Genomic DNA, 131,726 nt, shown 5'->3' with positions numbered 1-131,726 from the left:
CTCAGATGACCTCTCATGGACAGCAAACATAACAGCGATCATAAAGAAAGCTCAGCAGCGTCTGCACTTCCTGCGAGTTCTCAGGAAGAACAAGCTGGACACTCATTTATTGAGAGCCTGCCAACATACTGCATTTCCACCTGGTACAGGAGCTGCACTGCTGCAGACAGGGAGAGGCTTCAGAGGACAGTCAAGACAGCGCAGAGGATCATTGGCTGTCCTCTCCCCTCCCTGATGAACATATACTCCTCTTGATGCCTCAGCAGAGCTCTAAACATCCTCCAGGATAGCTCACATCCTGTTTCCCGGCTGTTTGAACTGCCGTCCTCAGCGAGACGCTATAGGTGTTTAAAGGCAAGAACAAACAGAGGAATGGTTTCTTTGCCAAAGCCATCCCTACCCTGAACAGCCATATGTAACACCACATCACCCATTGTCCAATATTCATTTACATGCAATATACTATGTGCAATACTTACTAAGTGCACTATTCCATGCCTCACTGTCAACGTCTGTTACTTAATTTCTATTCATGCATATTCTATGTGCAATACTTATTTAGGTGCAATATTGATGTGCAATATTCAATGCCTCACTGTCAACTTCTGCTACTTTACTTCTATTCACACATATTCCATGTGCAATACGTATTTATGTGCAATATTAATGTGCAATATTCAATGCCTTCACTTTCAACTGCTGCTACTTAACTTTAATTATTTGCACTGCCTGAGCATTGGGCTACCCCATACATATTTTATATTTATTTAGGTTTTATACTTTTATTCTTGCAAGTCACTTTAAAGATTTTTACTTGTCCTGCATTGTAAAGTGAGATGCTCCACAATTTCATTGTACAACTGTATAATGAAAATAAAGGACTATTCTATTCTATTCTATTCTATTCTATTCTATTCTATTCTATTCTATTCTATTCTATTCTATTCTATTCCAGGATCCCCCTGGTGAAGCTGGATGAATTTGCCAGGAATTGCAAAACCTGGATATGCCTGCTGAGGCTTCTGCCCCCGGAAAAAGCAGAAGAAGATGGATGGATGGATGGATGGATGGAGGGATGGATGGCTGGTGTTATATTCTGCTGCTGGTTAGATCTGTTTGGTTGCAGAGCTGGTTGTGGGGGCGTTCCCAATGTCGCACCTGCATCCAATGCCGGCTCATCAAAACGGCATTTAAACTTGGGGGATCCAAGAGAAGGGTGCCGAGATATTGTCTTGCTGATCGCTATTTGACTCCTTGTACTCTAGTCTCTATTTGTTTCGTCCCAGCCTTGGATTTTTGTTCGTCTGCTGCTCTCATTTTTAATCCTCTACCATGAGCAGGTATTTGAGTGTTTTATTTTGTCTTTTTGTCTCTCTGCCTATCACCTTAGTTTTCGAGTTAGTATTATTGAGCCCAGTTGACCCTTTTGTCACGGACCCATATTTTTATCTCCACTTTTCCGCGATCACGTGTTTTATTTGTGTTTATTTAATAAACCCTTGGACGTATCCCTCGGTTGTTGTCTGCTTCGAGGTCCAACCTTATTTCCGCATTTGCAGACCATAACGGATGGATGGATGGATGGATGGATGGATGGATGGATGGATGGATGGATGGATGGATGGATGGATGGATGGATGGATGGATGGATGGATGGATGGATGGATGGATGGATGGATGGATGGATGGATGGATGGATGGCAGCATTCCGCACTGACATGACCTTGAGCATTGTGTATGAAAGATCAGTTTGCTTTCAGCTTAGATGTTTCTGAAAAGTACACACTAACTGTTAGGGTGTGCGATGAGGAGGGATCCAAATGCAGACACACGGTGGTTGCGGTGAGTAATATTTTATTTGCAAACACCAGAAATAGCGTGGCGGGTGGAGGTTGCTTTGTTTGGGGTAACTGAGCCGGCGTGAGACGTGGAAGCTTGGGAGGAGGCAGACGTGGAAGCTCGGAAGGAGGCAGGCGTAGAATCTGACAAGGAGCGCGCAGAAGACAGGACCTGGGGCGAGAGCAAAGTAGTCGTGAGCCGGGAATCAGTGATATCATATAAAGAAGGCGAGAAGCAACTGACGGCGAAACCAGACGAGTTGATCGTGCGACGAGTGGCGGCATCCACTGGCTTTTAAGGATGGTTGATTGCTATAGCCAGCACCTGTTGCCGCTCCACCCGTCTGTCGTCCAACCTGCAAATCAATAAAAACATGCACACCTGCCGGAGGTGGCCAGGTCTCAGAAGGAAGGGGAAGAGGCTAAGTGAGATAATCAATTAAGACATTTCTATTTTTATTGCTTTTGAAATGCTAGCATACCACAGGAAAGCTCTGTTGTCGGTCTCAGTTGGGGAAGGAGCGAAGAAATTCATGCATTAAAAAAAAATCGTAAATTTTTTTTTTATTATTTTGCATTTTTTATCGAGAGATTAGGACTCTAACGTTTGTAGTAGAATTCCCTCCACCCCCTGTACCACTTTCATGAGGCAATGGTGTCACTATAGAGATAGCAAATTTGTAGTTTGTACCAAACTGAACAGGTTTATTTTATTAATTGTGAAATAAAACAAATATTTGAACATTTTAACTCATTTGCTCCCAGAAACGTATAAGTACGTTCTATTTTTAAATGCTTAATTGTCCCAAAAACATATTTATACGTCCTTTGCGTTTTTTTTTATTTATTTATTTTTTTTTACTAGAAGCATCTATAGCTTGTGATCTATCTGAGAAACAAAAAACAAGGCTCCAAACCCATTTTAAAGCAATAAAACTGGCCACTGGAGGGCAGTAGCGAATTTTATAAGACCCGCAACCCGATTCAACAGCAATGAACGGCCGGGCAGCACAGTCATAGCGCTGGCGGCAGGATGCCAGGCGGCGCTCCGACCGAACAAAACAACCGAGAGGACGCCTGGGAGGCGAGGCGTTGGACGAACGAGCAAAACGAGTGAGACCCCCAGTGCAGCGGCTCGCCGAGCAGACCCCGCAGAAACGCAAAAATAATCCATCTTTGTGAGACAGACAACGATGACGGAAAGGTTTACACGGCTGACGTGTCGAAAGCGGCGTCATCTCGGCGACAAAGCGTCATCTCTCAGTACTCATATGTAAATAAGTTGTTACTTTGCTATCAAAAGCTCTATTTGTCTGGTTGTTCATGGTATTTTTTAAAAAGGAAAACATTATTCAGATGTTTGGGATGTAACTAATGCAAAAAAATAGCTTTGTTAAAATCAAAGATATGTTTGAAATGTATACGTTTACAAAAAGCTAATTTTCTCCGTTTTTTCATCAGAAATTGGAAAATTGCTCAAACTAAGCTATTTTCTAATGCTGATTTCCAAAGAATGGAAAAAGATATTAATTTACTTTTTTTTCTGCTGAAAGAAGAGAGTCTAATCTTTCTTTTGGTGGGTTCCATGTTTATATAGCCATAGAACTGAATTTTCTGTGGGCCTTGCAAAATCAGTCAAAATCCAGAAAAACCGCCGGGAGCGAAGGGCTTTGCTCTGGTGAAAATGGCTGGGAGTGAATGAGTTAAGATGGGTCATCAATATAAATAGTTCTGTTTTGAAGCCAGCCTCTAGTGGCGATTTCTACTACAACAGGGTTTTAAAACAGAAGGATTTATTTTCCCCACACATGAGGTCTTCTGATTGCCTGGCAACCGGTTTAGCTGTGCCTCCATGGTTTAGCTTCATTCCGGAGGAAGAGCCTTTTTTTCTGGGCGATGTTATGCAAAAGAAATACTTTTAAGATGTGTAGATTTTCAGTGTATGATTCGTTCCGAATCTGTGTTAGAATCCAATATCGAAAAACGGGTAACAACTTGTTTTTTCATTTCTCGTCCTCAAATAAAAAATCTGAAAACAAAAAAAAACGGCCTATTCTTTGTCGTTTGGATTTTGTTTTCAAATTTAAAATAGAATATGAGAGAAGGGAATTACCATGGTATTTTTGGATTGCAATTGAACAAAAATACCTGGGCCGCATCTCCTTGCACTGGGTGCTGGGGGGTGCTCCCCGGAACCATACCGCGCACCCCTCCCATTGAATGACTTCAGACCAGTGGCACTGACCTCAAAGGTCATGAAGTAATTTGAAAGGATCGTGAAACAACTTCTACTATGCGGGGTGGGTGGGGCCCTGGACCCCGGGCAATTTGTATACAGGGCTAGAAGGTGGGGTAGAGGTTCCCCAGATTACACTTTTAGATCTCCTTTACAGACATTTAGAGGGTCCAGGTAGGCATGACAGGCTCCTGTTGTTGGATTTCTCCTCAGCTTTTGATACAATCCAGCCTTATGTTTTAGCTGGTAAAAAAACTTGCAGAATTTAATATTGAAAGTAACCTTGTGAGCTGAACAAACAGAACACAGAGAGTTAGAGTAACTGGTTGTCTCTCTGAAAGGCGTGTCTCTTCTACTGGTTCCCCTCAGGGTTGTGTACTCTCACCTTTCCTAGTCATCTTATACATTAATGATTGTAGGAGTCAGTATAGAAATAGACACATCATGAAATATACTGATGACACAGTCATTGTCAGTTTACTACAGAAACATGAATCCCTGCATGGGCCTGTGGTTGACGAGCTTGTTAGTTGATGTGACGGATCTTTTCTCCAACTCAGCGCCTCTAAAACTAAGGATATGTTTATAGATTTTAGGAAGAAAAAACCTGCTCTTTCTCAACCCACTTGTATAAAAGGTACCAGTATAGAGGTGGTAGAGCAGTATAAATACTTGGGTACAGTTATAGACAGTAAACTCTCTCGCTTCTCTCGCCCAATGGCCGGTGGTTAGGGTTAGGGTCGGGCCCCGCCTGCGGGAGCTTGCCTCTTAACCACGCACTCTTCACTTTGCACTCTGAATATCTTTCACCTCTGGCACCTACACACTCATTCGTGTCTACAGGGAGAGTCGGAACGGGACCCCCTTAATTTTAATGCATTGTACACCGAAGATGTGGGGCGGCTGGGACCGGTGTGGGTGTGTGGGGGGTGAGTGATGTGACAGTATGAATGAATGAATGAATATGTAATGAACGAATGATATACTGATAGTAGATTCTTGTTTTTGTGTCTCTTATCTTTTTATATAATGTAGTTCAATAGTCCTGAACATTGTTATTCGCCTCTTTCTGTTTTCAGGCATGATTCCAAGCATTTCCTGTGTTGAACAATAGGATTTCCTGATGGGGGCATTGCCTTTGGAATGTGATTATCAAATATTTGAGGAAACAAATAACTGTTTACTAAAACAGGGCTTAGCTTGACTTGACTTTTGCACATTCCTCTAAATGCTGTGCTTTCCACTACTGCTTGCCTTATTTAGGTTTCAGATAAACTTGAGCCAACTCAATCTGACTTTGGATGGGAGGTCGGTTACAGCAGGGACTGGTTGTCAGTCATTTGCAAAGTACGTAGGCCTATAGAAAAAAATCATTATTATCATCATCATTCACACTCACAATCATAGAGGTCCGGGAGAAGAATATTGCTTAAAATTTTAGATGCATGGGCATTATTACCATAATGGTAATATTAAAACCATAATAAATTAATTACCAAACGGGTGAGTTTACGTAATCCAACAAAATCTATTTTATACTTTGTCGTTCATAATCATGTTTCCTTTTAATACAAATGCCGTTTAACGCACTATAACCAGCTATTGTTGAATCTTTGCTGTCCTCTTGCGGCAAAAATGAGTTATTACATAAAATTTGAATACATTGACACAAATATTTACATTTAAATGCGTATTCGGATTCAGGCCACCGCATATCTACATATAAATAGGGATAAACTTGATGTATTGGATAGGCCCATAAACAGCTATATATGCCAACGTGCACATAGATCAAAGAATCATTGATGATGTTTGTAAAAATGAAAAGGGATAACATGTTTTTATAGAATATACAGATATGTATATATATATATTTAGCAATTTCATTTAGGTCATCAACAGTTTTTATTAATTTTAGTGTCTCAATGAGTCTTTAACGCTTTCAGGAAGAGTGGTTACAGCTATTCAAAAGTTCAAAAGTTGACATTTACAATCTCTAACCTTTTATAAAGCAAGTGACTTTGTTGACAATTAAAACAATTGCTAATTAAAAAAAAACCCTCAATTATCCACAATTATTGTAATACATTTTTAAAAATTAGTAATCATTGTATTTTCTACATTTTCTCCACTGTAAAGTTTTCTCTTTTTTTTTCATAGTGTTTAACTCATTGCAAGCCATTGTGCTAGACGTCCAATTCATTTAAAGGGATCCGCGGATAGAAAGACGTGTAGTTCTTAAAAGATAAACGTTATTATGAGTTAAAATAATTTGATTTTGAAACCGTTCTTGATGTTTTCTTTTTTATACAATTTGTACAATTAGTTTAACTAGTAGGTCGCCATTGCTGTTGACGTCGCAGGGTGGTGACTTCACATGGTTACGCTGCCGGGCTTCCAGAGTATGACTCTAGCGACACAAACATGTCATCTTTTCATCCCTTTCAGTTTGAACCCAAGAGGAATGATAATGAGCTTGACAGCACTGTCGATGTTTCACAAAACGAGCAGCAAAAGCAAAATGACCAGGAAAGACGGGATGAGATGAGGTGCGAGTAGGAAAAAAAAACTGTGTTCTGCCAAAATATGCTACACCGGGGAAACGCTCTATAAGAGACGAATTTGACACCCAAAGTACCACCGTGCACTTTCAGCTTGTTTTGGTTCGATGCATACAGACAGAATATACTAAAGATGGCTTAAGAAAATAATTAAATGTAGTAGTATCAAATAAGGGTGGTTTAAATATGCTACGTGACGAATATGGTCAACAGATCAACAATCTACTTTAAAGCTACCACAAGAAAACACAAAAAGTATGAGAGGGAAACACATGCAAAAAAGTATTTTGAGGCAATGAAAAGGTATTAAAAGACTCAATAAAAACACAAATAGTAAGTACTCGCCACTTTTAACCGATGTGCGCATGTGTTGGACATCTCGCCACGTAGAAGTAATTGGAGTAACCCAGTAGTGTTTTTCTAGTGACAGTGACAGTCTACGTCATCACCCTTAGCCTCCATAAGCGCGCATGAAACATGGCGCCTTCCATAGGTCAAAACATGTACTAAATAATATAGATTTTTAAATCAATGGCACGATTGTATGTGCTTCTAATAACATATTTTAGTAAAATAGAACAATTGTGGCTTATTAGAGCCTATAAGTTTTTAGAATGTGAGGTTCCCTTTAAACTTGGAAGACTGGCTGTTAATGCGCATCTTTCTATGCCACTGATGGCGGTAGACGCCCAATCCATTTTGACCCTGAGGTGCAAATAAACGTTAGTTCATTTGCTCCTCCCAGTCAAATAGGATTGGACATCTTACGCCATCAGAGGCAGCCAAGGAGTTAAATGAGTGCCATCTAAAGGCACTAAAGGCAAAAAAAAAAATAAAATCATTAGTGAGTTATCATTTGTGGCCAATCTTGAAATCTTGCCACACCATTTTTTTTTTTAACTCATTCAGTGCTACTGACGACAGGGCTGTCAACAGACTTGCAGGGGCCTTGGGACAAGAGACCATTATAGCCCCCCCACCCCTGCCACTGGCTTGTCACGACAACTTATGCAGTACTTTTAAGGCTTTGCAAGCAACGGCACTCTAAATTTTCAAATTGATTAATTTGAGATGGACAGTTAAATTTAACAGACCGTAATGTGATGTTGACACAATATAAACAAACAATTTTGATCTATTGTCCCATGTAGGCTACAGTACAATACAACTGAGAGTGCTATGCCTGCCTGCTAAGCAACAAAACAGTATAACCAAAGACCCAATCGCCGGACGCGAGTCTGTTCAGCCTCGCGCACCTGCTCCCCTCAGACTAACATATATCCCTGATCTCCCATCACCATCTCTCTCCTCGGCTCAATACGAGCAGCATGTCTTGTCATGCCGCAGCTCAATAGGCTACAAGCGGCTGGTGACAGACTTGAATCAGGCTTTGGTCACAGTGATCGGGAATGTAAAAGTTCAGTGTTAGCGGCTGTTGTTCACTTACTGACATCACCGTTCACAGCCAACTCTAGCCCTAATTCTCTAGCTTCTTGTCCCCCTTTTAAAAACTTCATCATTTTTTTTCTCGTTCACCTCTATGATCTTCATCTCTTTTTCGTTTTTCTTTTCTTTTCTGTACACCCGATTTATGACGACTCGCCATGTTTAAAGTTTATAACCATGACAGATTTTAATTTCCAGTTTCAGGGCACGTACGTAGTGTAGCCTTGAGTGTGCCAGAGCAGGGTCAAACCATTCTCTGCTAAGACCGAGGGGGGCGGGATGGTCATTGTGCAAATAAAGTAAAACATATATATTTGAAATACTTAATTAACATATTAGGTTTTTAAGTATATCAAGTATAACATAATATTTAACTCATTTGCTCTCAAAAACGTATAAATACGTTCTATCTTTAATTGTTTCAGTGTCCCAAAAACGTATTAATACGTCTTTTACGCCTTTTTTCACAAGATACATCTCAAGGTTCTGATGCAACTTTGCTCCTAAGCACAACGGTCAAAATCCATTTTAAAGCAATAAAACTGGCCAGTGGGGGGCAGTAGCACATTTGGTAAGAACTCATATCGGACCATGAAAGGAAATGAATGAAGAGAAATAGTCAGGAAACAGAAGTTGGAAGAAGTAAGAAGCGTGAGAAAAATGTGTAGAACGATGTAAAACACAAGGCACATGCCCCACACACATAAGAAAGATTCCAAAAAATCTATCTTGATGAGACAGGTGACAATGAGGGAAAATTTGACCCTGTCTGCCGATACAGCCGCGGCCACAACAGCGTCATGTCTCAGTTCAATAGTTTAGTTATGTGTAAATAAATTGTTAGTTTGCTATCAAAAGCTCTATTTGTCTTGTTGTTAATGTTATTTTGTAGAAGGAAAACATTATTCAGATGTTTGGGATGTCACAAAAGCAAAAAATAGCTGTGTTAAAGTCAGAGTTTGAATGTTTGAAATGCATGCTTTTACAAAAAGCTCAATTTCTCTGTTTTTTCATCAGAAATTGGAAAATTGCTCAAACTAAGCTATTTTCTAATGCTGATTTCTAAAGAATGGAAAAAGATATGAACTAACTTTTTTTTTCCTGCTGAAAGAAGAGAGTCTAATCTTTCTTTTGGTGGGTTCCGTGTTTATATAGCAATAGAACAGAATTTTCTGTGGGCCTTGCAAAATCAGTCAAAATCCAATAAAACGGCCGGGAGTGAAGGGGGTTGCTCCGGTGAAAAAGGCTGGGAGTGAATGAGTTTTAATCAGACAATGGTTTGAATAAAAAAGAAATATGTGAATGTAAACTAAGATAAATTAAGGGTCATTCAGCAGCCCCTATGGTCCTGAGGCCCGGGAAAACATACCCGGTTGCCCGCCCACCCCTGTTGACGGGCTTGACTGATGGTGATAGCTGTAAGAACAACAACAACAAACCTGGGTTAACTGGGAAAACTGCTTTCCTGATGAGATACAAAATATTACACATAGCTATGTGAGTCCAAAATAATCCTACATTAAAAGATATAGCGTACCAACATAAAAAAAAGATCTGAAAGAGTCTGAAATGTAAACGCTAATCCCTAACTGAGTTTTCTACCACAGGCTATTTTTGTATGTATGATCTTCATCAAAGCTAATGTTGGATTCACTCTGTTTATACCCTGAAACCTTTCATCAGTCTGTTATCTGCTGGGTTTTTATTTGTCAGTGATGGTGTGACAAAAATCGATAAAGAAAAAACGCAAACAAACAAAAGTATGCTGTAAGACTTGAATGCATGATCATGTCAAACAAAGAATAAGGGCCTACTGCAGTTTGCATCAAGACCACCAGAGGGGAAACTTTCACGACTGTAATAATGAACAGTGTTCCCTAATAAAACCACTCCTCTCAAAACTCTTCAATCCTAACTAAATCCCCGAAGCCCTCCTTCTCCACCGCCTCCACTATTTTCCCTCAGAGAAACTGCTGCTCTATTGGAACATTTAATGTACAGCTGCTCAAATTTCAGCTGCTGGAGCTGACGGGACAGTGTTCCAGTCAGCCGCAGTCTGCACTTCCTCTTGTCTCAGCAAAAAGAAGAAAAAGAGTGAAGCAGAAGGAAAGGGAGTATAGTGAGAAGGGCAGAAAAAACAGCTAGAGGAAAGTATGTGACATAGGTTGACAGAAGTAGGAAGTATGGGAGACAGTCAGAGTAAGTACCATAGAGATTAAGGTCATTTAGTCTCACTTTTTCAGTTGCCTTGACCCCTCTATAGTTCAAGCATTTATTGTATCACTGCACTTTCACCATCTCTTAAAGGCCTTTTCCGCTGCTTGCTGATGTTTATAAGGGTCCCATATCAACTTTTGGCTTCACAAAGCCTCTTGTTTTTTCATCTGGGGGTCATTTCTTCTGATGTGCCGTCTCATACTGTATGAGGGAAGATAAAACAGCTTCCAACCCTCATACCCCTTGATTTATTTGTCATTATTGAAGGTTGGATTTTGCAAGCTATTGGATGCCATTCCATTGAGGGAGGTGCACTTGTAGGTCTCCCATTTAGAATTTGAAGCAAATCAATCACCGAACACGGAATGTACTGTATATTCATTTTATACTCATATTTATTACTGCCAATATTTACTTCTAACATTTGATTACTCTGTACTGGCGAGCAGTCCACCTGAGCTTTAACGTAAATTCAGCTGGGATAGGCCTTAGTGACCTCAATGTGAACATGTGCACTAGTATGTAGATGGACAGAAACCCAATGACATTGAACATTTATTTTACAAGAGTGCTCTAGTCAACTTTACTTTGCCCTATAATGCACTAGCAACTGTATAGCTTGGTGTTGCTCGGGTTTGTGTAACGTGAACGTAATACAACGGAATGGCAGAAAATCTTACCGTATTTTTCAGACTATAAATTGCAATTTTTTTCATAGTTTGGCAGGTCTTATACTCTGGAACGACTTATGTGTGATTATTTACGGTCGGGTCGGGCCAACTACTCTCTCGCTAACTTAAAAAAAAAAAAAAAAATACTGTATATTCATATATTTATACTAAAAACGATATATGGATGTTAAATGTGACTGTTGGATAAAACAGAGAATGCATGCCTGCACACGTGAACGCAGTGGCCCCGCTCTCTTTTCAATCTTCTTATCCGCGAGCATACTGGTATTTTCTTTTCGATATGGAGCAGCTATAGGAGTGAAAAACAAACTAAAGACAGGGGAATTGAAAAGCAAACAACTGCAGTAGGAGGGGGATATGGAAAGGATTCAAATTACACACAATTACAATTCATTGTGTAAATGCATTAATAATGACCATAAAATATGTAGACTATTTAAACATTGAAAATACTTTTTTTTTTCTGCCAACTCGAGGAGATTAAAATAAATGTAAAATTCACTATCCGCCTGTTAGAACAGACATGCAAATATAAAAGATATAAATGTTTATTGAATATCCATCTTACAGTCTTGTTTAACTGGGAGAATTTGCTACAAAAGACAGGCTTTAATTTGTGATCATTATGCATATATGCACCGGCATCGTCACAAACCTGATCACATAAAACACGACCACGCATCGCATTCCCGCATTTCCTCCTTCTCCTGAATCCTCACAAATAAAACATAAAATTTTGTTTTTTTTTCTCGGGCTCGTGCCTACAAATAAAACATAACATTTTGTTTTTTTGGGGGCTCAGGCAAGCAAATCAAGATAATTATCGGGCTCGGACCACGTCGGGCTTTAATACCCGCGTGCCGGTTGGGTCGGGCTGGATTTTTTAGGCCCGATCTAACATCTAGCATCATGTAATGTTAGCATACCTACACCTATTCAGCTTGTTGTTCTCTATTATATTTTAAATTGCCTTTCAAGACGACATGTCTGTTCTTGGTGTTGGATTCTATCAAATAATTTCCCCCCAAAAATGTGACTTGTACTCCAGTGCGGCTTATATGTTTTTTTGTCTTTTCATTGCGCATTTTTTGGCTGGTGTGACTTACACTCAGGTGCGACGTACAGTCTGAAAAATACGGTACTTTTCCTTATAAATGCAGCTGTAATGTAAAAGGACATCATAAATGGGTCAATGCAGAATCACTTTTCCATCATTGTGTACAGTATGAATATCCAGCTGAAATGAATCCCTAATAATATTCTGTAAAATTGTAAACAAAAAAAATTCAGTGTCTTGTTGTGATTACTCAAAGCCGCAACGTATCATCTCAGCATATTTAAATTTGTACATGAAACCGTTAAGTTTCAAAGCCAACTGCGACATTGAAATTGCAATTTTTCCCAAAAGATTTCCCAAAAGTGTTGTCGCCTCCCTAATCAGTGATTTTCCATGCGATTTTTTTTTTTTTGTTTCAAATTAATTTTCTGCACTAAATGGAGGCCTACAGAGATCAAACCCATCCTATAACACTTGCAGACATTTACAGTAGGGTTGTTCCGATCATGTTTTTTTGCTCCCGATCCGATCCCGATCGTTTTAGTTTGAGTATCTGCCGATCCCGATATTTCCCGATCGGATTGCTTTTTTTTTTGCTCTCTATTCAATTCCAATCATTCCTGATAATTTTTCCCGATCATATACACTTTGGCAATGCCTTAAGGAAAAAAATGAATAAAACTCAGATGAATATATACTGTTTATATATATTTGTTTATTATGACAATAAATCCTCAAGATGGCATTTACATTATTAACATTCTTTCTGTGAGAGGGATCCACGGATATAAAGACTTGTAATTCTTAAAGGATAAATGTGACTTTGTATATTGTGACTAAATATTGCCATCTAGTGTATTTGTTGAGCTTTCAGTAAATGATACTGTAGCCATTTAACTGTTCTGCCCAAATGCATGATGGGAAGTGCAACCATGACTGTGCATAGTGGCACCAATTGATATATCTTCTCTGCGTTGGGAAATAACATAGTGTGTTAAGAAAAAGATTAACCACTATCTTTCTTTCCCCACATTGCTTCTCACGATATTTCTAATTGTTGAGAGAGGGATTTTAAGGCTTTGGCCAATTAAAAAAAGGCTCCAAAGACTGCCAAAATTCACACTACTCATTTTACGCTGCCTTTTACCTCTTTATATAGATAAAACGGCGTCATTATAGATTGAAGGCGACAATGCATGAGTGTGTTGTGCAGCGCATGCGGTAATTGCGTTAAATAATTTAACGTGATTAATTTTTAAAAAATTAATTACCGCCGTTAACGCGATAAATTTGATAGCCCTATTTTAAGCCAAAACTAAAGACTCTGGATGAGTGTAAGACATTTTGTCTGTAACGTTAAATACAATTAGAAAACGATTCAATTTATATATATATATACATATATATATATATATATATATATATATATATATATATATATATATATATATATATATATATATATATATATATATATATATTTTTTTTTTTTTTTTTTATATATATATATATATAAGGCATGTCCGATATTTCATGTCCGAAACTTTGAAAATGAAGTGATCGGACCCGATCGATCCGCATCCCGATCGATCGGGACATCTTTAATTTACAGTACAAATGTGTAAATTTTCAAGAGATTCATTTCAGCTGTTTTGGAGTCCAACACACACAAACGCACACAGACAAAGGTCCATTTACATATGCACTGCTGGCCAAAAGTATTGGCACCCATGCAATTCTGTCAGATAAAGCTCAATTTATCCCAGAAAATGATTGCAATTACCAATGCTTTGGTAGTAATATCCTCATTTATTTCGCTTGCGATTAAAAAACACAAAAGAGAATGGGGGAAAAAATGAAATTGTTATCATTTTACACAAATCTCCAAAAATTGATCGGACAAAAATATTGGCACCCTTTGAAAAATCATGTGAGGTTTCTCTAATTTGTGTAATTAACAGCATCTGTCACTTACCTGTGGCACATAAAAGGTGGTGGCAATAACTAAATCACACGTGCAGCCAGTTAAAATGGTTTAAAGTTTACTTAACCTCTGTCCTGTGTCCTTGTGTGTACCACATTGAGAATGGAAAAAAGAAAGAAGACCAAAGAACTTGAGAAACAAAATTGTGAGGAAGCATGGGCAATCTCAAGGCCATCTCCAATGACCTGAATGTTCCTGTAGCTACCGTGCGCAATGTCATCAGTAAGTGTAAAGCCCATGGCACTGTGGCTAACCTCCCTAGATGTGGACGGAAAGGACACATTGACGAGAGATTTCAACGACACATTGTGCGGATGGTGGATAAAAAACCTCGACTAACATCCAAACAAGTTCAAGCTGTCCTGCAGTCCGAGGGTACAACAGTGTCAACTCCTACTATCCGTCGGCGTCTGAATGAAAAGGGACTCTATGGTAGGATACCCAGGAAGACACCACTTTTGATCCAGAGACATACAAAATGCAGGTTGGAGCTTGCCAAAACTTACCAGAGAAAGCCAAAAACCTGGAAGAATGTTCTCTGGTCAGATGAGACAAAAGTAGTGCTTTTTGGGGAAAATGCATCAACATAAAGTTTACAGGAAAAAAAACCCCAAGGCCTTCAAAGAAAAGAACACGGTCCCCACAGTCAAACATGGCAGAGGTTCCCTGATGTTTTGGGGTTGCTTTGCTACCTCTGGCACTGGACTGCTTGACCGTGTGCATGGTATTAGGAAGTCTGAAGACTACCAGCAAATTTTGCAGCATAATGTAGGGTGAGAAAGCTGGGTCTCCCTCAGAGGTCATGGGTCTTTCAGCAGGACAATAACCCAAAACACATTTCAAAAAGCACTAGAAAATGGTTTAGGAGAAAGCACTGGAGACTTCTAAAGTGGCCAGCAATGAGTCCAGACCTGAATCCCATATAACACCACTGGAGAGATCTGATAATGGCAGTTTGGAGAAGGCAGCGTTCAAATCTCAGAGACCTGGAGCAGTTGGCGAAAGAAGAATGGTCTAAAATTCCAGCAGAGCATTCTAAGAAACACACTGATGGATACCTGAAGCGGTTGTTTGCAGTTATTTTGTCTAAAAGTTGTGCTACCATGTATTAGGCTGAGGGTGCCAATACTTTTGTTTGGCCCATTTTTGGAGTTTTGCGTAAAATGATCATGATTTTTTTTTTTTTTTTCCCATTCTCTTTTGTGTTTTTTCATTGCAAGCAAAATAAACGAAGATATTACGACCAAAACACTTGTAATTGCAATCATTTTCTGGGAGAAATTGAGCATTATCTGACAGAATTGCAGGGGTGCCAATACTTTTGACCAGCAGTGTAAGTATAGATGTAGTATAATAAGTACTGCAAATTATAATATATTTACCTGGATATACAGTGACAAGACAAACAGTTTTATAGGTTTGAGCACACCATGGGTGCTTAAACTTGAGCATGGTAATTTATGCTCTCATTGCTCCACCATTCTAGTATACTGTCCCAAGTCGCTGCACTTACTTCATCAGATATCAACTCTTTCTAATTTTGCGAACTATTTCCCCAACTATTACGTTTCTGTGTAAATATGTTTGTTTTTCCATGTACATAATCTAATTCTCCTATCTTTACTGTTTCTTTTATGTATTGTTTGTTAATTTAATAACATAACACAATACAGCTCATTTTTAAAGTTTTTCTGAAAACCACAGGTTGAATAATATGCCGGGTCCTTTGTGTTTGTACAACTCTAAATTTACAACTTTTGAAAGCATTTGTTTGGTGTCTCTAATTTTTCATGTAATCTGAGGAAGTTGTTTGGCCCTCTGTAGCGGTGATCATGTCACAAAAACATCAGTGATGTGTACAGTGGGGCAAATAAGAATTTAGTCAACCACCAATTGTGCAAGTTCTCCTACTTGAAAAGATTAGTGAGGCCTGTAATTGTCAACATGGGTAAACCTCAACCATGAGAGACAGAATGTGGGAAAAAAAACCCAGAAAATCACATTGTTTGATTAAAAAAAAAAAAAAAAAAATCCAAATTAGAGTGTAAAATAAGTATTTGGTCACCTACAAACAAGCAAGATTTCTGGCTGTCAAATAGGTCTAACTTCTTCTAACGAGGTCTAACGATACTCCACTCGTTACCTGTATTAATGACACCTCTTTTAACTTATTATCGGTATAAAAGACACCTGTCCACAACCTAAGTCAGTCACACTCAAAACTCCACTATTGCCAAGACCAAAGAGCTGTCGAGGACACCAGAGACAAAATTGTAGACCTGCACCAGGCTGGGAAGACTGAATCTGCTATAGATAAAATGCTTGGTGTAAAGAAATCAACTGTGGGACCAATTATAAGAAAATGGTAGACATACAAAACCACTGATAATCTCCCTCGATCTGGGGCTCCACGCAGGAGCTCACCCCGGGGCATCAAAATGATATCAAGAACGGTGAGCAAAAATCCCAGAACCATACGGGGGGACCTAGTGAATGACCTACAGAGAGCTGGGACCACTCTAAAAAAGGCTACTATCAGTAACACAATGCGCTGCCGGGGACTCAAATCCTACACTGCCAGACGTGTCCCCCTGCTGAAGCCAGTACACGGCCAGGCCCACCTGCGGTTTGGTAGAGAGCATTTGGATGATCCAGAAGAGGACTGGGAGAATGTGTTATGATCAGATGAATCCAAAATAGAACTTTTTGGTAGAAACACAGGTTGGCGTGTTTGGAGGAGAAATAATACTGAATTGCTTCCGAAGAACACCATACCCACTGTGAAGCATGGGGGTGGAAACATCATGCTTTGGGGCTGTTTTTCTGCAAAGGGACCAGGACGACTGAGCTGTGTAAAGGAAAGAATGAATGGGGCCATGAATGGAGAGATTTCGAGTGAAAATCTCCTTCCATCAGCAAGGGCATTGAAGATGAGACGTGGCTCGGTCTCTCAGCATGACAATGATCCCAAACACACAGCCAGGGCAACAAAGGAGTGGCTTCGTAAGAAGCATTTCAAAGTCCTGGAGTGGCCTAGCCACGCTCCAGATCTCAACCCCATAGAAAATCTGTGGAGGGTGTTGAAAGTCTGTGTTGCCCAACGATAGCTCCAAAACATCACTGCTCTAGAAGAGATATGCATGGAGGAATGGGCCAAAATACCAGCAACAGTGTTTGAAAAGCTTGTGAAGAGTTAGAGAAAATGTTTGGCCTCTGTTATTGCCAACAAAGAGTACATAACAAAGTATTGAGATGAACTTTTGGTATTGACCAAACACTTATTTTCCACCATGAATTGCAAATAAATTCTTTAAAAATCAAACAATGTGATTTTCTGTTTTTTTTCCCCCACATTCTGTCTCTGTTGAGGTTTACCCATTTTGACAATTACAGGCCTATCTAATATTTTCAAGTGGGAGAGCTTGCACAATTAGTGGTTGACTAAATACTTATTTTTCCCACTGTATGTTGTTGTGTGGTCCTTCTATTTCCAGAGAGCTGAGAAAATACAGGCTAGCTTCTGGTTCAGTACTAAATCCAAAACTCTTTCTTCAATTAGTCAAGCTCCTGCCATTGCTTACACAGCTTGCTGGCAAGTCAGACGTCTTCACTCCCTCACTCAACACTAACAGACTTGGGATTATCAAAAAAGCAATGGAATGCTCTTGAACCTTTAGATGCATAATTGTAGATATGTAACAGTGTACACGAAGGGATCCGGCACATTTTATCGTCTTTAAATACATCATGAAATCACAAGATATTGAAGAACCTCAGAAGTTAAAAAGTGAAAATTTATACCGGTATGTAAAATCTGATTGTCTAAATTATCTTTTTGATTTCACTTTGTGCTCTATTAAAATATTTGGAATCGAACAAACAGCCTTAAATGCTCGGATTTGACACAATTGCAATTTCCCATCAAGATTGTGCCTGGTATTAAAAGTGGGAACGCATGATTACTGCCAGCCGCCTGAAACCAGTGGCATAATTCCACCAAATGGAACAAGTGACAGCAGAATGGTTTAAGCAGTTCATAACTTTATTTGGGAACTTTCTATGGTTTCTCTGCACCCAGGACTCTTCCTCCTATTAATAAACAAAACATAAAAATATGTGTTAGGATAGTTGGAGACTAACTAGTCCATGTTGCTACTCTATAACCGGGCTAGGGATGATGATGACTAATCTCCTAAACTGGGCAAGGGATGATGACGAGAAATCTCCTACAGGGGATACTACACATGCGAGCCTCCATAGCACCCCAGGCCTTCCCACCCTTCACCTACTCGGACATGAACTGATAAAATACACTCAAATTACAATATGCGAAATCTCCATGGCAATCAATGACTTTTGAACGAAATGTGGACTGGACTGATACACAACATGCTGCTTGTGCGACCCAGGTGGAAGGGGGACGGGTTTATGATAAGCTTCTGCTTTTCCAGTCTTCCTTGTCTGTCCGTTTTCATCTTTCCTTCGGGTAAACAAATTACACTCTGATAATGTCCACACTCTGAACCAGTTAAAGATTTCTTGATGATTTTATTTTTTTCTTTATTCATTTTTTTTGTTTATGATGATCCTTTCTTGATGATTTCTTTTATGATAATCTGATGATGATGATTATGACAATGACAATAAATTCATTCAAAAAAAAATTCATATATATTGATTAACTTCGGTCTAGTTACATATTTTTCTGTCTCATTTCAAATGAGGATGAGGTAGAGAAAGACCAACCTGATATGGCAACTGATCGTAAATTGTGACATATCTATAAGTGTGGCAAAAGCTGGTAATGGTGAAATGTTTTAGAAAACAAATCAAGTTCAAAGAGCTTCGGGACTTGAAAACAGAAACTAGAAATAGCAAATTTAAAACAAAATTCCTATTTTTTTGTGTGCTTAGTTTGAGAAACATATTTACAAAGTGGAGAAATATCACTGGCAGCCACAGTGATAGGGTGGTAGTTGGGTCCCACACTTTTTCTCTATGGCGTGGCTCCTGGGGGGTGGCCTCCCCTCTGCCTGCGTGGCCGCGGGAGTGTGTGTGTGTGTGTGTGGGGGGGGGGTCCCGCACTGGATCCCGGGGGGGGATGATAGCTCCTTTGCTGGGCTGCGCTGAAACCCCCCCCCCCCCCCCGCCCCCCATGCGCTGGCTGAGTGGGAGCCGTGGCCCTGGGTTGGCGCCCGCGTGGCGTCTCCGCTCGTCTGCGTGGCTGTCGCGCGCCTGGTGGGGCTCGCGTGCGGCTGGATATGATAGGAGGCGCTCGGGTTGGGGGTCCCGGTGCCAGAATTGGCGGTGGGGCGGCGTAGGGTTGGTCGCCAACGGGCTTACACTCACAAGGGATTCACACGATTACTGGGTTCTAGATCACAGAGCTGATTTGTGTACACTCTACCCCTTTCAATCATTTAGCTTATAGACTCCCCCACCCCCGTCCCCCTCTTTCCCTGGTCAACAGGTCCCCCACATGGTCTCAACCGGAAATACATATAGCTGACGATAGCACTAACACATTAGTAGTTAGTCTAGACGTTCAATGTATTTCTTGTTGTAGTTTGTGTTTCCTTTCTTTCTTCTCTTGTGTTTCTTTTCTTTTGTCCCCCATAACCCCTTTCTGTTCGCTGCTTTGTCATAATAAACGAGGTATGTTGAATGATCACAATGGGAGTATGTCAGAGTCTCAATGTGAAACATTAAAACTGTTCAGACCATCCAGGCACTTAAACTTCCATTCTCCGCGTCAAACAGCTGAACAGGACAGGTTTGAAAAAAAAAAAAAAAAAAAAAAAAAAGTGGAGAAACATCTGCAATTCTGCCCTGTTGCGTCAATAGAGCGGAACTTATAATCATCATCATAAGCAATATAGCAAAGTCCTCATTCTATGATTTGGTACCTAATACACTGATTGACAAGATTGTTTTGGCGACATGGTGATGAAATGCTTTGTGTTTGTGAGGTGTGGGAGCTGTAGTTCAACTAGCCGGTCTTAACGTCACAGGTAAATTTACCAAGATGAATTTTCTGTTTTTCGTAGATTTGCTTCAGATAAAAGGCACAACAACAAATTGTTGGCAAGTCAGAGACTTAGGCGGTGTTTTTGTTTTGTGATGTGTCCATGTTCAACAAAAATGCTTTGATTGTCTGGATGCTCCCTTGTGTCCACTCCTCTGCTTGCGCAAGTAAAATTAAGGAGGGAGAGGATACAACCAAACAAGTTTTAGACATAAATATATTTAATGCTAGAGGTCAACCTCAGTGCATAGACTTCATAATATATTGACATGACACTTCCAGCAGGCTCTGCCCCATGCCTTCAAGTAGGGCGTTCTAACGCCAAATTTGGGTTAAAAGTTGAAACCGGACGAAACTTGGGCCTACGAGCAGGCACGAGTGTCTCAAGAGGGATTTGGTTGAGGATTCAAGGTAATTATTATATTTATATACAATATATTATATGAAAGCCCATTGTGTGTGTGTGTGCTTTAGTTTAGTTGTTGCGAAGCTCGCTTGAGTAACTCTGTCCTCCCTTTACAGCAGTGTTGTCCGTTCCCCAAGCTACCGTCATGTTTACTTACCATCCGAAAGTTATGTGTAAATGAGAGAAGGAAGTATAGTGTGCCTCAACAATTTATAAACACGTTTGGTTGACGACAGTTCCTCAGCTAATAATCCATTGTATTTGCTGGACGCCGCGAGCCGCCCTGTGCTAAATGCTAACGCTAAACGTTGGCTGCTTTGACTACATTACTACATTGTTGATGCTACCAGTTTGTTATGTTTCCAATTCACTTGTCAATCTAGGTTGTTATTCTAATTTCCTGCTTAATGTGTTTGCTGATTATTTTCCATGTTGAGCAATTATATGCATTATGTGAGCGGTATATTGTATTTATATTTAATGTTGATCGTGTTAATTTAGGTAGATATGTTTATACAGTATATGCACGTGTGTATTATATAACTGATATATAACTGTTGCATATGCTGTATTGCAGAAAACAACACACACCCATCATCATCATTCTCATAGGTAAACCAAAAATAAATCCTGAACAACCTCTTTGAATCTCTAATGAGAAACACAACATCATAGCATCAACGGCTTTATTCCACGCACCCATAGAGAGATCCCAATCTGCATTAGGTCTCTTTTTCAATCTAGACTGTTTCACATTGATATATATATAAAAAAATCAGGGATTTACACATTTATACACATGATTTTTTTAACTTAAAAAGCTCTTTGTGTTGCTACTTTGAAATATATACGTAAAATGAATGCTAACTGCCCGTTTTTTTGTTTGTTTTTTTTTTGCTTTTAACCACCATGGGGAATGGGCAATGCCCTGCCTGCCTCCTGCAGGGACATCATCCTCCGCAAGATCCCCGGGTACAAGTATGTGTTCATGGGGAAGGCCAACTCTGAGCCGAAGGATCATTCTTTTGGCAAGCGCCGCCACATGTGCGGCACCAATTACTGGACTAGCGTAAAGAACTTCATGGTCAGCAATAGGCCGGCCCAGCGCCTGCACTTGTTAAAGCTCGATGGGTTCTTCCCCGGGACGTGCAGACCGACCTGGACGGCGCCAAGTTAGAGGAGAAAGAGGATGAAGAGGAGATCTTGGCCGAGCTTGCCAGGGAGCTGGCCGACGATCAGCCAGACCCACCAACAAAAAACGGATACCAGGCCAGGAACGTCCAGGCAAAGCAGGAGCTTACCCAGCAGGAGAACATGGAGATCACCATGGAGCTCGAGAGGGGTGCTCCATGATGTTCGATGGCCTGGTTGAGCTGGAGACAGGAGAGCTGGGCTGTCCTCAAGGGGCCATCTCTCCCCATGACCAATAGTGACATCGCAATTCAATAAATAATAAGTTGTGATTGTATGTAGAATTTATAACTCATTTGAATATTATTTATTATTGATTCTGGATGCTTTCCTCAAGTATTACGTTTCTGATGTGAATATTGAGTAATTTATTAGCTCTTGTCAAATTTGCACTAAATAAAGAAAAAAGTTGCTATTTTTAGACAAAAACTTATACTATGATATATATACTATGATATTTAAATATTGCTATTGATTCTGAAAATATGGGTGATTATCTCTGCATTTGGTGATTTTTGTGCATGTAGTGTAAAATCAGAGAATTTTATAGCCATTTAAAGTTTTTTCATACTTATATGAAAAATAATTAGTCAGGATTTTATTAGGGAAAACCTTTAAATTTTTTGATGCCGCTTCTCATGGAGACTCATATATGCCTAAGGTATGCACCTGTTTTGTTTTTAGGTCGGTAGCAGCTTTGGTTTTAAAAATATATAATTTTTTTTTTTTTTTTTAAGATATGCCCCCTACGAATTGACTCCACGCCCCATGTCCCGTCAATATAGTATGAAGTCTATGCTCAGTGATTACATAATTTCTTCTTGAGAAAATAAAAACAAACCGTGGTAGCCTCATCCTGATTTGGCCTGATGAGCTTTAAAAATAAAAATGCTTATCCTTATCGTTGTGGTCAAAAGTTGAATTACAGTTGTGGAGAACATGATGTCATGGCTCTCTTGAGTTTCCAGTTATTTCTACAACTCTGATTTTTCTCCAATAGAATGATTAGAACAGATACTTCTTTGATTAAAAACATAAAAACAAACCAAAGTCAACAACAACAACAAAAACCCACCCAATTTCCTGGGTCTCAGGTGGTGTGCCATAAACTGTTTTCCAATATAAAGTATGTAACTTTGCACTACACGATAGCGTTATTATGTGTGGGTGGAACACAGTAACAAAAATGTCAGAACAATGTGATTTTTTTTTTTTACTGGCACTGTTGAATGTCATATTGAGGGACTATAAAGTGATGTGTATTGATCAATAGAATATAACTGTCATGTGACAGAGTATAAATATAGATAGGTGACAGAATGACACACATTATTTATTACAAATGTTGTATCTTGATTGAGAACAAGAGTAAAAACATTATAACTTTTATTGATAGCATTTAGAGATAGGACCGAATTAACTAATTCCACCAATCAGCAAATGTGATTCAAATGACAGAAAACCAAATGAAAAATCAGACTTGAAGTCACGTCCCTCCGTAGTGATATTGGCCCCAGTAGTGGTAGTAGCTAGAAGTCCATATCCTGCTAAATCATATCAAATTTATTTCTGGGGGTGTTAGAACCTAAGAAATCATCCTTCAGACATACCTTATGCATTAACTACACACCGACGCGTGTTGCTGCCATTGGGGAAGTTACTTTCCACAAATCACAGCCAAGGAAGGCGGATTGAAACAATGAAGAGTTTTATAGATCTATATCAAACAAGGTTTTGGATCGGTTCATACACTTGTGAAGAGACAGCAGGAAAAGATTACTGATCCAACAGGTGGCCCTGAATATTCATCTGGAGAAATGGCTAAAGGTGCATTGGGACATATTCAGGAAGAAGCATTAGTCCACAAGTAGATATTGTATTGTCATTTCTAAGCGTTATTTTAATCAAACATTTGTGGGACTAATTAAGTATGTTTTTCATGGATGTGTATAATGATGTAAAAGATGGTAACAGAATACAAGCTTTTCAGGTGTGTTGTGTAGAGTTGTGCAATGTAACAATATATGAGTATATCATAGACATTGGATAACAAACATTGCAATCCTCTGATTTATGTTGGCTGATGCCTTGTGCTGTCCAACCCAAAGCGGCAACTCTGCCTCTGCTGCTGCTTCCTGGTCTGCACCCCTCAGTGTGTACTCCTCCCCTGCAGCTGTCGCCTTCTCTTGATCAAATAGCACCTACTCCACCTCTGCTGCTTCCTGCCTTGCACCATCCAGCAGCTTCTCCACCACTGTACTCTTGCTACTCAGAGGGCCAATGGCAGCGATGCTACTCAGAGGGCCAATGGCAGCGACAGGTACCTCCCTATGCAATGCAGAACGGAACAATTCTAGGAACTGTCATTCCATCTTTTATATATTATCTTTCATAACTACTGTTACATACCTGTCAACCCGAGGCCATTGGCAATCTTACAAATAGTGACGTATGCTCTTACAAATTGGTGACTAATCTTACAATGTTTTATATAGCGTGCAATAATAAACAAAAATAAAACTCAATTTTTTAAAATAAGATGAATTTATTGGTAATATTGTCACGTATAACCTGGTGCAATCAAAGAACAATCAATATCTTCAGCTTCATCATGATTACTAAAATTTAACAGTGACTTTTGTTATAATTGTATGTAGCACTTTTGGCAATTTGTATCATGTCTTTTGATGGCTGCAATTCAGCTCGCAATTCAGTTTGACTTGAAGGTAGTACGTTAGTGTGTCCAATTATATACTAAAAAGATCAGTTGATAAAATTAACAAACCGATGAAATGTTTGAGTAAGGGAACATTTCTTTTGCTAATTCTGAGAAGTGATCTGCGATAGTTGCAGGCAAATTATGTTCGGCAACAAATTGGCAGAATAAAATCTCCGCTTTTGTGACTTTTCATTCTGCAGACTTCATCTTTATGACCAGTGTTGTTGATCTTACTTTTAAAAAAGTAATTAAATACAGTTACAAATTACTTCTCCCAAAAAGTGATTGAGTTAGTAACTCAGTTCCTGAATGTAAGAGAAATTAGTTACTTGGCAAAGTAACTGGTGTTACCTTTCATGTTTTTTTTTCTTAATTAAAAAAAAAAAAAAACATAGTAATCTTTGCTATGTTTTGAAGTCATTTAATTTTGTGAATCAACTGTTAAAATAGTTAAAATTGCTCCCATTTTTGCATTATTTCCCTTCTGTCTACTTTCGACATGTGAAAGTTTTAAAACTGTTTCATAATTTAAAGATAGATTTGAGTCAAGATTATGCCTATGTAGGAGTATTTTAGATAAAAAGTTACTTAGGTTCGGTAGGAAGGTTAACTACAACAGAGCCAGAAGTTTGCTGCTTTAAAATGGCGCCTGTTTACTGACGCCCCCGAGTGTCATTTTGCATGTAGTTCTATATGCATGTGATATCTAGAATAGCATCAAGTGGGCGTAGATTGTAGGCTGTCGGCTACAGTCAGGAAATAGTGGAGCCACCTAGCCTAGCATCGCGTTTGCAACAGCGTCACAACACTCTTCCCTCTTTCCACCCCCGCTCTTCTCTTCGTGTCTCTGACTTTTCTCGCATCATTCAACCAACTTAGTAACGCATAGTAACGCACATTGTCTCGCTGCCGAAACGGTGAAAAAATCCGAATGGGAAAAAAAAAAAAAAAAACGGAATGCACGAAAAACATACAGATTTTGAACGTATGGCGTACACGTTTAAAAATCAGTGCTCACTTGTACAAATTATGCCGGAACCGTACAACTTGACAGGTATGCTGTTAGCAACTTTTTTTTCTTAACCTGAACTGAATGTATGCTTTTGATTGTATGATGATTGGCCTATTGAATTTCCCCACCAGGGGAATAGTAAAGTATTTTTTTCCCCTTTACCTTAGATTTACCTTGCCGCTACATAGGCAATTTGCCTACTGTGTAGTATTTATTTTAACAATTTGCACTTTTCTGAATTCCTTGAAGGCGACATGGTGGAACAAGTCCACCTTACAGTTTTAGTTCAATGGGTTCAATCTGGGGCTCTGGTCTTCCTGTGTGAAGCTCGCATGTTTTCTTGCGTGGCCTTTCTCCAGGTACTCTGGCTTCCTCTGACATCCCAAAAACTTTGTGTACACTCCGCCCGTCCCAATCACTTATCTTTCAGACCCCCCCCTTTCCTTTGTCATCAGGCCCCCTACTCACAACTTTCACAAAAATCATTTAAAATAAGTAATTTAAAAAATCCATACATTTTAATTAATAAATGAAATGCACTAATATGTATTTAGTTTCAAAAGTATCAAGTCAAAACATGCTATCTAATCTAGTCTTCTTTCCTTCTAACTAAGCCGTTTACAAGAAGAAACGCATCAGCAAGTGTTTTTATTTATTTATTTTTTATGACTGTCAACACTTTCTTGTGAAGCACAGACTGTGTCTTGGGACCTCTCTCTCTAAGCAGCTTCTTGCTCACATTTTTCTGGTTCTATAGTTTCAGAGTTCACTACTTTTCTCACAGTTAAATTAACGTTAACGATACAAAACATATTCAGGAGGACACTTCTCTCTTAGCAGCTTCTTATAGTTTAATGTTATGCTAACTCTGATGCAGGTTGGACCTTCAGTAGCAAAATTAGTGGTGTGTTTCCCACTTCCACAACATTGACCTCTTTTTACATTACTTACAGTGGCTGCAGCTGGCCGAAACAAAACTTCTAATATCCCCCCTTTTTCGAATGTGGCCGGAGGAGGCGGCATGTTGTCGACATGTTGTACTTCTGTGTCGGGGCTGGCTGCGTGTGTGTGTGTGTGTGTGTGGGGGGGGGGGGGTTCAAGTCATGAACCAATAAAACGTGTGTTTGAAGAAAAAAAATGGACTGGCACATTCAGCAAGTGAAAGGGTGTAAATGTAAGTCTGAACATAATGAAAATAATTCACTTAATAATGGTTGGATCAACTCCACTTCTTACAACATATGGGAAGACAATCTAAATGACTTATATAACTGAACTCATTATATAATGCAAATAAAGTTGCATAAAAGTTGGTGGGGACAATTTATGCATCCTGAAAAGTTGGTAGTGTTATGTCACTGCTGTCTTAATACAAACCTACCCCCTTGGATCCATGATATAACTTTACTCTACACTTAAACACACTACTTGGTTCTGGTTAAATCTTAATCCATCCAAATTCTATACTGCTTATTCTCATTATGGTTGAATGTTGGAAGGAGCAGATCCTGGTTGGCTTTATGGAATAAGCAAGATACTGAACATACTGAACTGGTCACTTGCCAGCTGCAGGAAACATCAAAACAGACCGTTTACACCAACGTTGACAACTTTTGAAAATTTCATTGTAACATGTATGTTTGGGGACTTTGGTGGGCTACCAAAGACCACAGAAAAACCATGCAAGCTGTAGTGAACATGAAGAGGAAAAAAACGGGGCCAATTGAAGCTGGCTGGGTGAAACTCCCGCGGAGAAAAGAGATTGCTCTCTGGCCAGTCCAATTTAGGTAGCAGCAGCTTCTGGGATATCCATATATACAGTACATATAAAGAGAAAACATTTGAGAGAAACATACAGTGAATGAGAAAGGTAAATGTTTCTGTCTGCCTTTGAGTGAGTCATTTTAACTTTTCCAGATATCTGGCAAGTTGACTTGAGCCAGTAGAAATAGTGAGGAACGAGATTTATATGGAAATTTAAAGCCACACTACTCTAGATGGATGACTTTGGAATGCATCCGAGCTCACACAATCATGATCAGTTCAACTATTCAAGATTAAATAATTTCAAAAGCATTTTACACATAAATTGGACATCTTAAAAAAGTAAAGAAACATTAATTGTCCGGACCGCTTTTCCTGAAATGCGATCAGTTGATACAGATTATTTTGTAGTATTAGTCCTTTTCATTATATTATGTATTGTCGATGGATGCTGAAACAAGTAAATATCCCCTTTGCTGCTTTTATGGGTTACAGCACCATAATTATTGTTGACATCAAAAATGGCGAGCTACTTTTTGATTGAACATTTTACAAACTTTATTAAAACGAAAACATTAAGAGGGGTTTTAATATAAAATTTCTATAACTTGTACTAACATTTATCTTTTAAGAACTACAAGTCTTTCTATCCATGGATCGCTTAATAGAATGTTAGTAATGTTCATGCCATCTTGTTGATTTGTTGTTATAATAAACAAATACAGTACTTATGTACAGTATGTTGAATGTACTGTATATATCTGTCTTGTGTCTTATCGTTCCATTCCAAAAATAATTTACAGAAAAATATGGCATATTTTATAGATGGTTTGAATTGCTATTAATTACGATTAATTAATTTTTAAGGTGTGATTAACTTGATTAAAAATTTTAATCATTTGACAGCCCTACTAAAAATACAAAGCATATGTCCAAACTGAGCTTATACAAATCCTGTACGTGTCTTATAGCTTTCCAGGGCAAATATGTTGAAAAAACAAGAATGACACCACATTCATTTATCCAATTATACTGCTCATAATAGATGCTTATGTCATGCCGTCATGTGGTCTAACAAACTTTTACTTCAGTTATGCCTTCATCACTGGGAACACACTATCTTCTTTTCCCGCATTTTGATGAGACAGATGGAAAAATTGTAACAGGGCCTTACTTTTTGCCCTTTTGGAGTTCAATGGAAATATAAACATTCTACAATATTATTTCAACATTATGCAGAACTTTCAGATGTTTTAAGTGCAATACTTGGTCAAAACTTCAATCATCCTAAAGGAACGTCCATGCAAGTCATCATGACTGTTGCTTTATACCCTTGCTGCTGGCACTGTCAAAATTTAAGATTGAATCTTTGTTTTTGTGTCGGGCTTGCCTGTTCTCTTAGCATGGAGACGGAAGCTTTGCAAAACTGTGTTGTTCAAATAATTATTTAATCTGGCAAACAATGGAAGTTAGAATCCAGCCAAAGTTCAACCAAGAGAATGTCCTTCGTGGTTTCCCGTGTCGTCACATAAAGTACCATCAGACGGCCCCCCGGCAACCGTGTTGGTGTTCACAATATTGTTTTGGTGCATATTGAGTGTTTAAATAGATGATTTTAAGAGCCAAAGTAACAAAAAGAAAAAGAAAATAATTACCATGTGGTGGTTGGATTCAACAATACATGCTAACCACTATCCAGCTTTGGGACTAATGTTAGGCAAAGTCAATTGCTGTTGTAGCTAAGTAAACCAAGCTGTCAACTCTTCTATGGCATTAAGAGACGTTGGCATTGTGTTGTCGTTTTGCCACTGCATCCATAGCATCTCCTTTTTCAACTAACACATTTTTCAAAGCAAAGCTTTCAATGGCAATAAGGTGAACAACAAAGGAATTACCTGCTAAATGTATTGAGGAAAACCAAGGATAGTTAACTTTGAAAGGGACAACACAAAGAAATCATAGTTTATTGGTTTGGACATGACAAAGAACTGAAACGGAAACTTTTTAAACGTGTAAAAGGAGATGAATATTTGTGGGATTTCTGGGATCGGTATAACGACCCCATCAGAGACCTCTTATTGCCTGTGATCAAGTCCTTTTGCCATCTTAGGCTCCACTGTCAGAGGCCCCTAGACACAGGGGAGATTTAAAAACAAAAATACGAGTGCGTTACAAAAATATGGACCTTCAATATTAAAAGACCAACAGACAGAGCTTGTACCCTAGCTTGTTTTTCCAGAAATAAAGTGTATTTCAAGAAAAAGGATGACTTTCACTGATATATTTTTTTTGCAGTTTTTTAAACCGAGTCATCAAATAATTACTGTGTATCCTGTTTGTTTCCGTGAGACACCTTAATAACGTGAGAGACAGGCCAAACTCATTGTCATTAAATGTGCTACACACAAATCTCATGTGAAGACTAAGTGCAATTTATGACATTGTCACTGTGCTTGGTCAGTGTGGCACCAGACAACGTACGGCAGTGACGTGCGGTGAGGTTCATGGTTGGTGAGGCACTGACTCCTTTAGTGTCAGATTTCCAAATATATAAACCAAAAAGGATAGCTTATTCAATTGGCTACTGGTTATTTCATATCTCATCAGCATTCTTCACAAAACACGCACACACGGTACATATTATCGATACGTAAAAGTAAGAAAATAACATGCATTTGCTCTACACCCTCAGTGTGTTGGCCGTCACAATTCTATAATTCATGCAACAAAAATGAGAGTAAAGAGTGGTGTATAAAACCACAGAATTCAATTCTGACCTTTAGTGAAATATTCAGTTGTTTTTAAAACTTTTAATTCTGATACTTTAACCAATTTATTACAGATTGCGAAACAAAAAGTGAAAATAAAAACAAAGAATATTTAAAATTTAGTTTTTAAATATTCTATTGTATTTTTCTTGGTCTAAGCTCTTTTAAAAAAAATTTTTTTTATAAGATTGAAATGAAAACTGTTTGTGGTCTTGCGCCTGTCCTTCACCACAAAAACCGCCGTTACTTTGGAAGGGCATAGGTTTGGTCTCAACATTCGTAGGGATGATATAAAAGCATAACCTGCATGTAGGTACACTTTTTGCTGGAGACGGGACATTAATTAGACCAAACAGATTGGATGAAGGGAGCAAAGGGCCACATTTCTCATGTATATGAACCTAATTAATTAATAGGCAAAATGATCAATGCAAAATAAATCCTTATCTACTGATAATAACTTTTACGTGCATTGATTCAGATGATACACTGTTCAATTCAAACCTTTGTTTTCAAAAAAAATGCTAAAGAAACATTTTGAAAACTTCCTGAATAAATGTGTGGTTTTTATTAGCAAACATAAACATAATGAAAATAATTCACTTAATAATGGTAGGGTCAATTCTATCCTTACAACATATGGAACAATTGAAAGATCTAAATTCTCTATATAACTGAACATTATATCATGCAAAAAAGGTAAGGTTGCTTAAAAGTTGGTGGGGACAATTTTAGCATCCTGAAAAGTTGGTAGTGTTGTGTCCCTACCGTCCCTATGCAAACCTACACCCTTTTTGTAAAAGTCCTCCTTATTTTCCTTTACTTTAAAAAAATCTCTCCGCCTCAATGGAGAGGATTGCTTCAATTAGATCGTTCCGTGTTGTATTTGACGAGCCAGAAAACACAGCGGATGCGTCCAAATGTCTAGCTAACCTTTCATCTTTCTCAGCAAAACCATGTAATCGTTCTATATATATGCCACGTTTAGAAGAACTTACACGCTCATCGTAACCAAGAAACGTTAACTCCTGTTTAGCTAGGATGCAGGTTGCATTAATGAGGTCTTTCAAACTCTTTCGGTTTTCCTTTACCTTAGATTTGAGGATGCTACCGTTGAGCTTCCGCTGTTCGTCAAAGCCAAATCGATCCTTGAGCTTCCAAAAGTTTTTAAAGCAATCAGGCTTTGAATGTGAGTGGTTGAGCTCTCATGTTTGCTGAGGCTTCGTGGTAGTTTTTTAATGTCACAATATCTCGTGTTAGTCCAGACATTGGCACAAGTTGAAAAGAAAAGGCAGGGAAAGCAGAAAAGGCGTTTTTTCGAAGGACAGCCACATAACCAGTCTTTTCGGGTGTACCAGTCCGTTTGAAAAGCGCGAGTTATCTTCTGTCCCGTAGTTTGAAGCAAACCTTTTAGCTCCGGTGTTGTGTTAACCGCGTCCACTTTTAACTGAAAGTCCAGTTTCACGTACGCCCCCTTGCAGTGCGGCAGAGTATTATCTGCCGCAACCTGTGCCTTGTCACTGCGGTTTTATTTCCCATCAGCAAAACTAAATATGTCGCTAACAAACATTAAACTTTAAGGGTTAAAAACATTAGCCAGACTGTGGAAAATCAGGTCAAATAAACGTATCTGGAAACATTATAATGGCGACATGCTGATGTATGGCAACCAGCACGCTCCAATTCCATGTATCAACCCAGTTGGTTATGGATTGCGCAATCAGAGGTGAGGCGTTACTCGTTGCTACCGCACCTCTCGTTTCATTTTTTTATTTGAACAGGAAATAGGCAAATTCAGCGATGTTGACTATAAAAAATGTTTGAAATGAGTCATACATTAAGAGCAATGGACAAATATTAATATAAATTTGATGCTATAATTAATTTTTTGTCATGATGACAGGTGAGGCTCTGCCTCACCTGCCTCCCCTGACCGTACGTCACTGAGTACGGGTACGTTCATTAAATGAGCTGCTGTTAAGTAAAGGTAACTTTAAAATGTCCACAGAGCTCATGAACTATAGCTATTATTTATTTTTATTTGCCTCAGAAAATAGGCAACTGATCACATTCACATCTACAGGCATTGTTTTGTCTTGAATGAGAAAAACATATACTTGGGTTGACCCCATTTGCATAACCAAAATAAAGGGTCATGGAGAAGCATTGTTTGTTACACTAAATCAGGGGTCATCAACCCTTAATTCACAAAGAGCCGTTTCCCACCTAAAAAAGATAATACTGGACCAGGAGCTACAAAATCTTAAAGATGATCAGTTCTAATTATTATACAGGTAGTCCCCGGGTTACAAACTAGTTCCATTCCTACGCTGGTGACGTAACCCGAATTTTCGCATAAATCGGAATTAACCCTTTATTACCCCTAAATATCTACAAAATCTCAAAATAACTATCCAAATAATCAAATAAACTAAACAATTAGATTGTTTGAGGTACGTTATGTTAAATGCCGTTATATTCAATAACTATTTGGGCTTTACTCACGAGTAAGTCGCCTTGCTGAGAGAAAAGGGCGATGTAGAAAGAGTGGAGAGGGGAAAGAAAGGGTATATCATGGCCGCTCAGGTCGCCAGCATCGGCTCTCTCAACGCGAGCCCGCCTTCTGAATTTAAAAAAAAAAAACGGATCAGGACTCGCAAGAGGAGTTGGCGCTGCGGAAGAAGCAACAGCAGCATGAGAACAAGGAAGCGGCCGATCTACTGTGCCCATTGCAGATTTTTACTTGGACAATGGACAAAAGTTAAATGGTAGGAAAATATGAGCGTGAATCCACCACTATACACACACACATATGTACACCATCATGTACCTTGACCCAATCTGTCGATTTATCATGAGGGTGAGGTGGATACAGCAACATATTGAATGTTTTGTTATACAAGCAACCCTAAAAGTGATGAACTGCAGTGGATTTTTATTATTTTCATCACACGTCCTGGAGCTATCGTGAGAACGGCTGAGCCCCAGCACAGACACATTGGACTTAAAACACACAACCAGCAACAGAACATCAGAAAAAGGTCTATGGAAAAAAGGACACAGAAAGTGTACCTATACCAAAACCACTGAAACAGCTGGCTGGTGCCCCAGTTTCCTCGGCCAAACAGCTGGTGTCCAGGAATGGGATTTTTTTAGCTGGAAATACCAACCCAGACTTTGGCTTTTTCAACACTCCCTACTGCTACTGTGATTTAGTGTTAGTAAGCTGCTAAGAGTGTCTTGGTTTTGCTAGTGGCAGGTAAATATGCCCACATGTGGGTCTTGACAGCTTGAGATCCTGTTCAATAACATTACTTTTAGTGCTCCCTTTTGTTTACCAAATATGTGGGATGGCTTCCTGATATTCTCCATTAACTTTCATGTCATTGGTCACTAAGCATGACTTACAGTTGTAGTCAGAAGTTGAAATACACTTGTAAAGACCATAATGTCATGGCTCACTTGAGTTTCCAGTTATTTTTACCACTCTGATTTTTCTCTGATAGAGTGATAAGAACAGATACTTTTCTTTCGCGCAAAAAACTGTGTAACTTTGGTTCTTTTAGGACCTTAGTATGGATTAACAGAAAAAGTGTCCGTATCAGCCGACTCAAAAGTATACATACAGAAATACTAATATATGGTTACATGTCTCCTGGTCATCTTCACTTCCAATAAGGACTTTTTGTAGCCAACTAAAAGCTTCTGGCAAGCGTCTGGTTGAATCTTGAATCACTCCTTTTAAGAGAATTGGTGCAGTTCAGTTAAATTTCTTGGCTTTCTGACATGGATTTATTTGTTCTGCTGGTAGAGCACAGCTTTCACACCTTCATTGGATGCATGTATTTCATCCATACAGCAAATTCAAATCTGGGTACACTAAAATAGGTGGACTGGTTAACATGTCGACGAAACAAGAGACAACAGCACCGTGTTCCACTGGACCCGACTGCGTTCGAGCAGACTTACTGACTTTTCGTTTGTAGGAGGTGTTACCTGTAGCTGTCATTTGGTTGGCCTGAATGGAACCATCTTAAAGATGGAACAGTGGCCGTGCAATTCTTGAAATGTCTTAAATGAAGGATATATAGTAGCCCAAGAACAGTTTTGTTACTAACACGTTACTAAGTAACACGTTATTATCTGATTACTTTTTTTCAGTAACGAGCAATTCAACGTGTTTATTTTTGCAAACCAGTAATCTGATTAAAGTTAGTTACCTTCGTGTCTGTGCGTTTCTATTTTGTTATTGCCTCATAATGTATGTAGAATAAAGAATATTGCAGTGTTTAACGAACAGTATTTTAAATAGAAAATGTTAGAAAGATTCCCACTATGCGGTTGTTGCCATGGTAACCGCTCATAGTTACTTCCTGTTTTGATCTCGAGTCACACGCGCTAAGTGTTTTGGGACTGAGAAGGGGTGAGGAACGCGGGTGCACATTCGATCTGAGTGCAGCCACCTGTTGAGATGTGTGAGGGAATGTTGATTTGTGTGCGTCCATGACAGTGTTGTTACTAACACATTACTAAGTAACACGTTATTATCTGATTACTTTTTTTCAGTAACGAGCAATTCAACGTGTTTATTTTTCCAAACCAGTAATCTCATTAAAGTTAGTTTCCATAGCGTCTGTGCGTTACTATTTTGTTATTGCCTCACAATGTATGTAGAATAAAGAATATTGCAGTGATGTACGAAGAGCATTTTAAACAGAAAATATTAGAAAGGTTCCCACTACGCGTTTGTTGCCATGGTAACCGATCATAGTTACTTCCTGTTTTGATCTCGAGTCACACGCGCTAAGTGTTTTGGGACTGAGAAAGGCGTGAGGAATGCAGGTGCACATTCGATCCGAGCGCAGCCATCTGTTGAGATGTGCAAGGGAATGTTGATCTGTGTGTGTCCATGAATGAACGTGAGTATTTTTCCTTCATTCTGGAGGGTTCCAGCGATAGGTTGAAGCCACTACATGCGCGGCCGTTTTGTAGCTTTGCTGTTGCAACGGCGTGTAGTCATCGCTCCAAGTCGGTGTGCATTGTTTACATCATATTCGTGTTCCACATTTATCCTGTGAGGTGACGTGTTCGTTTAGCATCTTTGAGATGTGTTGTAAATTCGATTGAGTGTAAAGTGCTTAGTTGCTGCCATGATTTGTGGCCAAATTGACTGTGTGTGTGGGCTCATTCGCGCCTGCTCCCACCTTTGTGTTTATTGCACAATTAATTTGTGTGTTGTTGATGATTGTGCAATCAGTTTGCATTGTTTTACATTTAGACTGATATGCTGTTAACCCTAACCCATAAAACCTTAACCGAAGTTCAGAATTTTTGACATTAGGCTTAATCTTCGAGTTAGCAGGGGTTTAATTAATCGGCACAGTTGATTTAAAAAAATTCCATGCAGTTTGTTGGTTATTTGGTAGTTTCAGGGCTCCGGAGAGGCTAAGCTAGCGTGAGTAAATGGTGGTTGAAATCAACTCCATCGACTCATTAAACCCCCGCTATCTCGAAGATTAAGCCTTATATGGAAAATTCTGATCTTCCCCTTTAAATTCGATTATCGGAAAATCAATTACACACAATGACATTTTGTGTTGTCATTCTTATGTTGGGCCAGCAAGGGAGAAAAAATGAGAAAAAGTAACCGATAACTTACTGTTAAAATAACTTTGATAATAATCAGTAAAGTAACTATATTACTTTTTGAGGAGTAATCAGTAATCAGCAATTAAATTACTTTTTCTGACCACCCACATTTCTTGGTTCTCTCTTTTTTAGCTACAAAACTACTTCTAGATCTTTTCCATCTATCTGGACACCTTTGCTTGTGACTAGGCGCCCTATGTATCTTACTTGTCGTCTGAACAGGCGACATTTCTTTCCACGAAGCTTGATGCCATGCTCTTGCAGACAACATAGCACCCGCCTAAAACCCTCGACGTGGTCATGGAATGATATGGAGAAACAGAGCACTTCATCCAGATTAAGAGAAAATTAGTCCCTGATGCAGTCAAGGACACCTTCCATGCATCGTTGGAAGGCCACTGGTGCATTAGTAAGACTTAAGGGTATCCAAATAATCCCCATGGGGTATTAAAGGTGGTCAAGTGCCTGGAACTCTCATCAACAAAGCCTTGGTCGAGTATTGAGAACCAGTAGTGGCCCCTCCGGGTTGTCCAGCAGGGCCTGAATATGTGGGTGCAGATGACGGTCAGGCGAAACTTCTTATAGGGAACCACAGACAGAATGACTTGTAGTTCTTAAAAGATGTATGTTAGTATTAGTTATAATCAGGGGTGCACATAATTTTTTTGCCCGGGTTCTCAGAGGAGGACCTGGAGATGTGACTTGGTCCTCATTGAGCTTGAGAGCCGACCCGCATGATGCGATAAATTTATGACAAGCTTTACTTAGAGCCAATTAACTTTAATTAATTATATTAACAATTAATGCTTGATTAACATCAACTGGCACAACAAAATTGCCATTACTTTGAAGTAAAATGTAAAGAAATAAAAAGCACCAATTCAAAATAAAGGGCATTATGCGGCTCCCTCATTAACTCCAAGCCTTTTTGAAAGTGGGATGTCCTCCTCATAAGACCTCATTGAACGTGTATGTTTAGCTTTGTAAAATGCGAGCAAAAACACGTTTGTCAGTGCATGTCGCTGTTCATTACCTTTATTCCGCCCTAAAGTATTCTGCCACTTGTCCATAGGGCGAGTGGGGTCCTGTTTGACATCGATAGTTTGCTTAACTGCCACATGCTCTCTTTTTTTTTTTGTGCTTTTCAAAGTTTGGATGGCTGAAATTCTTTGACCCTACATAAAATGTGCTGCTCTTATCAGCGACATTGGGATTCTCACGGCACATTTTGTACCGCATTTCCGTGCGAGCATCATTTGCTTCTATCCATGGTACCTCCTGTAGCCACTTTTCAGCAAAAGTCCTTTTTTCGGTAGCTCCGGTGACGTCTCTGTCGTCTGTCTGTCTTTTGACGGGGGTGGGGGAACACAGAAGTAATTACTCAGTGTGGCCTGCCTCTTTGACATTTTGAGAAGTTATTTTCTCGTGTCCGCCGCAAATACAGTGGTCAGCTATCGGTACACAAAAGCGTATGGAAGCCGTTGAGGGCCAGCGCGTTTGTCTACGTCCAGTACGCATGCGCGCATGTGGACCACTTATGTGCACCCCTGGTTATAATAATTTCATGTTGAAACCCCTCTTCATGTTTTCATTTTTATGAATTTTCAAAAATTAGTTTAACTGGTAGGTCGCCATTTTTGTTGACAACGCAATGCACTTTGGGCGGTGAAGTCACTGGGCAGCTCTGCCGTACTTTCACAGTGTCACTTGTTAGCTACGTAAATATTTCGTCGGTTATGTCCTTCCAATTTGAACCCGAGCGGAAAAGTGATGACCAGGGCAGCACTGTTGATATTTCACAAAACGAGCAGAAAACACTAATAAACGAAAGTCTCCAGTGGGATTCTAACCCGAGTTTCCTGTGCAACAGACAAGTGCGTAGACCATAGGACTATACTTCCGTGTGATGACAGGCTTATGATTTTTCCTTATAAAGCAATCGCAACCCACATGCGTTGTCTGTGCGGTAAAATCTAAAAGGGAAACACAACTGAAAAAAAGTGCAGCTGGGTTGACCACGGAATTAGAAACGCGGCTCACTTCAGACAGCAAGCAGACAACTATAACATAGGGATTGCGTAAAAGGGTTTATTGAACACACAAAAAAAACATGCGATTGCGAAAAGAGGGACACAAAAAGGGTCTATGACAGTAGGTCAGGATCAATTATTTAAAAAAAAAAAAAAAAAAAAAAAAACGAAGGATAACCGCGGTGAGAAGCAGACAAATGAAAAAAAACAAGGTAATGATGCAACTAACAATGAAGGGGTATACAAACTGTCAAATGGCAGCAAGTCAATAACTCGGCAAACCACCTAGGATCGGTTGAAAGACACTAACAAAGCAATGACCAGCAGCAGAATTTGACAAAATCATGCCAGTTGTCACACTAGCTTCGCTGGCTAGCTAGCACAGCTATTCTCCCAGTCCAGGCCAACCGCGTCATCACCCACAGCGTGCATTGCACACGTAAAACATGTTACACGTAACATATTTTAGTAAAAGAGAACAATTGTGGCTTATTACAGCCTACAAGTCTAAGTACAAGGATCCCTTTAAAGTCAACGTAAATCCTTATTTTTTTGGGGGGGGGGACACAGACCATAGGGGATGAGTACTATGAAGTGGACTTTCTTATCCAGCCATTGTCAAACAGTTTCTGTACATAATCCTTTACTTCTTTGTATAGTGGTTAGGAAATGGCATTGCAGCGTATCTGGTGTCATCATTTAGCGGAATTTTGAGGTGCAAGTTTTGTATGCCATATGAAATTTGGATGTGGGATAGAGTATAATCTTTGAACTATTGCTTTTCATCTTCTGGGGTGGACACCAATTGGGTCAATCCTTTGCAGAGAATCCCTTATACTTGTCTCTGAAGCACCATTTTTTAGGAGTGAAGATGTCCCATAAGCATCACTTTTGAAATTGCATTTGCTCCCTCTCTGTTACAGATTAATTTAACTTTTTACAGTTGTAACAAACTAAAGTATATCCTACTTGTCCTGGGTTGTTTGTTCTTTTATTTATTTTTTTTTTTTTTTTCGATAAACAAGTTCCAAAACAGAAACTGGGCTACTAACTAAGCCAAACCAAAACACAAAGCCTTACATTACTATAATTCTAACCATTTTTTTTTTAAATTCTAAAAGAGATGTGTGTAAGTCATTTTCTTACCTAAAAATTAAGAATATAACTTCTTAAGAATTTACAAAACATTCAACTCACAGTAAGGAACATTATTCCACATGTACTGAAAATATTAAAACTACAAACAGAAGTCACGGGGAAATCTAGCTCCACCCCTTAACCTATTCCCAAATGTTAAACTAATGCTTGAGTGATGATATCTTACAAAAAATCGCCAGAAGCATGTGAGTCAAAATTACACGCAACAGACTTGGAGGTCTCAGACTTGATAAGATTTTGATAGGTAATAGTTGCTGAGCCTCAACATGAGGCACGCATCCAGCCTGAACCCTGATGATGGTTAGCACTTGGCTTCTTGCGTTTGATCCCCGAGGACGTGTCTTGTGTCTGGATAAAGCTACTGTTCTCACCCGAGCAGAGAGTCAAATCACTCTCAAACAGATAATCCAGGGTGACTGAGGTAATTGCTTGCAGGTGTGGTTTGATGTTGGACCTGGTCTAAAAAGGTGAGATAAGTATCATAAATATGTCTCCTTTACAGTATTGATTTCTGTTTACCCTATGCATTGGCACTCACACTATAGTGTTGTTGTCAATTCTATATAGAATTTTTTTTTAAATAGTATCCATAAACTGACTTACAGTAATCAAAAAATCTCCATGGTAATTTTGCCTTTGGAGAAAGACAATAGAGAAAATTGCTTACTATTCTCTCTGATCAGTGACAGATCCTTGAAAGGCACTGGCACATGGCCTCCATTCACAGCACTTAGCTGATCAAATTCATCATGTTTTGAAAGCTCTGGGGGACTCTTAAGATAGTTCGTGTACCCACAAAAGATGACAACAATCCTTATTATGAAATATTTTTTTGGTCATGAAGAATGCTTTGATGTTTTAATTATAAACAACCCATACAACTATATGAACTCCCCTCCAATTTCGGAATATTTAGCCTACGAAGTTGAATCAGTCTGGCATTTACAAATTCCAATATGAAGTAATTGTGCCCCATGTGCATTCATGCTATACCTTTATAGTGTGCAATTTTGCTTTCAGGATTTATGAAGGCAAGTATCATTCCAATTTCAAGTTCATTGAAATGGGTTTTTACAAATATGAATTAAAGGTATTTGTAGCATGGTGTTGTCGACATTTAATTAGCACATGATGCACCATTTAGTTTCATTCATTCATCTTCCATTCTGTTTATCCTTGCGAGGGTCGGGGGATAGGGGGTGTCGGGGATCTGGAACCTATTCCAGCTAACCATGGGCAGTTGCTGGTGACACCCGGAATTGCTTGCTAGTATTATTCATTCTGCAAGCAGGAGCTTTCGGCAACTGAAACTCTCGATAGTTTTTTTTTTACTAAGTATTACTTTGCTAATTTTCCATTTTAGCATCTATGGCTATGTTCACCCCTCGGGTGACCACTTCCATAAGGTCAAAATGGAGGACATATTTAAAAAAAACACAAACAAACAAACAAACAAAAAAAACATCAGACTTGCGTTGTATTTTCATCAACAATAATGGTTTGCACGGTTTATAGATCATATTTGTATAACTAAATAGTAAAAAATACTAATTATAGGTTAAACTTTTTATAACAATTTATGTAGTTTACAGTACCGTGTTTCACATTGCAACGTGCCCAAAAACAAATCTTATTTTGAAACGGTGTTCTGCCAAAATATGCTACATGGTGAAACGTCTACCAATGCCAAGTGGTCTTGTGCAGCATGTGCACATTAGTTAAAGGCAGCGAGTAATTATTAATTTAGTTTTTATTGAGTTTTTTTTTTTTTTTTTTTTTTTTTTAACCTTTCCATTGCTTCAAAATACTTCCTTGCGGTATTTTTAAAGTAGTGTGTTTTTCTGTTGACCACATTGGTCACACGGTGTATTTAAACTAACCTTATTTGATATCATTAAGTTGAAGTGTTTTTTAAAGGCATTTTTTTAGTACATTCTTCCTGTATGCATCTACCGGTAATCAAAACAAGCTGAACGCGCACAGTAGTACTTAGGGTGTCAAATCCGCCATTGGTTGGACGTTTCACCGGTGTTGGACATCTTGGCAGAACAACGGTATTAAAAAGGAACATTTTAAACAAACAAACTTTTTAAGAGCAAGAATTTTTTGGGGGGTAAAAACAATGTTAGCATTGAACTGCTAAAAGTGAACCCTTTATAAGAGGAGCAACTTTACGTTGAGCTGCAGTTATTTGTTATCCAGAGGTGATGATGGATCTCGAAAAAATGTTCTGAATTTCGATGCACCTGGTGCTCTCCTCATTCTTTAATGTTTCGTGCTCTCCACGTGACGTTCTACGGCTGCTTTACCTTTGCTGCTCACATCCACGACACACCGACAAAGCGTGCAGAAACCGTGGAACGGGTCTCGACTGCTTTTGGCGAGGAAATCGTGCACTTTCGTCCATTAAATGTTAAAAGAGGTCCGCCATTTTGGCATGTTTGCTTGCAATATTGTAAAATCTCGGGGAGGAATTGATGTTGTCAGATAGCCACAAATGAAGCTTTGTTTACATTGTATTGAAACAATGATGTTGGACGTTTTAACTGAGAATACCGTTGGACAATCACAGACCAGTTGTGACAACCGTGGGACTGAGTTGCATCACATAAACTGAACCGCGGCCCATTTTCTTTAAAAGCCAGACAAATAGCGTCCAGCTGATAAGTTTTGCCGGACACCGGACACATCACAGAAAAGGCAGAGTGTCTGTCTTAAAATCGGACATGTGGTCACCCTATTCACACCACAGGTCAATTCCAATTTCTTTGCCCATATGCAACATGTATGTGATATTTTCATACAGTACTAAAAGTCAATTTTCCGAGCTTTTTAAATCTGAATGGTCCTCTTTCATATGTGGAAATATGAATGCAGTCGGAAGGGTAATCTAAATCAGGGGCCTTTAAACAATTCCACATCAGACCACTGTGGGTGCACGATTTCTTTCAACCAAACAAGACAACACATTTTCACCAATCATCTGTCTTCGAAGCAAGCCTGTCGACAGGGGGTGGTACCGGGTATGTTTTCCCGGGCCTCAGGACCATAGGGGCCCCTGAATGACCCTTAATTTATTTTACTTTACATTCACATATTTATTTTTTATTGAAATCATTGTCTGATTAATTATTATGTTGTACTCGATATTTACTTAAAAACTTTAAGATATTAAATATTCCCCCCCCCCCCGTCTTAGCAGAGAGTGGTTTGACCATTCTCTGGCGCACTCAGTTGCTACGCATTTTCCTGTCTTTGCCAGTATCTATAGCTGGAGGAGAGCGAGCCTTCAGTAAAATGAAAATAATAAAAAAAAATACCTACGCTCCACCATATCCCAGGGCAGCTTTAACAACCTAGCCATTGTTACCAAACTGCACTTTATGGTAAGTTGCGGTGCTCTCAACTCCACACCGTAGTGTGGAGTGGATGGGTGGACGGCTTGTTTGTCGTCAGTTCGTCCGGTTCTTCCTTCAGGAAGCTGGCGATGTGCATAAAAACGCAGAGACACGTCGGATGACTTTTTGCTGGAACTTTTATTAACAATGAGGGACTCACAGCGACTCAACCATGCAACAACTCTCAACAACTCCTATTTCACCCCGTTACGCTCGCCCACCTCTTCGTCCGCGCCAAATTGGTATAGCCAGTCATATTGTAGGGGACAGCGACCCCTTGGGGATTCCGGCAACACCATGCTCTCCATTGAGCGTGAGCTTGCTCAAAAACTGGATTTCACTGATATTATGAATGACTTTGCTGTTAAAAAATCTAGGCGCATCACTGTTTGAGGGCTTCATAACCCCATGGATGTGGAGGGGGCAGGCACAGGATGTTTAGTTGTATTGTTTTGTTGCTTAGCAGGCAGACATAGCACTCTTAGTTGTATTGTATTGTGGCCTACATGGGACAATAGATGGAAATTGTTTGTTTATATTGTGTAACATCACATTACGCTCTGTTAAATTTAACTGTCCATCTCAAATTTAATAATTTGAAATTTCATCTTTCATTGCTTGCAAAGCGTTAAAGTACTACGTATGTTGTCGTGACAAGCCGGTGGCAGGGGTGGGGTGGGGGGCCCCTATAATGTCCTCGGGCCCCTGTAAGTCTGTTGATAGCCCTGCTTCCAAGTGTAATCATTTGATTGCATTCAGGTGCCGCTTGTTTTAGCAGAGACCTCATTGGTTAAACTGTATGTACTGGATCAGTTGGAAGAAAAACCAGGACCCACAGCGGCCCTTGAGGACCGGTTTGGAGACCCCTGATCTAGACTCATCAAGAGCAGATGATCACATCCGCACTGCAACCCAGCAGGTGAAGGACATAATGTATTTGCGCCCGGTGTCCAGGCTGGTGCATATAGCAAGTCTCCCAGCTACAGAAACCACCAACTAAGTAAGCTTTACTGTTTATGTTTAACAGACCTCCTAGGGCGGCGTTGTAGGAAAGCCCCGTTGATGTGTGTGTGCGTTTATGATTGTGACTGGCCCTTTGAGATTGGTAAATTCTCTTGACCTTTCATCTCGCTGGCCCTTTAAGAGCAGCGACGCTCACTCGCTGTTTCATCCCTCTCCTCCCCTCACAGCAGTGTGCTTGCTGAGCAGCCACCATTGTGTGTTATCTCATTTTTTTCACAGAAGCCCTTGACTTGATATGAATCTGATCCTCCCAGAGTTTTGCTTATATAGACACAATTGAAATCTAGTGGGAGTGAGTTAGATTTGTCAAAAACGATTCAAACAAAACTTTAGACTTCAAACAAAACTTCCTAAATTGCATGCTTTAAGCAAAATAATTCTACTTAAGAAAACAAATGCATCTGAAAAGTAAAACTAAACACAACAGGGGTGTTCAAACCATTCCACATAGGGTCGCAGTGGGTGGTGGATTTCATTCCAACAAAACAAGACAATACCTTTTCACCAATCTGTCATCTCACAAGTGTAATCAGTTGATTGCTGTCGGGTGCTGCTTGTTTTTGTAATCATTCTTTTTGTTTTACAGTCACAAGTTAGATTGACATACACTCAGCAATGAAATCTAATTTACACACTATGTGACCTTGACGTGAAAGCATACATGCAGAACCAAAAAAAAAAAAACGTACACACACAAACAGCACCTCGTCATTTATAAAAATACTATGTAATAGGGCAATGTCTCTGCAGTTCAACAGCACCTGATAGCCCCTCACAGCGCTCCCCAAAAATCAACAGACAACAATGTATATATGAAGTTTAGGTACAGTAGGAGGGGCGGCCCCATACCGTATCACTAACGGGAAAGAAACCAAACAAACAAACAAACAAGGAAATATCGGTAATCCGGAATCTGAGGGAAATTCAAGGCCCTAGCATACGTCAGGAAAGGGGTCCACCGCACTGCAGCCCCCAAGGCTACACCGGATCATCTCTAAGTGGACACAATTTAAGATTGACTTTATCCATAGTGTGTGGGACAGTGAGATGGGAGATTTCCACGCAAGCAGTATTAGTCGCCTTGCCAAAAGTGTAACGAAGGCAATTCTATCCTGATCCATCTTTGATAACTCTAACACAGATGAGGATGTTCTAAACAGCGCTATGGTGGGGTCTGGACTTATTGGTCTGCTACATATTTCTGAAACTGTCTTAAATACATCCAACCAAAAGTTATATAAAGATGGGCAAGACCAAAACATGTGGGTATGATTAGCTGGTGAACGGTTACATCGTGCACATGTAGGGGCAACATCCTTATAGATTTTGGACAACCTATCCTTTGTCCAGTGTGCTCTATGAATAATTTTGCATTGAATAAGACCATGCCGTGCGCAAATTGATGAGGAATGAACTGAATGAACTTCTTTATAGACACTGGGTGAAGGTGAAATGCCATACAGACTGTCCAGTTGTCCAATACTGTGCATAAGGATTGACAAGCGCTGCCTTCTCAACTTGTTCTTGTGTGCAACATATGAAATGATCCCTCCCCTAATAAAAACTTTGAAGGCCTCCCTTAAGATCGATGCAGAAATATCTGGAGTCGTGTTGGTGCTCACAAAGAGGTCAACTTGATCTCCGAGAAAGTTTATGAAATCATCATCGCTAAGTAACTGGGTGTGAAGCCTCCAAGGTGGTCTTCGGGTGTTGGCATGTTGAAATGCTATTCCCATAACCAGAGGAGAATGATCAGATATAATAATGGGGTGATAGGAGCTGGACGTAACTGTGTGCTGAAGCTTATCATCCACTAGGAAATAATCAATGCGCGTGTAAGTATGGTGAACTGGTGAAAAGTGGGAGTAAGCACGCCCAGAGGGATTAGAAAACCTCCAAGAGTCCGATAGTCCAAGATCTGACATGAAAGCTTTCAAGGTTTGTGCTGCTGATGATGCAGTAGAGGGCTTCGTAGAGGATCTGTCCAATACCGGATCAAGCCAACAGTTAAAGTCACCCCCCAAAATTAGCAAGTGTCAGTCAAGGCCTGGTAGAGCAGAGAAAAAAGATTTAAAGAACTCCCCACTATCCCAATTTGGAGCATAAATATTCACAAGCAGCACTTTAGTGTCTAGCAGTCTGCCTTTAACTATAATACACCTGCCATTGGGGTCTGCCATTACCTTCGTGCATGTGAAACTTACAGATTTATGAATCAAGATCGCCACACCTCTGGCCTTGCCTGAAAATGAAGAATGGAATACATGATTTACCCATCTGGTTTTAAGCACTATGTGTTGGTTTGATATGAGATGGGTTTCTTGCTGGAACACTACATGGGCATTTAATTGGTGGATGTGATGCAATACCTTACTACGCTTAACTGGGTTGTTAATACCTCTACAGTTCCAGGTTAAAAAATTGAGGCCGCTTCCCCCCACCGGACGAGTAACACCCTGATTACTCATATTATATCAAGGAAGAAACAAAAAATTAAGAAGTTAATCACAGTGAGCACATCATGTGAGGGATAGTCCATAACGGAGTTTAAGGAGACCACTAAAAAATATACACACAAATGACGAGGTACTGAAAACACACAACTAAAATTTAATGGAGGAAAATCTAACACTACACACCAAACCCACTTTGCCGAAGCTTCTTCAAAACTGAAGCGCGAGCTACCCCTTAAACCCAACAATAAACTACAGCCAAACTTGCTTACTATACGCGCTCCCTTTACTCCACCCCCACCCCGAGCCAGTGACCATATTCCCGAGGTTCAAACATGCCTCCACCGCCATTATCTCAGAAACACAACGGGAACAAGAAAAGAAAAAAAATAATAAATAAGAAAACATCTATATACATGTGTGCGTATATGTTTTTCCTGTCTCATAATTTAATCAAGACAGTAACAAAGATCAGATGAGAACCAATAGGTGCATTAAATAAACAAGCAATAATGTCAATCATATTATTTGTGAATGTGTGAGCAATCTAACCCTACAAACAACACACACAAACTAAACTAAACACAGTCTATGGTATTACCAGAAAGGATCCAGTCGATCCTATATATTAATGGAAGATGAAACCATTTAATCTGACAATTTAACAGCACAGAAAAAGCATTATAAAGCAGAGACCTTCAGAACCATTCCCAAAATAAGTACTTCTCAATTCCGAAGACTGGGCCTGCCTATAAAATTGTTAAACCAAAATACTCATTCAAACATTTAAAGGAGGAAAAAGAAAAGGAAAAAGTTTCTGTTTGTTTTAACAGAAACTTTGGTTACATTGGTGAACATTGGTTAAACTGACTGTGCTCGATTGATAGGAACAAAAACCAGGACCCACAGGGAAATTATTAATGTGATACCATCGCCAAAGAGATCGCCAGCTTCGTCAGGTTTTTAATATTTCAGAACGTGTGCAACACAACACGCCTACTGTCTGCCGCAGTTGACACCAGCAACAACCGAGTGTTAAAAGAGAAAGTAAAATCTCAGCTACTTTGTGACATCAACCACACAGTGTGTTCAGGTACAGCACACAAAACACGTCCGCCACATTTGAACCCAATTCATTACATTATTACTGGAATTATTATTACCATATAATTATTCCTATTTTTATTTATAATTTATTTGTTTTGCCATGTGTAATTGCCATTTGTAATAGTACGAGCAGTATTTAGGATTAGTGTAGGTTTTCGGGCTGCGGAACGAATTAATAGAATCATTATGTATTCTTATGGGAATATCCTCCTCAAAATGCAACCATTTCGACTTACAAACAAGGTCCTGGAACGAATTAACCTCGTATGTAGAGGTACCACTGTATCATGTCCAAAACAACAAGTAGCTACAGACGAGGGAGATTTTCTGTAACACATAAGCATCTGTTGAGTATGAAGCACTTAGGTCTTTATACAGTACATAGTGTGTACTGCCATATTGTAGTACAGAAATTTATATTGCTGTAATGCAAGACAAAATAAACATTTGAACTAGTTTGGTCGCAATAGGAACTGTGCTTCTGGTTTCCCTGAGTTTTGGCTTCTGGTTACCCTGAATTGTGCAAATAAGCGTTTTGGCCAGTCACTATTTCAAACTATATGAACGTATTCTTTGGAAAAATCTTGACGTACCTTAGTGTCCAAAAACTACATTCACTCAACAACATGTGGACATCTCCACACATACCCACTTCAACCTCTGTTGACCGTCCAAATGATTGAAATTGGGGTCACTGAGTGAAACCCCAACTCCAGAATGCACCACCTGCCACTGGTATTAATGGCGTATATGATTCTTAAAGAGTGTCCATAGAAATTAGTTTCCCATGTATTAACATGGTTAATTCAGTTCAATAAGGTGGTCTTTTTCCATAGGGCATTTGCGAAAAAGATGTACATTAAGATGTGATGATATTTAAGTTAACCACAAATGTATTTTGAGGGAAACTAATGTACACAGAGTATGCATTAGTACCTTAGAAGGATCATTATGTGCCTGTAGTTAGACTGGATGGTCTAACTGCAAGGGATGAGGTAACATACAAAGCCCACGTTTGTGTTCCACTGTTAATACTCTGATTAGCTTGTGGTTGGAACATGTTGAATAGCTTGAGTCAGAAAGAAGACTTAACATTTGTGACAAGAGAATGCTGTGGCGATGCTGATGACCTGATTCACTCAAAACATTGCAAAGTTAATTGACCCTGGAAATGTACGGATGTTTATAATCTGTGCTCTATTTTCAAGACCAATGGCCCTCAACCTCTTTGGTATCAGGGATCAGTCGTATGCAGAATTTTTTTTCCATGGCCTTTTTAGGAATGTGTTCAGCAGGGGCGGAATAAGGGGGCACCGTGTGATACAAAATAATATCAATGCAACATTATGTAAAATCAATATTGGTTAATCCTATCATCAGCAGCTGTGCTTTAACATTCTCTTCTATCGTAACAATGTAGTGCTAGCTTTTTTTCACTGCAGCGTCCCCAAAATGTTTGCTTGAAATTATGTCTCTGCAGTGGCAGGAATGATCGGATATTCACGAATAGTATAGGGATTTTGGTTTTCAACAATGCTTTTATCTACTTAGAATGATGCTATCAATGCTGACATGTTTTTTGTATAATGGCCTGCCATAATTGTCTGTTCCCTTTGTTTATGTTTCTTTGTTATTTATTAATTAATTAATTTATTTATTTATTTTTGTTTAATTCTGTGGCCATTTTTGTGGTAATGCATGGTGCTTTTTCTCAATGTGGCAATGCAGCGTCAATGGTTTTATTTCATTTTAAAAATTTCCATTCCAGCTCGTCACTATTTAAAGAGCAGGTGTGAGATGTTAAGAATCTGAAACTTAAGTAGCAGTCTTGGAATTTGATGATATCTCATTCACACACTGGTTGGGAATCACTGGTTTAGGAAAAGAAACCCACCCGCAATTGACACTTTCCGTAGACCTTTATATGTTTTACTTGCCAACTCAATGGTTATATATTCATTCATATTATGTTCCAAATAAGTCATTTCCCATACCTTCACATGGGTCATTTTGGGAAAATGCTGAATGACTATTCCTGACTGTTGTCTGCAGATGTGGACCTCCTCCTCCTTCAGCTGCAGACCCCTCCTACTTTAAGGCATAGGCAGCGCTTTAACTAAGAGTTGCAGTCAATCAGAGTGGGATTTTTAACAGGGCTTTACTCTAAGTTTCTTTGCCTCTGTCCACCTCACACACACTCACAGAAGTCATGCACGCATGCACGGGCCATCATATGGAGTACTACTACTTACTTATGCTCTGGATCTACAGCCAGCTTTTAGGTGAGTGAAATTTGGCTTAATGTCCATGTGTATGTCATTTTAACTTAGTTTAATAACTTATTATGGTGATGTTATAGTGTTTCTTGATTTTGTTTTGATTGTACCATTCACACTAAAGTACATGTGAACATTGACATTGTTTTTTTTTTTTTTTTTGTGAAGTTGTCATGAAGACACAGTAACATGAATAACTTTAAAGACTTTTAATAACTTGAACTAACTTACCTTTCCTTCTCAAGGAATTATAAATCTGTGTGTTCAGACACAGCACAAGCAGTGTACATAAGAATTTGTAGTGTAATATTCATCATCACCTGTAACCAAATGGCTATCTTTATGAATAGCATCCCTTTCTGACAACTTGACCCTGTTTCATGGTAGCAGAAGGGAGGAGAGTTCAGAGTAGTCAGAGTGTATTGACTTTTTCTCTTTGACAGAGGTGCCTTGAGTCTCATTGGAAGCAGACTTCTCTCCTTAAAAAGAAAGTTGATGCTCTTCTTCTCGCAGTCAAGTTTCCAGTGACAGTGTAGCTTCTGGTTCTCAGCCAGCACTGTGGTCAATTACCAGTGAAATCACTGTAGCAGTAACATATCTAGACACAGCAAGAGACAGTCTGTGTGAAATAATATTGATCACATGGCGAAAGCCGTCTACATATTTTCAGTTTAGAACACAAGACTTTCACCCCATACCGCAGCTGATATACTATCTGTCTCTATCCACACATTCTTGCTACTTTCTGACTGCAGAACTAACTGTAGAATCACTTCCAATTTCAATGTTGATCAAATGTAGGTTAGAACCTGAGTATCTTTACTTAAAACATTAGTAAACAGTGCAAAGTTTTAAGAGTAGAATAGAAAAAGAAAGTCTGTCTTCCAAATATTTGGAATGATTTTGGAATTTCTGTGGACTAGGAATTGGAATTGTGCCACGGGGGGGGATCTGACCTACTGGAGTATGTGGAGAAGAAGAGGATGCTGGATGTGGTGGGAGGATGGTTGTTTTGTCAGATATATTCATCAAATGAGAAGATTTCGTCTTTAAATACAATGTTTGTGTGTTCTGGGGTCCAGGGTCTGATGGAGAGAGAACATACAATATCATCTGTGAAAAAGACAAGTTCTCAGGCTCAGATGACTCAGAGAGTCATTGACCTTTGTCCCATGACTTTAGGCCACCTCGGCTCTATATTTTCAATTTTCTTCTCATCCTTCTTAGCTAGTCTGCTAGGTGTTCTTTTCCTATTTGCTCACTCCATTAACCACAATGTTTAGTGGCAAATATAGCGCTTAATTGTGACAATGGCCCTGAACTTTACTCCACCACACACTTTTCAAAAAGTTTGGTTGAGAGAAAATAAAGGCTAATCTGTTAGCCACAGTTCTGATGCGCGATTTCATTTTAATCTAAACTGTAAATCGTAAATCTAATAAGACATACATTTCATTGTTTGTTTTATTATCAAATGTATAAAGATGAAAATAATTTCAAAATTATATCAATTGACACCTTAGTGTGAAATGTTTTGTCAAATTTAGTCTTTTATTGACTGTTGTGTAGTGATTAGAAGAAGCCTCTATAATCCTACGTGACAATTGTTTTTGGAGCGCAATGCCTAACCATAACTAACTTCTGTGGGATGAATTAATGACTTTCATGTTCCTTTTGTTGTGACAGTGGAAATGGCAATTTTTCTTTGACCTCATCTTTCATTTGGGTTCGAGGAGGTGTTGTTATACACAGTAAAAACAAGGGTGAACTGGCTAGAGAGTCTTTTGCTGGTTCACAGGGTTAATAGCCTGTTAAGCAGAGCACAGTTGGCTGTTGTGTGTCAGGAACATCTGGTTTCAGATACGCCATTTCTCACAGTATTTACGTTGGCGTAGATAAATAGTAACATAGGTTGCCAAAATGTTTAATACACAGTATTGTCCACTGTTTTTTTTTTTTTTTTTCCAGAGAAAACCATTGAAATAGAAATCCCAGCGCATCAATGGAAAACTCTGCACAATGTAGATTTGGGTATTTAGTTAACATAGCGAATCATCTCATTATATTTTAGCCTGATGTCAGAAGAAGGCTCACCCACGTAAACAACCCAGAAGAGGAAGTAAACATCCAGTAAACAATACAAAAAAGCTGTGAACCATATGCTCAATGTTCAGCCATAATTACGCAACACAATCATGCATGTCTGATCTAAGTGGCAACAACGTGATCTCCAGCTTTGCATGAGTATGTCAGAGGTAGTGTTCCGACAGCTTGAGTTTTGGCCAAATGCGGCGTTGGACTTACGTGAATCACACAGGCAGTACCGGCTTTAGAGTTATTTGTTTGGGCATGGAAGCAGGTACACAGGAAATCTAGCGAGACCCTGACCTTGCATTTAACACATGCTGACATTTCTTGGAATATTAAATTGCGCTGCCACTTTAGCTACTTGAAATGGAAATTGGAATCCTCAACCCTTCCCATATTTTTACTTGTGCTTACTTTTTCCTGTCCATGTCTAAGTTTTCACTCAGTTCATGGTAGGACATTTTTGTTCCTGTGGAAATTCCTGCATCTGTGCCTGAAGTACTTGCTGGACCTCCGGTCACTTTAACTAAAGAAAAAAAGTGTTTCTCATGAGTGGTTATGACCAAAGTGACTGAATCAACACGAAACCTTTAAAGCGCAGTTTTTCACACGCAAGTTTACCACGGTTTCATGTTTTCTGTTGCGCAAGTATTGTTTCCCGATAAACATAACTTCAATCTGGCAGGCCGATCAAACACTGAGAAGAGTTCATACAACAGGAAATGAGCGCGTGAAGAATGAGTCAATATTTACAAGAAGAGATCAGAGTGGTGCCTGTGAGACAATATGTCTATTTATTGTAGTAGAGTTTGATTTTCTGAAATTTAAGCACCTAGATTTGTGCTGCGTGACAGCCATGACCGACTTGACTGACGAACATCAATGGTCCATTGACTCAGTAGCTGTTAATCATGTAGTTGCCAGAGACTGAAGTGGCCCAACACTTACAAAATAACCAGGGAAGTTGATGTTTGGTTTTCTGTTTGTTTATAACTCTAACATGCCTAAATCTTCTCTATCTAAGGAATGCAAATTGTGTAAAACATCTGTTCGGATGTAGCGGACCTTAAAAACTGTTGCACAGCTGCAAAGCTTTTCAGATGGAGAAAAGCAGAGACAGGAGCCCTTTCACCCAATCATGTTAAACAGGATTATATGCTCTGCCTCTTTCAAACATGTTTATTGTCACACAGCTGCAGTTGCTCAAATGTTATATATGTATTGTTTCAGAATGTGAGCTTCACCTTCATCTAACTTAACAAATGGTTTCTTCTTTAGACCATGATGAAACACTTTCAAAAAGAGATAGCCCACAGCCCACAACCCAACATGCCACGTTATGGGGTATCAATCACATACCAGGGACACAAAAGTAATTTCTTGGATGTTTTCAGTTTCTGTAAACTTGACAGTGGGTCAGTAAATGAAAACGAAAATGAATTATTATTAGGAAATTTTCTTAGCCGTGTCTAAACACCAAAGATCAAAGCCAAATGTCCACTGCCGTAAAAATAGCAAAGAAAGGTCTATATGTGATTTGTCCTTGGACAGAAGGTCAACACAAACAGGAAGTTAGATAACAAGTTCAAAATGAACTACAACCGCCCAGCTCACTCCCTAAACTTCTGATCAGCCCAGAGATATGGAAAGCCAAGGAGTGCTCATGCCCTCTACTTGCCAACTTGGAACCTACAGGCAATTAATTACGTAATTAGTCAACCTTAAGACAAAATAATTAAACTCTGCTCTAAGGATCATTTCTTATATATCCCTACAATATACAGTACCTGTCAAATTTAATCATGATCCGTCCACGAATAATGCAGGAGTAGCATTTTTAAGTCTACAATTAAAACATTTAATTAGTCAATGATGTGACAAAAAAAAAAAAAAAAAAAATCGGGCTCCGAGGATCGATGAGTTTACATCCCTGGAACATACCAAATTTCATTGTGATCCGGCCAAATCAATAAATTATTTGACAGGGTAAAAAAAAAACTGTCTTAACAAGCCTGTCAAATTTGAATTTGTAACAAACATTTCTAAGTACTGTATATATAGGCCTATATACACTGCTGGCCAAAAGTATTGGCACCCCTGCAATGCTGTCAGATAATGCTCAATTTCTCCCAAAAAATGACTGCAATTACAAATGCTTTGGTAGTAAAATCTTCATTTATTTTGCTTGCAATTAAAAAAACACGAAACAGAAAGGGGGAAAAAAATCATTATCATTTTACATAAAACTCCAAAAACAGGCTGGACAAAATTACTGGCACCCTTTAAAAAATCATGTGATGCTTCTTGAATTTGTGTAATTAACAGCACCTGTTACTTACTTCTGGCACATAACAGGTGCTGGCAATGACTAAATCAAACTTGCAGCCAGTTAAAATGGACTAATGTTGACCCACCCTCTGTCCTGTGTCCTTGTGTGAACCACATTGAGCATGGAGAAAAGAAAGAGGACCAAAGAACTGTCTGAGGACTTGAGAAGCAAAATTGTGAGGAAGCATGGGCAATCTCAAGGCTACAAGTCCATCTCCAAAGACCTGAATGTTCCTGTGTCGACTGTATGCAGTGTCATCAATAAGTGTAAAGCCCATGGCACTGTGGCTAACCTCCCTAGATGTGGACAGAAAGGAAAAATTGATGAGAGATTTCAACAAAAGAGTCTGCTGATGGAACCTCGACTAACATCCAAACAAGTTCAAGCTGTCCTGCAGTCCTAGGTTACAACAGTGTCAAGCCGTACTATCTCTCAGCCTCTGAATGAATGTGTCAGATGAGACAAAAATAGAGCTTTTGGGGAAAAACATCAACATAGAGTTTAGAGGGAAAAAAACGAGGCCTTCAAAGAAAACAATACGATCCCCACAGTCAAACATGGCAGATGTTCCCTGATGTTTTGGAGTTGCTTTGCTGCGTCTGGCACTGGACTGCTTGACCGTGTACATGGCATTATGAAGTCTGAAGACTGCAAACAAATTTTGCAGCGTAATATAGGGCTCAGTGTGAGAAAGCTGGGTCTCGCTTAGAGGTTATGGGTCTTCCAGCAGGACAATGACCCAAAACACGCTTCAAAAAGCACTAGAAAATGGTTTGAGGGAAATAATTGGAGACTTCTAAAGTGGCCAGCAATGAGTCCAGACCTGAATCCCATAGAACACCTGTGGAGAGATCCAAAAATGGCAGTTTGGAGATGGCGCCCTTCAAATCTTAGAGACCTGGAGCAGATGGCCAAAGAAGAATGGTCGAAAATTCCAGCAGAGCATTGTAAGAAACTCATTGATGGATACCGGAAGCGGTTGTTCGCAGTTATTTTGTCTAATCGTTGTGCCACCAAGAATTAGGCTGAGGGTGCCAATACTTTTGTCCGGCCCATTTTTGGAGTATTGTGTAAAATGATAATGATTTTATTTTTTTCCCATCTTTTATTTCATTCTCTTTTGTGTTTTTTTCATTGTAAGCAAAATAAATGAAGATATTACTACCAAAGCATTTGTAATTGCAATCATTTTCTAGGAGAAATTGACCATTATCTGACAGAATTGCAGGGGTGCCAATACTTTTGGCCAGCGGTATATAATAAGGCTTGAAAATTGGGAAAAATAAGGCTGGTCGGTCAGGTCTCAAGCGATGTAGGCGTTTTCGCTGACTGTGCTGAAACCACGTCCTACTCAAGTACTGTCAATTAACGACCTCTACTTGTTACAAGGTGGAAAATAGATGCTATTTTGTCTATCTTGTTTCCTATGTCCACTCAAATTCATTTTCCATGCCAACAAAGCTTTGGTGACATGTACATATGGACAAGAATCTCTATCTTGGCCACTACATACCAGCGCTTGCTTGAGGAGAACTGCCTGACTCAGACGACTTTGAAATTGACTACATGGTTGTGTTTCTGTTGACGTTTTTTACATACACCTTGCTGCTACCTCAAAAAGTAACACTAGAAATTCAGATTGGCGAAATTGTGGTAGACCATACCATGTCAGCCACAGCTGCACAATATAGCGGCGAAACTGGTAGTTGTCTGTTTCGCTATGTATTAATATACAAAGCACAAATAACGTAGAATACATGCAACTGAGGTAAGATGTTTTTTTAGGGGTGGGGTTGCTGCAACTTGTAGGAATAGCTGAATGGCCAAGTTTTGAATGAGGAAGTTACAATTGTGCCGTACACCTATTTATACCGCTCAATCCTTACAAAGTGCAAAGGGGGGGACCACAAATGTTACTGACATCAAAAGACAACCTGTTTATACCCGCCCAAAAAATCCTGTCAGCTGAGTACCGTATTTTTCGGACTACAAGTCGCACCCGAGTATAAGTCGCACCAGCCATAAAATGCCCAACGAAGAAGAAAAAAACATATAAGTCGCATTTTTGGGAGAAATTTACTTGATAAAATCCAACACATAGAACAGATATGTCATCTTGAAAGGCAATTCAAAATAAAAATACAATAGAGAACAACATGCTGAATAAGTGTACAGTATGATAATGTTACATGAGGCATGAACAACGAAATGCGAACTTGGCCAGTATGTTAACATAACATAGCTATTAAGACTTATTCAGATAACTATGGCATAAAGAACATGCTAACAAGTTTACCAAACCATCAGTGTCACTCCAAAACACTAAAATTACATCTGAAATTATATAATAATGTGTTAATAATTTCACAATAAGTCGCTCCAGAGTATAAATCGCACGCCCAGCCAAACTATGAAAAAAAAAAAAAAAAACGCGACTTATTGTCCAAAACATATGGTAGGTTAAAAACAGGTCATTGCTTAAACTCAGCAATTCAGCTCTAAATTGTCCTCGGCCTTGTGAAAATGATTTTACAGGACCTTTAAATATAACATAACACAAAGCAAAATGGTCACACGTTTGTTCAGTAAACGCGTCACATCACTTTTATAACATTGCTTCTCGTCTATCTCGTCATATTTTATACATTTGGAAAGCCTTTTCAATTCCCTTGTAAATCATGCACCATTTGTATAGAATATGCATTTGAGAGATGAGCATCACATCAGATGAAGGGTGCTCTAATTTATAATGTGCCAAATCTTCACTGCTTATTCTAAACAAAGTCTTCTGTTGCTATTTTAGACTTCAGGTATCGTATTTTCCGCACGATAAGACGCATTGGAATATAAGGTGCACCTTCAATGAATGGCCTATTTTAAAAGTCTTTCCATATATAGAACGCACCTCATTATAAGGTGCAGTAGTAGTAGTAGTAGAAGTGGTTGGGGTTGTGTTATATATCTAGACTAGATGGCGCTGCGCTAAAGGGAATGTCATGCCGTGATTAACCAGTATTGATCTATATATAAGGCGCATCAGATCATAAGGCACACTGTCTGCTTTTGAGAAAATTGAAGGCTTCTAGGTGCGCTTTATAGTGCGGAAAATATGGTACATCTAATAGCAACAATCCAAGGTTTATAAAAGGGTCATGGTAAAAGCTTTGCCCATTTCTACACCTTAACATGGAGGCGGTGCAATGTTGAATACATCTCCGTCATAGCTTTTTTACTTAATGGATTTCCTTGCAGTATTACAATTTCAGGAATATTCTATCAAACACACATTTACGAATCTTAATTTTATGAAGTGCAATCTGGTGCAGTCTGGCGCTACACTGTCGCCCTTCCCTTGATATAGACACATTAATGATTCCCACCCTAGAGTACTGACCCTTAGAGAAAATGTTCCCTGCAATTTTGGCATGAAAATACAAACACACAAATATGTCTACAATTACTATGACTGTCATTTCTGGAATGTAAACTGCTACTTTTTTTGTCCACTTGGATCCCTGCGGCTTATAGTTCAACGAGGTTTATTACTGTAATCGATTTTATAGGCTAATGAGATGCATGTCTTCTGCAGTTTATAGCCTAGAGCCTTTTTTTTTCTAATGGTAGGTACAGTTTATAGTCAGGTGTGGCTTACAGTCTGCAAATTACATCAACTCTCTATACTACTAATCAATACAAAATACCCTTATCCGAACTGTTCCTCCTGCTCAAGTCTGTTGTTTTCTACTAATTTGACTTGCACATTTTCGTTCTTCCACCTTATTTACATTCAACATAAAGTCCCCTAGCAGGGAAAAACGGCTCACTTGACTTGATTTGACCTTGGGTCCTCACATTGGGAAAAAGATCTGAGAAGATGTTTAACATGTGGGTGAGTGATTGAATAAGCCTCACAGTGTGTGGACAAGAACTGCTGAGATGCAACAAGGGAGAGTTTGTTGCTGTCAAACCAGCTATGAGGAGTGTTTGTTTTCTCGACACAACCAACCACAAAAGAGTGACAAGGGTTAGAACGTGATCAATTTAATAGTGTCCAGTGTATGGTGATTTGGTTAAACGGGAAAACTTTGTAGCATCCTTGAGATCTTATCAAGACTGCCAAGTGTTAATGACAGATGTGTGTTGAGAGTTTGACTGAAAGCAGCACGTTATTTTTCAGTCCTTCGCAGACCAATAAAAAGAAAATCTTCAAAAAGTGCACTTTCCCAAAATGCAAATGCATTTTAAAAACATACTACTGTCTATGAGGATTTGATGAAAAACAGGCTTGCTGCTCTATTCTACCACCAGCAAAGCTGTCAATTTATGCGAGTGACAGTTGGCGGACGATGGAGAAAAAATGTTTGTCTGCTCTGCAATCAACTCAGCAGAAACCCAAATGATTTTGAGGTTTCTATGATTTTTCCAAGGTTGAGTTTTGTTATTTTGCATTACGCATCTACTGTAAAAGTGTTTTTGAATCATTTCTTACTGGAACTTGAGCATACCACAAACACTACGCCAAAGAGCATTGTTGGGTAGTGTGGAGATTATTGAGTGAACATGTTGTCACATTACCAGTAAGCACATAATATACCAGCTCATTTTTCATTCTTGTACTGTCATTTATGTCGGCTTTAACGCCTGTCCATTGCTGATTTGTTACAATGACGTAGTGACACCAAGTCATCAAGTTTATTTCGCCTTTCTTTTAATGCAACAGACTTTTTGAGAACTCTTCAGTGTTACCTCATATTTCGTACGTCAACATTTATCCAAAAACTTGACATTACAGCAATGCAAACATATGTGTCTATTCTGTTATATTCATTTAGCTACTGTACTCAATGTATTTTGTTCTTGCCATTCAGGTTTTGTTTCATAGAAAGTTAGGTAGTGTAACCAGAGGTGGGTAGTAACGCGTTATATGCACTCCGTTACATTTACTTGAGTAACTTTTTATGAAAAATATACTTCTAAGAGTAGTTTTACTATGCTATACTTTTTACTTTTACTTGAGTAGATTTGTGAAGAAAAAAAAAAAAAAAAACGCTACTCTTACTCTGCTACTTTGGGCTACACAAGCGTTGTTACATTTTTTCTCTTTACTCTAGATGTTAGATTGATTTTTTTTTTTTTTTTTTTTTTTGCCAGCGATGCCAAGAGTAGAGACGTGTCTGGTTTAGCTCTACCGATTTCACCAATGAGACGTCGCAACAATAATCACATGACTCCATTATACCACTCAGACGAATGCTTGCCGTTCTAGCTTCATGCTAGCTTGTTCAATCATGTGGTGTCTTTAAAGCACCATAAAAATTAAGTATTTGATATAGAGCGCTGCCTTCAACATGACTCAAAAGCGCATATTTTAACCTTTCTACCTACCAGTTTTTATTTGGCACCGATTGACCACTGGAAACTGGAGATGTGATCCCTTTAGAATTTCAAATTAGTAATTATGAAGGCACTCTTCACTATTCAAACAATGAAATATTTTCTCCACCAGAGACCACTCACACTCTTTAGACAAATAATACTTCATTTATGTATTTTTTTTTCTCTCATCAGAATTCAATGATTTTATTTATTTATTTATTTATTTATTTATTTGTATTTCTTTGGCTTAATGTGGTTATGTAATGGGTTATTTTACAGTATCATTTTAACAACAGTCCATATAGATAACTTTGTGCTCAGAAAAAAAAAATACCATTGTTTAAAAAAAAAAAAAAAATCCAACAACAATATAAGCAGCTACTCACAATGTTACTCATTACTTGAGTACTCTTTTCACCAAATACTTTTTTACTTGTATTTGACTACATTTTTTAGACAACTACTTTTACTTTTACGTGAGTAATATTATTTTGAAATTATGCTACTCTAACTTGAGTAAAATTGTTGGTTACTCTACCCACCTGTGAGTGTAACAAAGTAAGAAAAGTAAGTAAATTTCATTTTCAAGCTGTTTTTCAAGATAAATCCTCAAATATTTGCAACAAACCATTCTGTGACATAGATCTACCTGCTGTATTTTTTAATATTCTTGGAAGATATTATCTAATTTAAAATAATACTAATGAAAACATTAATTAATCCTAGAGTGACTTGCAATGTTATTAGCAGTCAAACACCAGCCCCTGAATTAAATTTATCTTCCGTCCGTGTAGTTTCATAGGCTCAGTTCTTAGTTTGGCTATTATTGGTCAATTCCTGGTTCAAGATAACGTTAACAAAATATGTTAATACTCAGAGGCACGAAAGTAACTTTCCATTCTACTGTTTCATGCATAAGACCGGTCATAATGGGAGTGATTGTTGACGAAGGTTATCGGTGTAGTTTTAATTTGATGGATGTCGTTTTAGCATTTTAAATCATTCTACAAACAGAACGTTTTGAAATTGGTCACAGTGTGACGTCACACTATTCCGATATTATGCAAGTACCTTCCCTCTCTGTTCTTCTTCTACTGCCACAAATGTCGGGAGCACTGAGAAAACCTAGTAAAATGTCGTATAATGTTAGATAAAATATTGTTGGAAAAAATGAATAAATAATAATAATCAAACTTTGGTGGCTCTTTACTATGACGCTGCCTCATGCTGATTTGCTGGGTCTAATAGATATACGTACAGTCCCCGTAAATTGTAGTGTATGCTGTATGGAAGTTATGTCATTCTATTTACACCATCATTGAGATCCTGCAAAGTGGCACAAAAAACAAAAAAATAGCAAAAGAAACAAAGTGAATCCTTTACTGGGCAAACTGATCTCAAGTAAGGTCCTATTTGACATGTTGCCGTCTCACGTAAAGATGTGGCCGTGAATACACATTCCTGAAATGCAAACTTTAAGACCAGTGTAGCATGTTAGAAGTTCTTCTGCAATGTGAATTCAGACAGACAGACAGACACACTGAGAATGTGGGAGAAAATAAAAACTGTACAACCACTTTGGAAACTGAGGTCATTAAACATTAAAGAGTCTGAATGTTAATCTATAAAGAGGTCGCCTAACAATCTTGATTACAGCTGAATAACTTTGCGTATGGATTCATTGGTTTGTGTTTGGTTACAGAAAGTAAGGCATTTTATTCTTTCTTGTTTTTAGGATGCTGTGACTGTTTTAATATTGACACAACAAACCACCGGATCATCAAAGGCCCAAAGCAAGCCCAGTTTGGGTACACTGTTCAGCAACATGTGGCGTCGGGAGGAGAAAAATGGTAAGCTACTCTTCCTTTGAAAAAAAAATAAAAAAATAAAAAAATAAATAAACAATTAACCTGTAAGATTCTGATTCTGACTGTTGTTTGCGCTTATGCACCGAACAGCAGCTCAGGGTACCAACCCTTTTTGGAGTCCTTGGAGGGTGTGCTGGAGAGCGCCCCCTCTGGGGACTCCATCGTTCTCCTGGGGGACTTCAACGCTTATGTGGGCAATGACAGTGAGACCTGGAGGGGCGTGATTGGGAGAAACGCCCCCCCCCCCCCCCCCGATCAGAACCCGAGTGGTGTTCTGTTATTGGACTTCTGTGCTCGTCACGGTTTGTCCATAACGAACACCATGTTCAAACATAAGGGTGTCCATATGTGCACTTGGCACCAGGACACCCTAGGCCGCAGTTCGATGATTGACTTTGTAATCGTGTCATCGGACTTGTGGCCGCATGTTTTGGACACTCGGGTGAAGAGAGGGGCGGAGCTGACAACTGATCACCACCTGGTGGTGTGTTGGCTCCGGTGGCGGGGGAAGATGCTGGCCAGACCTGGCAGGCCCAAACGTATTGTGAGGGTCTGCTGGGAACGTCTGGCAAAATCCGCTGTCAGAAAGAGTTTCAACACCCAACTCCGGCAGAACTTCTCCCTTGTCCCGGGGGAGGTGGGAGACATAGAGTCCGAGTGGGCCATGTTCTGCACCTCCATTGTTGAGGTGGCCGATCGGAGCTGTGGCCATGAGGTAGTTGATGCCTGTCGTGGCGGCAATCCCCGAACCCGCTGGTGGACACCAGCAAAAAGGGATGCAGTCAAGCTGAAGAAGGAGGCCTATCGGGCCTTTTTGCCCTGTGGGACTCCGGATGCAGCTGACAGGTACCGGCTGGCGAAGCGGACTGCAGCTTCGGCGGTTGCCGAGGCAAAAACTCGGACATGGGAGGAGTTCGGCGAGGCCATGGAAAACGACTTCCAGACGGCTTCGAGGAAATTCTGGTCCACCATCCGGCATCTGAGGAGAGGAAAGCAGTGCACCATTAACACTGTGTATAGTGAAGAGGGTATACTGCTGAACTCGACTCGGGACGCCGTGAGTCAGTGGGGAGAATACTTCGAAGCCCTCCTCAATTCCACCGACATGCCTTCCTTTGGGGAGTCCGAGGTGGGCTCTTCTATCTCTCGGGTTGAAGTCACTGAGGCGGTTGGAAAGCTCCTCGGTGGCAAGGCCCCGGGGGTAGATGAGATTCGCCCGGAGTTCCTAAAGGCTCTGGATGTTGTAGGGCTGTCGTGGCTGACACGCCTCTACAACATCGCATGGACTTCGGCGACAGTGCCTCTGGATTGGCAGGCCGGGGTGGTGGTTCCCCTTTTTAAGAAGGGGGACCGGAGGGTGTGTTCCAATTATAGAGGGATCACACTCCTCAGCCTCCCCGGTAAAGTCTATTCAGGGGTGCTGGAGAGGAGGGTCCGTCGGGAAGTCGAATCTCGGATTCAGGAGGAGCAGTGTGGTTTTGTTTGTTTTGGTGTTTTGGTAATGTTGCACAAGATTGTTTATAGGATTCATTCATTTTTCATGCCACTTATCCTCACGAGGGTCATGGAGGTGCTGAAGCCTATTCCAGCTAACTATGGGCAGCAGGCTGGGTACACCCTGAATTGTGTATAGGAATTTTAATTAATTGATCATGATGAACATTTGTTTGTAGCCTGAGGCAAGGGTTCTTGTGGGCTACCCATGTTCTTTCATCCCAAACACCTTTTCTGTGTGTGCTGCAAAACTGTCTGTTCGTTGATGCAGGCAAAGAAAGGAGCCATCACCAAAAAGTTCCCACACGTTAGAGCTAAATAATTGCCCAAATTGTCTCAGCAAGATTAGTTATTGAGATTCAGGGGGATCCTCCTCAACCTCACGTTTATTAACTATTCATTCAATCCTTCTTCGTAACCGCTTATCCTCCCATGAAAAAAATCACACACACAAAAATAAGAAGCCAATTTCGAATCCGCGCTCAGAGTAAATTACACATTTATAGTGATACTAGTATTTCTCAAACAAAGTTGCAAATTGTCATCAAAGTACATATCTTAGCAGTATAGTACAACAATCACAAGTAGTAATATTAAGAATACATTAAACTTTAACAATAGTTATTCTATAGGTAGTCCCCGGGTTATGAACTAGTGACGTAACCCGAATTTCGGCGCAAGTAAGAATTAACCTTTTAAGTATCCCTAATTACCCCTTCTCAAAAAAACTATCCATTCATTCATTCATTCATTCATTCATTTTCCATGCCGCTTTTCCTCACGAGGGTCGCGGAGGTGCTGGAGCCTATCCCAGCTAACTCGGGGCAGTAGGCAGGGGACACCCTGAACTGGTTGCCAGCCAATTGCAGGGCACAAGGAGACATACAACCATTCACGCACACACTCATACCTACGGACAATTTAGAGTGTTCAATCAGCCTACCAAGCATGTTTTTGGGATGTGGGAGGAAACCGGAGTTCCCGGAGGAAACCCACGCAGGCACGGGGAGAACATGCAAACTCCACACAGGAAGGCCGAAGCCCGGGATTGAACCCTTGATCTTAGAACTGTGAGGCAGACGTGCTAACCACTCAGCCACCGTGCCAAAAACGACTAATTTTCTCCCAATTAGTCGACTAATCTAGTATATACAGTGGGGCAAATAAGTATTTAGTCAACCACTAATTGTGCAAGTTCTCCCACTTGAAAATATTAGAGAGGCCTGAAATTGTCAACATGGGTAAACCTCAACCGTGAGAGACAGAATGTGGAAAAAATAAAACAGAAAATCACATTGTTTGATTTTTAAAGAATTTATTTGCAAATCATGGTGGAAAATAAGTATTTGGTCAATACCAAAAGTTCATCTCAATACTTTGTTATGTACCCTTTGTTGGCAATAACGGAGGCCAAACGTTTTCTGTAACTCTTCACAAGCTTTTCACACACTGTTGCTGGTATTTTGGCCCATTCCTCCATGCAGATCTCCTCTAGAGCAGTGATGTTTTGGGGCTGTCGTTGGGTAACACGGACTCTCAACTCCCTCCACAGATTTTCTATGGAGTTGAGATCTGGAGACTGGCTAGGCCACTCCAGGACCTTAAAATGCTTCTTACGAAGCCACTCCTTTGTTGCCCTGGCTGTGTGTTTGGGATCATTTTCATGCCGAAAGACCAAGCCACGTCTAATCTTCAATGCCCATGCTGATGGAAGGAGATTTTCACTCAAAATCTCTCGATACATGGCCCCATTCATTCTTTCCTTTACACAGATCAGTTGTCCTGGTCCCTTTGCAGAAAAACAGCCCCAAAGCATGATGTTTCCACCCCCATGCTTCACAGTGGGTATGGTGTTCTTCAGATGCAATTCAGTATTCTTTCTCCTCCAAACATGAGAACCTGTGTTTCTACCAAAAAGTTGTATTTTGGTTTCATCTGACCATAACACATTCTCCCAGTCCTCTTCTGGATCATCCAAATGCTCTCTAGCGAAACGCAGACGGGCCTGGAAGTGTACTTTCTTCAGCAGGGGGACATGTCTGGCAGTGGAGGATTTGAGTCCCTGGCGGCGCATTGTGTTACTGATAGTAGCCTTTGTTACTGTTGTCCCAGCTCTCTGTAGGTCATTCACTAGGTCCGCCCGTGTGGTTCTGGGATTTTTGCTCACCGTTCTTCTTATCATTTTGACGCCACGGGGTGAGATCTTGCATGGAGCCCCAGATCAAGGGAGATTATCAGTTGTCTTGTATGTCTTCCATTTTCTAATTATTGCTCCCACAGTTATTTTCTTTACACCAAGCGTTTTACCTATTGCAGATTCAGTTTTCCCAGCCTGGTGCAGGTCTACAGTTTTGTTTCTGGTGTCCTTCGACAGCTCTTTGGTCTTGGCCATCGTGGAGTTTGGAGTGTGACTGACTGAGGTTGTGGACAGGTGTCTTTTATACCGATAATGAGTTAAAACAGGTGCCATTAATACAGATAACGAGTGGAGCCTTGTTAGACCTCGTTAGAAGAAGTTAGACCTCTTTGACAGCCAGAAATCTTGCTTGTTTTTAGGTGACCAAATACTTATTTTCAACTCTAATTAGGAAATAAATTCTTTAAAAATCAAACAATGTGATTTTCAGTTTTTTTTCCACATTCTGTCTCTCATGGTTGAGGTTTGCCCATGTTGACAATTACAGGCCTCTCTAATCTTTTCAAGTCGGAGAACTTGCACAATTGGTGGTTGACTAAATACTTATTTGCCCCATTGTAGATACGCAGGATATTACATCCCCCTGGTAACACTGATCACGCCATAGTTCTTCCTAGAACTGATATTTATCAATTTGTCACCATCAAACTGTGAACACACTATTAGATCACGCCATAGTCCTTCTTAGAACTGACATTTATCAATTTGTCACTGTCGAACTATGAACACACTATTAGAAAATAAAATACAACAATGACAGAGACCATACAATAATACTTTAAAGTAAATCAATAGAGACATATTTGCTACAAAAGCATACCTCAATGGCTGCACAAGAATACCGAGGGAAATAAGGTCCAAATCTTGGGCAATTCAACAAGGAAAATGGTTGCTATTAGTGGCACCATCCAGCAGTGAAAAACAAATGCTGCTCAATAAGGATGCAGCAGTACTCGGTTTTATATTGAACCGACCGCAAGCAGTTTGCTGAAGACATGTCAACAAAGCACATGGATTACTGAAACCATGTCCTATGGTCTGATGAGACGGGCGGGCTTTCTTGTGTACCATCTTCAGAAGGGGCTTCCTCCTGGGGTGACAGCCATGCACACCAATTTGATGTAGAGCGCGACGTATGGTCTGAGCACTAAAAGGCTGACCCCCCCAACTCTTCAATCTCTACAGCAATGCTGACAGCAATCCTGTAACGAGTCACATGACATTTTGAAGGGGCAAGCAGTACTCAAATTGGACATTTAGGGATGTACGTTTTTTCAAAGGGGTGTACTCACTTTTGTTGCCAGGGGTTTAGACATTAATGGCTATATTTTGAGTTATTTTGAGGGGAAAATAAATTACCTCTATTATATAAGCTGCGCCCTACTTTTCATTGTGTCAAAGTGTTATTTTGTCAGTGTTGTCCAATGAAAAAATATACTTAAATATCTGCAGAAATGTGAGGGGTGTACTCACTTGTGTGATACACTGTATTACACTCTGGACTAAATGCCAAAAGAATGGCAAAGATATTCATGAAAAATACAATCATACTTCTTTCTCTGTCCTTTCCTGATTTATTTGACTGTTTCTCATGTTATTAATCTTCTTTCACCCTTAGACAGCTTGGACTAGGCATAGCCTTTGCTTGTTTGTATATTGAAATGAAAGAGAGCATTGTATGCAAGAGGCTTCAGCTGCCAATAAAATCAACCTCAAACCTCAAGGCTTGAATCTGACAAAATGCTGAGAGGTTTTCGCTGTGTGTGTGTCTGTGTGCATGCATATTTGTGTGCGTATGTGAGTAAGTGACTTAATGTGCTTTTTCTGTAAACGTAACACCCAACAAACACTAAGTTTGCGACAATACTGACGCTGCTACCAAAGCCACCCTCTCAAGACTGTTGTTACTGCTCCATTCAGTGAACTGTTGTGCCCGAAACATTTTGTCAGAGACTCTAGGTTGATTCAACGAGAGGCTTCAAAATACTTGACTAAAAAGAGCTTGAATCTGAAAAGATAAAAGGCTTGCTTGAAACATATACCTGGGTACATTCCTACCTTTTCGTTTTATTTTTCTACTGTTGTACAGGGGCACCTCGTTGGGGACCCGACCCTTAACCTTTTGCTCAGTTGCAGTCTCGTGTGTCAGAAAAAACTTCTAGTAGCTCATAAAATCTTTTACTCTTGAGGTTTATAGTCTTTTTAGCTTTGTTTGGAACTAATGGTAAATCTGCACCGAAACCACAACATATTGGCCTTCCCTTGGAATGTGAAATAAACTAATTATTGACATGTTGATCATTGACTTAGAATGTTTTATTTAAGCACCTCACTTGCATTAAATAATCCACAATATGTTAAACTAGCCCAGTGTTGCTATAAAGGTTAGTACGTATTCTGAAGCCATTAGAGACAATTTATAGGCTTCGTACTTATGTCAAAATTTTGTCATACATAACATATCAATACACCAGCAGGTTTGGATACTTGTAGATTCCAAAAGAAATTCCATTTAGGAAAAGTGAACAATATACAGTATTGATGGCAAAAATCAATATTCTTATGAACCATAATTTTTTTTTATTTTTGAAGCCTTACAGCTCAGTTAGGGTCACTCATAACTCAATCATACAGCCAGATGGCCTTTCTGAGTCAGCACATATAAAATTTGGAGTGTGAGTGTGATGTACAAAATAAAGTTTATCTTGCTCACATTTTACTCTGGCCGCAAAATACTGTTGATCATCCATTTTCCGCTTCTTATCTGAGGTTTGATCGTGGGTGGCATTAGTTCAAGCATGGAAGCCCAGAATTTACTGTCTTGACTCTCAGACACTTCAACCAGCTCTTCCGTGGATTCTAAGCATTCGCAGACCATCCTCCTGATGGAACATATATGTAACACCTCACCAAGGAGGCATGTGACACCTCATCTGATTCATGCAGAAGAGCAAAGACTCTAATACCCTTCTGCAAAAGCAAGCTTTTCACCTTATCTCTCAGGAGCAGCCCAGACAGTCTAATCATGAGGAGGATTTCTTTGCAATTTCTTGTATCTGTGATTTTGTTCTTTTTGTTCACAACACATTTCTGAAGGCCTCATCTTTTGCCTCACTGTTGATGCTGCACGAATCTGTCTGTCTTCCTTTTTTCCCCTCACTCATAAACACAAGACCCCAAGATACTTTGACTCCTCCACTTGAAGAAAATCTCATTTCGGTCAATTTACTTTTGTTCTTTGTGAGGACCATGGCCTCCAATCTGGAGGTGTTGCTTTTTATCAGAGTGCAACCCTTATGGAATGATTGGATTTATGGGCTCTTTGCACAGACTAAAGTGACGTCAAGTCCGATGGGATTGTAGCTGCACACACTTTTCCAGTCTCTGTTTTCTCCCACCGCTGCATTCTCATTCTTGAGTTTCCGTCCAAGTTTGACAATTTATAAATATCCATCATTTTTGTCCAAAAAGCAAAATAAAGAGATGCATGAATATTGATGTGTTGCAGTGCAGCGTGCACATAAATTTAAGCATCCACGGATTTCCCAGCTGCATTTAATTAACTCAATGCTGATTGTATGCAGTTTGTACTGTAAATGACGACGTCTGTTTATTAAGTAAATAAATAAATAAACAGAATGGGAAACTTTACTGCAGTGTGAAGAAACCTGCGTTTAATTAAAACTGATCTTATTTCATGCTTCTTTATAGACTTCAAACTGATCTTTTTCCATGCTTCTTTATAGACTTGACACTTCTAACTTCACATGGTCTTTGACACGAGTGCCAAAAACATTTTATAATGTACATATACTTAGTAATTGTTGTACTTGAATAACTGGAAATATTCTTAGAAAATTACTGCAATACCAAACTCATATTCCATCACCAAACTGGATTGTTTATCAGCCCATTGACAACAAAAAAGTGCAACGTTTGGAAGGCTAAAGGAACTAAACTGTCATCTGGAAGTATGTGAAAGAAGGAAACACCTTAATAGCATTGTCTAAATTTCTGCTCGGGTCATGGTACGAGGTTTTACATGGTTCGGTACGGATAGTTAGTTTGTAAGTCTTGTAAAAATGGCATTAGGAATTAAATATGCTAAGAGCCCATTGGCAGCAATTCAGTCAACAGCCGTTATCAGGGAGCGCAGTAAGTTCATACTCCTGCAGCATGCTCACAGGGCTCCCCAAGGGAGACGTTCTAACGTCCACTTCAATTCTAAATTGCCATACACCTTTTAGTACCCTGCTGCAGGTATAGAGATGGTCTGCTAAAAACATAGTTTTCATTGGATTTGACTTTCCCTCTGATGCTCCTATCCCAAAACCCTGAAATAACCTTATGATGGAAGCTGAAAAGCGTATGAATGAAACCCAATCTTTGGTCCCTTGCATGTCTTATTTCTAAAGGGGGGGCCCAATGACCTGCATCTGGACAAAGGAAAACTAGTTACATTTCTGGTCTTTCTTAACATGGGATCTGAGCAACAAATCTATCGACTTTTTACTGGTGTTTTTTTTACTCACTTTTTGCTTTTCCCACAGTGTTATTCCTTTCTCCGACCACGTCCATTCAATTACACGCAAATGGCAAATTATGCAAATTAGGTGATGGCATCATATAGCCACTTTTAATGACTTTTAGGACAGCCAATAGCTACTTTCCTTACTGGGGAGTTGGGAACACTGACAACTTGCTTGCCCTTGGTGTTTCTGCCAGGGAAAAAAAATCTTCACACAATTTAGTTACGAGAACCATTAGCACACGCATCTTGCACCACAATAGGGTTCCTTGTTAGTCCTATTTTACAAAAATGTTTGTTTTAAGTGATCACACAAAAAGGCTTTTGTGTTTCACAAAAAATATACCTGCATGATATTTTCTAAATCTTCTCCTGCACAAAAGCCCACAGACAGCTGATCATGATGGTCTGCTTTTACAGTAAAGTCAAATATGTTTCTTTTTGAGTACGACAGTGCTTTTCCTGTGATTCTCTTTGTCGTTCTTCACATTCGTCTTAACAATATTTAATCATAAGATTGTGAAGTATTTCCGGGAATATAAAATACATGTAGTTAAAAAATGATAACTGAATTAACAATATAAATTAATGCTGTCCATAAAAAATGTCAGAAATGCATTAAATACTAACAAGACACATCAACGCCTGTATAATACAATACAATACAATAACTTTATCAAACATTCTGCAATTTTTCTGGTATTTCCAATATTTTAGAAACAATCCTCATTATGATGCCGTACAGTTCTGCACCACTACGAACTACAGCCACGATAATAAATATACAATAACGATGAAGCATAAAACGTGCTTTCCCCTCTCACTCACAGTTTTACTAGTTTGTTGAGTAGAAACATGTTTTGAGTTATCCCCCCCCAATTTTTTTTTTTTTTTTTTAAATCAGATCAAAATAAGAAAACATGGTTTTCAGTGGTTTGTGTTGTGTTTTGTTGGCACAATAAATTTTAACATTTCTAACAAGAGATTTTATATGCTGTGGCATAGCAACATTACCATTTTGGAAACAACTACAATAATAGATGCATACAAACTACAAACCTTACTGATTACATTGGCACATATATAGTCTGAACTTGATTAAAACTGGTCCGAAAACAAATACTACAGAAGCTACAGGATTGCTTTATTTATTTATTAAAAACCTTTTTACTGACATTTATGAGACCAATTTTACCCCACTCGGGAGACCCAAAGTGAAGTCAAGTGAGAGACCGGCTCATAAGAAAATGACTCCGTCATGTGAGAGGAAGGTCCTCTAGTGCAGTGTTTTTCAACCACTATGCCGCGGAACCCATGGCACACTACTGCTGTCCCGCATCACACTACTGTGCTGTGGCTTAGTGTCTGGTGTGCTACGGAAAATCATCCACTTTCACCTAAATCATTAGGTAAACTTTCACCTAATTATTTTGCGGCACAGTGGTTGATAAACACTGCTCTAGCATTTTTAAAGGACACCTTAAACGTACAGTACTGTGCCAGGTGGTTGTCTATAACCATGCGTTCACCTACTTTTAAAAATGTATATTTTTTTTTTAGATAATAAATATATAAATAAAACATTTACTAAGGCTTTGTTTTAAACAGTAGGTAAGCATTATCGAGGGCCATTTCAAGGATTCAAGGCTCAATACTTTTTTTCCTCCCATACGATCACAATAACAGCAACTAGTAAACAAAATTGTATGTCACTATTCTTTACAGAAACAGATTTATAGTAACACTTTTAAACGCAGTAGAGAACTGCTTAGCCTACTTAGCCTACTAATTAACATTTGACATAAGCCACCAATCTGTTGCTAAATCATAACCAGGCATTTGGGAAAGAACACTGGGGAACTGAGCTTGAGCTGTAGCTCTCCTTTAATGTTGGGCCCTAGAATGGGCATACTATATTATAGCATGCTAACAACCCTGAATTTTTAAACCTGACTGGGATATAGTGAATGCTAACATGCTAACAAGTAAAGTTCAGAAAGTGTTTAGGCTTAAATGTTGCAATCAATTTTATAATAGGTCCTATGAGAAAGTGCACTTCAATAAAAATGGCTTGAGTTTTAACTACTTAAAGGGAACCACGGATAGAAAGACATGTAGTTCCTAAAAGGTAAACGTTAGTATGAGTCAAAATAATTCGGTATTGAAACCCCTCTTGATGTTTTTGTTTTTATATAGTAATAATTAATAATTAGTAACTAGTAGGTCGCCATTGTTGTTGATATCACTAGACGGTGACATCCCAAGGCTAAGCTGCCGGGCTTCCAAAGTATGACTCTAGCAACATAAACATGTCATCTGTTCAGCCCTTTTAATTTGATAAGAACATTAATAAGCATGACAGGACTGTCGATATTTTACAAAACGAGCAACAAAAGCAAAACAAACAGGAAAGACGGGAACAAGAGTAGGACAAAACAACCGGTGTTCTGCGAAAATGTGCTAGACCGGCGAAACGGGCTACAAGAGATGAATTTAACAACCAACGTACTACCGGGTGCTTTCAGCTTTTTTTGTTTAGATGCATACGGGCAGAACGTACTGAAGATACCTTAAGAAAATACTTAAACCTAGTAATATCAAACAAGGGTGGTTTAAATAGGCTACATGACTAATGTGGTCAACAGATCAACAATCTGCTTTAAAGCTAACACAAGAAAACAGAATGCTTAAAAGTATGAGAGGGAAACACATGCAAAAGGTAATTTTGAGGCAATGAAAATGTAATCAAAGACTCAATAAAAACACAAATAGTAAGTACTCGTCGTGAGCATGTGTTGGACATTTCGCCACGTATGAAGGAATTGCAGAATACCGGTAGTGTTTGTCTACTGACAGTGACAGCTGCGGACTCCGTATTGTCCCTGCATGTGACCAAATATTAAGTAACACCACAAACACCATGTTATCTTTTCTACATCGATAATCGATAGTATGTGTATTGTTTATTGATCTATTAGCTGCAATCAGTAACTGAAGTCCTCAGATGAAAACCAACAAAACTTACAGTCCGCGAATTTGATTGAAAACACAGACACTTTATCACGTAAAGGGTCCGTGACTGTTGGTCGGGATCAATTAAAAAAATCAAATAAAATAATCGGTGAGAGGCAGACAAATGAAAAAAAACCAAGGCAATGCTGCAATTAGCAATGAAGGGATATACAAACTGTCAAATGCAAGCAAGTCAATATCTCGGCAACCTGCCTAGGATCGGTTTAAAGACACTGCTGATGAGCTGGAATTGGATGCAGGTACGACGTCAGGGACTCATCCCACAGCTCTGTAACAAAACAATCTGACCAACAGCAGAATGTGACAAAATTATGCCAGTCGTCATACTAGCTTCGCTTGCTAGCTAACACATCTATTCTTCCAGTCCAGCCCAACCACGTCATCAACCCCAGCGTCCATTGCGCGCATAAAACATGGCACCTTCCATAGGTACTAAATATTATAGATTTTTAAATCAATGGCAATATTTTATGTGTTTCTAATAAAATATTTTAGTAAAATAGAACAATTGTGGCTTATTAGAGCCTATAAGCCTTGAAGTGTCAGGTTCTCTTTATGCTAAAATCCACTCCTTCCAAGAAGTCAGGTGTCAACTTCAAATACAAATCTTTAGGACGACATTTATAAACACTACACAACATGAGGAGCGAAGGCATTCAACTTTTTGTGTAACTTGCAAGGAGAACAGGAAGGAACTATACAATGCAATACTAGACTACACAATACAGTTTCCAAGATCGTTCGAAACCTAGACCTCTGAATCCCCTTTGTTTTTATTAGCGATGGTCCTAGCAACAGATGGGTGTCTTGCCCTAATAGGGAATTGGGGAAGCAAGCTGGCGACACCCCGTGAACTTGTCAATGTGTGTGCTTGTAAGTGTAATTTGTACATGTGTATAAAAACAGATTGCTATTTTACCAACATATTTATGCAAATCATTTATGAAACATCTGCAGCTTCTTCTACTTCTTCTTTCTTCTTCAGCATACAGAATAAAACTGGTTGGAGAAGTGGATTATCGTGAGCTAAGGCAAACAACAAGCAAAGTACAGTATATATGAGATGCAGCGGTGTTTAACTTGAGAGAATGTATAATCAACCAAATAGGTATCTCAACATCAGGTATATCCAGCTTTCTGATTACATTTCGGGATGACCTTAAAGTGTCACAGGTTTCTTTTCTTTAGCAAGGAGCTGGACTATTAAAGTCACATTTATTACACAGAAAAGTATTGAATTATTGAACAGTTTGGACACGGGGATCCTAATGTGTATAATAAGATAGCCATCGCAGTGCTAGGGCGAATGGATGAGCATTTTGCAATGTGTAATCTGGTACTATTAAAATTTAAAACTGAGAACGTAAAGGCAGTGAGCGATATTACATACTGTATAGTGAGACAGCATCCTGAATAAAGTGGAATGGCAGGCACATAAGGAATATACATCATGCCTTGTAATGTGGTACTATTTGTACATTCAAAGCCCAATGTGACTGGACAATACTGTGAGAAAATGTTCACTTTTGCTTCCTCTCTGAGAAATCACATCCAAATTTTAACACTGAGGTCAAAGTGGAGAAATTGCAAGCATTCCAGCTCTTCAAGGACTATAACTATTTCATTTTATCCTCTTTGTTTCATAAAAGTAGCATTATTTGACACAGGTCTAAGATTGCATTAAAAAAGACACACACACACACAAAAAAAAAAAAAAAAAGAAGAGAGATGCATGATTTAAATTTCGGGAGCACTTTTGATTGCACGCTGGTCACACACAACTATTGAAAAAATATACAGTATCATTTTAGAGAGTGTGTTCAATGCTCTGGTCTGTATTAACATGCTTTATACAGGTGAAAATAAAGGTATAAAGCATACAGTCTACCTATAGAGTGCCTCTAGTTTAGTGCATCATTGCTTGACATTCATTAAAATGGCCCTTAGAAAATCCTGCATCATTAGCAAAACTGGCAGTGTTTTGGTTGCTCTCATATGAGAAAGGACACACTTATTGTCCTGTATAATTCTTATAATGGCGACTTATTTTTTGCAGGTTATTGGTTGGGGCACCATATGAAATGAACGGCGCATACCAGACAGGGGACGTATATAAATGTTCACTGACCAAACGAACCAATGGAAATGGTTGCACAAAGCTGAACCTAGGTAAAGTCAATATCACTAAGATACAACACAGTGCACATAAATTGCAGGATTGCCTGCACGTGTATCATTAAACATGGTGGCATGTGTGAGACAGACATGGGTACCAAACTAGTCATTCCTCATCTAACTGTTTTATGGGTTCTTTACATGTCCATGTGTTTTGTACCACTAATGTCACCGCATAGCATGCAAATTCACACAAGTTTCACTTGTGTGGCTTGTTAATTCGACATATGCAGCTTTGTCAACTAAATCTGACTGTCATTAGTCTGCGTGTGGCCAAAGAGGCCCCGCAAATCCAAACAAGTGAAAATACTCTCGCATGTACAGTATGATTTGTTTGATTGTAAAAGAGCAGCTGGAATCATCTCTCGTTTTCCATCAAGGAAGGATATCTTTGACCAATGTATCTGAGCGTAAAGACAAGATGAGATTGGGAATGACACTGACAACCAATCCTAAAGACAACAGTTTTGTGGTGAGTGTTTTTCCTCGAAAAATTCAAGATTTACTGAGTTTGCCGATGTTCATATAATATTCATGATCCATGTTTTTGGCATCTCTAAATTGCACTGTTGCATGCTGACCAAGCTCCTGGCCCAGGATCCAGCTCACCGCAACCCTCATCAGGACACAGTATAAATAATGGATTAAGAAATAGATGAATAAACTCCTGTTATTGATTTAAGACAAGTTTGCTTGTATTGGTGCTTGTTGAACAGTTTCTTTCTTTGCCTAAAATTGTAGCTCCATCACCACCATCAAAACATTCCCATTCAGATTCAGTTCAGATTCAGACAAATGTAATTTCTCTCAAAAATATTTTGACGTGAAGCAAGCATGTTACAAAAACATCCAAAATGTGTATCTTCTCCTTCTTAAAGCAGGGCAATAATCCATTTCTGATAACAATTTTAATCTTTCTTTGATGTTTCAGGCCTGTGGCCCACTTTGGTCCTATGAGTGTGGCAGCTCATACTACAGCACTGGTATATGTTCCAGAGTCAACGCGAGCTTCAAGTTCTCCAGAACAATTGCACCAGCTTTTCAGAGTAAGCTTCAAACGCATCTTAGGCCAACATTTTTCCATATCCAATTTATTTATTGATTTATTTTTTTCTAGGATGTGAGACCTATATGGACATAGTGATCGTTCTGGATGGCTCAAACTCCATCTACCCTTGGTATGAAGTCCAAGCTTTTCTCATCAACATACTTCAGAAGTTCTATATTGGACCAGGTCAAATTCAGGTGGTCCCTTTTCTTATTTCCAGAATGTGTTGTTTAAGTGGAGCTATAGTAATTGTCTTACTGTGTCTCTTTGTCCAGGTTGGAGTTGTACAGTATGGTGAGAAAGTCGTGCACGAGTTCAAACTCAATGATTTTAAATCTGTTGAGGAAGTTGTAAAGAGAGCCCGCAGTATCGATCAGCGGGGCGGAGAAGAGACTAACACGGCTCTTGGCATCAACACTGCACGGTACCTACCGGCATAATGTGTAACTGCCAATAGATTACTCCACGATCTTTTTGGATAATCATTTGGGCAATGATGGTGCTATCACAGATCTGAAGCTTTCAAACAAGGAGGTCGACGTGGGGCCAAGAAAGTGATGATCGTGATAACTGACGGAGAATCGCATGATAGTGCTGACCTCCAACCAGCCATAGAAGAAAGTGAGAAGGATGGGATCACCCGCTACGCCATTGCCGTAAGTCTGTTAAACCTTTTATTCACCTGAGTTTGGGCTGCTATTTTATGAGGCTTCTTTTCTAGTGGCTACTGAGTTTTCCAGTGCGGCTTTAAAGCGGTAATGGCATGTTAACAGGAATGACCTCATCAGTTCATGTAGGACGCTCATGTTAACTGTGCAGCAAAAAACAATCAACTCCAAATGCTGCGGAGTGGAAGTGCAATCAAAGGTGTAAATGATCTTGTGCAGACCACATAATACGTCGTTTGTTTCTATACTGCATCTTGCTCATTGTTAATTACAATCACGCTGCCTTTGAGCTAATGATCATAAACTACTTGGAATGCATGAGAGAAAATAATTATAAAAACATTATTATCTGAGACTTCCTAAACTAATTTGTGTCACAGCACAGCATGTTATTAATTCTTTTTACACAGTGTTTAACTTTGCTTGTGTCTTAAAAGGTTCTTGGCTACTACAACAGGAGAAGAATTAACCCTGAGGCGTTCCTAAATGAGATTAAATACATTGCTAGCGACCCAGACGACAAACACTTTTTTAATGTGACAGATGAGTCGGCGCTGAAGGACATTGTGGATGCTCTTGGCGAACGTATTTTCAGTTTAGAAGGTTTGCCTACTAATCCTTTACTTATTCAGACATCTTTTTTTTTTCTTCAGGGCTGGAAAAATATGTGATTGTTTGATGTAATGACACTGTCATATTCAGTTCATGGTACTGTCATTTAATTTTCTTATGAAACAGGAGATTATGCTTTCTTACATTTTGAACAACAAGGAAAGAAAACCCCCAATAGTTGTGATGTAATTATGCTAGAAACCTAATTATAAAATCGGCCTACAAGCAGGACTGAACAGGCCCTCTCACTTTGGTGCAACTCAGACGGCACGGAGTTTAGGGTGTTGGCAGATTGTCCCCCCTTTTTTTTTGTCTGGAACCTATTATGTGTTGTGGGCCTGGCTGACAGAGATGTTTTTGTTTATCCTGAGGTGAGAAATTTATTCACACACCTAGGTGAAAAAAACCTTATTGAAGAGTGTCCTACAAAAAAGGAGGCGTTACTGAGCTGTGCAGCCACGCCCTTATTCAAAACGAAAAATGAATCTTCTAATTGGGCCAATTTGACCAAGTGTGGCAAATTTTGTGAAGACCCTGAAATAATCTACAGTGGTACCTTTACATGCGATCGCTTCGACACACGATTTTTCGACATCCGACATAAAATTTGACTCGCCATTTGTTTCTACATCCGGCGACATGCTCGAAATACGACAACAGGACAGCGCCGCAGACGGGTGCACGACGGATTTTCTTGTGAGAGAAATCAACACAAGTTCCAAGAAGCTTACTGCAGGTGGTTGAGGGAAAAAGGTGGCACTTATCCGCAGGGTCCTCCCAGCAACGGAACCCCGAAGCGCAACGAAGGTGAGAGCCGGCTCCCGGCAGCCGGCTGTGGTGGGGAACCAGCCCGACAGCCACTGGGGAAGAAGCTGCATGGCTTCTAACCGCCGGAGAGCCAGCCCGAAAGCCACCAGGGAAGAAGCCCCGGTCCGCCCTGATCGCCGGCCGCGCCGGGGGCGAGGTCCCCGCAAACCGAGAACTGCGATTTATTTCAGAACTTGTGCAACACAACACGTCTACTGTCTGCTACAGTTGACGGCAAGAACAAATCATTAAACGAAAGTAAAGTAGAACCGCAATCTCTATCTCACCGTCACGTGAGCCACGTGGTGCGTTCAGGTACAGCAAAAAATGTCCGCCACATTAGAACCAGATTCGTCACATGATTACAGGAATTATTATTATTTTATTATTCCAGTTTTATTAACAATTTATGTGTTTTGCTATGTGTAATTGCCATTTGTAATACAGCAGTACCAGCAGTATTTATTAAGGATTTAGTGTAGATTTTTGGGCTGTGGAGCGTATTAATGGAATTATAATGTACATTCATGGGAAAATCCTGCTCGACATACCACCATTTCGTCTAACAACTAAGGTCCTGGAACGAAATAACTTCGCATGTAGAGGTACCACTGTACTTCCTTTTAATGCGAACAAAGTGTCGTCATGGCATCAGACAGACGCATGTGGACATGGGCCTTAAAATGTAGTATTCCAAAAGGTTATGTAACTAAACTGACCTACTTAAAAGGAACTGGACATGTACTGTATGAGTAAAATGAGTGATTTTCTTAGATTGAAACTTAATTACAGTATAAATTAATGCCTCATTTCACCTGACAATGTTAATTAAAATGGAGCATTATTACTATTATTTATTTATTTATGGGGGGTGGGGGGGGGGGATAGAGCGCCTTTTATATACAATACTGTATTTCATTGTGGCCATTATTTGCATCCAACACAAGCAGATGTTAGGGTCCTGTGTGTGATAACTCACTTTAGCCCCATACGCTTGATTAAGGAAGCCCAGCATTATCTTTCTCAATTATTATTGAGCTAGTATGTATAAAACATTATAGATATGAAGACGCACATACACATTATGCAATTCCGATGGCGTCCCTCTCCATGACTCAGATATGACAGATTAACTTTCCTTGCTTCAAAGGCCTTGAAGACTTATTTGTTTACACAGGAACCAGTAAAAATGGAACAGCGTTTGGTCTCCAGATGTCTCAAGCTGGATTCTCAGCTCACAATGTCGAGGTGAGTTGCACTTATGCTACCGCATTGTCTGGAATGATCTGTCATCATATGGAACAACACGTTGTCTCAATTTTTATTGCAAAACGCCTCTTCATAAGCCACGATTTATCACTTTTCACTCCCCCTTCAGCACTGCCAGAGGGACCTAAAGGTCTAGGTGATCTTGATTTAGGGGCTCCTGGCAGAAAATGCTGATTTCCCCCAACCCCCCCACTTCAGCCATGCAGGGATGGGAAATAAAACACTGCTTCTCTCAAGGGAGACATATCACTTGAAGTCCAGACATTTTTAGTCAGTTTTGCTGCAGTTTTGTTTGGTATTAATGTTTGTTTTACAATTCCATCTGCAATTCTAAATGGGTGATACAGTAAAATAGGTGAAATAGACTGTATGAATATTAACTCAACGGATTGTCAATGTCTTTGAAGTTTCCCTTCGCAGTGTGATTTTTCAAGAAACAAATCCATTTATCCTACTTAGGTTGAAAATAGACAGAAAAGTTTGGAAATTGCTCCCACAAGGCCAGATTCCATAGATGCTCCACGGCAGTCAACCTGAGGGGTGAAAATAGGATAACTTATTGGAAGGAATGTTGGGGTTTAAAAGAGGAAGAATGTCCTGAAGGCCCAGATGTTTTTCGGAGACTGCAAGCTGCTTATGTCATATACTGCCAGACAGTTTATACATCAGCATTTATTGTTTATCCAGCTGTTGTTTGTTTAGTGTGCTTAAATCTAGAGTAGTAAAATGCTGTGTGTTGTATGAAAGGTGTATTCTGGGAAGAATTTTCCAAGAAAATTAATATAGATGGATATGATGCAGACAATGTTTTTTTTCATTGTTCAAGTAAAATTGAGTTAAGTTGCGTAAAGTACTTTAACCACACAGGTGCTGTACATACTGTAAATAGTTAAACATAAGACAATGCATTATAATGTAATTTAAAGACAAAACAAAATTTAAACAGTAAAACAAGCAAACAAAATATTCAGACACGACACATGCTGCTAAAAGCCAATGAATAAAAATGTTTTTTAGGTTAGTTAAAAAAGAAAAAAAGTGGTAAGGTTCACATGACCCGGTAAAATCATATAATCATAATTTTAAGTCAAACATAATTAATATAGTATCAATACTATATGTTTAAAGAGAAAAAAGAAACTAAGACTATAATGTATTATTTAAATCAGGATATTATCAACATAGAATACAAGTGCCTAACAGTTTTAAAGCCTTATTTGGCTCAGTTAAAAAGCAAAATGAATCGTTACAAAATGAAATGGTTTTGATTCAATTCCTAACATTCAATTTTCACACAAGAATCAAATTATACCTAGTATGGGTGTACATTGCAGTGAGTAGGTAAGTTTTCAATCTTGCAGTCCAAATTTGAAATAAAATATAACGTATCCTCTCTAGGATGGAACTCTGGTGGGTGCTGTCGGCGCTTATGATTGGAATGGGGCAGTGCTTAAAGAAACACGGCAAGGGAAAGTGGTCCCTCCAAAAACCTCCTACATGCAGGAGTTTCCAGAAAAGCTCAAAAACCATGGTGCCTACTTGGGTGAGTCCCTCCAAAATGATGAATTAACATAGGCCAGTATCTCTATCTCTCTATCCGTCGACCCTCTACCTTTCCTTGAATTATGGCTCTCGTGATGCTGCACATTCTGTTCCTACGTATGTGTCCAAAGTAAGACATTTTCTTTGCAATTATTGCTGGTAGAAGCTGTCACTTGATGTTTAGTTCTTCGAGAATGCTTGAATTTGTTCTTCTTTCTTTACAGCTGATTCTCAGGAGTCTTCGGTAAAACCACGTTTCTGTTGCATGTAGTTTCTTTTTTTCTTTCTGTTTGATGGTCCATCCGGTATATGTATAAAAAAAAATTAAGGGACTCAAATTAATATGTCATTGACGAATTAAGTGATGTAGTTTCGGGATATGCTTATTTACTTTCTGGAGTGTGTATTTGATTGAAGTTGCTAATTTTATGTTTATATCATTGATTACTGGTGTACCGTGAGCACAACAACTGAGCCTTCAACTCCATGAGCATCAGAAAAATACATAAATTGTTATAGTAACAATATAGACTAGAGATTAAGATCAGAGCTATGTTGCGATGCAGCTTTGAGAATCTCATTGTTTACTTTAATGTTTTTGCATTACCACATGAGCTGTGGTAGCAGTAAAGTGCTTGCCAAGCGCTTACAACTAATTTGAAATTTAACCCTCTTTGACACATTCTTGTGTTGCTAGAAACTTGAAAGAAAAATCAGATAAAAATGATAGGATAGGAATCATACCAAACAGAGATACCAGTCGAATTTTGGCCTGAAACTGAACAACAAAGTAGTTTAGAAGTTAAAAAATGTGCTTAGATGCAAATCAAGGATGCCTGAGTGGGAACGGGGTACTTTTGAGGAGTGTGAACCATACATGTGTAGAGAACTTTGCTGAAATTTAACAGAAACCGACCAATGTAAAAACATGATGGAAAAGAAGGTTCTTTCCAATATGACGCAGTTTCCTGCAGAATTCAGTAGAGCTTGCCTCCGTATTATCATTTTTTTCCGAACTCTGCTTAACGAACCTGGAAAATTGCTGATGTCATCAGGGGTGCAGCAAGCGACCAGGATTATGACGTCACTTTTTAAGTGCCTACTCAAAATGCCACATTTTGAGCTAAAAACCCAAAGTTGCGTTCTGTCCGAGAACTGGGATTTGACACCGATCCTCTGCGTGAGCGTGGCCAAGACGATGCATCTCGGGCATCCACAAGAGTGGATGTCTTTGATGGAGCATGTATTTCTATTGAAAAATGCCCGAAAATGACAAGGCAAGGCAAGGCAAGGCAAATTTATTTATATAGCACAATTCAACACAAGGCAATTCAAAGTGCTTTACATCACATGAAGACCATAAAAATCACATTTAAATCAACACAACGTAAAAACCAAGACAAATGATCGCATTTAATCACAGAATAAAAATAAATAAATAAAAATAAAACAGAAATAAAAATAAAGCAAAAACTACTACTACTAATAATCATTGAAATCAGCAATGGAGATTAGCACAAGAGGAATAGAAGGCAGGTAGGTCTAAATATATAGACAGTTATGGATATGCAGTGCCAAACAAAAGCGTTTTTAGCCCTGATTTAAAGGAGCTAACAGTTTGAGCATACTTCAGACGTTCGGGTAACTTGTTCCAGAGGTGAGGAGCATAATAACTGAATGCTGCCTCACCCTGCTTGGTTCTTGTTCTTGGAACATGCAGAAGACCCGTTCCAGACGACTTTAGGGGTCTAGATGTTTCATAGGAATCTAACAAGTCAAGCATGTATTTTGGTCCAAGGCCATTAAGTGTTTTGTAGACGAGCAGTAGTATTTTATAGTCTATCCTTTGACTCACTGGAAGCCAGTGTAGCGATTTCAAAACCGGTGTAATGTGGTCCAGCTTCCTTGTATTTGTGAGGACTCTGGCTGCAGCATTCTGTACTAGCTGCAGCTTCCTGACTGATTTTTTATCAAGACCTGTAAATATACCGTTGCAGTAGTCCAATCTGCTGAAAATGAATGCATGCATAAGTTTTTCCATGTCTTGTTGAGTCAGAAGCCCCTTAATTCTGGTTATATTTTTTAGGTGGTAATAAGCGGATTTAGTGACGGACTTTAGATGGCTATCAAATTTTAGGTCTGAGTCAATAATTACGCCAAGGTTTCTGACTTGATTTGTAGCTGTAAGTGACATTGTACTAAGTTGGCTGCTTATCTTTGACCTTTCCTTTTTTGGCCCAAAAATGATCACCTCTGTCTTCTCCACATTTAACTGGAGAAAATTCAATAATGGTTGACGCCGAACAACCAGGCGCATTAGTGGTCATCACCTCACTTCAACGTGCCAACAAAGTCCAAAATCATTTTTTATTTGAGCTCTCTCTCTCTCTCTCTCTCTCTCTCTCTCTCTCTCTCTCTCTCTCTCTCTCTCTCTCTCTCTCTCTCTCTCTCTCTCATTAATGCACTCAAGAGTGGAATTCACCACAAATTCCCACCCCGAATATAATTATATATGTATAATTATAATTATAATTTTCAGTATAATAAAGAATCCAATTTGGTTAATTTTTTAAAACTACACACCAAATATAAAGCCCCGTTTTATGAAAACCCTTTTTATGTAGGGTCTCTTAATTATGAACCCCAGTGCCCCAACACTCAGTCTTTTCCATCCCATCTAGCATCATCTATCTCCTCCACCACAAAACTTGTGTTTTTACCATCAGCGGTTTGTTTGACTAAGCTTATCCAGCAGGCTGCCAGCTAAAGCATTTTGAGTCATAATATGAGGTGGAAGTAAAATTCTAGACAAGGGGTATTATGTAGGTGGAAAAGTACATGTTGATCAAGTGGAATTTTCTAAGGGAATATACAAAATAAAATGCCTCAAAAGACAGTATTCATCAAGTTTCAGCTCTGCTACAGTGCGATGACTATAAACTTTTATTAAATTAAGCCTCAAAACTAACTAACTAAACTACCTAATCCAAACTATATTTCGAAGCTATTGAACTTGAAGAAGTTGCCTTACAGTAGATTTTTGTTTTGTATTCTTTGATCAGGTTATACAGTGACATCAGTGGTATCAGCCAAAAACGGGCGTCTACTTGTTGCTGGAGCACCACGCTTTAACCATACTGGCAAAGTGATCATTTTCACTTTGAAGACCCCTGGAAATCTCACTATCCTCCATTCCCTCAAAGGCCAGCAGGTACTTGTGTTTTACACAGAACCATGTAATAAGAATAAAGCCTAAATGTTGTACTATTCCAAGTATACTATAGAAATTGATTCAAAAGTTGGATCACTGAAATTTTGGACACACCTTATTCAATGCAACACAAATGAAGGTTCCAACCCCATTGATAAAGCAATAAATTCCACTAATCAACCCTGTAAAGGCATACCTGTAAAGCCCAAAAACATTTTAGGTGACTCCCTCTTGAAGCTCATCAAAAGAATGGCAAGATTGTGCAAAAAAAGTCATCAGAGAAAAGGGTGGCTACTTTAAAGATATTAGAATATTATAGGCCTACATGTTTTTAGTTATTTCACCTTTTTATTGCTCAGTACATAATTCCATACGTGTTCTAAAGAGTCATGAAAACAAAAAAAAAAGCACGAATGACAAGGTGTGTACATCCCTTTGACTTGTACTGTATGTCTGCATTTTCTTCTTTGTGGAGCAAGGTAAATAATAAAAACAATTTAAGTTTAAAGATAATTTTGGTGGAAAATTTGTAAGTAAAAAAATCCCTAAATGACATTTTTATTAAGCTTAACACAAAGCTGCGTATTGCAAATCATGGTAATTGGAAATAGGGATGAATTAAACAGGTGATAAAATGTTGCCTCTTGATGGAAATAGCTAAGTCACACTTATACACTGATCGATTAAATTGTTTACTCTTGGCATTTCCTCAAATTTTCAACTTGAATATAAATGTGTGAATAAACACACTGTGAGTGTAAAGCATGTATCTGTCGACAGAATGATCCATTTTAAAACACTTCTGTTATTAGGCGCTTAATCCAAAAGGATCTTTCTTTCTGGGAAACTTGCCAACTGTAAAAACTATGGCGCTTCTGTACGTCAATTTCTATAGTCGACAGAAAATGTAAAACAACCAACAAATGACAATTTATCAAAACATGAACATCCAGGAATATATATGGTTCCATCCGCCCATCATGACACTTTTCTAGTTATGGAATGTATAAAATAAATTTACACTGAGATTGGATCAGATATTATAACATGCCAGATTGATATTTTTAACATATCGGGTGTCTGAAATGCTTAACGTTGTTTAATCCGATGTTGATTGTACAGTTGATTGTTGGAAATTATGAAATTATTACACAAATATACTCATCAGTATAACAAAACCAGCCCCAGTTAATTTCAAAGATAATGTGGCAATGCCTTTATGATAACTACGCTCACCGCTGGAAACTGGCCTGTGACCATGAGCCTTCAGCTTTCCTGTGGCAGTTTACATTTTACCTTGGCAGCAACAGCTCATCATAAACAACAGTTAGTTTTGGATGCAGCCTTTTCAATTCCTCGTCTCTTCTGATTTTTTTTCCCCCTTAGTGGCAGATGTTTCTAATCTTAAGCGAGATAGATTGTGTTCCATGCAGTGACTGTTCCAGTAAGGCTCTCTTAGTCGGAACATTGACAAATATGTCAGAACAGTTAAATTCAGAAAACACAAATTCACATTTGCTAGGAATATTGAGGAACAGGCAGCCAACTTAGATAATCAGACAACAGCGTAGCCAAACATAAATGGCCCGCCTATTAGTTTGAAATATGAAAATACTGCACATCTGAACAGAATGATCTATAGCATGAAATCTTATTTTTAAAACGTGTTATGCTTACAGATTGGCTCCTATTATGGCAGTGAGATTGCACCACTTGATATTGATGGAGATGGTGTTACTGATAACCTTTTGGTGGCGGCACCAATGTTCTTCAGTGGAGGCATGGAGAAAGGGAAAGTATACATCTACAGAGTGACAGAGCTGGTAAGTTTAACAGAGACCGACCACATACTATACTGACATTACTCTAGTAGAGGCCAAGTAAACTGTTGCAGTAAATTGCATCAACACCTGTTCAAACTCCAGATGTCTCCTGTAATTTCCACACACACCTCAGTAAAGGTGCCCAGTACCCACACAAAGAAACAGATTGTTGCCTTCCAGCTTTGCAGAGAAGGCAGACATTTGCCCCATGACTTTGACCAGATCAAATACAGGGATCAAAAAGGAAAAACTTGACACGCCAGCGTAGCGACTTTAATAGTTCTGTAGAGTGAAGTCAGCAGGAAAGTATTTTGTCCCTTCTAAACCTGTTCCCGACTAATCATTTCAGGCGAGAACTTTCTGTAGTTGAAGGAAATTTTCCGGTATTCCAGGTCTGTCATGCTCATTGGAAAAATAAACGGCAAGGGGCACTATATGGTATAGACAAACCACATGTAACCGAACAGACTACACATGAACAGAGAAACAGATATCCATATGGCAGTTAATTTGCAATTCAGTAAGTTTTTATATGTGTGGTACGCGGTCATGCCAAACCTTATGGGCAATCAGCTGCTTGGTCTACCAATTTGATTTACATGCCAGAAGCAGTGTTGTCAATAACGGTGTTAGAGTATAACAGCGTTTTTTACAGCATTATTTTTTTGAGTAGTAAGTTATATAATGAATTACTTTTCCCATCTTTGCAATGTTACCGTTACTGAGAATGTGAAAGTACAACCCCCCCCCCCCCCAGATTGGCTGGGGGGGGGGGGGGGGGTGTATACTATTACACACTTATACAGGAGATTTTTTTTTTTTTAAATGTAATAAAATGTAGAACATGAAAATGAAGGTCAGTTACTTTGCTGAGTAACTAATTACTTTCACAATGAGGTAACTGAGTTACTAACTCAATTACTTTTTGAGAGGCTTAATTTGTAATTGTAACTAATTACAGTACCTTTTTTAAAGTAAGATTGACACCACTGGCTAGAAATACAGCGATACCTCGACATACATCACTTCTACACACGTTCTTTTCAACATCCGACGTAAAATTTGACTCGCCATTTGTTTCCATATCAGACAACATGCTCGAAATATGACGATTTATGACAGCGCCGCAGTTTCTTTGTTTTCCCGCAAAACAGACACACGGTGTTTTTTCTTGTGAGAGAAATCAGCATGGGTTCGAAGAAGCTTAGTGCAGGTGGTATAAAAAGGAAAAAGGTGACGCTTCCCATTGAAATGAAGATGGAAATGACAGAAAAATATAAGCGTGGCGTGCGCCAACCTCCGTTCGCCAGTCTTTATAAGTTAAGGTGACAATTATTATGGTAACATCGCCAAAGAAATCGCCAGCTTCGCAACACAAAACGCCTACTGTCGGCCGCAGTTGAGCAATAACAACAGGACATTAAAAGAAAAAGTAAAATCGGCCGGGGTGGGGTGGGGTGGAGTTGGGGTGGGGGCCGGGGGGTGCATGCGGCAGCCATGGTTCCCTCCCAGGTCCGCCCGCCCGGAGCCGTGTCTCCCTGTACCGGGTGCCGGGGAGGTGCCCTCTGGTGTCATGCCGCGCGCCCCTCATGGCCCGGGGGTGGGTTGTGGGGGGCGCGCTTCCGTCCCCTTGGTCTGCTTCCGGCCCTGTCCGCCTCCCTGGGCCGCGGTGGCCGCTGCTGCCCCCCGGCCGGCGGGGTCGTTGGCGGGGCCTCTTGGGGCCCGCGGGGCCTTGGGTGAGGCTTGCTGTCCCTTGCCGGTGGGGTGGACCTCCCCTGGTCGCCGGCGCTTGGTGTGGCGCCTGCTCGGAGTGCGGGGTGGGTGCTCGGTGGGTGGGAGGGGGGTGGGCGGTCGCGGAGGCGCCGTGGGTGGTCTGGGGCGGAGATTGATCGGGGCCCTGACGCCTCTTCCGCCCTGCGGCCGGTGGTTCTGGTGGACGGGGCCACGCCCGTGGGAGCCTGCCTCTTAACTCACACACTTCTCATTTCGGCACTGTAAATATTTTTCACCCTGGCACTTACATGCTCATACATTTCTCCGGGGAGAGTTGGGACGGGGCTTTACAGTCCCGGCCCGGCTCCCCCCTGTTTTTAATGCACCACACACCAAGGTTGTGGGATGGTTGGGACCTGTTGGGGGTGGGGGCACCTCACGGCTGCCTCCTCACCACAGGCCCCGCCATCTCTGCACCTTTTTTAAATGCACCACACACCACAGGAGGGCTCTGGCAAAGGGCGGTGGGACGGGCGGCTGGGCAGAAGCTCCATGCTGCGGTCCCACTGCCCCAAGCCAAGCTCTCCTATTTTAATGCATACATTGCACTACCCTCCCCTCACACCCCCATCACGGTGCTGGGTGATGGCTGCCAGTCGGGAGCCTGGCAGCCACAGTAATAGGGTGGTAGGTGGGTCCCACACTTTTTCTATATGGCGTGGCACCTGGGGTGTGGCCTCCCCTCTGCCTCGGCTGCCGGCCTCGGGAGTAGGTTGGGGGGGTCGGGTCTCCGATCTTGCATCGCCCCGTGGCAGTTCCTGGGCGTTCTCCTGCCTCCGCCTTCCCCTCTCTTCTCTGGCTGGGCATCCGCCCTGCGCTCCGTCACGGGTCGCTGGCTGGGCGCCGGTGTATCGGCGGGGTGTCGCCTGCACCGGCGGGGGACCCTGCCTTGCCTGGGGCTTGGTGGGCCGCTGGGGGTCCCGTGGCGTGTCGTGCCGGTTGGGGGGGCTGCGGCTGTGGCTCGTGGCCCGGGTGGGCGGGTGGGGGTGGGTGTAGGCGTGGGGTTGGTGATGCGTCCCCTCCTGCCATCCCTGAAGGCCGGTTGATGGGTGCGCGGGTGGCCCGGGGGACCACCCTGGGTCCCGGGGGGGGGGACGATGGCTCCTTTGCTGGGCTGCGGGAGGAGGGATGGGCTGCGCATGGCCCCCCGCCCCCGCGCCCGCCCTCCCTCCCCGGGCTGGCTGGGTGGGGGCCGTGGCCCTGGGTTGGCGCCCGCGCGGCTTCTCCGCCCGTCTGCGTGGCTATCGCGCACCCGGTGGGGCCTGCGTGCTGCTGGATGTGGTAGGGCATGCTCTGGTTGGGGGTCCCGGTGCCGGGATTGGCGATGCGGCGGCGTAGGGTTGGTCGCCAACGGGCTTACACTCATAAGAGATTCACACGATTACTGGGTTCTAGATCACAGAACTGATTTGTGTACACTCTACCCCTTTCAATCACTTAGCTTATAGACACCCCCACCCCCATTCTCCTCTTTCACTGGCCAATAGGCCCCCACATGGTGTAAACCGGAAATACATCTCGCTGACGATAGCACCAGCATATTAGTAACTAGTTTAGATGTTCAATGTATTTCTAGTTGTTGTTTGTGTATGTGTTTCTTTTCCTTCTTCTCTTGTATTTCTTTTCTTCTGTCCCCCCATAATCCCTTCCTGTTCGCTGCTTTGTCATAATAAAAAGGTATTTTGAATGATCACAATGGGAGTATGTCAGACTCTCAATGTGAAACATTAAAACTGTTCAGAATCCGGGCACTTAGACTTCCATTCTCTGTGTCAAACAGCTGAACAGGACAGGTTTAAAAAAAAAAAAAAAAAAAAAGAAAAAGTAAAATCACTACCGCACTCTATCTCACTGTCACGTCAGCCACGTGGTGCTTTCAGGTACAGCACGCGAAACACATCCACCACCGATTCGTTACGTTATTGCAGGAATTAATATTATTATTATATTATTATTATGATTTCTATTTATAATTTATTTGTTTAGCAATGTATCATTGCTATTTGTAATGTACCAGCAGTATTTATGAAGGATTTAGTGTAGGTTTTCGGGCTTTGGAACGAATTAATGGAATTATAATGTATTCTTATGGGAAAATCCTGCTCAACATACAACCATTTCGACTAGCAAACAAGGTCCTGGAGCAAGTTAACTTCTTATATAGAGGTACCACTGTACTTGTATTCTTATCATAAATATGGAAAAATCTGGGACTTTGACTGTAGTGTCCCTGTGATGTTGAAGTCATTCAGCAGGAAGAATTTGTGACCATTCCAAAGAATAATTATGTTGAATTTGGTAGACGCTCAAAAATATCATTGTATTAAGTTTCAACACTTGTATTTGTTACATTTTTAACTGGGTTTGACCATCCTGGACTTAACCAATGCCTAAACCAACTCAGAATATACCTTTCGCTCTGCTGGCGGCATTCTCATCAGGTAGCTGGAAAGGAAAAAACTCCCTCTAAATCAAATCCATTCGCATTTATGCAACTGAAAAAATGGTCATCTCATGTTTCGTCTGCTCTAAATTTTATTATGAAGTTAAAGGAAAAGCCAAGTAGAGCAATGATATGCATGACTACTGGTAGAGTTGCATTTTCTCCATTCAGTCAGAATGCTTTCTTTGAAACATTTTCCAGTCATTTAATTACTTCCATAAACTTGGGTATATTCCATATGACCTTGGACTGAGAGTCATAACCGACTGTTTTTATCTCCCGGGGTTTAACAGTCCCTTTGTTAAGTCAGCAAATTTTATCTAGATTTTGAAACTGTTTAAATCTTCTGCTTCCTACATTCCAACCTGATATAGTCACTAGAAAGCCAAAATGAAATCATTGTATTTTGTCGACGCAAAAAGTTGTTGACCTATTTTGTTATGGAAAAGTTGAGTCGGGAGTGATGTAGAACCTAGAAAAATATTGTTATTTTTAGGCATTTCATCATTTCGAGTCCCTGAGAGCCTCCAAGTAATTCCTCATCCCCGTTACGATCAGTAGCTTTAATTCATGTCACCAATGACATGTAAACCACAGACGCTGACATAAGTGCTTTTCAAAGTCTAATGTGACTTTTTCCATGTGTCTTATTTCCTGTTGTTCTGTTTGATGTTTTATGAGACGTGTACCAAAATCTACTGATAGAAAACAAAAGTGTTCTATGGCTATGCATGTCATAGGTATTCCATCGCAATACTAAGATTATTTTTTACGTACCTAAGATAAAATTCCTTGTTTACCACTCCTTACTTGATTGCAGATGTTAGAAGCCATCAAGTTCAAGATCAAAAAGACAGAATTAATGGCTCATACGTAAAACACAGCAGCTGACATTTTAATTGGGTCAATTTACTCAGTTGCTACTCTTCCTTGTAACGGTATGGTAAATTGCGTTAATATTATGGGAACCTTTGAGATATTAATGATCAACATGCTAAAAAGAGTGATTGAGGTCATGTAAATATAATTATCAATGCACATTTTAATGATAGGAAACTAGATTTGCGACTACAGTATATTCTTATGATGAAGGCTTAAGCTTTTAAAGTTTAATGTAATGTCTCACAAAACTCCAAACGTACAAACCTGTGTTGTTCAATTAGACCCCTGATATGCAGCTAAAATGCACGACATGCTAATGATCTTATTAGCAGTGTCTATGTTTTTGCAACTGTCATTTTTTTTTTTTTTTTTTTTTGATTAACAAATGAATGTCATTTTTCAAATCTTTCAGAATCGTTTCATTTTTGAGGGTGCATTAGAGATCCTTAACGGAGGCCAGAATGCCCGCTTTGGTTCCTCACTTGCACCTGTCCCTGATTTAAATGGTGATGGCTTCAATGACCTGGTAGTAGGGGCTCCATTGGAAGATGATCACAAAGGGGCTATCTATGTTTTCTTCAGTCAGCAGAACAGAATACTGCGCAAATACAAGCAGGTAGGTTAGGTTGTAATATGACCTATATATTTGTCTTAACACTGACTCTGGTAAAATCCTCATATTTCCAAAACCACTACTTTCTAGGAAAAAAACTATTTCCACATCAAAGAAAACAAACCATTTTCAACAGTTTGGGTCGGTCGATAATTTGTAAAATTCAGGACTAAGTGTGTGGACTAAGCAGAAAACAAAAAAAACGTTGGATCTTAATTGAAAATTGCTGTCAGACAGAATTAGGTTTGATATGGATGAGAGAATATAAACCAGAAAGGAAAAAAGGGCACTTGCGAGAAATTAAAAAAAAAACAGCAATCCAAAACATCTAATATATTACACTAGAGTTGGTTGAATATTGCACAGTAGTAAATCGGAATGGCTGGACCAGGAAATAGCAGGGACCACCACCCGCACTTCCTTGCTCCGCATTAACCCTCCAAGAAACTTTAAATTTGTGTGTACCCCTAAGTGTCTAGAAAGAACATAATTGCAGTGTGTGGTGTGGGTTTGTGCTACGAGTGATTTACAATCACTGAAAAATCATATTACTATTTCCAATGGCTTTCATATTACTCTACTGACATTGGGCAAGAAGGAAAGTACACGAAGTAGTTGCTCGTAAACACCCATTGGAATCCAAAACAAACCAAATCAAAACACAGCCACTGTTCATAGAAAGGTGCAAGCCAAGATTTTAAGATAAAACCATTGGGCTGTAAGACAGACGTGCTAGCCATGTGTCTTACGTACCCTGTTGTGCCAGAAAATACAAAAAGAAAAAAATACAAGAGTAGTATGACTTTAATGCCAATGCCAAGTTGAGACTGTCGTACATACAGTATATATTTTGGCATACAGGTTTACCTGTCTGAAGTTGACATGTTTTCATTGAATTAATTATGTATAGTACTTAAAAATATTTCATAAGAAATGTAACTTCACTGTCATAGGGGTGAGAGGACTCCAAAATCTGAAGACTTTGTTGACAGTTCAGAAGAAACTCCAAGTGCAGAATGGAAAAGTAGAGGCAAGAGTTCATAGACATCAAAAAATAGATCAAACATCCAAGACAAACTAAACGTGGAATAGACTTGTACAAAAAATACTGGAAATGATAATCTGTAGATGTGTAAAGTTGTCTCTCCAAGCACATAAAAACTATAGTGCTATAAGATTTTATAAGAAGCCTCCACCTAGTGCAAAATAAATATTTAACGGATGTTTTCACTTTTTTCCCAATCAACATAGCAAGAGTATGTGGCTGCTTATCATCTTAGTGGTGTTTTGTTTACTGTGTCAGCACATGCTATATGACATGAGCTTAAATATATAGCTAATGCTTTTGACAGCCAGTTTGTATGTTCAGTCATTTTCAATCACTGCTAAGCCTGAACTATGAGTGTTGGTGGAATTTTTCTAATGGATTTATCTTTAACACCAGCTTGACATAAATTAAAGAGGTTTGACTAAACATGTTTGCAGCCACCACACCGTCGAGCTGCTCATTGAGGTGTGTGACAGGTGTAACTGATGGGAAGATCTCTGTATGAAAGATGAGTGGCAAATAAATACAAGCTCTTCTGCTAGGGCTCAGCAGCACCATTCCTGTTTGCCTGTGTGAAAGGGTTTTAATCGAAGTTTGCATAAATCACAAGCACATGGTACAAGCATAACTCACAAAGAAAAAAATAAACAAATTCAACCATAATTAAATGAAGTCCGACACAAAATGCCATTCCAGATGGGACTGTGACAATACAAGTATTATTTGCAAAATTGTTTGGTATCGTGGTTCTGTCTAAAAACCCACAATGTTTACTGAAATTACTTGAAACTGACAATAGTGGAATTTGCCAAAATGCATACTGACAAGCCACAAGGCTTCTGGGGTGTCCTTTGGATAAATGTGGAGTGGTGTGTACCCTTACTTTTGTCTCACCTGACATCAATATTACTCTTTAAATAACTTAGTTGGGCCCCTAATTTAAAACTAATTGTGTTAGTTTCATTGTAAATTTGATCATTTTCTTTAGATTTCTATTTACCATTATTTTTGTTACTTTAATAAAGGGCACTGACATTTTTGAACATGTGTTAAACTGAGGAAATCATTGCGCAACATAATGGCTCTCCTATTGTATGTGTAATTGTTTTTCCTTCTACTTCTTAGAGGATAGCAGCAGCAGACTTGGCAATTGGCCTACAGTACTTTGGCCGCAGTATCCACGGAATGATGGATATGAATGATGATGGTTTAGTGGACCTGGCAGTAGGATCCCTTGGTGCGGCTGTTCTCCTCTGGTTAGTGTTTCATCTACATCTTTTAAAAATGTTCAGAATACTGTAGAAGGTATGACTTCACATTGTTATGCTTCCACTATTCAACACTTCTTTTGAAAAAGATATCATCTTGAAAGCAAAAAATTCACACATTCATAGAGCCTTGATGCCATCGACCAGGGGTCTCCAAACTATTCCACATAGTGGGTGCAGGATTTCATTCCAATAAAACAAGACACCTTTTCACCAATATGGTGGCTTACAAATGTAATCAGTTAATTGCAATCAGGTGCCGCTTGTTTTAGCAGAAACCTCAGAGGTGTCATTAGGTTTTAAGAACGGGGGTGCTTAGCCCACAGGAGATGACCAGGATATTATTCTTAATACAGTAGAACAACAGGAAAAATGGTTACAATTGCAAGTTACTTGGTAGATGGAAGCATCAAAGAATATCGTCTGTTTTGTAGGGCGGCAAATCGGTCTATCACTCTGCTCTGACTCCTACAGGTCAATAAAGCTAGTGGAGTGATTGTTATTAGTATATTATTCTGACTATCCACTTACGATAATCATATGTGAATGAGCTCAGCTCTTGTACTCATCTATGTGTAAAGTGAGAAACACAGCTTATGCTCCAGAAGGAAGTCACCCCAAAGATAGAGGTAAAAAGAGTGCACACTTAACTCTACTAGGACCTTCACAATAAGGGTGGGAACCTCTAGGTACCTCACAATACGATACAATTTGCGATACAAATGATACTGTTGATCTCACCATATGGCGAAAAAAAGATTATCCATACATTGGTCAGGAAATCATTCAATAAAACAACTAATAAACAGAAAAAGAAGTTATCTTCGTTCTTCTGCTATACGTTTATCAATAGTAGACGTCAAATCCATATGAACTGTGGGGTGACAGCAAATGAACCCCTCCCACTTCAAACGGGCCCCTCCCACCTTTATGGCCGTCAGCGGCAGCCAACGAGGTAATTTTAAGCCACTTCAGGTCATTACCTTGTTGATTTTCAATCACTTCCTGTTGATTTTGGGGCATTTCAGGGTCACTTCCTGTTGATTTTGGGGCATTTTATGGGTCACTTCCGGTTCTGTACTCCAAAATCAACGGGGAATGAACAGGCAGTGACTCAGATTCAACAGTAAGTGACCAGCAAATGCCCTAAAATGAACAGGACGTGACCTGTAAATACCCCGAAATTTGAAAAGAATGACTTTGAATGCTCTGGTTTTAAATGAACTAATGTTCATTCGCCTTCCCGGTCTTAATAGATTGGGTGTCGAGTGCAGTCAATAGCAGCCATAGAGTTAACTTAGGCACTATCATGGCGGAAGATTTTGGTAACAAATTGTTGGTTCCTTGTAACCCTCAGGGGGGCCTGTTTTTTTTTTTTTTTATTTTAGAAGGGCTTAAGAATATTTTGGGGGGGGGGGCTCCCCTAAAATAAGCCTAACAACACCACAGAGAAACCTCATTAGTTAAAGTGTCTGTGCTCGATCGGTAGGAACAAAAACTAAGAACCACAGCGGCCCTTGAGGTCCGGTCTGTAGACCCCTGCCATGGACTCTTCAGGGATCCACTTTCAGAGGCTGTCCAGCTGCTCTCGAGTAAAAAAAAAATCATCGTCTTGTTTGCACAATGTTGCCTGTTTGGGAATTTAGCAGAAAGCTCCGAACCAAACTGGGGCATTCACGTAATTTCCTTGAAGATATGTCCTCCTGATTGTCAATTTAATGGCAAACCAGTTCCATATGGGACAGAGAGAGTCCACTGTTTAGTTCCAACCAATGAAGAGAACACCTTTTCACCAGTCTAATCTCCTACAAGTATAATCAGTTGATTTTAGTCTGCTGCTGCTTGTTTCAGCAGAAAATTCATTGGTTTAATCTAGGGAACTTTTGGCCCTTTGTGGAATTGGTTTGACACCCCTGGTCTACAAGATGCACCATTAAAAGTAGGTCCGTGCAGATGATCGAACACACGATTTGTGAGTTTGATCAGGGCACAGGCTGACATATTATGGATTCGAAACCCTGTGAATCCTCCTAAACAAACAAACAAAAAAAGAACATATTATTGCCATTATTGTGGTTTTTAAGTGTGACAACTAATCCGGTCCGTATGAGTTGTTCAGGATGTCAGGGTTCTGCGGTCATTTATTGTGAGTTCCTCACACCCACAGGAGCACAAAATGCCTCTTTCCAAATGCACCTGCTTGATCGTACCCAACAAATTGGCAACACTTGGTCGAAAATACCTCATGCAGTAGTCTACGCAGTCATTACAGTCCTGTTCTTAATACTAATTGCCCTCCCAGAAAGGCTTTCTTGTTTAGTCGCTAATCTAAACTAAATGGTACAAGGAGCATAGGTTTATTTTTTAACCTATACTGATATATCTAAAAAATTTTGTTTTCATAAGATTTGACAATATTTATTCTGAACTGATGATGTGCATGGTGCATTAGTGTGCTGTTGTGTTGCAATTTTCTTGATGGATTTAAAAAAGTTGGTGATGTCATAGTGGCTGTCTTGGGGATAGATTAAGTCATTTACTGTTAAGTCTTCATAGAATACCCTGCTACCAATTACACAGCCACCAAAGCAACCATCCATTACCATGAACATTATTGTTGTAGTGTGTAAAGAAAGATTGCACCGTGAAAGACAACCAAGTTCACTTGATGTGTGATATTTACACGGTTGTTAAAAAAAAAAAAAAAAATATATATATATATATATATGTATATATGTGTATATATATATATATATATATTTTTTATTTTATTTTATTTTTTTTTTTTTTTTTATGCAAAATAAGATACTTATAACTAATTTAACCCTTTTTGAGATAGTGGTCATTAGAGTGGATAGCGATTTACTTACTTGAGACCTTTAACCTTTTGCAGGGCAAGTGACTTTTCGGTTGTAAAAATAATAATTAAAACATTTTAAATATTAGTATTATGTTATTATAAATAATGATTGTTTTTTATTTTGAATTTTTTTTTAGATAATTTTATATACATTTTAAATTAATACAATGATGACAAATGGCATATTAATTCAGATCAAATGAATAAAAAAAAGGAATATACTCTGGTTATAGCCCCAAGTAGCAAACTAAAGTAGTTTTTTTTTTTTTTTTTAATAGTATTTCAGTCTTTTCACTAGGGAGTAAATGAACAAACATTCACTTGCCCTTCACAGTCAAAATGGATTGGACATCTAGCACAGTCTATGGCAGCCAATGAGCAGGGATGGGTAGAGTAGCCAAACATTTTACTCAAGTAGGAGTAGCGTTACTTCTAAATAATATCACTCAAGTCAAATTAAAAGTAGTCATCCAGAAATGTACTCAAGTACAAGTAAAAAAGTATTAGTTGGAAAGAATACTCAAGTAACGAGTAACACTGTGAGTAACTGCGTAAACTGTCTGATTTTTTTTAATGGTTTAATTTCTTTCTCAGCACAACTTCATCAATATGAACTGTTATTATACTGTACTTAATCTATTACATGACCATATTAGGCCCAAAAGATGATACAAAAATCATCGCATTCCGACCAGAACAACACTATAAAACATCACCTGTTCAATGAGCATGAGTGCCCTCTATTAGAAAAAAAAAACATTATTACCTGTGATTGGTATAATGGAGTCATGTGGTTATTGTTGTGATGTCTAATTGGTGAAACTGAGACCACTTACACTGTCGGCATCTCTGGCAAAAATAAAGTCAATATGTAGAATAAAGAGGAAAAATGTGACGCCTCTAGTGTAGCCCAAAGTAGTAGTGTTTCTTCTTCATACTGTAAATCTATTCAAGTAAAAGTAAAAAGTATTATATGGTAAAACTACTCTAAGAAGTACATTTTCCCAAAAAGTTACTCAAGTAAATTTAACCGAGCAAATGTAATGCGTTACTACCCACCTCTGCCAAAAGTTAAATAAGTTCCCTATGAGAAGGAAAAAAAATAATTAGTGCCATAAAGGTTAAAGCATTTTTTTAAAGATACCAACCATAGTTTTTCTGGAAGCATTCAGTCATTATTACTTTTTCATATTGTCTGTATGTGTTCACAGGTCAAAGAGTGTTGTCCGCATTTATACCAGTGTCAGGTTTGAGCCCAGTAAGATAAACATCTTTGTGAAAGACTGTCAGAGGGGTGGCAAAGACGTGACCTGCATGTCAGCCATTGTTTGCTTCAACATCACAGCTAGGACAGCCATTTCTGCCACAGAGGAAATTGGTAAGCTAGCACAAATAATCAACCGCAGACAAAGCGTTTTAGTAAAACAATGTTCTATCATTCTTATTATTTCACTTAAAATTGCGGTCCATCATCAAATAACACACCGCTTCTGCGCAAAAAAAAAAAAATGCTGACAAGTGTTCGGTCGTCACCCTGCAATAGTTTGGTGGTCAGCTGTTTTTTTGCTACTTGATGAAACATGACAGGAAGAAACATGGTTGGTTTGAAGCGGAAAAGGCCATAAAACCCGTACAATATATCCTTTATGTCCTGTGAGGTGAATCTGCTTTTTCAGGGTGTGCTTTCCTGTACAGTGTCTCCTTGTTGCAAGTGACATAAAAAAGTACCTTCACTACTAATCTGTCTGCTGTTTCTCAAATCTACTGACGCTGCATTTAAAACTGATGAAGCACATGGTTGTATCCAATGTTTTTTAGAGTGTGAAGATTGGTACCATGGTATCTGGAAGCGGATCTGTTTTGCTCAATTGTAAACTGATGTTTCAATCTGTCAGACCGTTGATGGGTGGCCACCTACACATGTTCTAAGCTTCTTTCCGTAAAGTTTATTTAAAGAGATATAGTCTCAAATTCCTGTTTCTCTGTGGAAAAAGGGTGAGGACGTTGAAGTTGAGGTGGGGCATGTTCTTAGTTAACCTCTTTACCCATACATCTTCATCAAATATGTGAAAAACAAAGTAAAACCAAAACAGATGGAGTTATCTTGTCTTCTAGTCGCATACAGTGAAACATACTCTTTTAATTTTCTGCTCATTGTTATGTCTAGCTAGTAATGCTCGACAGATGTGACTCTTTAGTTGTATAGTAAACTATAGTGGTGATTTTTTTTTTTGGTTTGTTTTTGCACATTTGTATTAGTATTTCATTGTGATGTTGTATACAAAGTGTCTTAATCTCCCTACCAGTCCTAAACAGCATTGCTAATGGCAAATGCTTGAAAACTCAATGTTTGCGTACCTCCTTTCATTTTTTGGGTCATGCCTAGTTTCAGCATTAGGAGCAGTCACTTTTTCCATTCACAAAGTAAATTTAGAACGATACGTGGAAATTGTCTAAAACAATGTGGCTTGGAAAGGACTCCATTCTTAAGTTCAGGATTTGCATTCTTATATAAATTGTCCTCAGTCATCTCATGTTAAGCTAAAATTGCAGTGGACCACCACAGTGATGTCAGTTGGCTTTGCCGCAGTCTGACCATTTTTAAGATTTTGGGTCAACAAATGGGAGCTTGTCAAACGCAGAGACATTTTTACCACTCTTGCAAAACTGAGGATTAGCATTTATTTTGTAAAGTTGCACTTTGGTTTCGCAAGTGAAGGTTTTGGCATATCATCAGAAGAAGCAGTTTAATATGTTTGCGCAAATGTGCTTGTTCCTGTTCTTGTGAAGGGTAACATGCCAATTTTCCAGAATTTGTGAGCAATGTTTGTATTGTTTCGCAAGTCATATCAGACTTCTGTCTATTAAGTTAGTATTTGTCTTGTACCATTGCAATAAAGTTAGAATTTTGACATTCAATAGACAAATTTATGACATTTTTCAGAAATGTTACATGAATAATTTAACTTTTCTTTTCTTTATTATTTGTTTTTAATACAATTTTTGGCAAAATATTTTTGTGCAGCCTTCGTAATTCTTCACCTAAATTTCTCTTATGACCCATTAGGGATTAAATATAATGTCTCTATTGTGGAGCGACGTTTCAATCCTCGAGCCATACTGGACAACCCGAGCAAGTCCCAGCCTCAAAACCTTACCCTTCGTCCTGGCGATGAAATCTGTGAACACATTTACTTCCATGTCATGGTAAGGCCAAATTATCGCAAGTTCAAAATGTAAGATGTTAGTATGATACCAATGCAGTGCTTCGTCATTTAAAGGTGCACAATGTCAGATTTGTACTTCAATTATTCATGAAATGGCCACAATATTTCAATAGACATTAAAGTAATGTTTTTTTGGGAAATACTTCTGAAACGGATATAGATGGTTAAGCGGAGGTTTTCCCATTTTAAAAGACGATTTACGTGTCACAAATTTGTTCTCGTTTTGCTTCCGTGTTCATCATCAGCCAATCATGAGATCAGCTACAGTCTTCGTCTTGGTGGCCAGTGGCCACAGCTCTGTAGGCCCCGTAACCTAAGGCTGCGCCAACTTTGACAAACAGTCTTAAATATGTTTACCACTCTCAAAGGATTCAAGACAACAGGAGAAGCAAAACAAGGATATACATTCATTTGGCGTGGTTGTGCTATGTTATTTAGCATGTGGATCCATTGACCAGGGCGAAGATAAAGTCTTTATGTCTACATATATTCAGCTGGTGATGGAAATTAAAATGGATGGAGACATTAAATAATTATGTATTTCTTTTCCATTGTGCTTATGCATTAAGAAAACATAACATGACATAAACTAACATGCACTTTGTATCACTGCTCTTTTAATCGTCATTACTAAAAGTTGGCATTATTACATTGAAAACATATTGAATTAAAATAAAAAATAAGATATACCTTCTGCAGAAAACTCATCGCTTGCCAATTAAAGTTCTTTTCCTGCAGGTTCTCCTATGTGAAGCGGTATTCTGGTAACCCGAAGCGGGAGAGCAATTTGTACAAGTCAATATTTTGATCTGGTTAGAGTACCATTTTTGGCCATCAATCCTACATTGTGCACCTTTAAAAGTTAAAGCTTTATTGTGAGTGTGACAAATGATAGTATTGCACTTGTTTGATCATTTAAACTAGGCAAATACGCAAAACATATATCCTCCCCAGCTGGTAAGAAAAAAGTTTTGTACAACAACAATTTAGCAAGACACACTAAATACATCAGATAGTTAAATAACTTATGCTCAAAGGTAAAGAAAACACAGAGTATAAATTTCCTTTGAAAGAAAAAAAAAAAAAAAACGAACACAAATTTCTACGATATTTGATATATCAGGTCACAATGGACAAAGTTTTTTTTCCCCTATTGAATTATGTGGAGGACTTAAAAACCCTTGTATTAAATTTCATATGTTGGTCCCTATAGGGTTAACCCTATAGTCCCCGAGTTCGGAGGTTGACCATAGATTGTGCAAGTCTGCAAAACCCCACACGGTCCATAAACAAAATTGCCGTACAACCAGCTGGTGTTCTGAATGAAGGAGGTGACGCTTTTTCAAGAAGTTAACATAAAAGAGCTCTGTGAGCTGTTTTTAGGGTTTAAACATAGCTTTAACTCCATTAATTCTATCCAACATACTGTATATTTTAATTATACATTTAAACATTTCCAAATGCTTTGGCTTCACAGTATATACAGTATATACTGTGTATATATATATGTATATATATATATATATATATATATATATATATATATATATATATATATATATATATATATACATATTTGTATGTATATTTTATTTTATTTTATTTTTTACATGCTTCCTTTTGGAAACAGTAAATATTCATTCCCATCACCTGTACCTTACATGATGTACAATGTGGATCAAGAGTAGCTATTATGGAAAACAAAAAACAAACAAAGAAAAACAACAACATAATGACAAATCTTTCTTATTTGTCAATATTAATGATAAATTGTAATGTTTAGTTCCTTGCCTACAATCCGACTATTTGGACGTATCAAGTTTTCCCAAACACTGCACATATTGCCTGGTGAGAGTGATTTGTTGTCATACAAAAATGTTGGCAGATGGCATACCATTTGCTCTGTAAGCTATATGGAAATTTAAATATTATGATCTGTCATGTGTAGGAGACGACTGACTATGCGAGGCCCATCGTGTTTGCTGTACAAGTCGGACTGCAAGATTCAGACAGTGGACCAGTTCTAGATGAAAGCTGGCCAACTTTGTCAAGAACTGAGGTGAAAGCTAAACACTAGTCATACAAAATGTTTAAAATTGTATATTTTGTTTCATTATTTATTTATTCATTTTAATTAACATTAACATTTCTGCTTAGTTGCCTTTCTGGAACGGCTGTGATGAGGATGACCGGTGTATGCCAGACCTATCATTGCATAGTATGACAGACCTGATGACACAAAAGTAAGTAGATATAAATGAGAGAAATGCATACATATTAAGTAGGAGGAAAGTATGATTTGATACAGCAATGATATTTAAAATTTGCTCAGTTGCAGATAAATGATTGGTTTCTGAAATTTTTAAGAATGACAAACAGATACGGCCAAGCCAACAGATAAATCATTTCATATTCAATAGTACATAGGGTTTAAGCTTTGGGTTGCCAAGTGACAGCTTTCGAAGTTTGATATAAGAATATACAGTGGTACCTCGACATACGATCGCTTCGACGCACGATCTTTCGACATCCGACATAAAATTTGACCAGCCATTTGTTTCGACATCCGACGACAAGTTCGAAATACGACGATTTACGGCAGCGTCGTAATTCAATTGCTGTCTCACAAGGCGGCAGTACGGCAGGTTTTCTTTTGAAAAAAAAAATCAACATGGGTCCCAAAACGATTGCTACAAGTGAGGGGAAAAGGAAAAAGGAGATGCTTACAATTGAAATTAAGAAAGAGATGATTGAAAAATATGAGCGTGGTGCACGCATTAGTGAGTTGGCTCGACAATACGGCCGGAATATGTCAACAATCTCGCCGGTCATTAAGCAGACGGAAGCTACAAAGATGGTTAAATCATCCAGGGGGACTACTATCCTGTCGAAACATCGTGGCGTTATTTTGGAGGAGATGGACGCCTTTTACTCATTGGATTAAGGATTAAGAGTTCGCTGGTGATTTAGTCACTGAAGCAATAATATGTCAGAAAGCTTGCACTATATATCATGACTCAAAGACCGCCCCTGAGGGGAACGTGGAAGGGGGAGCCATCCTTTAATTTTTTTTAATTTGTTTTTTTTCCATACTAATTTTTGCTTTACAATGTGTCTAATTTAATGCATTGGTTAAATTAGAACACGGCTCGCAGTATCCTCCTTCCTGCAACACGCGCTGTCTCCTCCGTCTCCGTTCGCCACTCTAAGTTAAGATGACAATCAAAATGATTTTTTTTTTTTTTTTAATTACTGATTGTTATTATTATTATGATTATTATTTTTATAATTTTTATTCATTTATTTATATGTGTTTTGCTCTGTGTAATTGCTATTTGTAATAGTACCAGCAGTATTCATGAAGGATTAGTGTAGGTTTTTAGGCTGTGGAACGAAGTAATTGAATTACAATGTAGTATTCCTATGGGAAAATCCTGCTCGACGTACGACCATTTCGACTTACAAATTAAGGTCCTGGAACTAATTAACTTCGTATGTAAAGGTACCAATGTACTGTATTTAGAGACTGGAGAGGATTGTAGAGACCTTTATTTCTAAGTCGGCATACTTCCAATGTTCAGAATCATATAATGCCCCCACCCACCTCAATATATACAGTACATACAGTACACCGATAGATACTATGAACATATGATTTAGTTAGAGTATCATTTCCATTTTGTTTTCCAACTTCCCTGTCTCCTAGGCAGTTCTGTTTACAGGCAGTTCAGTCTCGGGGTGCTTTCTGCCGTCATCTACATGAAGGTGGTTCGGAGGGATCGCTTCGGGTTCTTGAAGCAAACAGGAGAAGGCTGGTTGTTGATGTCCGACTAGAGAACAAAGGAGAAAATGCTTATAATGCTCGCCTTAATATCAGCTACTCCCCAAATCTGCGTTTCTCAAGCCTCATATTGAAGGTTTGTGCTCATCATGAAAGTCTAGTGCTTTTGTGACGAAAGAAGCTAACACATTGCAAGAGGTCTAACTGTGTTCGTATTGATCCTAGGACAACGCCGATATCAAAATTGATTGTTACCTTGAGGACAAGCTGAAATATGAGAAAATCTGCAATGTCAGTGCTCCATTTATGAAGTCCAAAGCACAGGTATTTTTCTCAATATATATCATTTGGACAACAAGCTCTTCTCTTCAACATAATAGCAGTCCATATAGCGCTGTTTTTTTTTTTTTTTTTTTTTTTTTTTTTGTATGAATAAACTACCATAATAAAAACTCGCAAAACAATTGGTCAATATTTCTTCAAATGATCTGACGAAATAGTAACTAAAAGTACATTATTTTCAGTCGTAAGAATAATAGTAGTGTTTATTCAGACGCCAAATTTAACATATCAAACATTGCATTGTGCTACAATTCAAGTTCAAGCCCTTGACATTGTAAATTGTGACAAAGAGAACCAAAACCACAGACAAAACTAAAAGATATAATTTATGTCCTTTGACATCAGTGAAACTGTTGCCGCTTAATCACGTCTGTTAATAAACAGAAAACACACAAATTATGCTCATAGTAGCATTTTAAATTAATTGATGACTGGTCGCTGTTTAGCTGACATCGGAATAACATTTGTAACCATCAGCATAAAAAACAATAATGTGAACCACTCCAGCAACAATGCAGCAAAATATAAAAATAAATGTATTCAAATGATGCATGACCTTGCATATAATCCATTAGGAATACTTAGAATGTACATATTGGGAATTTGATGTTATACGTCATGTGTCCATGTGTACGGTATATAGGTACTGTATATCAATATAGTACGGACCACTTTTTAACTTGGTAGCACGTTTTACTCTTTAAAAACGGATATTTGTTTTTAAAGGTTTTTTTAAACAAAAGCTTCAGGAGAAATGCAAAAAGTGATTTGTGCTGGTCAAAACTGAAAGTCATTACTGATATTTTTATTCCCATGTTTATTATTTTGTGCCAAAGACATATGATCAGTGGCTCACAGAAGAAAAAAAACAGGAACAACTTATGACTTGCTTTATGTAACTTTCTGGGAAACAGGCCATAGTATATGTCTGTCATATTGCCATCATTGTGCATACATCTGCATAGGAGTCAGACTGACTTTAAGAACTCAAATGTACCGTCCGTGACAATGATATGTCCTATACGACCTGCTATAACATAACATTCTTGCACATCTAACTCAATGAAACCTTTTTTTTTAAACCTTTCTCTCATCTATAGCCTCCAGGTGAAAACGAATTAAATGTACTCTGTCATCTGTTTCTTATTTCCACAATCATTTTTTGTTTTTCCCTACTCTTTCCGAAGCTTAATGTCTGTGATATATTTATGTGGCACTGTTCTCTCTAGTGCACTTTTCAGCACGGTGTCGGGTTTCACTTTCAAGAAGGCGATGTTTGAATTAGCTTAGATAAGGATGACACTGATGGTACTTTAAATGGAGCAATTAAATTGGTATTAAACCGAAAGCAGATTACGTATAAGCCATTTTACCCCACTGATGTCTGTGCTTGGGTGCCGGAGTGTTGACGAAGGCTCTAGGAATGAAGTTCAGACAGCGATTGAAAGAGTTTACGCAATGTCCTGACCGCACTATTATCACAAACAGCAGTCATCCCCTGGGTAACAGATATATCACATTTCTCTGTAAGCGCTCACCAACAAACTCAACCAAGAGGACTCCTGTCAGTGGTCAAATCTCCCAGCGATCATACCTAGTCATTCACTCTGAACAGTACTCAGAGCCACATACTGTTCTACTCTAGAATCTGAGTGAAATAAGGGGTCAATCGGTGCTCATTGTAAAACCTTTGCGCTGTTGTTGTTAGTAACTAATATAACTTTAATGCAGCTTCTCCAACATTGTTAGTAAGTAAGCCTACATTAATTTGTCACATGCTACAGACACGATTATTGGTAGGTTAACTCCACAAATCATAGGTATTATTTTAGGATGACTGAATAATGGATGACCCCACTAAGCTTTAGGATACATCAATTTTTGTGTTTACACTCAAAGATTGTTCTTCAGGCATGCAAACTGGTTTGGGGTGAAAAAGGTGACAAAGTAACATGGACACACGGCATGCGCAGAAAAGTGCAACCACAGACATCTCGAATTAAACACAGTACATAATAATTTAATATATACAAGTCTAAATCTCTCATCCTGAAATCAGAACATATAAGACGCATTAAGTAGCAAATTATACAAAATCTAAATTATAAAATATACAGCATGTCACATTTGCATTAAGCAGAGAACAGCTGTACTCCCGTCTCTCACTATTGTCAGTCATTTGTTGTCACGAGAAGAGAGTGGCGGTGATAGGTCTAGGTCATCGGACTAGAGCAGGGGTCCCCACGGATCAGTGTTATTTGGGTCTTTTATTCACGAACCGGTGTTCTGACAAAGTTTGCAACCCATCAAAAATTGCAACGATGTGTTCTGCACATGCGCGTAACATTAGACATAGCCGCAAAATGTGCAGATGCAGCGATTCCAAAGTAAACACTACACAAACTTTCTTGAAAGAAAGAAATATTAATTTACGTTTGATCATGGAAGGACTTGTAGAAAAATTCTCCACATACATCCTGCCATGTTAGCTGCACACAAAAACTGCACACTGCTTTCATCATTAACGTCGTTAAGCATTAATTAAGAAGCCCGCTTCACAAAGATACGATGTTGGAAATTGCAACAAGGTTTTCAATGCTCTCGTAGCGATGTCAGGATATTCCGGAATGACATTAATCCAGAACCTTGGTAGAGTTGTTGTCTCAAATGTACGTTTAATTAAGTCGCCGTCATTTGCAATATCTACAAGTTGATATTAAGTTGAATGTCCTGTTGCACAGACATGCTCCAATCACTCGGTTTATTCACAAACGGGTCACGAATCCACTCCTTCGCCGTTCGTGGGTCTTCGAGGTTGTAGGCTCGTCAGGTGCCCTTTTCACCGTAAGAATATCTCCAAAGACGTCTGTTTTCCTGTCATCTTCGCTCGTGTGGGGGCTAATTATTTCCGGGAACAAATGTGCTGCTCCCGTGGCCTAGTAATACGTTATTATCGAGGACAAGCGCACATAGATATATTATATACACAAACAAGATGTACTGCTAGCAGTCCAATCAATGGATTTCTATGACGACATTCTAATCTATCCCGTCGTATTATATCTAGAGTAGACAGGGATATTGGTGTGTTAAGCAGGGGAACAGGGTTAATTCGGCCAGAATGCGGTCGTTGGACTAGAGCAGACATGTCCAAAGTCTGGCCCGGGGGCCAAATGCGGCCCATGGTCAAATTTCATCTGGCCCCCAGCCTCTGTCATGAAATCAATAAGGTCTGGCCTGCACACAGACTTAATTGGTCAGCAGTACTGCTACCAGCATATGAAGTAGCTGACACACTAAATGCTGTTCCTCATTTACCCACTAAAAGGCAGCAGCACTCTAAGCAACATTACCCCATGTGACCCCTCACTTCCAATTTTCTAAAATGGCGACAATCAACAAAAAAAAGTTGACTGCGACGGCTGATGCTTCAAGAATAGGTGGAAATTGGACTACTTCTTCACTAAAATACGCAACTACTGTGTCTGCCTCATTTGCAGAGAGTCACTGTTTTTAAAGAGTTCAATGTAAGGCAATATTACCAAACAAGACACGCTGACATGTACAAGATTTCAGAGAAGATACGCAGCGAGTAATTGAAGCAACTTGAAGCTAGTTTAATTTCACAGCAGCAGTATTTCGCAATAACCCGTGAGTCGAAAGAGAACGGCACAAAGGCTAGTTGCGAGATTGTTGAAATTATTAATTTAAAAAAATATTAAAGCAAATGTGAAACACAGAATAGTTTGCTAGAATTTGCTTAAATATATTGTTCTACGTAAAGGACGTCAGCCAAGGCCGGCCCCCCACATTTTTACCACACCAAATCTTGCCCCCTTTGCAAAAAGTTTGGACACCCCTGGACTAGAGTGTAGTTTTGAGCATGTACTACGGTTTTGAAGTTAACGGTTTCACTCGCTCGTTGACAGACACCCTCCCCCCGCCCCATTTTTTTCTCCTTGGATCTACGTGATTCAGAAGAATGACCCATTTTGATTTCAAAACGGCGAAATTTCTCCGAAAGGTGGCAAGTTTGCATGCCTGGCTCTTGTTCTCGGGAACACATATTGAAGATCATCGGTCTCAACTCCCCAAAGTGTTGGACTTGCCTCTGATTGGCAGGGATTTTCTATCAAAACCAGCACGGCTCTTCAACTCCATTTACCTCATTAACTTGATAATAAGGAGAAGCGCAAGTGCCTTTAACAGCCATTTTTAATTCTTGTGTTACCAACTTTTGACCAACCCAGTGAATTAATAAGAACCAGTGATTAGGAAATGTGCCAATACTTTAACTTAACCCATTAGTCATCTTTGTGCAATCATGTCAACGTGTTAAAAAAACCCATCTTGTTTGTTAATGTCAAACTTTATATATAATGTTTATATATGGAGATAGAAATAATGTAAAGTTGATTTTTGTGGTCTTATTACAGTCTTGGGCTCGGTGATTTCTAGTCTCATTCTTGAAAATTGTGGTCTTGTGCGCACTACATCAGTTTATATGTTGGGGAAGGCGTATTGTCACTTAGGCTACAAGACACACTTAACAGTCTCTGTACCCAGTCAATCAAGTCCGGTAAAGGGGCCATGAAAAGGAAAAGATAAACCGTCTCTTTCCAGGGTATCGTGGGTCATTTTCCACAGCATAAATGGGATTGGAGGGAAAAAGGCATCTTTTGTTTATGTACCATGTCTGTGGTCTGTCAGAGATGAGTCATGCTATGTGGAGGAGGAAAGCTACAGTAAATATTGTTTTACGTTCCTTTTTGCTCAAATGGAACTGGTCAACATTTCATTACGATATGAAGGACCATGAACATCCCTAATACCAATCCACACGCCTCTCCGCGTCTCTCTGGAGTCTTGCAAAGCATGCCTGAGCTTTCATTTTATTTGTCTTTAGGATTCTTTCCTGAGTTTCATTTTCTTAGCCGCAATGGTAATGTCTGACTCATGTGTTCTTTGCTTATCCTGCACTATACTGTAACTAAAACTGCCTGCATCTCACTGGGAACGCTAAATGCTAAATTTCTATAAAAGGCTCTGTACTCAACTGCAAATATCCAGTAAGCAACAATCAGCGTTGTCAGTAACACGTTACTAAGTAGCGTGTTACTGTAATCTTGATTACTTTCTTCTGTAATGAGTAATCTAACGCGTTCATTTCTCCAAACCAGTAACCTGATTAAAGTTAGTTTCCTTAGTGTGTGTGCGTTACTATTTTGTTATTGCCTCATAATGTATGTAGAATGAAGAATATTTTATTAATGTACAAAGAGCATTTTGAATAGAAAATGCTACAAAGGTGTCCGCTACGTGTTCGTTTCCATGGTAACCGCTCACAGTTACTTCCTGTTTTGGTCTCGAGTCACACGCGCTAAGTGTTTTGGGACTGGGGTGCACATTCGAGCAGAGTACAGCCACCTATTTAGATGTGCGAGTGAATTTTGATCTGTGTATGTCCATGAATGAATGTGAGAATTTTTCCTTCGTCCTGGAGGATTCCAGCAATAGGTTGGACCCCTTACATTCGCGGATGTTTCGTAGCTTTGCCGTTGCACACCGGGTCATCGTTACAAGCTGGCAAGCATTGTTTACATCATATTCATGTTGCACATGTGACATGTTCGTTTAGCATCTTTGGGATGTGTTCTAAATCCGATTGGTGTAAAGTGCTTAGTTGCCGCCACGTTTTGTGGCCAAATTGATCGCGTGTGTGTACAACGTACTTCCGGGTTGTGCGCGCGCATCCGAGCCCGCCCCCACCTTTGTGTTTATTGCACTGTGCAATTCATTTGTGTGTTGTTGATCATTGTGCAGTCAATTTGCATTGTTTTACATCGGCACTGATATGTTGTTAACCGCTAAACCCTAACCCGAAATTCAGAATTCTTTACATTAAGATTAATCTTCAAGTTAGCGGGGGTTTAATAAGTCGTTGGTGTTGATTTCAACAAATTTCATGCAGTTACTCAGTAATTTGTCAGTTTCATGGCTCCAGAGTGGCTAAGCTAGTGCAAGTCAATGGTGGTTGAAACCAACTTCATCGACTAATTAAACCTCCGCTAATGCGAAGATTAAAGTGCGTATGACACCAAAAAGCATGTTTATTCCATATTTCACGGGTTATTTTATGCTCCTGAATGAAATGGACCGCTTGGATGTGTATGGAAGCGATTGTTTTATTTATTCAATTTTGTCAAATACTGGGATCATGGCACACATTTTAATACGGAGGTGTCTTGCATTTTGTGGCTTACAATGCTCCTTGTCCACTGAGAATGCCACTCGGCCAACGACCGGCGGCTTGTCACACACCCCCCCTCAGTCCTTCGCGTGCCCACCGGGAGAGCGCTATACTCTGCTTATTGCCCTCTCCGTCTGCCCGGTGTTCTGTCAAATTTTCCACCCCATCAGAAACTGCAACTTTGTGTTAAAATGGCCGCAAATACAGCGATTACAAAGTAAACACTACAAACTTTCTTTGAAAAAGGAATATTTACTTACATTTGATCATGGACGGACATGTAGAAAAGTTCTCCTCAGACACATCCTGCTTTGTTAGCAGCACACAGCAACTGCACGCCGTTCTCTCACTGTCTACGTCTTCGCAATGTAGTAAAGCATTAATTTACGCCATATTCGTGTTGACCATGTGGCACTCAGACGTCGGCTAGTATGTCCGGCTGTCATTTTCCAGCTGCTTCCTCGCAAACGAGCTCTCCTGCCCGCATCAGGGGAACAACGAACTGTAACTTGCTCGCCGCCAGGCGGGTTTCCGATCGGCGAAAACAATCAACAATCCTACCGCCGTGTGATACGATCCGTAGTTTTGTGTGATTTTTCCCTTCGAAAAGCGAAAATAAGACTTTGAGATGTCACTCCGTTCGGGTTAGCATGTCGGCGATCTGTCACAACTCCTGGTTTGTTTACATTCTCCAAAGATGGAAATGACAAAAGCTGGACTAACTCCGGTAGCATAAAATATTGTTCGGGAGATGCGACAGTGAAGGTGAAGTCGACAGTTTTGACCATTATGGAGTCATTTGCCATGTCGTACTGAATAAATGCATTTTTAATATTTCATATTCCATTTAGCGCAAGACTGTTATTTGTCATGACCATACCATTTATTTAGCATTGGGGAAAAATACTAGGATAAAAAGAATATCCTGTAAAAATATTGGAGTAGAGACATTGAAACAATTACATTTTGCTGCTCTCTTTGTCGCACTGTCCTCGTTCTGAATAATTCCCTCTCAATCGGACGAATTCTAAATCAGATTAAATCATGACCCTGCCGACGTCATCCTACTGTTGGGGACGCTAGAGCGCTATAATGGCAGACTGGGCTAAACGGTAGATTAAAAGACTAATTTCTCTTCATCTGCGCTTTGCCAAATTGTTGTATATAGTTGAATTGTCTCAATAAATGTTTCTAATTCATATACAGTTGTGGTCACAAGTTTACATACACTTGTGAAGAACATAATGTCATGGCTCTCTTGAGTTTCCAGTTATTTCTACAACTCTGATTTTTCTCCGAGAGAGTGACTGGAACAGATACTTTTTTGTCACAAAAAACATTCATGAAGTTTGGTTCTTTTATGACTTTATTATGGGTTAACAGAAAAAGTGATCAAATCTGCTGGGTCAAAAATATACATACATGGATCTGAAAATCATTGACTTGAACAAGTCAGGAAAGTCACTTGGAGCCATTTCAAAGCAGCTGCAGATCCCAAGAGCAACAGTGCAAACAATTGTTTGTAAGTATAAAGTGCATGGCACTGTTTTGTCACTGCCACGATCAGGAAGAAAACGCAAGCTATCACCTGCTGCTGAGATAAAATTGGTCAGGAAGATGAAGATTCAACCGAGAATCACCAAAAAGCAGATCTGCCAAGAATTAGAAGCTGCTGGAACACAGGTGTCAGTGTCCACAGTCAAGCGTGTTTTGCATCTCCATGGACTGAGAGGCTGCCGTGCAAGAAGGAAGCCCTTGCTCCAAAAGCGGCACCTTAAGGCTCGACTGAAGTTTGCTGCTGGTCACATGGAAAAAGATAAGACCTTCTGGAGGAAAGTTCTGTGGTCAGACGAAACAAAAACTCGAGCTGTTTGGCCACAATGCCCAGCAATATATTTGGAGGAGAAAAGGTGAGGCCTTTAACCCCAAGTACACCATGCCTACCGTCAAGCACGGTGGTGGTAGTATTATGCTGTGGGGCTGTTTTGCTGCCAATGGAACTGGTGCTTTACAGAAAGTAAATGGGATGAAGAAGGAGGATTACCTTCAAATTCATCAAGATAACCTAACGTCATCAGCCCGAGGATTGGGTCGTGGGCGCAGTTGGGTGTTCCAACAGGACAATGACCCCAAACACACATCAAAAGTGGTAATGGAATGGCAAAATCAGGCTAGAATTAAGGTTTTCGAATGGCCTTCCCAAAGTCCTGACTTAAACCCCATTGAGAACTTGTGGACAATGCTGAAGAAACAAGTCCATGTCAGAAAGCCATCAAATTTAACTGAACTGCACCAATTCTGTCAAGAGGAGTGGTCAAAGATTCAACCAGAAGCTTGCCAGAAGCTTGTGGATGGCTACCAAAAGCGCCTAATTGAAGTGAAAATGGCCAAGGGACATGTTCCCAAATATTAGCGCTGCTGTATGTATATTTTTGACCCAGCAGATTTGATCACTTTTTTCTGTTAACCCATAATAAAGTCATAAAAGAACCAAACTTCATGAATGTTTTTTGTGACAAAGAAGTATCTGTTCCAATCACTCTATCAGAGAAAAATCTGAGTTGTAGAAATAACTGGAAACTCAAGAGAGCCATGACATTATGTTCTTCACAAGTGTATGTAAACTTTTGACCACAACTGTAATAAGGCTATTTAAGACTTTTTTTTATCCTGTCATATGCATTGTAAGCCTTATGTGTAAAATTCTGATCTTCCCCTTTAAATTTTAATTATTGTAAAGTCAACTACATGCGATAACATTATTCTGTTGTCATTCTTATATTGAGGAAGGAAAGGGGAAAAAATGGTCAAAGTAACTGATAAATTACTTTAGAAGTAACTTAGTTACTTTGATAATACAGTAATCAGTAGAGTAACTAGATTATTTTTGGAGGTGTAATCAGTAATCACTAATTAAACTACTTTGTCAAGTAATTTGTGACAACACTGGCAACAATAGATTTAATTTGGTTTGTCGGATGCTTAAAATACTTCAGGTTTGTAAGGTCACAACAATAAAGAATGGCGGAACTTGACATGTTGCAGTCTGTTTATTTGTGGAAGAGTTGCTCTAATAATAATAATAATAATAATAATACATTTTATTTCAAGCGCCTTTCACACAAGGACATTGTACAACATTAAAAACTAACAAAAAAAAATTTTAAGCAGAATGAAAGTAACACAAAACTAAGAGGTCTGAATCAAGGTGCGTAAGAAAGATTGACCAGATGTGTTTTGAGTTGGGATTTGAAAAGTGGGAACGTAGATATGTTGCGAAGCTCAGGGGGTAGGGAGTTCCAGAGCTAGGGGGCAAAGTGACTAAACAATCTGGAACCAGAGGTGGTGAGACGGCATGAAGGACAGAAAAGTGGAGGGTAGAAGGAGAACAAAGTGAATGGGGAGGGGAGTGTTAATACAGAGGAGGTTATATATACAGGATGGGGCCAGGCTGTGAAGTGCTTTGAACGTGATGAGTAGAATCTTGTAGATAATTCTTTGGGAATTGGGAGCCAGTGGAGTTGACAGAGGATGGGGGTGATGTGGTGTGTGGGGATGGTTCGAGTGATGAGGCGTGCTGTTGAGCTTTAGAGGAGCTTCAGTTGCTGGAGGGATTTATTTGGGAGATCGTAGAGCAGGTTGCCATAGCCAATCCAGGAGGTGACTAGACTGCAAACAAGAGTGGCGAGAGATATTATGAATGTAGAAGTAGGGTGATGTGTCGTTAATATGACATATGAACGCTACAGAAATGTAGCTTTTGTGTGCAGACAGTGAAAAAAATAACATTGCAAATTCATAATGGCAGACAACCATTAACACTCGCAGTCACATTTCTGGGCAATTTCAATTACCGTAATTTCCAGACTATTGAGTGCCCCTGATTATAAGCCTCACTCAGAACATTTTTAAAGCAAAAACCATTTTGTACATACATAAGCCTCTCCTGTTTATAAGCCGCGTGTGCCTACATAGTAAACTGAAATATTTATAAAGAAATACACAGAGTTTTCTAAGTTTTAATATACCATACTTTAACGAATCGGGTTATGATATAGCGCGTGACTTACTGCGGGTAAGGGAGATGCGGAAGAGCAAGAGACGTGCTGTTGTTGTTCTTGCGGGTGTGTCTGTGTGTTGTTCCACAGGTTTCCAAAATAAAGAATTGCAACCTAACTAAGCGGGTTACTCTTTGTCATCGTTACAATACCTTAACTTTTCTTTCCAAACAGCAGCAGCAACATGGCACTTAGCTGACTCCTCAAGCTCACTCCTGAGCGTGTGTCGTCCTCTTCGTCACGCAGCAGACCAGTTTTTCGAAACCCGTTGGTGATGGTGGATATTTTTCACGCTACTTCACGTTGTCAGACTTTTGCAAAAGTTGCTCTTCGCATACGGCCACTTTTGTAAACGATCTGACGCCGCTGGCCATCCAAGCCTTCAATTCAACTCGGCACGTCATAGCCATTTCTTCTAGCATTTTCCATTATGCGGGTATGCTAATTTTACTAATGCACAAAGATTAGGGTCTGCTACTTTTATTCGTGCACAAAGCACAAAGTTAAAATACAGGTAAGAGTGCAAACTAGCATCTTCCTCTACACATATATTCCACGTGTCTTACGCTTACATTTTATGCTCGAGCGCCCCTGGCAGTCGTTAGAAAAATTGATCAATTGGCCGCATCATTGCATGCCGCAGGATTCAAAATGAGGGAAAAAAGTAGCGGCTTGTAGTCCGGAAATTACGGTACAATCACCAATGAGGAGGGGAATCATTGAAACACGAAAAGAGGACAAAGCTGCAACTCAAACATGCAAACTAGTCAGACTCTTCTTCCAGTACTAATCACTCGACAGCCATAACATTTGCAAATTCAATACATTTTCATTCTATTAGAACCCTGTTTCCATTTGCCAAACAAAGATTAAAACGCAAGAAGAGTAGGGACATTTGTACAATTTCTTAAATACTGTACTAAACAAAATAATTAGTAAAATACTGCAAAAAAATTAAGTTATTTGCCGTTAACAACCTTTCTGGTTTCCTTTATCATTGAAAAGGCCTGAAGTTTATTTGTGTTGTTTTTGTGTTGGTTTTAGCATTTTAGTAAGTGTTGTTTTAAACACAGTACAACAGTGATTAGTAGTGGGTTCATTTTGTGTATTTGCAGGTATTATTCCGTTTGGAGTTTGAGTTCAGTCGCAGTGTATTTCTAGATCATCTCAGAGTCATCTTGGAGGCAAGCAGGTGTGGGCATTCTCTTCAGAAACTTCTGTTTGTAAAAAAAGTTGTCTGTGAATAAGATGGTCTGGAATTTCAGTCTTTAACATTTTTTTCTTACAACAGTAATGGCGAAGAAATGAGTACAGCTGATAACTTTAATGATATATATTACTCACTGCAATATGAAGCAGATCTTCTCTTCACAAGGTACTATTGTACTTAATGTACCTCTCACATACTGCAAGCAACTGATTTCAGCTAATTTCTTTTCCTTTTTGGCATTTTAATGTACTGTATTCACTTGAAAAGGGATTCAAATCCAACCCGATATGAGATCAAATCAGAGTTATCCCTGGAAGAGCCTGGAGTAATTGGTCCTCCTTTTAACTTCACTTTTCAGGTGAGCTTACTTTTAAATCACCAGTTGATTACTGAGCCCGAGAACCTTGTTTGTAATCACCAAAGTAACACCATGCCATTATTCAGATCCAGAATCTTGGATACTTCCCTGTGAAAGATCTACAGTTGAACATTGAGGTTCCAGAACTGACAAAAAATGGCAACCAGCTACTGCAAATATCTCATTTGCACATTGACCAGGTGACTGCAGCAAACATAGACACTGTTATTTTATTGAAAAATTATGGACTTTGGAATTTGAATTACATTTTTCTGAAAACCTAAAAGCAGTTGATGACAAACATTCACTAACTCAGTCAAGTTTATTTTCTGTCATTTATTGCAAAATTAAGAGTAAAGCTTAAGGAATGTTCATGCACATAACTGTATGTACTAGTACATCTGCAATTCTGAAAGTGTAATAGGGGTACTCTTTGTGGCTCTCTCTCTTGGTAGGTGAAAGAGTTAATGAATGAAATGTTCAAACTGTCATACATTTTTCTGTTGTATACTGTTCTGTTCAGGCTTTTTTTCTATTAAACTTTCTAATGTACTGTATTTTCTGCACTATAAGACACATCAGAGTATAAGGTGCACCTTCAATGAATGGCTTCTTTTAAAACTGTTTTCATGTATAGGGCGTACCAAATTATAAGGTGCAGTAATAGTAGTAGCAGTAGTACTAGTTGGGGTTGTGTTACGCATCCACTAGATGGAGCTGTGTTAAAGGAAATGTCATGCCATGATTAACGAATATTGATCTACTGTATACAGTATATAAGGTGATCTGTCGGTTTTTGAAAGTTTTTAGGTGCGCCTAATTATACCGAAAATACAGAAATCCTTTCAGTATATTTTACCATAATTAAACACAATAATAGTTAACGAAAGCCTCATCATTTTCAGTTACTATTTGTTTTTTAGTATTTTTTGATGAACATTTCAACCTTTTACTCTTTGATTCTTTATTTTATCGTTGGCCATGATGCTAGTACTTGAAGAGCTAAGTTATTTTTTTTAGATTGTAGTTGGCGTAAAAGGTTTGAGAAACACTGAGATCTCCCTTCCATGTCCAACAGAGAGATGGGACTCACTGTGTACCACCCCAGCATGTGGCACAGAGCAGAGCATCACCTGAGGACCTTAGCCGCTTCTCTCGCTTGGTACGTTACAGTCCCACCACACTAATTCACCAAAGATGGAAGAGGTAACATGAAACAGATTCCCTAAAACTGCATGACTGTCATCACAGAATCGATCCAACACCCTGATTCTGCCAATCCAGTGCACAGTCAACGTAGCCTCCTACAGGGAAATCTCAGTTAGAATTACAGGAGCTCTACGAGTACATACTTTACATGCAGTGAGTATCCCCTTCCAGACACTTTTTTACTGGATGATACAGTATACTTAACTATTTTAATAAATTGTGTCTTGGTAAATTGCTGGTAAGTTTTGTTAAGGAAAAATAAGACTGCATGTTTTGCGTGTTTTTCCCCAATTCAGCTTAAGTTTAAAATTCTCGAACTGGTGACCAGTGCATCAGTGGAGCTGCCTACCAACAGTCCTATGTTCCTACATGAGGAGAGACCTGTCAGACAAGTGAGTCAATAGAAATGCTGCTCAAATAGTTACCTTAATTTTCTTATAAGTATTTGTGAAACACTGTAAATCAGGGGTTCCCAACCTTTTTTGCATCATGGACCGGTGTGATTTGGGTCTTTTTTTCATGGACCGGGTTTCGATTAAATTTTGCAGCCCATCAAAAATTGCAAATTCGCGGTTCTGCACATGCACGTAACGTTAAAAATGGCCCCGAATGCAGCGATTCCAAAGTAAAAACTACAAACTTTCTTTAAAGAAAGGAATATTTACTTACATTTGATAAGGGACGGACATGTACAAAACTTCTCAGACACATCCTGCCAATTTAGCTGCACACAACAACTGCACCCCGCTCCCTCACTGTTAACGACTTCGCCGTGTCGTTGAGCAGTAATTTACACCATATTCGTGTTGCAAATGTGTGTTTATGATGTAACTAGTTTATTTAGCACAGGGGTCCCCAAACTTTTTCCTGTGAGGGCCACATAACTTTTCCCTTCTCTGATGAGGAGCCGAGGTCAGTTTGTAACAGAAAAAGTGTGACGATTGCTGGAGTGCCTAAATGTAAAAATTTATCGATTTTTAGAAAGCCACATTCAAATAACCCTTTCTGGATTCTTCACGGAACAAAAGTAAATAAAATAAAAATAATAATTATATTATATTATATTATATTATATTATATTATATTATATTATATTATATTATATTATATTATATTAATTTAATAGATAATAACCAAATAACCCTCTCTGGGTTCTTCACAGAAAAAGCCAGGAAATAAATAACACAAGTAAAAACAATAAAGAAAAAATTCTTAATTGGGGCCGGACCAAATGTGGCCGTAGTTTGGGGACGCCTGATTTAGCACCTTTGGATAACATTGAGAGTCCAACAATGTAAAAGAGGGCTTTTTCACTGCCACAAAAGCTTTGGGAGCAAAATTTTGACAGAACACCGGCAATGTGCGGCAGAAAAATACAGCAAACATAAAATAACATTTGTTTTAGCCCCGTCGTGTTAAGAACAGGGAAAATATAACTCACCTGCTGAATCAGTGGGAGGCCTGAGCTTTTTTCGTTGAGACGAGATGGTCCCATCTAGGTGTGATGGAAGAGTGAGAGAAGCCTGCTTCACAAAGATAAGATGTTGGAAATTGTAGCACGGTTTTCAGTCCTCTCGTAGCGATGTCAGGATATTCCGGAATGACTTTAATCCAGAACCTCGGTAGAGTTGTTGTCTCAAACGTACAGTAAGCTTAAGGTCGCCGTCATTTGTGATCGCTACAAGCTGATCCTCCTGTTGCACAGACATGCTCGAATCACTCGGTTTATCCACAAACGGGTCACGAATCCACTCCTTTGCAGTTCATGGGTCTTAATGATTGGGAAGTAACGTAGATTTTGATTTCTTTGAGGTTGTAAACGCATCTTCTGGCTCACCAGGTGCCCTTTTCCCCGTAAAAAAATCTGGCCAAAGACGTCTGTTTTTCAGTCATTCTAGTGTGGGGCTAATTATTTCCGGGAACAAATGTGATGCGCTTGCCCTACGTCATACGTTATTATCGAGGACAAGCGCACATAGATATACAAAACAAGATGTACTGCTAGCAGTCCAATCAATGGATTTCTATTATGACATTCTATCCTGTACGTACTATTATATCTAGCGTAGACAGGGATATTGCTGTGTTAATGGGCACAGGCTAAAGTTAGTTCGGCCAGAATGCAGTTGGTAATAAATTATTATTTCTGTGCGGCCCGGTAGCAAATGTGCCATGGACCGGTACCGGTCCGCAGCCCGGCGGTTGGGGACCCCTGCTGTAGATAACTTTTTTTTTTTTTAATGTGGAGGCAACAATAACCTTTGTTGCTTTCACAAATGTCTATCCTTCTGGCAGAGAAGAACAATAGAAAGCATAACAATAGAAAGCATAACAAATGCACACGTATATGAATACGCATTTTAATACAGGAGTATATGTGTTTGACAGTGTGTTCATGTAAAAACAATTAAATGCAGTATATATTGTCTTCTCGTGGAGAATTTTATTTTCTTTTGGTATTCATGATTCATCGTGGACCAAACAGCAATATACAGCAGGTTCCTAACCCTTATTGAACCATAGCTTCTATTTTAAATAAGAAAATCATGTTGCACTCCACCAAACAGCTCAGTGTAAAACCTGGGACTATTTAATTGAATGCAAATTTTATATGAGCTTCCAGAAACATTGACGTATTCTTGTGTATGAATTGAAACAGATTAAAGAGCATGTAGCTTCTGAGTGGGGAAAATAGTTCATTTTCCTAGCTTCACTATAAGTCACTGTCAAGAATGGATGATAATAAATGGATTGTTTGTTGTTATTGGATCTCCCTAGGCACATTGGACTGACACGGCCACTTGGTTGGGAAACATTGCTACTGTGTATCCAATAACAATTTGCCTTGTTTTCATCTATAAAATTAAATGTACTGTAATTTCATTAAAAAAAATATATATATATCAATATTATTATCATTATAAGGAGTGCAGTACTATCAGCCACACCCACCAAATATTACAAGAAAACTAAATGTCCCACATAAAACACTCAGGTGTTTTTTGGGGGAAGAAAAATATTGAGCAAGAGGGCATTCTAAAAAAAAATTTTTTTTTTTAAACAGCAAAACCCTATCTGGAGGTGAGAGCACGCGAGAACAGAATTACAGAAGCCATGACTTTAATGAGTTATTATCGCGTACTTACTTTGTTTCGATCCAAAAACCGCATGTCGCATGTATCACTGAGTGTCAAGACAGAGCTGTGAATGGCCACAGCTGGATTTTTGGGGGATTTTATGGGTGAAACATGGTAATATAACAAAGGTCGCAATGCAGAAATCACACACATCAAGGAGTGGTCGAGATTTTCTTTTTCATATATTTACTCTTTTAAACGTTTTTTTTTTTTCCCAGCCTTTTTTTTTTGTTTGGATCAGGTATTTATCATCTAGCATATCAGAGAAAATGTGACAGTAACAAAAAAAAAATACAATTAAGCGATAGTTATGAGATAGACATCCGTGACTTTTTTACAGACGCCATTTTTTTCATGGTGACATAATTTGTTTAAAAGTTTAAAATATGTGAGTGAATAATTTTTTTAAGTGTTTTTTTTTTTTTAACCGAAATATGAGACGTCAATGAATGATTCTAAGCTAACAAAGCTATCAAACTGTTGATTTCAATATATTAGACTCAGTGGACGATAAACCGCAGGGTTATCAAATTATTGTCAGAAGATGTATTTTGTCCGATTCGTATTCTGGCAGCATAGGCAGCGTGCCCTCGATTCCCACTCAGTGGTGGTGTGATTGCGAACGAGAGTGGAGGGCTTTCTGTGTGTGTGCCCTATGGATGACGACCAGTTGAGGATGTGGGCCGCCTTTTTTTTGTTTGTTTGTTTATTAATTTGTTTGTTTGTTGGCCAACTCATTTTCATTCTTTGTTTTTGGTGATGATCTATTATTGTTATTCAATTTTGAATTTTATATATAAAAAGTATAATTATATATATTTTTGAAAGTTTTTGTGATCTGATTAAGGATTCAAACAGAAGAGTCGTGAACTGCTTATATAAAGCACAGGCGGAGGGCCCTGTGAACGTGGGTATAGTAGTTCAAATGCTGTGTGGTGCTCAGGGACCGAAAGGACCAACAGCACAACGTGTCAAAGTCAGGTCTCCCATGCTGAAGTCTGTGCTGCCATCTATTGGTCATCATACACAAAAACCAATGCTGCAATTGTTTTCACCCCACTTTTGTGGTTGAGTTAAAGATGAACTATGAAATATGAATATCGGGCTTGATCATTTTATCTCATTTATATATATAATTACAAATCAAAAAGGAAAAACATTTGTCTGGGTTAGGTCACTTCTTCTAAATTGGCATTTTTAGTTTTTGATGAAAAATGATTATACTTTTGATTTCAGTTGAATGAGATGTTTGTAAACCAAACAATTTACTAAATTTACATCTTTTTTTAATTGTGTCCAATTGATAGATAATACTGGAAGTGAGAAAAGAGGGAGATTACAGAATCCCAACCTGGATAATCCTCGGGAGTACATTGGGAGGACTCCTACTGCTAGCTCTGCTCAGTTTGGCTCTCTGGAAGGTAAGTGTTATGCAATCAGCAGGGAGGATAAAAACAATCTGATCACAAAGGACACATTTACCATAGTATTTGGCACTGCTACTAAATTATTTTGAATGAATATATTTTTTAATAGCACATGAATGGAATTAAATTGCACACAGGGAGGGGTCTACCGCAGTTTGGGAAAACCAACCAGACAAAGAAGGTATGACTTTTGAGGTGTCAGTCATTTGTTAAACACTCATGGGTGCAGGCATCCGAAGCACAGGCCAGTGGCTTTCCTAAAAATATATTGCCATTCAGATCAGTTTAACACTGATGAAATTAATTGATATAGTAACACTCTATTAGTGCTTTTCTGGAACAATCATGAGCACTGTAAGAAGTATTCCTACATCCCTATATGTCAAGTAGCCACATTTCTCAATCACACAGAACACAATGGACAATCACAAAAAAAAAATGTGCGTGCCTCAAAGAAGAACAAAACAATATTGAACATTATTCGGTAGGCAAATCAGTGAGGCAGATTTTTGAGAATGGCAACAGCCGATGGAATGAAACTCCTACAAAAATGGTCCCTTTTCTGCTACGATTGATTTGGCAATACTGGCTACTGCTGTCATTCAGTTCTGAGAAGTTTAGAGTGGGGGAACAGAGCATTTTAGAGGCCGTGTGAGTGATTTTCAAGAGTGTTTCTTTTGGAGACTGACAGAATGGTGTAAAAAAGGGTATAGCAATAAAAACAAAATAAACTGAATAATTGTCTTGTGCAGCAGCAGCACAAGTTGAAGGTGACAAGGAGGGCATTGAAAGTAGGGTGAAAATGGAGGCTTTGTTGTGCCTTTTTATAGATGTCTCTTATATGGTGTTCAAAGGTGAAGTTCACCTGTTCAATTATGTTTCCATTGATGGAACTGTGGATTAACTGCGGAGTTGGTGGATTAATGACTGTTTCCTTAAATTAATCAAGACTTACATTGTAAGTATGATTTTTCATGCACCATTGTGTGGAGTGAATGGCTGAACCTCTGATAGGCAATAAGGGCGGGCTGATTATTTAGGAGAGCCAGGCTTGCAGTGCCATCAGAGTATTTGTAGTATGTCGTGATCAATGTTCCCCTTAATTTTTCGCGTGTCTGAGCAGACACACAAGCTCCTTGAGCACACTGAGGACCACTGTGTAGCGTAAGTGAAGTGACCTGTATCATGTTATTGACTAGACACCTGTTGCTCATTGCGCTATGTTGCAAAATGGTACAGAAAACATTTTTGTTGGTCTAATTAACTAGCTCATATCAGTTCTAATATTGGATAGTTATTAATACTAGTGATGGCCTATGAAGCTTCATGTGAAGTTCCGAACCACTTGGCCAGTTGATTCGAGAATAGGTTCAATTCGTGAAACGTCATTACCAGTGACATCTCCTGGCAAAAGCTCGAACTGCAGGGGCTCACAAGCAGTCTTTCCCCCTGAAGTGTGATGCACCGAGGAAAGCTGATTTGATGTGCTATTTCGTCATCCTCCTACAATAATCGCCTACGGCACTTTATTTTGGGTTTTATTTATCTTTCGAAACATGAAATACTGAACCAAATTCTCATTACACTGTATTGATGATTAATTCCATTTCAGGGGCAGAATTGAGTAATCCATTTGACTAAGGATGTAGCCAATTTTAGCAGAGGTGACCAGCATCCTGAGGAAATGTGGGGGGCTGGAGTAAATATTTGTTCAAATATGGCGGAGGCGAATATTTTAAGAGGTATGAAGATGTTTTGTGTCACTAATGTGAGCGACGTGTGTATGTGTTTGTGGGGGGGGGGGGGGGGGGGGGGTTGCAGTGTGCTTGTGTAACTATGGTCATTATGTGGGATGAGGAACATTCAAAGATTTTTATTGAGGTCCATTGTTATCTGCAGAGTTTTTGGATTGAGTCGATTTCTTTTTTGCTTAAAACTTCTCTGCATTTAGAAAATACTTGCTCACAGGAAATACCGGTACATGATGATTGTCTGCATAAAAAATGTTTTGCTGAATGGAATAAATGAGGGTACACATTCTGATGATTTTGCCAGTAAATGAGTGGGTTTTCGGCTCTTCCCAGGGGTGGATCAGTAAACTATCACTGCACCTCCTTCGTTGCATCTGCTGAGGCATTCTTTGACCTCCTTTTATCAGACGCATCTCTGGCAACAACTTTAATTTTGTTAGCAATGTAACTTATTGAAATGACATAACTCATGTTTCGTGTTTATAGACAGCGCACGTACCTATCAGCAGCAATCAGATCATAGTGTTCCCACATTTCAGAACGACCTCTCTTCCTAGCTTGCTCGTTAATGATCAAACGAAACAGATTTCCCAGCAAGTCGACTGCAAAAACACACGCGAACCACGATGACACCAACCCGCAAATTTAACATTTGTTAGCACTGTTATGAAATAATGAGATGCTATAATTCAAATCACCTCAGCCAGTCACTTGTCAGAATCAAGACGCCAGTGTCTGTGACCCATCCGATTGGATTATGAACCGATAGGGGTGTTTCATTCACGAACTGAAACAGTTCTTGTTTTGTACGTCATATGTCACGTGGTTTGAAGCAAGCTCCAGAGCAGTGGTCCGATATAAATCTACGTCATCGGTTCAGTGCACGTTTCGAAGTTTGTTTCAAGCTGCCATCACTAATTAATACTGTAACGCTTAAAGTGATCCTCGATCTTTAAGACAAGTAATTCTTAAAAGATAAATGTTAGTATGAGTTATGTTAATTTGATATTAAAACCCCTCTTAATGTTTTCATTTTAATAAAGTTTGTAAAATTATTTTAAGTGATAGGTCGCCATTCTTGTTACGTCGCAGTGCGTGACGTCCCCGGGCCTGTTGCCGAACTTTCAGCATGTCACTCTATAGCTACCCCAACATGTCGTTGGTTCTGCCCTTCCAATTTGAACCAGATCGGAAAAGTGAAGAGCAGGCCAGCACTCTCGGTCGTTCACAAGACGAGCAGCAAAGGAAAAATGAGAGCAGGAAATACAGTGCCTGATAAAACAAGAGTTGGGAATAACTGGTGATGTACTTGCGGCAAGTGCATCTCAATGACAATGGAGCTAAAGAGTGTATATATGATCTTTATTCAGGAGTCACACGGGGTGTCCATATCACACAAATCAACAGCAAAATGACATAAGAAAAAGAAACAGAAACTGAAAAAGAAAAAACATGGAAAAGGCACAAACTATCTGTGCACAACAAACAGGCTTTTACTCCAATGGCGTCACATGCTTGACCTACATCTATAACTATTTTTAGGATCCGTTGTTTTCATTAAAACACTATTTTCGGACTCATTTAACCGACACATGAACTTATACATCAGATTTCTTAGTAGCGCTTTAAAGGTGGGTAACCCAAAACTGACAAATAATTAGCTGGCGCTGTACCACGCTAGGCACCTGCAATAACAGGCTCAAGGCATCATTATAAGCTACATTTAGCCTCTGTATGGACTTCGCTAAGTACCTGGTCCACAGGTGAGCAGTGTAAAATGGTGTGCAACATGCCCTGAACAGTGATATTTTCACGTGGATGGAACACATAAAAAAATCTCTTAAGTATGTTTGCCTGTGCATAAAGTTTACTGCATTGACGGTAAATTTCTCTGTCATCTGACAAATCATCAGTTATAAAATGTCCGAGATATTTAGCCTCATTGCAGTCATTTAGCGCTTTTTTTGCCCAGAAAGAAGCGAGGGAATACAGCCCCCCTATCTTCTTTAGATCTTAAAATCATAATGTTACTTTTCTCTGCATTGTATTCAATGTCAAATTGGTCACTAAACTGAGAACATAATGAGAGTAACTCCTGTAAGCCAGCACTGCATGGAGAGAGCACCACCACATTATACGCGTACATAAAATGGTTAATGATAGTGCTTTCTACAACACAGGCAGTATTACATCTATTGAGACGGTTGGGCAATTCGTCCATGTATACATTGAACAGATATGGTGAGAGTATTCCTCCCTGTCTTACACCATTACTAACTCTGAAGGAAGAAGAAACCGTGCTACCCCATTTAATGTGAACAAGTTGATTTGCATACCAAAAGGCTAGAATACGAATGATATATTTGGGCACCCCCCTTTGTGTCAACATAAGAAAAAAGTTTGCTATGATTGATCCGATCAAAAGCTTTTAATGAATCAATAAAGCATAAAAACATTGTTGAGTTCAGGCCTTGATACTTCAGTAATAATTCCTTCAACGCAAATACGCACATATCGGCTGTTGAGAACTCTGGTTTATGTGCAGATCCTCATGGTAAGCTATTGCGTTTTCAAACTTATCCCAGTATAATTATGTAGATATTTAGCATCCAGGGCTGTCGTGTGCTTTACAAACAGTACAGGCCAAAGTCTGAGCACATCTTGTCATTCGTGCATTTTTATTTTCATGACTATTGACATTATAAACTCTCACTGAAGGTAATAAAACTATGAATGCACAATTGTGATAGTCAGGATCGGAGTCGTGTCGTAGCTGACTGTCCTCATTAAATTCGTCATCTGACGGGAACAAATCCTGGAATCGAGTGTAATCCATGTCTTGTACATTGTAACGCGTGGTAGGTAGGATATGTGAATAAAAGTACCAAAAGGGGGAGAAGCTTGCACTTATGCACATTTATTCACAAAAAAAATAATATTTCAACCTTGACCACTCGTCACTCGGGAGCTCAGCGTGACGCACACACGCGTTCCCAGAAGAACTCCAACATAAAAGTAACGTCCATGTCAGAGTCACTGTCGTCACTTTAGCGTGCCATAGTGCTTTAATTATTTGGTATGCTTTGGGGAAAACTCCCACGAAGAATAGTCAACAAAAAAGAGAACAATAGTAATCCAAATCCGCGTTTTTTCACTCACTCGAAGATCCAGGAAGTAGACCGATCCCATGGCAACGTTGCAGCCGCGATCAGGCCGTCGAATCCACAAAATAGACTGATCCGAAAAGCGGCTGTGGGACCGTCGAATCCAGAAAATGGACAAAGGCAAAACCAATATTGCCGCCGCGATGGGACCATCGGATCCAGAAAATTGACGGATCCCTCACTTGATTAAGGATCCAGGAAAAATGTTCGGGCGCCAGTTGTAACGCGTGGTAGGTAGGATATGTACATAGAGGGACCAAAAAGGGGAGAAGCTTCCACTTATGCACATTTATTCACAAAAAAAAAAAATAATTCCACCTTGACCACTCACGCCACTCCCCTTGTTTCAATTTGACTGGAAATTGCATCCAAAAGCAGCTCATCATGGCATTTTACTTCGCGAGTTTAGGCAGCAATACGCAATTGTTGTATACGCTACACATTCGGAAACATCCCATTTACGTCATCACTGTTAGCCCGCAAAACATGGTGCCGACTGTCGGTCAAAATGTGTACTAAATATTATAAAATATTGCCACTGATTTAACATTTTATGTGTTTCTAACAACATATTTTAGTACAAGAGAACAATTGTGGTTTATTAGAGCCTACATGTATTTAAGGTAGAGGATCACTTTAAAAAAATTGGCACAGGAATGTTGCCTCAGTAAATCAGCACAGTCTAGTCTCACACTTTTCACTCTTTATTTTTCTCGACACCCACCCAGGTCATGCATCTCACAACTATATAGGCTAATTGTGGTGCAGTAACCCACCAATGGGAGCCTCGCGTTGCCGTATTGAACGCACCAATAGGAGTGTCGTGCTGAAACATCACTTCTGCGCTGACAGTAGTTCTATATGTGTTAATATGTTTCTGTTGAATTTTATTTTGTGCGCTGCATAGATTTTCTTGTGCGCTGAGAATGTGCAAGCAGTGGTTGTGATTGCGCACACACACAGCTTAGAGGGAACATTGGTCATGATATGTATCGAGTCCGTAATGCTTGAAAGCTTAGAAGGAACATTGGTCATGAATTGTGTAGAGTCTGGTCATGACCCAAGGAAGAGCAGTACGGGACGGGAAGTCTGGCTTAGGATAAACATTCAACAGAAAAAAATAAGACTGAATAGTTTTATATTTGACAGTTCAACACAAACAGCAGGTACGATCATAGGCGTTTTTGGCCTTTGCACATACTATGGTCAAAAAACGTTATATACAGTAGACCAACAGTGCAAAATAATGAAGAAAAATTATATAAATACATATATAGCTTCTAACACAAAAGGGTTTGGAGGATATCTCTTTGTGAGGTTAGATATTGTACCAATTACCTTATCAAAAGTATATACATGCAATCAAGCTTCTCGAACAAACATATCTACTGTATTTAAAAATTGAAAAGATTGAGAGAGAAAAAAAAATCGAATATAACATTGAGTCTTTTCAAAAATATTGACAATATACTAGTTCAATTTTTTTAGGCATGCCACTCTGTTCCCCTTTGAACACGACAAAGGGCCACGTCATAAACATACTACGTCACACAGCCCTCGCTATAGCGCCTCGCTATAGCGCCTCGCTATAGCGCCTCGCTATAGCGCCTCGCTATAGCGCCTCGCTATAGCGCCTCGCTATAGCGCCTCGCTATAGCGCCTCGCTATAGCGCCTCGCTATAGCGCCTCGCTCGGCAATTTATTAAAAATGTTCACTTTACGTCTGTCTTTCTTGACCTCACAATGGCTCCTGGGATATGTAGTCTTTCGCCGTGCTTTCGGTTTTGAAAATTGACAAGAAATGATGGAAATATGGACATAAACACATGGTCCATGCAGCATTTTATCGCTTATTTATGAGGGCAATAAAACTATACAACTCAAATGACATTATCTCCCGCTTTTCTTGGTCGATTGAATTCAAGTAAAAACGAGCGTGGACCTCAACTTCTGCACTTTCAAATGAGACCAACCACCGGCACGTGGGTGTCGAAATTATAGCGTGACGAGGCTTCAAAGATGATATGGGTGTATAACGTGTCGCCGCTGACATGTCCGGTGTTACAGTTAAAGAGCAGATGAGTCAAATATCTTTTTGACATGGCTACGGATAACAGGCAACCCATCTTGTATGCATGAGAGAGATTCTTGATCGATATGTGCTTGGCATCTTTTCAACGCCTGGTCAGGTGCCAAGACAAACTGAGCTCTTAAGCCTTTTTTCTCCTCATTTATCACAGAACAGGGTGCATATTTAAGATGGTAAATGGTATTATACTTGTATAGCGCTTTTCTACCTCTCAAGGTACTCAAAGCGCTTTATACTACATTGCCATCTACCTACTGGTGAACAGCACCAGGAGCAATGCGGGGTTCAGTATCTTGCTCAAGGATACTTAGGCAAGTTCATCAGGGTGGAGAATCGAACCCACAACCTCTGGGTTGGGGGACAGCTACTCCACCACTGAGCCACGCCACCCCCCCAAGATGTGGTTGCTTACCGATTTACTTGGTCAACTAAAAACGGGCGTGGACCTCAACTTCCACACTTTCATATGAGACCAACCAACGGCATGCGGGTGACGTAATTACAGAATGATGAGGCTTCAAAAATGTTATGTGTAATTTTGTCACCGCCGACACGTTCAATGTTAAAGGGTTAATAAAAAAATGGTTGTAATTTCAGATGCCATAAATGAAGTCAATTACTTGCTTTTAATATTTATATTGTTAAGATGATGCGCAGGTTGTGTGTTTTATCAAAGAAAAATAAAACACAGTATGAAAGTTTAGAGGCAACAGAAAGGTGATGCCAGCGAAGATGAAATGTATTTCTTTTGACTCCTGCTCAGGTTTAAAATAATAATAATAATAATAATGGTACGAAATGGTCTTGTAGCAGGTTTAAAGGGAATCTGGTCACATATTGTTGGTGCCAATGTTAGGATGTTGTTTGGGAGATGAAAATGAGTTCTTTTTACTTGCTATTAGTATTATTGAACATATGGAGTTTAAGGCATAATAGTCAGTCAGTCGTGCAGATTGCAAGCACAATAACAAAAAGATATTGATTTATGGTGATCTTTCAAGGACTGTAGGAATAAGTTACCAGGGTGGGGGATGCACATCAAGTCATGGACAATTTTCGGTTCAGTCACTTTGGCGACTGTCTGGTTCATCGACTAAATAACTGAAGCATGCGCAGAACTATTGGCTTTCATAATAACGCTGTAAGTCCAAATACCTAAAGAAATGAAGTATTTTCAGATGTTTATTTGAAATTGTGCTATTTTGTCCTCCTAGTTGGGCTTCTTCCAGAGGCAGAAACGGAGAGATGAAGACGAGCGGGAAATGAATGGAAAAGTGGCTGAGGAACGGTAACGCAAGCTATGTGCCCCCAGCAGATACATTTCCCAAAGGGGAGCTGACACTCAGGGACCACCCATCCTTCCTCTCTTCCTCCAACAACCACGGTGGCGCCACCCAGACAGCTCAGTGTGATCACTGAGGCAAGGCACTTTGAGCGCATCGGCTCTGTCCCACGCCACAAGTCTGCACTGCCACACTCAGTTAGTTTGACTGCACTGTTCCGACATAAGGGCCCTGTTCGTCCGTATTTTCCACTGTCCTCTGTGTCAATGCTTCACAGGTTTTGGGGCTCTTGTTTCTTTGGACTTTTCTTTAGTCATGTCTAAGGAACAATTGAGAAAGTGTTGATTTGTTTTTTTGGGGAGGAAATTCCTTGCAAATCTCTTTTCTTATTTTTAAAATATTTATTTAACTCTTATATTAAATGTATAATACATGAAAAACCTCAAGGGTAGCCTGCAACCCGGAAAGCTGCCACATAGGTAAAGATATATTGCTGTATGTAGAATTTGATATTTAAAAGTGGCAGTTGACTTCCATTTTGATGTAAAATGATATCAAATTATACCAGTCACCAAAAACTTGTTGAAAAAGAAGTTGAAAGAAAAAAATATTGATTTTGCTGTAAAGAAACCTCTATTTTATCTGAAATGTCTGTTTTTCCCCATTTTTCCTTGAAAACATGCAGGATTGTCTTGTGATATTTGATGCACTTTTACTTTGTACAAATTTAACTTGAATTTGTAAATAGATGTGTACTTTTATACCCTTTCAAATATTATAAAATGTAATTATTCTCCACATGGCATTACAGGTGAAAAGAAAAAAGAATGGAAAAGAAAATAATGTGATTTTTTCACGTGGTTGTGCACCTTTTCCCATCCCTTACATTAAGAAAAAAAAACTGCGGCATTGTTTTCTTCTGGATGAAAAAATGTTGTAGGATGATAATATGGATTAAGACAATGTGCAACAATCGCTTTTAATATTTCTAATGAATGTCGCTCTGTCCTGTTGGATGGAGTGTAAAGAGCTGTAATATGTACATAAAAAATGTATTCACACATATATTTGTCTCCGAAATCCTTCATGGTACAGTGCAAAGGTGTCAAACCAGTTTGCAAGAAGTTCCAAATGAGATACTAAACAAGCTACTACAGCGATATTACAAAAGTTGTGTTGAAAGAGTTTTCCAAAAATTCCAATATGTCTGTGAGCTTGTGAAAGTACACTCTAGGCCGAGCACTGACGAAAAGGAAGGGTAAAAAAGCCAAGATGACTTACATGAGTAAAGGAACATTGTGTCTTGCATACAGGTGACAGTTAAGTACACCTGAGTCTATTTTGTCTGAATTTGCATTCATAAAAATGTTCATATTATGTCCGTCCTTCATGACCTCGCAATGGGTCCTGGGATATGTAGTCTTTCGTAGTGCTTTCGGTTTTGAAAAAAGACAAATGATGGAAATATGGACATAAACACATGATCCATGCAGGGTTTTAATGCTTATTTATTAGGGAAATAAAACAATGAAACTCAAATGACATTATCTCCCACTTTACTTGGTCGATTGACTTCAAGTAAAAACGAGCGTGGACCTCAACTTCTGCACTTTCAAATGAGACCAACCAGCGGCACGTGGGTGACGTAATTACAGCGTGACGAGGTTTCAAAGATGATATGGGTAAACGTGTCGCTGCTGACACGTCCGGTGTTAGAGTTAAAGGGCAGATGAGTCAAATATCTAACATATATAACAGGCAACCCATCTTGTATGCATGAGAGAGATTCTTGATCGATATGTGCTTGGCCTCCTTTCAACGCCTGGTCAGGTGCCAAGACAAACTGAGCTCTTAAGCCTTTTTTCTCCTCATTTATCACAGAACAGGGTGCATATTTAAGATGTGGTTGCTTATCGGCCTAACAAGAAGTAGCCTGGGGGATTTTCCCTCTGATCTCAATGTAAAGTATACAGTACTCTTCAATATCAACACCTTCTTAAAATAATTGCCCGTCTTTTTTTTTCTCCATAGTTTCCAGTGAAGGGAAAAGGTACAGTTCTCGCACACACCATATAATTGTTTGCATTAGTCTAACACATTTATTTAACTATAGTTTAGGCAGAGTTCACTCAGTGGCCTTGAACAAAGTAAAGTGAATCACCTTATCGGCGCTCATAAGGGGGAAAAGGAAAAATGGTACCGTTTCTCGTAGGCACCGTCTAACTGTTTGCATTACTCGAACACACGTGATATAATCAATCAGGGAATAGTATCATTTCTCATATTCACTGTAGGACTGCACTACTCTAACAAACCTAATGTAAAATAAATAGCACACCATAGTTTAAAGAAAGAGAATAGATACACAACGCCATCTTATCACAGAAGCCCAACATGTGTGAGCAAGATTGACGCACAAACTCTGGCAATCAGTTTTATCGACAAATGAACAAGGACAAAGACCAGCGCGCTTTG

At 39.3% G+C, this 131,726-nt stretch overlaps 1 protein-coding gene across 2 annotated transcripts; it reads left to right on the top strand.

Annotated features, from left to right (window-relative positions):
* The first annotated feature begins 23,698 nt into the window (after window positions 1-23,698).
* Window positions 23,699-130,305, top strand: itga11a (integrin, alpha 11a). 2 transcript variants are annotated; one of them, XM_057849473.1, is made up of 30 exons: window positions 23,699-23,973; window positions 60,539-60,653; window positions 73,980-74,092; window positions 74,479-74,570; window positions 75,030-75,144; window positions 75,216-75,343; window positions 75,422-75,570; window positions 75,658-75,802; window positions 76,252-76,417; window positions 78,411-78,481; window positions 79,901-80,045; window positions 83,107-83,255; window positions 84,935-85,078; window positions 90,589-90,792; window positions 92,963-93,093; window positions 97,177-97,343; window positions 99,033-99,172; window positions 101,141-101,251; window positions 101,350-101,435; window positions 102,899-103,109; window positions 103,199-103,297; window positions 114,739-114,815; window positions 114,915-114,998; window positions 115,101-115,191; window positions 115,278-115,391; window positions 116,270-116,353; window positions 116,443-116,553; window positions 116,697-116,792; window positions 120,845-120,958; window positions 129,183-130,305. In XM_057849473.1, the coding sequence occupies exons 1-30, from the start codon at window positions 23,934-23,936 to the stop codon at window positions 129,258-129,260; spliced, it is 3,570 nt and encodes a 1,189-aa protein (XP_057705456.1). In that variant the 5' UTR covers window positions 23,699-23,933; the 3' UTR covers window positions 129,261-130,305. The 2 variants fall into 2 exon arrangements, with proteins under 2 accessions (XP_057705456.1, XP_057705447.1); XM_057849464.1 differs by lacking the exon at window positions 23,699-23,973 and adding an exon at window positions 48,878-49,016.
* The last annotated feature ends 1,421 nt before the right edge of the window (window positions 130,306-131,726 follow it).

Source organism: Corythoichthys intestinalis, chromosome 1, assembly GCF_030265065.1.
Source record: "Corythoichthys intestinalis isolate RoL2023-P3 chromosome 1, ASM3026506v1, whole genome shotgun sequence".
NCBI lineage: Eukaryota > Metazoa > Chordata > Actinopteri > Syngnathiformes > Syngnathidae > Corythoichthys > Corythoichthys intestinalis.
This window is presented reverse-complemented; position numbering and strand designations above follow the sequence as displayed.

Bases quoted from the DNA above. Each gene is read 5' to 3' on its own strand.
- itga11a (XM_057849464.1), top strand. From the start codon at position 48,944: ATGCACGCATGCACGGGCCATCATATGGAGTACTACTACTTACTTATG. The intron at 75,145-75,215 runs GTAAGCTTCAAA...ATTTTTTTCTAG, and splicing joins AATTGCACCAGCTTTTCAGA to GATGTGAGACCTATATGGAC. The intron at 103,298-114,738 runs GTATTTTTCTCA...GTGTATTTGCAG, and splicing joins TTATGAAGTCCAAAGCACAG to GTATTATTCCGTTTGGAGTT.